At 40.4% G+C, this 144,179-nt stretch overlaps 1 protein-coding gene and 1 pseudogene across 8 annotated transcripts; both read left to right on the forward strand.

The window, feature by feature from the left end:
• Nucleotides 1-22,423: 22,423 nt before the first annotated feature.
• Elavl4 (ELAV like RNA binding protein 4) lies at nucleotides 22,424-115,042 on the forward strand. 8 transcript variants are annotated; one of them, XM_048349902.1, is made up of 7 exons: nucleotides 22,424-22,540; nucleotides 62,096-62,336; nucleotides 87,432-87,535; nucleotides 105,402-105,555; nucleotides 107,085-107,310; nucleotides 108,897-108,935; nucleotides 112,082-112,409. In XM_048349902.1, exons 1-7 carry the CDS (start codon nucleotides 22,424-22,426, stop codon nucleotides 112,407-112,409), a joined length of 1,209 nt encoding a protein of 402 aa, XP_048205859.1. The 8 variants fall into 8 exon arrangements, with proteins under 8 accessions (XP_048205859.1, XP_048205863.1, XP_048205861.1 ...); XM_048349906.1 differs by lacking the exon at nucleotides 22,424-22,540 and adding an exon at nucleotides 25,149-25,431 and having other exon boundaries at nucleotides 112,082-115,042; XM_048349904.1 differs by lacking the exon at nucleotides 22,424-22,540 and adding an exon at nucleotides 25,165-25,431 and having other exon boundaries at nucleotides 112,040-115,042.
• LOC125355814 lies at nucleotides 98,064-98,187 on the forward strand (annotated as a pseudogene).
• Nucleotides 115,043-144,179: the final 29,137 nt, after the last annotated feature.

Below are 144,179 nucleotides of genomic sequence, written 5' to 3' on the forward strand. Positions count from 1 at the left end.
ATGAGCTCTCCAAACTCTGCCTCCTGCCATCCTGGAATTGCTGTACCCCCAGATAATTGAATTGTGGCCATATTCCTTTGTTGTTTTCTTTTTGAAGAAGAAATGTCGTGTATTATATTCTGGAAGAGATGAGGGCTGCAGAAGTGTGAGTTCATTGTCTCAGAGATTCTGCAGATCCAAGGCCAGTTTTCATTCTTGTCTCTCAAGCCATTCCTTGACCTCTACTGTTTTTCAGTTAAAGGGAGAGATACCCATTATTCCCCCTTGATTTTTCCAAAGAGAAAATCTAGCACAAAGAAAGAGGATAGTCTTGAAGGGTAAATCAGTTATCCTCTGACCTTAAAATGAAAGAAAGCCCACAGTTTAAAGATTTAGATTTTATTGCATCCTTATGAAGATCCCTTTGGAGCAGATGATTTTTTTCTAAACCACTGGACTGTTTTGGATCCCCAAAGCTGACAACCAGAAATGGAATTCTGAAACATGGTTTACTTGAGATCAGTTTGTTTACTCATTAGAGCCAGCTTGGCATAATGAGCATACAGAGAGGTTTAGAGTCTTAGCCAAGGCAGCACAGCCGGTTAGTGATAGAGTAAACACGGTTGCTATTTAGACCTTCCACTCCAAGACTTTGCATTATCTCCTTTCTCATAATTTCCACAGAAATATTTTTATAATTTCAGCTATAAACAATAGACTACATCTTCTAGATTGTATTTTTTAAATATTGGCTAAAGTAACCTATTGAGGGTAAATACATTTTTTACTTATTTTTTGTTATCTGTTTTTCAGTCATAGGGCTTGAACTCTGGGCCTAGACATTGTCCCTGAGCTCTTCAGCTCAATGCTAGCACTCTACCACTTGAGCCACAGTGCCACTCCCACTTTTTTATTTTTAAATGATAGTATCTTGGCCATAAAAATTAAAATGTACCCTTCTGAAGCAGAACTGTACTATCTACATTAGAAATTGATGCGGAGAGAATTGTGAGCTCAAAACTCACATGTTGAAGTTCTAACTTTTGATACAACCACATGGGAAGATAGAATAGTTAAGGGTAAACAAGGTTACAAAAGTGGGACCCTAATTTAATAGAATTTGTGGCTGAATACTACTACTACTACTACTACTACTACTACTACTACTAATAATAATAATAATAATAATGAACACAGCAAAACGACAACCATCTGCAAGCCAGGAACAGAAACCTCACAACAATCCAACCATGCTGGCACACATTTCCAGCTTCCACAACTATAAGAAAACACATTTCTGTCAACTAAGATAAAAGTCTTGCTGTCTTATTAAACCTTGTTTTCTAGCCTGATGTGGGGTCCTGTAATCTTGGCACTTGGGAGGTAGAGGAAGGAGGACTGAAAGTTTTAAACCAACCTGGACTGTGAGAAAGACCCTGGAGGAAAAAAGGAAAAAGCTGAGTGCTGGTGGCTCATACTTATAATCCTATTACTCAGAAAGCTGAGATCTGAGGATCACTGTTTGGAGCCAGTCCTGGGAGACAAATCTAAGACACTTACCACCAATTAACCAGCAAAAAACCAAAACTAGAGGAATGATAAAATACCAGGCTTGAGCAGAAAATGCCGAATACAAGATCCTAAGTCCACTCCCCAGTACCAGCACCATTTAAAAAAAATGTTTCCTAGATTCAGTAGACAAGCAAATTGCAAGATCTATGTTCTAGAAAAATCATTCTGTGGTACCTTTGATGCTCTGTGTACTTTTTATACATTTGGGTTTTGAGTGCTTCAGAGCACTCACTTTGTTTCTAAGAATAGCTTATTGTTGACTAGAAACATCCTGACTCACAAATGGAGCTGGTGGATGAAACCTGGCCTTTCCTATACTGAATCAGGAGTTAAGGATGTGTGGGTACTATGATGTCACTGGCCAGAGCTTCACTAGACTCAGGACTTCTTTATTATGCTCTGGAAGTAATTATACACATATTTACATAATACCTGAAGATCACCAATGCATCAGTTCTGTCTTCCTTGACATGCTGAATTATATCCGTTAATATTTTTGTAAAACAACTGAATCATAGGCTCATTTTAGGAGGTCCTCCAGCCCATGCCTCTGTCTGTAGACCAACTCTTCCCCAAGCATCTCAAACAAACTCTGCACATTTCATTCTCTTTACTGCAGAATTGGGGCCCTTGTACTAATGTCAAAATTGAAAACAAACATGTGGCAATGTAACCTTGAACCAAGAACCAAGTAAGAGAACTGAAAAGGTGCAGCTTCAAACCTCAGAAAGTTCATGAAGTAAAAATAAATTAATTAATTAAAATTTCCAGCCACCAGCCTGTGAGTCTTAGTAAAGTGGTAACACTTTACTAGAACAGAACATTAACCATCAAATGCCCTCCACCTCCAAGGACAAACTCCTTCAAGCAATCAGAGCACTAGGAGCCAGGAAATAAGAAAGGGCAGCTACTAATGTAGCTAGCCAGCACCTCTCACATCCTCCCACAGACCCTGCTCTCCAAATGGTAAGCAACAGTACAATCCATTAAACTTTGGCAAGTGTTGTTTCCAATCCATTCAAAATGACTGTGTTAGTTCTACTCAGAGATGGCAGTCATCCTACTAAGTAGGCTAAGTGCAGCCATAGCCCCATTTCACAGCTGATAATGCTGACTCAAAGCAAGTCTTGAGGTCTCTAGAGCAAAGGAATTGAATAACACTGTGTCTGTGAACCACCTGAAAAATGAATGAGCTCCTCAAATATTATCTGAACATGGATGTTAACAAAGAGATAGACATAGTCCCTGGTCTTGCAGAATCCTCAGTGTAGCAGAAGAGAAAAGCTCCATTAACAATTCATGACCATGTGAAAAGTGCTATTTGGGTAGGAAGATGAGGAAGCTATGGAAATATAGAAGAGGGCATCTAACACAGATTCTTTTTTTTTTTTTTGGCCAGTCTTGGGCCTTGGACTCAGGGCCTGAGCTCTGTCCCTCGCTTCCTTTTGCTCAAGGCTAGCACTCTGCCACTTGAGCCACAGCTCCACTTCTGGCCGTTTTCTGTATATGTGGTGCTGGGGAATCAAACCCAGGGCCTCATGTAATCGAGGCAAGCTCTCTTGCCACTAGGCCATATCCCCAGCCCCCTAACACAGATTCTTAAACATAAACAAACAAGTAAATCAAATTGATGAGACAGATTTCAAGATGATCTTCATAGCTTCTAATATGATTTTTTTAAGAAATAAATTTTATTGTGTATTTTAAATTTTGGTTTAATTTCAGCATTCTCTCAAGTGTTGACTTCTGTGGTGCCATTCCTGAGGCTTGAACTCCGAGCCTGAGTTCTGTCTCTGAACATTTGTGCTCAAAGATGGTGTTCTACCAATTGAGCCAAAGATTCATTTTGGGCTTTTTTTGGAGTATAATTAGAGATAAGAGTATAAAGACTCTCCTGCCAAGATGGCTTCTAACTACAATCCTCAGATATCAGCCTCCTAAGTAGTTAGGATTATAAGCATTAGCCACCAGCACCCAGCTTCAAGGGTTGGCTTTTTTAAAGCTACTTTCTCTCTTGGGGGGAGAGGAGAAGGGGGATGGGGAGGGGGGAAATGAGGGAGGAGGAGGTAACAAGTAGAATGAGAAATGTACTCACTGCCTTTCATATGAATCTGTAACCCCTCTGTATCACACTTTGACAATAAAGAAAAAAAAAGCTACTTTTTCATCCATTCTGTTGCTATAATGAGCTAGAGTTAGGTGCATTCTCTCAGTTTACAGCATCAGGGGTGGGAAGGATAAGGTCAGCTACAAAAAGAACACAGCTGTTTGCTAAGGCCACCTTCATAGCAGCTAAACAGAGAATTCCAGTGTCCAAGGGTACTAAATATTTGTTTTAAGAGTCCTATAAAAGCCTGGTGTTTGGCACACTAGCATGTAAAGCACAGACATTGTTAAGATGGCATTTGGGCATCAAGAGAGGCAGGTGGAGGTCATGAGATCTGTCCACAGGAGGCAATTAGAAGGTTCTGCTGAGTAGGGCACTGGTGGTTCACACCTGTAATCCTAGTGATTCAGGAGGCTGAGATCCAAAGATTGCAGTTTGAAGCCAGTCCTAATAAGAAAGTCCATGAGACTTATCTCCAATGGAAAAAACAAAGCCAGAGTGGAGCAGTGGCTCCAGTGGTAGGCATGGACCTTGAGCACAAAAGCTCAGGGTCCTGAATTTAAGTCACAAGAACAGCACAGGAAGGAAAGGAGGGAGGGAGGGAGGGAGGGAGGGAGGGAGGGAGGGAGGGAGGGAGGGAGGGAGGGAGGGAGGGAGGGAGGGGAGAGAGGGAGGAAGAAAGAAAGAAAGAGAAACTGTAACCTCTGTACATCAGTTTGATAATAAAAATTTGAAAAAATAAAAAAATGGCCAAATGAAAGCAAAAAAAAAAAAAGAAAGAAAGAAGAAGGAAAAAGAAAGAGAGGGAGGGAGGAAGGAAAGGAGGGAGACAGAAACAAAAAGAAAGGAAGGGAGAGAGAAAGAAAAAGGAAGAAGGGAGAAAAAATAAAGGAAGGAAAGAAGGAAGAAAGAAAGAAAAAGTAGAGAGAGAAAGAAAGAAGGAAAGAAAAAAAAGAAGGAAAGAAAGCATTCTGGTAATTACTGAGGAATGGCAGAGGGTAAACAGGCTTGGAGTTTATGTACATCACCCTGAGCATCCTGTTTCCTCCTGTTTATAATGCTGGTGATTCTATCTGATTGGGATGTCACATGGAAATTTTAAATTTCTCTCATGTAAGAAGACTAATTCTTGCAAAACCTGTGACCTTACCACCTCTTCTCATACCCCTAGCTTCTTCTCTTAAACTCAGGGTCTGTCGGAACTCAGGCACTGTCCCTGAGTTTTATTTGTTCAGGCTAGTACTCTAACACTTTCAGTCATAACTCCACTTCTGGATTTCTAGTGATTAATTGGAAATAAGAGTTTGATGGACTTTCTTGCTTTGAACTTGCTTTGAACTGCGATCTTCAGATCTCAGCCTCCTGAGTAGCTAGGATAATAAGCATTAAGTCATCAGCATCTGGCTTCCACGTTACGTTTTACTTTTCATGAACCAGTGGTACATAAAGAGAGCAATTCTGAAGTGTTCCAGACAAATGTGTGTTTCTAAGGGAGATAGTGCTATGGTGGTAATTTCTAAGGCACTTAGTCTAGTATCACTCGCTATTGGAAAAAATAGATAGTTTATATTAATCAGAATGGACAGATGACTCTTGCAACCCACAATGGTTTAACATGGCTCTTGTTCACATCCCAGTTGGATATCAGTCCACAGGCAGCTCTGCTCCACACAGTCATTCTGGAGTCCAACCTTTCTCTGTTCTCATTTAAGACCTTGGAATTCTCCCTTTACATTTTCATCTACTCAGTTAGCAAAGGAAAGAGAAAAAGTGGAGCATCCTACAGAAGTTGTTCAGGATCCAGGTTGGGAGAGGATGTGCATTGCACTGGTGAGAACTCAGTCACTCAGCCCTACTTTACCATAGCTATGAGAAAAAGAAGCTTCTGGTGCTTTGGCAATACCTATTTACCCCATGGTCAGAGCTAACCCCAAATTAGAAACATTATTGGAAAGATAGTGAGTAAGTTCCCTGTCACTGAAGGTATGTTAACAGAGTCCAGTAACCCCTTGGTTTTTGAAAGTGCTACTGGGGCAGACTGCAGAAATTCAAGCTAGAAGAATGTAATGACCCTCTCTGCTGCTGAGATTCAGTGATTCAATAAAGCAACAGAGAAATGGAGCCGAATTACCCAGCTGAATTTCCGGTTCCTTAAACTGAGTTCTTGGAGTCAAAATAGAATGTTGAATTTCATTTTATAAATTGTTCCTCCAGCTTGACGTATTGGAGAGTTTTAGCACGCACACTCACACCTGGCTGCCCGCCACCTTCTGCCATTGCAGATACGCTTACAGGAAACCATAAGTGGATCTGCTTTTGATGCTGGCAGCATCTTACTAAAATGCTTTTGCTGGCATCATGGAACAGGAGCAGAATTCAGCTGGGACCAATAATGAGGCTATTTAGAAAGTTCTCTCTTCTATCCCCTGACAAGGCAGATGTGGTGGGGATTTTTCCACTCCCATACTGTTGATAGTGGCCGAAATTAGTTCAAGGCCATCAAAAAATGTTTAGGCCTTAGAGTTGAAACCCCAGACCCAGAGAGGGGGCAAATTCTCTTGCTTTCTCCTATCTACTAATGAAAAAGGAACTTATCCCAGAAACTCCCAACACAGTAGTACATCACCTATTGTTCTGTAACAGACCTAGAAAAGGCACAGCCCTGTACCAATTTGGAAGAAAAGAAATAAAAAGCACTGGCCTCCATTAAAAATATCTCCAGGGAGCATTACAGTGTTGGATGCTTTCTCCTTGAAATTATCTTACGTCGAAGCAACATTATTCTAAGTACTTTCACTTCTACCAACTCATTTTAAAGTCCCAGCCATTGTTGGTTAAAGTAGGGATTTTAAGCTTATCCCCATTTAATAGATAAGACTACTAGAGGTTCAGAGAAATTAACTCACTTGTTTTAAGGTCAGTGAGGTATAAGCACAAAATTAGTACCCAACCCCCTATACCTTCACTATACTATGCAAAACTACACAAGATTATATCAGGCAATAGTTTGGGGGGGCCATTTCAAACACAGTAACTGACTCCATTGATGTGTATATCCATCCACAAACTCTGCACCATGAATTGTGCTACATAGAAGAGAGAGTCAAAGCCTTTACTATTAGCAAGAATACAGTCTTAGTAAGGGAAATAGAAATAAATAAACAATGGATATAGACAAGGTACAATGGGGAGGGCAAGATTGGGGCCAGATGTATGGACAGTCATTTCTTCCTTAAAAGGTCAGGAATGGTGTTACAAAGATGATATTTATTCTGACTCTTATGGACATGTGGACAACAGACACAAAAGGATACAGAGGTTTCTCAGCCAAGGTACCAGCTTAAGCAAACCTGCCTGGCCTATGGAAGGATATTCCAACACAGTTTTAGAAACCAGTGATCATCAGAGGGCATTTTTTTTTCAAATTTTTATTATCAAACTGATATACAGAGAGGTTACAGTTTCATACATTAGGCATTGGATACATTACTTGTACTGTTTGTTACCTCATCCCTCGTACCCCCCCACCCTCCTCCCCCTTTCCCTTTCCCCCCATGAGGTGTTCAGTTCACTTAGACCAAACAGTTTTGCAAGTATTGCTTTTGTAGTTGTTTTTCTTTTTTTACCCCGTGTCTCTCAATTTTGGTATTTCCTTTCAATTTCCTAGTTCTAATACCAGTATACATGGTTTCCAATATACTCAGATAAGATTACAGAGATAGTGTAGGTACAACCACGGGAAGGTGATACAAGAACATCGTCAATAATAGTAGCTACAGATACACATGGGACGTTGAAAGTAGTTACAACTGTGATATAACAATCATTTCCATAACATAGAGTTCATTTCACTTAGCATCATCTTATGTGATCATAAGGGTATAGCTATTGGGCTCTTGTGATCCTCTGCTGTGACTTGCCTATACCTGTACTAATTATACCCAATAAGGGAAACCATAGAGTCCATGTTTCTTTGGGTCTGGCTCACTTCACTTAGTATAATTTTTTTCCAAGTCTTTCCATTTCCTTACAAATGGGGCAATGTCATTCTTTCTGATAGAGGCATAAAATTCCATTGTGTATATGTACCACATTTTCCTGATCCATTCGTCTACTTAGGGGCATCTGGGTTGGTTCCAGATTCTAGCTATGACAAATTGTGCTGCGATTAACATAGTTGTGCTAGTAGCTTTACTGTGATTTTGTTTGTGTTCTTTTGGATAGATACCCAAAAGTGGGGCTGCTGGGTCATAGGGGAGTTCTATATTTAACCTTCTGAGGAATCTCCATACTGCTTGCCAGAGTGGTTGAACCAGTTTACATTCCCACCAACAAAGAAGAAGGGTTCCCTTTTGGCCACATCCCCTCCAACAGTTGTTATTGTTAGTTTTCTTGATATAGGACATTCTTAATGGGGTGAGATGAAATCTCAATGTTGTTTTGATTTGCATTTCTTTTATGGCCAATGATGTAAAGCACTTTTTCATATGTCTCTTGGCCATTCTCATTTCCTCATCAGAGATGTCTCTTTGTAAGTCTTTAGCCCACTTGATAAGGGGGCTATTGGTTCTTTGCGGTTTTGTTTTGGAGGAAGGTAATTTTTTTAGTTCTGCATATATTTTAGATATGAGGCCTTTGTCCGTTGAATGGCCGGTAAAGATCTTCTCCCAGTCTGTGTGCTTTCTGTTTATCTTGCGAGCTATGTACTTTGCTGTGCAGAAACTCTGCAGTTTGATGCAGTCCCATTTGTCCAACCTTTCTTTGATTTGTAGCCTTTCTGGGTCTTTGTTAAGGAAGTTCCGTCCTGTGCCAAGGAGCCCAAGTGTTTCTCCTACTTCTTCCTTTAGTGTTTTCAGGGTGTCTGTTTTGATTTCAAGGTCTTTAATCCATTTGGAATTGATTTTGGTGCAGGGTAATATATAAGGATCTAGTTTTAGTTTGTTGCATGTGTTGAACCAGCTTTGCCAGCACCATTTATTAAAGAGGCTATCTTTCTTCCAAACTATTGTTTTAGCCCCTTTATCAAAGATTAAGTAGGCGTAGTTCTGTGGGTTCATTTCTGGGTCTTCAATTCTGTTCCATTGGTCTTCAGGTCTGTTCCGGTGCCAATACCAAGCTGTTTTTATTACTATAGCTTTATAATACAGCTTGAAGTTGGGTATTGTGATTCCTCCAGCACTGATCTTTCTGCTTAGGATTGTTTTTGCTATTCTAGGTCTTTTATTGTTCCATATGGATTTCTAGATTGCTTCCTCTATTTCCTTAAAAATGGTGTTGGGATATTAATGGGTATTGCATTGAATTTGTAGATAGCCTTTGGCAATATTGCCATTATGATTATATTAATCCTCCCAATCCAGGAGCATGGGAGGTTTTTCCATTTCCTTAGTTCTGACTTAATTTCGTTTTTCAAGCTTTTAAAGTTCTCCTCAAAGAGGTCTTTCACTTCTTTGGTTAAGGTTATTCCTAGGTATTTTATGTTTTGGGGGGCTATTGGAAAAGGAGTTGCTTTCCTGATTTTAGCCTCGGTCTTCGGGTTGTTAGCATAGAGAAAGGCCATTGATTTTTGAGGGTTTATTTTATATCCTGCAACTTTGCCAAAGTTTTGGATCAGCTCTAGTAGCTTGGGGGTAGAGTCTATGGGGTTCTTTAGGTATAGGATCATGTCATCTGCGAAGAAAGAACGTTTAACTTCATCTTTTCCTATTTGGATCCCCTTTATATTTTCTTCTTGCCTAATTGTTCTGGCTAGGAATTCTAGTACTATGTTGAAGAGCAGGGGACAGAGTGGACATCCCTGCCTTGTTCCTGATTTTAAAGGGAATGGCTTTAATTTTTCACCATTTAGAGTTATATTTGCTGTTGGTTTGTCATAAACTGCCTTGATTGTATTCAGGAATGTTCCCTGGAATCCCAGTTTTTCCAAGGCTTTTAGCATAAATGGGTGCTGGATTTTGTCAAATGCTTTTTCCACATCCAGAGATAAAACCATGTGTTTCTTTACCTTGCTCCAGTTGATGTGGTGGATTACATTAATTGACTTGTGTATATTAAACCAACTTTGCATCCCTGGGATGAATCCAGTTTGATCGTGGTATATGATTTTTTTGATGACCTGTTGAAGTCGATTGGCCAGAATTTTGTTGAGAATTTTTGCGTCTATGTTCATCAGGGAAATTGGTCTATAATCTTCTTTCTGTGATGAGTCCCTGCCTGGTTTTGGGATGAGGGTTATGCTGGCTTCATAGAATGTGTCTGGTAGCGAACGTTCTCTTTCAATTTCATTGAAGAGTTTGAGAAATATTGGTGTGAGTTCTGTTTTGAAGACCTTGTAGAATTCTGCAGTGAATCCGTCTGGACCTGGGATTTTCTTAGATGGGAGATCATTTATTGCCGTTTCTATTTCAATACTGGATATGGGTCTGTTTAGAAGGTTTAAATCTTCATGGTTGAGTTTGGGAATTTTTTCTAGGAAATCAGCCATTTCTTCCAAGTTCTCGAATTTGTTGGCGTAAAGGTTTGCAAAATAGTTCACAGGGCATTTTGGAAGCACCATTGAGTTAAAAATGAAGGAGAATTTTCTGCAGCTATTGTGTGTACCTTTTCTCCCGGGCCAACAGTGGTACCTCAGTTCTCTGAACGTAAGGAGCTGCTTGGGTTTGACTCAACACCATCTAGCCTTTGGTTATGTGTCCTCATCTTCTGTCTTGGGTCTCATCAATAAGCCTGTATTGACCAGTAAGCCTAGTCTGATTGTAAATGTGCAATTAGCCTGACACATGTGATATCCTTGTTGCATTCTCCACTCCTAGGCTGAGGACAGGATGTTGTGAATGCCAGTGGAGAGCTTGGCAATTCCATATAAATTAAAGTATGAACTTGAGGGCATGTTAAGAGGGAGTGACTTCCTAAAAGGGAATGAAAGTGGACTTCTGTTTAATTAAGCCAACCAGCACCATGTCAGGCAGGGAGGACAAAACTATGTTGGCCTCAAAGAGCTTACAGTCTTAAGTGAAAATTCTGTGAGAAAGTTGTAATCTAAGAAACAAGGTCTATGAGAGCTCAAGTAGAATCCATTGTTTGGGGAAAATATGAGAGGTTTTATTTGTCTCTTCCCACTCCAATCTAAACACCCAGACCAAAAGATTCTCTATACCTTGTTTTACTTTGGAATCCCCAGTTTCTGGTACAGATTAGTTGCTCATACAGAAATTGACTATGAAGCATGAATATTCACCCAAAACAGAGGCCTTTGTATGCCAGGTGAGAGAATTGCTCATGAAAAGACACAAATAGAGGTGTACATTTTTACTTGCCTAAATGTTGTTTCCGTAAATGTAATTCCAGAGGGTATTCTTGTAAAGTATGGATATCAATAGGATTTCTGGACAATGCTTTTTGTTTTATTTTTAGAAACCTAAATTCTGCCCACATATTACTCTGCTGAGTTTCTTGGCAAGGTTAATCACCACACCAGCACATTTTCAACAAGGACTTTCAGTGACTTGCTTTTGAACCATCTCAGTGGGGTGGCCCTTTGCACTTGCCTCCTCTACCTTCATCTTTCTGTTGAAACTTAGAAGTGGTTATCAGATTAATTTGGTCAGAGGTAATGCAACCATGTAACTTGATTTGCTTTAGACAGTTCTGTTTCATGCTTGTTCTCTCCTTGCAATTAACAAGGTTCCTGGGCTAGACTAAGAAAACGTATTTCCCCTAGATATTAGGAGCACTAATTCAACACTTCATCAGAAGGTATTTATTTAATGTGATTGTTCCTTTTTTCCTTCTTTCTTTCTTTCTTTCTTTCTTTCTTTCTTTCCTCCCTTCCTTCCTTCTTTCTTCCTTCCTCTCTTCCTCCTTCTCTCCCTCTTGTTTCTCTTCTTTTTCTTTTCTTTCTTTCCTTCTTTCTTTAGTTTTTGTTTAATGTGTTTTTTGAGACAGAGCCTTATTCTATAGCCCAGGCTAGTCTAGAGCTTTTTAATATAGCCTAGGCTAGCCCTGATCTTGAAATCTTCCTGCTCTTGGACTTTATCTCAAAGTGATGATCACGAATATTTTATCTTTCTCACAATTGGTTGTAGGAACCGCATGTAAATACTAAATGTAAAATTATTATAATGAGTCATGTAATAATTTTCTTATCTTCAATCCTCCTCTGTTTTTCTTTGTCAATGCATCAATAGCAATATTAGTATTTACCTTACAGGATTCTTTGGTATTGTGTGAATCAATGAATATAAAATCCTAAGAGTAGTACAGCAAGTGCTCAATAGATAACAGTATTGTGTGAAAGCATAATACTTGCAAGACAGAATTGCCTATAGAAAAACCACTGTTTGGAACCTTTGTATAGAAAAGGTTGAGTTTTTTAATTTATTCAATCAGCGTTTATGGTGAATTACATATGAGTGCTATCCTCAAACAGCTCAAGCTTTCTAAGAGAGACAGAGACACAAAGGAAGATTGTGAACATAGTCTCAATTCTGTCAAGAAACAATGACTTGTAAATTTGTGTGATTGGTTATAGGTCTGCTGATTATCCTTTTACGGGCCATGCATTGAAAATGTCAGACCAAGACGGGTGTGTGTTGATTAGTGTTAATCAAGGAAGCAATGTGGCAAGACTGGAATTTTAGAAACATCACTGTGGCTGGTGCATGGGGTTCATCAAAACTAGAGGTGAGGATATGCTAATGATAATAATTCGGGACAAGATCAAGCTGCCAGGCTTATTTTCCAAACCCTCTGTGGGTACTCATGAAACCTATATTATCACCCTGGAGTGTCTCCACTGTTAATTATATTCTCTGTCTCTGTAAGTAAAAAGTGGGTAATAGATTAACTGTGACACTCTAAAGTGTGGTGTGTGTGTGTGTGTGTGTGACACATATATGAGAGGGGCAAGCACTGTATGTAACCCTGTATGTTAGGCAAGTCTCAAAAGCTGAGGCTTTCTATTTGGGGTTTTGGATAGCAATTAAAAGGTGATTTGAATTGAAAGCAATGGACATCGAGGCTTGGGTTCATTGATAGTACCTAGGACTTGCTCACAGCCACACAGTTTGTAGTTGTGATAGTACTAGAACCAAACCTTCTGATTCCCAATTCACTGGGACTAGACCAGATTGGTTTCTTTATCAGCTGTTAGGTTATTCCAGGTACCCCAGGAACTAAGTGGATATTGGGTAGATGTTTAGGGAGGCCCATGTTCCTTCCAACCAGGAGAGTAACACTGTTTTATTTATCTTTTTCCCTTTATCTTCCTTCCTTCCTTCTTTTCTTCTGTCCTTTCTTTCTTCTTCCTTTTTCTCTGTCTCGCTCTATTTTTCCCTCTCCTTCCTTCCCCCTTCCCTGTATCCTGCTTTACTATACCTTTCACACTATTCAGGTGTATTAGAGTTCTCTGATTAAAGATCTCTCCAGATGGAATCACAAATTTCATGTGTAAATCTTCTATGTTGTCTTCACTAAATAAGGTTGCAAGCAGAGCATTCCAATCTCTATCAATAAAATTATCTTCCGGTTGAAAACCCATGCCTTGAGCTCAATGAGAGTTCTCTTGAAGTACAGCTAGAAACTTTACTTTCTTGTTTTAGCCACTTGAAGGTTTTTTTTGGGGGAGGGGAATCATTCTTTGGTTGAATTTTCTGAGAAAAGTGATTTTGTAGAAAGATGGCTTCCAAAGTTAATTTTTTGAGTCATGATTGGATTCATCTATTTTTCATAGATTTGTAAGAGAGCCCTCATCTTAGCCTGCTGTGTGAATATATTCATCTTACTTTTAACAAATATTTACCAAGCACCAACTATGGCAGCCACTGTGCTCAGCTAAAGAGAAACAATGACAAATAAGAATAATCCTTGTCCTCAAGTACCTTGAAGACAGGTGGGGACCTGTAAACAACTGTGGAATATGCTGGCATGAACAAGCTGCTACACATGCTTGAAGAAGCTAATTGTGCTTAGTGAGGTTGAAGCCTTGAATATGATTTTCTAGCAAGAGAAGTTATTCCAGATGGGCGAATCAGAAGGAATAAAGGCATGGGGTAGATGGGCCAAATGTTATAGAGGAATAGATTGCCATGTCAAGAACTGTATATATGGAAAAGAATGTCCCAGAACATTCAGGTAACATAAATGAGATTAGATTGTGGAGAGCCTTGAATGTCATACTGAATAAATAAATTTATATAGGAAGTAAAAATCTTAGAATGATGAAAGGGGTGATTTCTTATCCAAAAAGAAATGATTTACCTGCAACAGTATTGTTGGGGTCTCCTTGTGTGTCCCCCAGTGAATTAAAATGGATTTTATTTTCAGGGAGTTCTTCATGTATATAAAGGCCACTGTTCTAGGTATGTTCTCTTATACTTGGAAATGTGTAAAAATTTTTTAAGAGCTGGGGATTTAGCTCAGTGGAAGAGTGCCTGCCTGGCGAGCACAAGGCCCCAAGTTCGGTCCTCAGCTCTGGAAAAAAAATTCTATAAATATAAAAAAAAGTAAAGAATACATTTCTTTAAAAAAATTGTTAAGAATATAGCTCCCTTTGGCTGTCTACACATGCTACATCTTTAAACGGAAGGGGGAAAAAAATCTACTTTTGGCTACCCAGACCTTAAAATTGCCAGATGTAGGTTTTGTGGTGTTCCTGGATAATAGAAATACATTTTCTAAGCATTAACATTCCACTGACAAGGTATAGACCATCAGAGTGTGATGGCTCTGTGATTATTCTATAAACCATCTTATAAGTAAGCAAGGTAGATATCAAATAATAAAATCAGTACATCAGACACCAGTGTCTCACACCTATAATCCCAGCTACTCAGGAGCCTAAGATCTGAGGACTGATGCAAACTGGAGTTAGCCCAGACAGGCAAATCCTCAAGATGTCTATGTCCAATTAACCAGGAAAAATCTAGAACTAGAGCATGAGCCTTGAGTAAGAAAGCTAAACAAGAGCATTAGGCCCTGAGATCAAGCCCTGTTACTGACAACTAGAGAGAGTGGTAGAGGGTGGGGGGTAATATTAAGTACTCTTTGGGAGATAAAGTTGAAATTCTTTTTTATGACTTTATTTAAAAATGTCTACATAGCTTTAAGTCACATAGAACATGTTTTACAAAATCCTGTATACCTTTTAAACACTAAAATTTTTAGCTATTAATTCCCCTCAATAAGGGACTGATAGTGAATAATTGGGTTGAAAGTGATGTCGATATCAATAACATTTTTTAAAGAATTATACTTCTGCACAATTAGTATAGTCACCCAGGATTAATGCTGACTTGACTCTAAAAATTCACATGTTTGTTAATAACTGCAACCTAGAACCCGAGCTTTTCCAGGGACTGAAATTGTGTAGGAGGCCAGTATCATTTTGGTTACCATATGGTATGGTAAAAGAAGGTTAACATAGAGTTGGCATTTGTAGCACACCAGCCTATGGGGGTTATAATGTTAAACTTCTGTTCAAAAATCTTACATTAAAAAATACTTATCTTCATTAAAGAGATGATCTTTTTCCAGGAGGTATTTTGAACTTGAAGCTGCTGTTGCTAGGGGGTTGCTAAGGCAAATGAGCTACTCAGCACTAATATGTAACTTTACTCTTCTGCTTAAAAATAGTTGAATTATTACCCTAGATTCAGAGTCTAAGAAGGGAAAAACTAGAAAGGGTCAAGTGGACAGTTGCTACTCTGACAGCTACCAAGGACACTCCTCTTATTTCTCATGATTGCTTCTCATAGAGAAAAGAAGCAACATTTTGGGTCTAAGAAATTGGAAAGGTAAAATGAGACTGCTGAGCAGAACAGGGCTAAAGCACAAGGGAAGCGCCTAACCACTGAGAGACAATCGAGTGGAATGCTGATCTGATTGATGATTTTGCTGGTGACCAATGTCAGAAAAAGTTTTGATAATAACCCATCATTAAGTGTGACTCAGTAAAGAGAGCTATATATTAGTGAATAAAATACCAAATAATTGTGCCATGAGCATTTAGTTCAAAAGTTTATCTAAAATATTTGGAATCAGTAATTTGTGTTCTTTTATCCAGTGCCCACTATATTTCAAGTACTGATTTTTTGTGTGCTGGGGTTATGGGAAAATAACAAACAATCTCTAACCATGCATACTCATAATACAATGTGAAAGGAACAATGGACTATATAATTCATTAAATGCAATATGTAGTGGAATTATTTGAAGATTATCAAAGTTTAGAATTCTGCTCACAGTTGGAATGTTATAAATAAAGTTTAGAAAAGATTAATGTCTCAGAGTATTAGATGACAATGCCATGTAAAGAGCAGGCACTTTGGGATCTTCTTCCAGTGATTGAGAAAAAAACAGTATACACACAAAATGATAGTGAGGTCTATAAAATACAAGTGTGATCCTTGTCATTTTCATTGGACCAGAGTCCTATCATCACCTGGTGGCAAAACACTGAAATTGCATGCCAAGATTAGAGGGTTATAATTATTGTCCTTGTTGTCTTAAATTTCAATAGATGCCAAAGACATTACTTTAAATACTAATTTTCAAGTGCAAAATAATATAGAGAGTAAGAAGAACTTACTTAGATTTGCATTCTTTTATAAGGTAGTATACTATAATAAAAGTGTGTGGCCTGAAGCTGGGCATGCCTAAGGATAATAACTAAATGCTTCTTACTGCCTATGTGATCTAAAGCAAACCACTTAAATCTTCTATCTTCAGTTTCCTTATTGGGAACCTCAGAATTGTGAGATTATGTGTGACTTACAGGCAGTGTATTTTATGTAATGTTTGACAAACAGTAGATGCTCAGTCAATACTAATTCTGGCTCCGTCAATACTAATTCTTGCTCCTTTTAAATAGTACCAAGTAAATAAAGGTATACCCTCACAGTCATCATAACATTTCTCTATTCATAACTAAAAACACAGAAGAGGTTAGAATAGATTCCGAGAAATCATTGGAGGAGATTTAAGTAGAGGAGGAGAAATCATTGGAGGAGATTTTAGTAGCTGGCTGTTAATACCTTTTTCCAGTCCTTCTCCCTTATCTTTGTTCTTATATCAACTACCCTAAATTTCTTGACCAAATTCTGTCATTCATGAAAGCTAGATTCAAATGCAGGTCCTTCCACAATGCCTTCCCCCATTACCCAGTTGGCAGTCTCACCATCATCTACAATACACAATTTGATACTATACGTTCACATTATTCCTTTGCTATTAGGACACGCTCATAGAAAGGAAAACTTCCCAACCAGATTTTAAGTTCCTTGAGAGTAGGGACTAGGACCTCTATTTCTTTTTTGTTTTTCTTATCAAGAATTTAGCGCTGAACTTTGTCCATATTACATTTCAGAACCAGCCACTCAGCTATTGTTAGTTATTATTGTCATCTTATTTTATAATTGTTTTGAAAAATCATATCTTCTCAATAAATCTGAATTACATTGGAGCGATTAGTAATTTATATGAGCCCTCCATTTTCTGTATTCATAGTAATAGCTACCATGTAGAACACTGTCTCCACTAAACCTGTATTTGTTTTAATTTTGCAATGAATGTGTCTTTTTTCCTGGTCCTGGGGCTTGAACTCAGGACCTGGGCACTGTCCTTGAACTTCTTTTATTCAAGGCTAGTTCTCTACCACCAGAGCTACAGCTTCACTTCTGGCTTTCTTGGTAATTTATTATAGACAGTCTCAAGGATTTTCCTGCTTGGGCTGGCTTTGAACCCATGATCCTCTTATGTCAGCCTCCTGAGTAGTTAGGATTACAAGCATGAGCCACTGGTGCCAGATTGCAAGAAATATTGTGCACATTTTATAGATGTAGAAACTAAAACTAATGGAGTCTAATATATCACTTTCCCATAGGAGTTCTTTAGTAAGCCCTTGATGAATCGAATGAAACTGGCCTTGAAATAGTGTTTGAGATGACAATGAGCGAGACTATTGATCTTCACTCATTCTCCATAATTGAGTATTGAAATGAGAGCATAGACTTAATTCTGAAAAGCTCTTCTATATAAGATTTTATGAGATTTCTAAGAGAAAGAAGAAATAAAGATACTCAGTTACTCATTTTATGTTTTAGGAGTTTTTGCTCTCCAGCTTTAATTCTTTGTATCTCCTACACTCCAAATTTACAGCCTTCTCATAATCATATAGTCAATAGAGGACCTACCTAGCTAAAAGTGCATTGCAAAGAAATCTCTTGGTCTTGCCAGTTGTGAAAAATTGAGCTATATCTTCCCCCATCCCTTTCCTTTCTCTTCTAGTCAGTGTTATCTTTCTTATTTCTTGAACAAGGGGCTGGGACTGTGGCCTAGTGGTAGAGTGCTCGCCTCGTATACATGAAGCCCTGGGTTCGATTCCTCAGCACCACATATATAGAAAAAGTCGAAGTAGTGCTGTGGCTCAAGTGACAGAGTGCTAGCCTTGAGAAAAAAGAAGCCAGGGACTAGTGCTCAGGCCTTGAGTTCAAGCCCCAAGACTGGCAAAAAAAAAAAAAATCCACTTATTTCTTGAACAAGTATTTTACTAAGTGTAAGTAATGGAAGAGAAACTTTAACTCAGATAAAATAGAAAGCTTTTTAAACAGCAACCTTCCTAGAAGCATGTTTGGATATAATAATTGTGACTACTGTGGTGTTGAGTGGCACTGGGCTTGTCGGGAGTCCAGTGCAGTGTGTGATATACAGGAGGCTCCTGGTAAAAGATAGCATATTCATTCACATTTCTTAAATCTTATTATATCTTTATTTCTTCTTTCTCTTCCTCTCCCTTTCTCCACTCATTCTCCTCACCTTTTTCTCCCCTTCCTCCCTGCTCCTTTTTCTACAGACAGACTTTCCTCAACTTTTACAGTACATACATTCTTGTACTAGTAGTTACAGAATTATAAATTATTCCAAAATTTTACATAACCCATACTGAATTGTTAAAACTGTATTAAACTGATTTCACATTATAGCCTTTAAAAGTGTGAACAGCTACTCTATATTTCATCTGATCAATGTAGTTAGATTTTTTTAATTTATTCATCTAGGAGTTTTGTTCTTTGTTTTTATTTTTGTCAGGCTTTCTTGAACTAATAATATTTAAAGGCCTCAAATTATTAATTTCTTTATTAATACAAGAATCTTCAGAAATCTATCTGTATGTTCATGTTAACCTCACAGAATTTACATAAAGCATGATAAGGGACACATCAGTAAAGTCCATACATTACTCCACCTAGATTAGGTTGATTGGATAAATGTGTATAGACCTTTTCAGAACTTCATAAATAAGCCCCATTGTCCGTTCTTCAAATTTTCTTTCCCCAAAAGACATCCTGGTACACAAAGGCACATTTGAAAAAGAAAACATACATTGATTCCACTTTCAGTTGTTGCTGTAGCATCATAAGGCTTAGTCATATGGGAAGAAAATGCAAAGATCAAGTGTGAATTTACTGTTAGGTCAATTTACCTGAACAGATGAACTCTCCGTGATCCAAGGAGATTAGATATCCATTTTTATTACATCTCCTCACATGGTAGAATTCTTCTAGCTCTTTTCAACAATCTGTAGTCAGCACACTACTTAGGAAGAAGAAAGGCAGCTCACATTCAGGTCATCTGTCACTGAGAGACCATTTGATAGTAAATTTCTGAATCTTTCGGTAGACTCCTTCATGTCATTCTGGTACATCCTTCTTACCTCTGTTCTATGTGAACATTTTCCTATAACACTGATAAGACTACAAGAAAAGACAAAATAAAAAAACACTCCACAATTCAACAAGGGAAAATTTAAGCTTTACATTTTATCAAAGCCTTTAGGTATAGTCTACTATTGTCTGGGCAGACTGATTCTATTTTCCCTAAAGAAAGACACTAACAGTTTAGATTCTTTTTTTTTTTTTTTTTTAAGAGAAAGGAAAAAACGACACAGAACCATGGGAAAATATCAGGTCACTGTCACTAAGGACGCTATTTTAATGGTGTACCATAATCATATTAGGGCACAGCGCATGGAATTCCGGTTTCTGCATGACAGTGAAGAAGAACCAGCAATTATCTCTCTCTCTCTCTCTCTCTCTCTCTCTCTCTCTCTCTCTCTCTCTCTCTCTCTCTCTCCTCCTCTCTCTCTCTTTCTCTCTCTCTCTGTGTGTGTGTGTGTGTGTGTGTGTGTGTGTGTGTGTGTGTGTGTACATCTGTGCCCGTTCCCTCTACCTTCCCATCCCATTTTGTTAATTCAATTGAGGGCCAAGAAGAGGTAATCCAAACAACGGAACAGGAAGGAAAGGTCTGCAGCTGTGCTCCCAGGGACTGGTGTGAAGAGAAAAGGGCTCAGTGTGACTTGGAGTTTTGTGCTGTTGCACGTGAATGCTTTGGAACTGCCCTAATCGACTGAAAATGAGCCGGCTACAGTCATATGGAACAGGTCTGTTTAGCCACGTCGCTGGGTAGCATGGCAGATGGTAGACCGTCAATGGGTGGTATTGATTGGCTGGATTTGCTTTAGGGTAACAAGACTATAGGTCCTTAAAACACCGGCTTCATCTTATTTTCCTTTGTGCAGCTATGTTACAGTGGTGTTTTTCTGTTTTCATTCCACCAAGTCCCTAGAATTTCCTTTTCCCTTCTCAAATCAAAAATCTTCCTTGGTAATCAAGATAGAGAGGTTACCTTGAGATAAACACTCTTTAAATTATCACCAAGGCAAGAAAATGCGAGAATATTTTATTTACTAGGCTGATTACATTTTAATGTTTGAAGAAAAAGTGACATTTTTTAATTAGTGTTTAAGACATATGGTGAGTGTACAAATTAGCTTATTTCATACAACCAGAATTTGATGAGAGCAACTCCTCCTTCTCACTCCCCAGCTAAAAATTGTCACTTGAAACTTAAGATATGCAACGAGGTTAAATGGTAGTAAGTGATGCAGACTTGACTTCAAGATGAAGGAGATAGTCAGTCTTGTGTAGCTATATGATGCCTAGATGGACTGGAAAAATACTAGCATCGACATCTGTATTTGCCAGAGGATGTGGAAGTTCAGTTCTTTAATTTTGTCCAGCCAGGAAAACAAAATTCCAGGTACTGATTTCTCTTTAAGACATGTGGAACATAGACCAGTGCACACATTCTTTGTAAGTAATAAGATTCTCATTAAAATCAAGTCATTTAGCAATATACATGATGTAATCTATTTTTCTATATTCTGTTAACACCTTCCCCCTCCACAATTTCTTAGAGGGTTCTACTTGGGATGTTCTCTTTCTTTCTAGCAGAGGAACAGTTAATTGGAATAGAATCAGTCAAAAGAAACACCAAGTTAACTATATATCTAAAATAGTGTACAACAGAAATGACCCATTTCAAAGCAGTCCTTAAGGGAAAAGAATAGTTCACAAATATATGTGGTTGGTTTGCTCTTATGATTTGCTTGTAATTGTGTTTGTGAAGAGATGCTTACAATTTTGGTTTTTTTTTTTATTTCTTTCTTCAGTGTCATTACTTTTAAGATTTAAGTTCTTTCCTATCAATAGAAACACACACACCCTGCAAATAATTTTTCCTCTCCGAAGAAAAGTTCCATCTTTAAACTCCTGTCTCTATCTCATATGCACATGCAACTGTTTTGAGTCCTGTTTTCCTCATATGTATGAAGATTTCTTTTTCTCATTTGGCTAAAGGAAAATATTTTCATAAAATTTTTGTTTTTTTCCCTTACTCTGTGTTAATTGTATTCTCCTTGTCCGTGCTTTGCTGAATGAAAGGAAGCTCGTTTTTGTTTCAGTCTCCACAGTTCCTGTTAGAATTGGTTGGTGTTTTGTTTTGTTTCCTTGCGCTAAGTCAGGAGGAAAATTTTTTATCATTTATTTAGACAAGATCCAGCAAGACACTATCCCAATATTACAAGGCACTGTCTTGCCTCTTAGGATGCTGGTGTCTCTCCTGTCACATCCTATGCTCAAAAGCTGTTCTGAGAGGGGGAAACACATTCACACACACACACACACACACACACACACACACGATCTTTTAAGATGCTTTATTTGAATCTGTGCACTCTACTCACCTGGTGGTTATATAGTGAACTGTTACTTTAAAGAGTAGTTTAAACACCAGCCATGTTTGGGGCAGGCTGCTCTTGCAAAGGGAGAAGTACATAAAACAGGAGTGTTCTGTGTGTGAGATAGGGGGGAAATTCAGCTCACTGACTAGAGGTTTTAATGTGCGAACTCTAGGGAAATAATATATTGACTGTTCCGTGGCACACAAGAAAATTGAAGAACCCTTTGCAGACGGAGTGCTTTGCAAAGGATTCTATCTGTTTCTCTTAAAACAAAATCTGTGGCAAGATGTTTGAAATCAGCAGGACGCTTAATGCTGCTTTGTTAAATAATGAGGTAATATTTTGTCACTTTTTTTCTGGGCAGCATCTGGTTCCCACCCCCCTCCCTTCTTCTTCTCCCCCCCCCATGTTTATGAAAGATTCTTTCTCTTTTTTTCCCCCTCCCTCATGGAAGTCAAGGAAATACAATTCATGCTTCCATCTCTAGTCTTTGCTCTGGGTGCTCTTGGAGAATTTGGTTGTCTTTTTTTTTTTTTTTTCTTTTTGCAGTTTCAGCCGGCTGCTGTTTCCTAGCCCATTGTGCCACGTAAGGCTTCTCCACTGCGCGGAGTAGGTAGTTATTAACGCTGAATTGGCTTCTGGTACAGTCCATCTGGACTCTGTATGGGAAAGCTGGCTGCTGGCGACTGATGCTGAGATATCTGCAACCTTTGGGATGTGTGCATGGTGGCGAGAGGCTGACTGATATGAGATTACTTCTTTTAAGGGAAATTGTTATTAATGAGTCAAGAAACTGCTCATTTATGGTAAGAAGGATACAGCGGTGCTGGCAGCCCCACAGCTCTGGGATATCATTTTGACGTTGCCTTAGCTGCTTGAGTGAGACAAGTTTCTTTCTGTGTTGGTGGAGGCTTGTGGTGGAAAAAAAAAAAAAAAAAAAAGATCATGCATGCCTGAGAGACTCTTCTGCCTGATTCTTGAGATAATATATTGAGAATCTGTTGCTTTACAAATGTCACACCACTGATGTAGCGGTCAGCCCCTCACTCTGAAAGATGAATGGTACTATTGGAAATGCGATAATCCGAACAATAGGATTCTGCCTTTGTCTTTAGAGAAAAGGCCTCTGAGGACATTTGTGCATTTGTTTGAGGATTCCATTGAAAGTCTTTAGAGTGGAGGTTTTTGGAGAAGTGATCAATATACAAAGTGCATGGATTTTTTTTTTGAGCCTAACAAAACCAGCTAATTATTTATACTGTAATATAGTTACTATTTCAGAAAAGTGGCCAGAATATCTTCTGACATAGCTGATGCGAATTTATGGCTCAGTAAAGTGTGCTGAGGTTAGTGTGAAGGGGACAAAAAGGGTTTTGTTAAAAAAATCTATTATAAACTACAGAGAAATATCAAGCAAATATTTAATTCTATCTGATCTGTTTTTATTTGTGTGCTTTTCAGCATTATGTTGATATTTACTTCTCATAATAGTTTGATATCATTAAGGTCATGTTCAAGAGTTTCTGTCATTGATTTGGGGCATCTATTCTTATTACCTTACTTGGAGCCATTTAGTATCCATCCTTAGTACACAGTTCAGCAGATACTATACCAGTGTGACTTACAGACCTCATCAGACTTTTGCTAAATTAATTATTTTAACATATACTTAGTTCATTGCTGTTTCATTCATTTAAAGACATTATAGTTTAACATTTGTACTTTCCTATTTCATGCATTTTCACTTCTGGTAGGTGAACTTATTTATATTCAAGTCTAATAGTTCTCACAGTGTACTCAACACACTTTTTATGGTGTATTTGTAGTTTTCAAGTGTGTGTATGTGTGTGTGTGTGTTTGGTGCTTACATGTGTATTCATGAGAGAACAGGTTTGTATCCTGAAAGATGTAAAGGTTTCTTTTCTAATAATTGTCTACAAGCCCATTGGTTTTTGAACTTTGAAGTCCAGAAATATAGTATGTTCTTTGACCTGTCTTTTTTATGCTTCTCTAGTCCCATCTTGTTGTCAACTCCAACCAAAGATTAAAAATAATTTTGAATTTTGTCTTTGGGAGTATTCATTACCTCTGTATATTTATTGAGCAGCAAACAATCCAGTTCTTAATTAAACAAACAATAAGCCTTACCTTTTTCATAGGCGCGAGGCATAAACTTCTCAGGTACCACTTAAAAAACTCAAACCAGAACAACAACAAAGACATACTACTGCAAGTATGGTGGTAGAGAGGTTATGAAATGTATGATATAGTCAGACAAACTATGCACAGCACCACTCACTTGCTAAATGTCTCTTTGTAAATCTTTTAAAAGACCAAAAGATGGGCAGGCGGGGGGGGGGGGGGGGCAGAGGGGGGCGGGGAATAGGGTAGATACCCTTTAAAGGAAAAAAGCAAAATACCTCATTCAGTTAAGAAAGATGAATGGTCTGCACAAGTAATGAAACAAGGCTGTTTAGTTTCAGAAGCATGTTTTATGTTCTCATAGCAGTAGGAAATGTAAAAGGAGAATATGATTTAGTTGATTTTTAATTTTTTTTAAATTCAGATCATGCCCCCTATCCAAGTTGAGAAATAAAATTCATTTAAATAAATCATTCATCAGTCTCTGTTTTGAAAGGCTCAGACAGAAGGCAGAAAGGTAGAGGCTGACAGCTACCACCCCCCTCCGGATTTTTAAGATTTGTTTTTGTTTACTGGGAAATAGTTTTTCTGAGGCAAACTTGTGTGAACCTAGTTCATGGGGCAAGCTTAAGCCCACACATGTATGCTTTCGAAAGGTTAACCATGTTGGCTATAGAAGGAGCAGGACCTAATAAAAATATTTAAAGAAAAAAAAAAGCAATCTTCAGAAATAACAAAGTTAAAATGTAAAAGTATTAGCACATTAAAGTGCTTTTGTTGTATCTTTAAGCCTAGAGGCAGATCATTAAATATGCATTTCGCTAGAAAGCAACTGTCGAGAAAGATAAGGTGGCTGAAAATATGCTCCACTGGAAAAGCCCCTGTCAGAGCAGTGGAATCAGGTCCTGCATCCCTTAGGATAGAGGAAAGGAAGGACACTCCCACTGCCACTGTTCCAGGTTTGCAATCCTCCAGTGACCTGCAGTTGTTACAGTACTTTTTAGCTGGGGGGTGGAGGGGAGGGAAAAGGTAAAAATACAAGTATGGCTGTTGTTGCTTCAGCCAGGCCTTAATTACCAGACACAAGAAGCAGTTCAGAAATCTGGTCTCTGTTGTTGTAGAGGTCACCAAATCATTAACATCGTCAATCTGGCAGTAGCTAATTTAAATAGCACCTGATGTTGCAACGCCTCCCTTCGTTTCCCCAGCCAATCAGATGCTGGCTTCAGCTGACAGATGGTCCCATAAATGGATGTAAAAAGGGGAAGCTTCGAGCCAATTTCAGCAAGGCTCTGATCAGTTGTTCTTATCTACATCCTAGAATCGGGGGTTTCAGCTCACTGCTCCTTTTCTTTCTTTCTTTTTTTCCCCCTTTCTCTCCCACCCCCACCCCCACTAATTGATTTACTTTATAATCATCCGCACCGTTGCGTGGATCTTTAAATATATATAACAATAGTAGTCATTTCAAAGATATATCCTGAAACCTTTGCAAATATTAAGAGAAGAGTCGAAGCTCTGCGAGACCCAATATTTGCCAATAAGAATGGTTATGGTAGGTATGACTAGATTTCTAATCTGTTATTTTGTGTTGTTGGAGGGAGGACAGCATCTTACACCTTGACCAGTCTTGTGCTTTGCACAAGAGTTTAGTTCTCTGATGTGGTATGGTTCCTACATTTACTATATCTTTTGTGTAGAGTACCGGGTAGGTCCTTTTATTGAAAAGCAGTGGGGAAGAGAGCTTGTCATTTTTAACAGGTCTCATTGTCAGTTTTCCCTTCAACATAAAGGCAGAGGGTGGGGGTGGGCTGGAATAATTGCTGGTTTGTTGAAAGAGGTTCTAGTACTTGAGACCATCGCGGCAAAAGAAAGGTTTTCTTTTTGTAAGGGAGAAGAGGTTTGTCTACATGCCTGGGTTTTGTGAGGCTGAGGGTGGATGCAGCAGGGTTAGGAGTCTCTCTCCATTTCTATGCTAGAGATTTAAACCTCGAGATGCAGCTCCTGGATGCTGAACGTTGAGATGGGCAGTTGTGTTTCGGTGGACTGCGCAGTCAAAACGGCAAAAGAGAGTGATTTATTTGGGCTTCAGTAAATGCTGCATCTTGTATTTCAAAGAGTTTCCTGTCATGACCTCATAAAAAGAGGAGGCGGCTTGTATGTGTAGCGGTGCCTGGCGTGTTGAGTTGTTGCTTCCTTTTCTGGGCAGCAGCTCTGTAAGAAGGAATAGAAGGAATGTCAGCTTTTACATAACGCTCCTTTCTGCTTTTGACACACTGTGTGAGTGAGGGTCCATCTTCTTCTGATCACAGATGGAGTGGAATGGCTTGAAGATGGTAAGTGCAAAGAGGAAGGCAGCTTGGAGGTTCTAGCCTCGTGTGTGTGGTGTGCATGTAGAAGGATGGTGAACTGTGCATTGTAAATCATTGCTCTGATTGTTTGTGTGTACGTGTAGGTTTAAGAGTATTTCTTTTTCTGAAAACCAGCATCCACCTCCAAGGATAATGGCACTGCATGCACACAAGGCGCACACATTGCCTCTGACATCGAGCACACATAGCCAAGCAAGCTTGGTGTCTTTTTTGACAATCACAATGTCACCGTCACTGTTGGCTGGCGTGTCCACCGCCTCTGTGAGCCTTCCACCAAATTACACGACTGTTAAAGTTAAAGGCACATTTCTTTTTTCAGTCTCATGCTAGGTGTGATGGGGAAAGTGGGGAGTGAGGGGTGGAGGAGGTGAGACTCAGAACCAGGAGATGCAATTGTGAAGCAGGACTTTTTGGATGGAGCTGGGAAGTGGAAAACCTTTCTGCCGAAGTAGTAAATCTATTTTTAGCATCATCTTTTTCTGAAGGAACAAAAAAGAAGAAGAAGCAGGGAAACTCCTTGAATGGCACCCCTGTTGCCCGATGTTGACCCTGAAGATATGGCACAAAATGGCATGATCTGATGCCACCACGAGTGCCCACTTTGACTTTAAATTTTCACCAGCAATAGCTTTGGGGGGGGCCAGTTCAGAGCTGAATGGGGGTTGTAAATTCATATCCATCTCACTTATTTTTTTACTAGAGAAGCCAGGGAAGGACTTTCCGCTCTGCATAGATGTTATAACAAAGCTGTGGTCTTTTTCCCATTCTTAGAGGATTGCCTTTGTCTGGCTGCTTGTTTTGATGGGTGTAAAACAAATAAGATTAGACCGAGCAGCCCAACTGAAAGCGATAGCTGGGAGGAAAACCCAATGAAAGGTTGCCGGGGAAACGAACAGAGGAGAAGCCGAGTAGGGAGCAGGTGGCTATCATGAGAGCACACTGCAAACAGTGTAAAAAAAGGGGGGGAGGGGGGCCGGGACCTCGATTATCTTTGCTGTTCTTTGTGGCCGGCCCAACTTTAATTATTCTTTATAAATAGGTGTTAATTACATTTCTAACTCTGGTTTACAGTGATTCGGGGAAATCTATTTTTAAGCATCTGTTCTGTCTCCCCTGGTTTTCTTTTTGTTTGTTTGTTTAAAAAGCAGAGAAAGAGAGGAGAGGGGGAAGGGGAGTCTCTCAATCTCTCCTTTCCCTTTCTCTCTCTCTCTCTCTTGTTCGCTCACTCGCTCACTCGCTGTCTCTCTCTGTGTCTCTCCCTCTCTTTTCCCTGCTGTGAAATTTTACGTGCGAAAAATCGCAAAGAATCCACTGAGGCCATTTGAAAAAAACATGTAAATTATATTGAATGAAGTTGACGGGAAGCATAATAGTGAACTCCCACAGCTGGTGGGTTTTGCAAAATGATTTCTTAGAAATTTCCAGCAAATATTCACCGTAAAAATATAATTAGAATAGATTTACCCTAAGCAATGATTTTGTGTTAGGTGATACTGATATTTTTACTAAGTCGGATGTTGATAGTACGGTTCTGAGTTCATTGTATCTCTCATTTTATATTCCAAGTAGAAATTACTCTAAAACATAATAAGCGAAAGGTGCTCTCTGTCTGTCTCTCTCTGTCTCTCTCTGTCTCTCTCTGTCTCCGTCTCTGTCTCTCTCTCTCTCTCTCTCTCTCTATATATATATATATACATAAATACATATACTTTTGCTTCCCTTCCATTCCTATGCCTCCAGCCACAGGCTCCATCAACGTCTCAACCTCTGCTTTTCATTTGGCATTTGGTCCTGAGTCTGATCTTGGCATTGGCATAAACTGAGTGAAAAGCTGTGTGTGTGTGTGTGTGTGTGTGTGTGTGTGTGTGTGTGTGTGTGTTGTATGTGTATTCACTGGGTGATGGGCATCTTTCTCTTTTTCTCTCTCAAACTGTGCTTTTACTAGTAGTGTCTTTTTCCCAGTGATGGTGGGTACCAGAACGATTGAAATATACAGTGGTTGGGTGAATAGGAGGTAGCATAAAAACAACTGAAATGGTGATTAGTTAGAGGGCTCCCCCTCCCCCCAAACAAAGTATATACATAATCAGTGGTTAATTTTAAGAAATGAAAAAATAATGAAATGCACCATAAGTTTAAAAATATAATTGTCCTTATTAGAAGTTCTCTTAAAATTTTCTCTCCCCTTTGCAAATCTCCAAACTAACCCACAGCATCATTCTTTCCTCCCTCACAGATGCTTCTTTTTGTTTTATCTTCTTATTGGGACATTGTAATATCTTGTTTTGTCTCAAGGTGAAAACAAATATCTATATATAGTCCTGTACTTGAACAGTACTCACATATCTTAATTATAAAAAACATATGTCACCTTTAAAAATAAAAGTTTTGTTATTATTAGTGTCTCTGGTATAGTTTCCTATACTATTTTCTGAAATTTTTCTGATGGTTTTTAGTCAGGGGAAAATAAATTTCCATGAGAACTGTTACCTTGGCTCAGGATATAAAACAAACACGTGGTTCTGCTACTGACCTTTCTCACTTCTTTGTCTTAAAAAATATTAATGCCCGCTACCTGTATGTAGAGGCGTGCCTTTTGGGAAGCATAAGGCTGATTGTGAATTTGTTAAGAAATGAATATCTAATTGGTAACATTTCTAGCAATAAAAACCACCACTTGGGTACATTGCAATTTGAGTGATCAGATTGTCTATACATCTCACAGTTAATAAAATAAAAATTTCAATTTTTAAGAGTCAAATAGATGGGGAAATAGCTGAAAATTGCTTTTGAGGATCACTGATTTACAAGACAAATTTAATGTTTCCTTTTTTAAGAGAACTAATGAACAGCCATTCATTTAGATCTTAGTCGCATTCATTCATTCATTCCAGTCATCTTCCTGGCCCAAGGAGAGATGGGCTTGCTTCTCTTTCATAGCTTGTGCAAAGCTTTAAAACTTTTTCTCTTCCTATAGTCTTTGCTTCTTTCTTTTAATATGAGGGTTTGGTTGTGAAAGGAAGGCAATACTTTTATGAGGCAGTAATAGATTCTTTTGTAAGAAAGAAGAAAATGAACTATGTGTATGCATTTTCGTTCTAAACTCTGTCTTGCAAAGAGGGCTAGAGACATGTTAGACTTCATAGCTCTTGAATTTAGAATTTGTATTAAATATAATCTATTTGAAAGGTCAAATGTGTAAAGCATTGTATGAATGGTGCTGTGTGTGTGTGTGTATGTGTGTGTTCAGTATTTCTAAATGGCTCTATAGATGAATTGAGGTGTTTTTCTCAAGTTAGAGTTACTATGAACAATGAAAGGGTTTCCTCAGGGCAAGTCCTTTTCTTTGGTTTGATTTCTTCCCTTTGCACTTATCTCCCTTTTGTGGGTGGATTCTCTTCCTCCATGTAGACAAAATATTTCATACTTCAATGAAAGTATATGCTGCTTCATTTAGCCCTGGCTATCTTAATGCCTTATTTTAATTTTTTTAAATGAAACAAATTATGTGTACTGCACGTAAAGAATGGCGGTTTTGATAGAGGTCATTATATAGGGACAGGAATACTTTGGCCTTCGCAAATTTCTTTATCAGTTCCAGTGATCTGTAGCTACCAGGCACTTAATTTATATGCCTGAACATTTAATATGTACATTTTTGGTGAGATGGCCAGCGGATGCTAGACATACAAGTATGCGCTGGCAAATGCTGCAATGCAGTATTTTTTTTCCCAATGTCATTGGGAGTTTGAGGGGTAAGAAGGGACATGAACATCTTCAAGCTTTCATCTTACTATCTCCCAGTCAACCAGCCATGTTGTAGAGAATGGGTCAATTCCCAATTCCCCTTTTGAAAGTGAAGTCAACCTTTTATTGCCTTCTATCCATTTGATAGATATGTAGGAAGTATATGTGTGGGAGAAGGAGAGGGAGAGAGACTATGTAGGTGTGTGTGTCAGAATAAGTGTGCATTGCTGAATTCCTGCCCATCTTAGACTTTCCTTATTTGTTGTTACCAAATATTGTAAGCACTTACTTGTAAGTATATGTGCAGCTATAAATGGAAAGAAAACCAACATGGGCTGCTTCCCCTAAGAAGTAGCTTACTTTCTTTGTGAATTCCAAGAGTTATCTTACTAGAAAAAAAATATGAACTTTCAAATATTTGTTGAAAAACATAGCTACACCCTGCAGTCTTTGCATTAGTAACCAGATGCATATATGACCAGCCTCTTGAGGACCTGCAAATGTACGGATTCTAAGCTTTTAAAACCTGCCCTTTTGATCAAGAGGTTGAGTTCAAAATAAAATGTGTGTATATGTATGTGGATGTTGTTCTTTGGAAAGATTTAAAACATAATCATATCACTGGTGAAACAAATATGGTTAAGTGGTTGTGCTTGCATCTTGTGATGTTTTCAAAGATTGTGTGTGTGTGTGCATGTGTGTGTGTGTGTGTGTGTGTTAGAATCGTCTTTAGATTTTTGAGACTTCAGCATATTTTAAGGTTGTTTTACAGGTCGGTGGCTTTCTAAGGGTTAAAATTTAAAAGTGACCTGTGGATTGATGAGTGAATAGGTGGTGGGAGTTGGCACTAGTAGTGATTGTTTTAAATTAGCTATCTAGCAATGAGAGGGGAAAAGGCCAGAGGCAAAGAGTGTAAGGGGTTCCAACGTGTGAATCTACTCCTTTCTGGTACAAGAAGATAATGAACGATGAATTTGAACTGGCGCAGTGCGGGATGCCCTATAATTTCTCAGAACCTTGACTTTGCAGGTTCATTACTTCCTGGCTTGCTTGTTCACACCTTTAATTACATCCAGTTTGGAATGTTAGCTGGGGGCACAAAGATGAGCCATTTTGTTTGTTGTTTACTTCATTAAGTATTCAAGCAGTGTGCTCACAATAGCTGAGGACCATCAGTGTTAGGAATCAAGCTCTCTGGAAAGGACAAAAATAAGAAAGCAATCAGCCAGCTAGTTTGATTTATATGTTCACATCCTCTCTGCTTACTAGCAATATTTGTGCTATTTCTTGTACATTCATTAAGAAGTAACACATGCAATGTCAGTGCCCCTAATAGGCTAATGGTGGCCCTCTCTCTCCCTTTCTCTTTCTCTCTTTCACCCCCCCCCTCCTTTCTCTGCTCTTTTCTCTCCTTTTCCTTTCTTCATCCTTCCCACCTCAACTCTAAGATTCTGTCTTCACCTAGACTGACCACTTACCGCTTTGCTTTAGGAGGCTTACTGAGATTATTTTTAGTGAGATTCTAGCTAATATACTTAACAACCCCATAGGGTCCCTGTCTACAAGTATCAAGAAATGTTAAAAGGCATAAAAGAATGCTTAAATAGATCTTAATTAAGAAGACAGTAAAAAATGCTGAAGAAACAAAAGTAGTGTAATTGTTCCGCTTGCATTTTTTTACTTTTGTTGTTTTTGTTGTTTTTATTTTTTTAACCACAAAAGTAAAATACAAAACTCACATATGGATTTTTTTAAGTGGGGAAAATACGGCATAGGTCTCTCCTAAAAATAATGTGCTTCAGACTCTTCTTTGAACAATAACATTTAATCTTGAATTTAAATTTTTCATGATTCATTTCAAACTATAAATTGTGATTAACAATTTTCCCCAATAGGAAATTTAGTTCTTCTATGTGAGCGTAGAGAAACAGTTGCTGCCAAGATGGCAGATTCTTAAAAACACACCACATCACCAAGGTTCCCTCTGTCTGCACTTCCTAGCATGGAATCCTCTCCTGCCTCTGTGAATCCGTTATCCTCCGCTGCAGTCTACTCTCTTGTAACAACTAGCCCATGAAGTTGCTTTGCAGCAATGTTAATAGTGGAGCCTGATCATCATTCCTTGGTCTAAGATGTGCTTGTTGAAGACTTGCTATGTGCATAGAATTCAAGTTAACCATTATTTTTCTTCCTATACTGATTTTTTTAATAGAAGATAAGTACCTGTGACCAGGAATAAAGTTGAGGTGAGAGCTTTTAAGGTTTCACATTCCGTAATGAGGTTTGTGTCAAATTATGAGCAAAGGTCCATCAGAACATCCAAGTATCGTGAGTGTTTGTCCTGTTATATTTGTAAGTTTTCAGAGTGACTCCAAAAGGAAGAAATTATAGGTCTCCTGGTCCTTTTTGTCTGTATGGTGCTCGATATCCAGCTGTTTACCTACTGAGCTGAACTTGTCTTTCACCAAGCTACCCATGAAACTTGATTGGAATCTGTTCATATTTTGTAAATCTGAATGCCTTGCTTCTGGCAGAAATGCTTTTTGTTGTTGTTGTTTTGGTTCGGTTTTTTTGAGATGGGGTCTCATTATACATGAACCTAGGCTGGTTTCGAAAACAATTCCTTCACTCTAATGACTTTCCTATCTCAATCTCTGTTATTAGTTGGAACTACAGGGCATGGCACTGCCACAGCCCCTAGCAGAAATGCCTCTGAATGAATACCTTTTCCTCTGCTATGCTCAGAAGCATGTGAGAACACAGAGATCCTCTAGGTATACTTGTGTGCAAACAGGAAATTCACTTGGATAGAAAGTACAGAGTTACTTTATAATCTATATCTAGATAGCAGGTGTGTGTGTGTGTGAGAGAGAGAGAGAGAGGAAGAGAGAGAGGAAGAGAGAGAGAGAGAGAGAGAGAGAGAGAGAGAGATGACCCTAGTGTGCTGTGTCATGTGTCAATAATGGCTTCTCAATTAGTCTGTGTTTTGCTAAGCTGGGAATCTAAACCCCTTAAAGCTTTGCTTTCTAATTTGAAAAATAACATGAAAAATAACAGGCTAAGTTAAACTCCCCTTTTTTTTTACTGCCTCCTTTGAAGATGCAGCAGTAGTAAATACCATTCTAATGATAAACTTTAGCTCTAAGTACTGTTTGAAAGTCTATAGTGGAAAGACTGAGAATTTGCAATCTTTGCTAATGAAAGGTTCATTAGGAAAGTACTCCCTTAAAATGGAGTGACTGACTAGGTCCCTGAAATGTGTGATTTCAACCAGATTTGACTCATCCTTTCTTATGTTGTTTTTTGTAATACAGCCAGCCACACATCTAAAAAATTGGATATTATATGTATCTTCAACATTAATTATCTCTGTTGATGTGCTGGGTACAGACAGTATAATTCCCACAAGTCCAGATTCTTACTGTAACACCAAAACAAAAGTGATATTTATGAATAATATTGGGAAAGTTATCCTCATAGTAACCATTTCCCAAAGGAAGCTTTACATAAATGTGCATTTATTATTCAGGATATTAAAAGGGAATCCTTAGCTTTTGCTTTTTAATTTGGACTAAAATATGTAAATTGGTTTTATTTTGGAGTTGCTGTTTTAGGTGGCTTTGGGGGAGGATAACTTTCTAGCTTGATTATATTTTAATCTTCTCTATAATGGAAGAGATTCAATTTTGAAACCAACCTGGTTATTGTAATTAGGACCCAGAGATACAGTGTGCAGATGAAAAACATATCCTACTTGATTTGTCCACATGTAGGAAAATCAGCTTTAGTTCCCTAAGATACCACTATTACTGTGCTTTTATTGGCCACGCCAAGGCTACCCAGCCTCCGTGGTGGCTCACACCTTAGAGGACATTTATGGCATGCCTGTACTGACAAGTTTTTGAAACATTGTTCTTTATATTACAAACCAAAAAGTATACCGGACTTCAGAGCAGATATGAGCTAGATTCCTGACTTTTTCCATTGCTCACTGGTTGACCTTGAATGACCTATTTCAACTTACTGAGTTTCTGTATCCCCGTCTTTAAAATGGAAAAGGAATGCTTGATTCACCAGGCTTGTGAGATGACCTGATGAGCAACAGTATTTGAGGCACCTGTCATATGCAGGAACTGGACTCATGGAAGGTGCGTCAAAAACCAAGTCTCTTTCACTCTGTCATTCTTCCTGACTCTTGGCAGAGGCCCTCTCCCAGAAAAGTAGGTCCATCTGCCTATGCCACATGTCCTGGGAAGTGACATTGTGTGCCACCCTATAGACACTAGTGTTCATGGGAATTAACACACAATGTTGTGTTCTTGTTGTTTTAACATAGACAAGCTCTCAGTTCCCCTTGGAATTGTGTGACTTTGCTAAATTTCCTGAAATCCTCCCACAGTTTTACTGGATCCATCTATGATCTCTTTTGTAATTATAATTAGCTTAGGATTTAGTCAGCAGAAGAGAAAAAAAGGTAAAGATGAAGTTAATTTTAAGCAGCACTGTATTTTCTTCTTCAGTTTCATGAAAGAGCCTGTTAGCAACTTTAGAAGTTGACTAGAAAGAAAATACAAATTGGTTGAGCATAAACAATATGACTTAGTCTTTGGTGAATGTGTGTGTGTGTGTGTGTGTGTGTGTACTTTTGCCTAGAAACCAACACAATTTAGAGCTATTTTCCCCTTTACTATGTCAGCCTTTTTTTTTCCTTCTTATCCCGCTGGTTTTCCTAATGGGCTTGAATTTTGAAATTCTATTTCTCAAGAGTTGGTGAAGAGGTTGAGGCAAAAGTGGCTTAATGAGATTTTTCTTAACTTACCATCAGTTTCCCTGCTTCTGCCTGGTAAGGCAGGATGATGGATGGCTTTGGCGGTGCAAACAGCTCTAGAAGCGACCTGATTGACTGAAGAGGTGTACGAGATGTGAGCAGAATGCTGGCCTGCTATTTATTACTCTCTCATTTGAAGAAAAAGAGACAGAAAGGTTTTGATATACATACTTGAGAAGGGGGTGACAGTATCAGGACAGGTACTAAGCCAAACTTGATTTTGTACCTTTTCCTCAAGGCTCTGAAAGGTAAACAAGTAAGCACAATAAATAAATTCACAAATTCCCCTACATAGGGACCTGTTGATTTTACAAGTGAAGATGAAAAAATAATATGAGTAACTCCTAAAGGGGTTAAGACTTCACCTGAAAATACAGTGTTTAAAACATTGTTTGGAGCTGGGAATGTGGCTTAGTAGTAGAGTGCTTGCCTAGCATGCAGAAGTCCTGGGTTCGATTCCTCAGCACCACATAAACAGAAAAATCCAGAAATGGTGCTGTTGCTAAAGAAGTAGAGTTCTAGTCTTGAGCAAAAAGAAGCGAGGGACAGTGCCCAGGCCCTGAGTCCAAGCCCCAGAACTGGCAAAAAAAAATGTTTTAAGGCCATAGGTTTTTGAATTCTACTTCACTTGTTTTTAGACAGTACATGAATGAAATTATTTATTTTGTTTAATCTTTAGAAATAAGGCAAGGGTGACATTATAAGTTGATCTGATTCCCAACCCCCACATACCATTTTGCAGGCCTGGTGCTTTTCTAAAACAACAACAACAAAAAAGACTATTTACCATGAAACAAACCATAGAACTTTTTCTATGTGAATAACTTTTAAGACTTATAATCTAAGCATTTAGCAAGTGCATGTGAATGTGTCTTGTATGTGTTGTTCAAGCACTCTGGATGAGTTCAGCTTATTTTTAGAATGTTCTTATATGAGAAGACATACAGCTGTAAATGGAGGGTTTGTGGTAGGAGTTATTCAGTGCTTGCCTGGCACTTGTGAGATCCTGAGTTCAATCTCCAGCACCCAAAAAAGGAGGAAGAGCTTGATATGATAGAAAGGATGAAATAAAAAACATTTTTCTATATTCTAACCTAGAAAAATATCACATCTATTAGTGAAGGACTAAGCAGAGACTATTGGATTACTGATTTAAGAAGGTGATTGGCCTGTGTAGGGGACTATACAGGTCCTCGCCAAGTATTTATATTATTTAGAAATTCAGTCCATACATTAAGGTTAATATTTGAACATCAATCCCCTTCTGGTTTATGGCTTTCCCAAAGAAGAAAAAATGAGCTTATAAGAGCAATAGTAAAACTGCTTTCTTGTTTTTTTTGTTTGTTTGTTTTTTCAGACAGAGTTTCATGTTATAGCCCAGACTGGCCTCAAACTCAATCCTCCTGTCTTAGCCCAGAAAATTCTGTGATTTCAGTTGTGTACCACCATTCAAGATAGTAAAATCTCCTAAGTCACCATTTGGTGAATTCTGAAGATGTGGCCTTTTTCAGTTGGTATAAACTCAATAGTACTGTTAATAGACTAGCAGGCTTCACCAGTGTTCTAAGAACAGAGGAGGAAGCTTACATTCTAGAACTTCACCTGTTTCCTGCTACAGTTTCTGTTAGTACAAGTCTGTGACCACGGAGATCACCTCTCATATTCACTTGGCATTATATTATTTTTGCCCAAAGGTGTCTGTTTGATCTCTTTAATGCAATTAAGACAGATACTGTTAGCTCTTTTTTTTAATAGAGCAGAGCTCTATTTTCTATTTGTAGCTAAAGTTACAAATTCAGCAGCATCAGACGTCATCCCTCTAGAGTGTTTGGAAACATGTCCAACTTGACCAAAACTTACCTATCTTGGGAGTCACAAAGAAAGGTAATGCCTTTTCCAGATCAGAATTTTAATTGTGAGGTGTGGGATGTGGTAACACTGCCTTATAATCCCAGCTACTTGGGAGGGAGAAGAAGGAAGCTCGTAGTTGGAGGCTTGCCCAGACAAAAAGTGTGAGACTTTATCTGAAAAACAAACTAAAAGCACAAGGGCTGGTGGCATGGTTCAAGTGGTAGAGCACTGGCTTCTTGGAAACAGAAAAACTGGAAGAAAGAGGAAATCTACATGAAAGAAATAATTCATGGAAAAGACTGGAAGCCAGACCTTTCAGGACTTGCTTAAGAAGTCATAAGTATTTTATTGTGTTTATGGTACAGAGAGATAAAAGCTACCATTAGGAAGGTATGAGTGCAACTGTGAATTCATAGCTTAGATAAAAGGTCTTGTTTTATCCTGATTGTTTTCTATGCTAAGTCCTGTCTTTGTTAAGTCATGACATCTCAGAAAGTTAACTTGCTTGAAAGATGCTTATAAGTGAGGATTAGTTCTTCATAGGGAATTGGCATAAGAATAACCTTCTGGCCATCAGGTGATGTATAAGACACTGATGCTCAGAGGTGAAGTCACATTGAGAACTACTACAGGGACTACAGTGCCAGAAAGCAGTAGGAGGAACAATATCAGCTTTACTTCGGATTGTAAAGAAATGTGCTAATAGATGAGAGTACATTGCCTTTTCTCAGCAGCAAGTACCCAGTGTTCACTTTTCAGGATAATGTGTGGCCAGAGAGAGGATGATGGTGAGTGATGAATAAGCTTATTTACTCCAACATAAAAAAATACTCACGTTAGACTTACCAAGTCACCTCACTCTTCTGAGTGAAGTCTGTTTGCAGCAGGGGTGGGGGGGGGAGAGATCATGCTAAGTGCTCTCATATTTCAATGTCCACTATGCAGTAGATATAAGTACTGAGTTGCTTGTTTTTAAAGAGCCTGAACTACAATTGGAAGGCTGGTATATTTTAAATATGTCATCAACTGTTAGTCCATGTCATCTATCTGTTCTGAGTTTCAGTTTCTTAATATATAAAATAGGATTAATACAACTTCATGGCTTAATTAGATGACCAATTATATCCTCCATACACTCTCAAAGAAGGAAGCAACATTAGTAAGTGAAGTTTCTCATTTTGCCAAAAGTTATTTTACCAAAGCTATAGTTATCAGGTTTATTATTTTATGGTAGTTATATTTGCCTATAGTTACTTGAATAGTACTTTAAAAAATACTTTAAATACTTTAAAAAACAAACTGGATAGGATTATGTGACAGAATGAAATATAAAAGAGAGCATCACTGAATGGTATATTCTGAGGATAAGTGCTATTTTTGAAATTTTTGTGTAAGTTACCAATGTTCTGAGTCAGGATGTGAAGTTACTATGTTCAATATGTTCTTTACTTTTTTGCACTTCATTGGGTCATGATTGAAAAAATTTGAGAAATGCTATTCTAGATGAATAAACTCTGTATTACACAAAAGAAAAATTGCAACTAACTTTATTTACCAAGCTACACAGTATAAATCTCTATTATCTTCCAGATTATTAAAGAAACAGTAAATTCTGTCTGTTCTAATCTGAAGCTTTGTGTCTTAAATCTTTAAAAACAAAATGCTATTTGCATGATACGATTGTTGTAGCTATACAATAAGCACAGAGGTTTTATAGCAAATCTCATTAGTTGGCAGTCTAGTTGAACCTGCAAAGTCACAATAGTAAGTAGTAGAAGTGACTGGTGTTAATTTTTTGAGATCTTACTAGGAATCTGGCACTGTGCCCTACAAACACCACCTTTTTTGATCCTTACCATAAGCTTGAAAGGTAAATGTCAGTTTCATTAATCTTCAGATGAGCTAATTTTTTTTCCAAGCTAACTAAAATTTTGAGAGGTAAATTAAAGTTACATGGCCAGTAATTGGTGGGGCCAAGATTTGATTTGAACCCAGGTCTATATGATTGCAGAGCAAAATTTAAAATGTATGCAATTCCATGGAAATGTTAAATGCATCCCTGTGTTAGCACTGTCCACTAGATAATTGGTTCAGTTAGTGTCTGCTCACGAGCTTTCCCAGCTATCCTTGGGTTTCTACTATTATTTAACCACAACTGGAAATGGAATACATACAGAGTGCTTTACAGCATGTTTTACTCTGGAAGTACTAGGAAAAGTCCTTGGCACATAGTAGGTATTCAATAAAGACAAGTAAGATTAATTCTCAGCTAGGATATGTAGTATCTCTGTGATAGAGAATCACTTATATATATTTTTAAATTAAGCCTAGCTGCATAGATGTTCTTACCTGCAACGTGGGCACATCTATCTGTCCAAAACTATTTAGTGCTTTTGGAGTGCCTAAGACTGGTAGTAAAGAAAGTCAATAAGAACTCACGAAAGTGTAAAAGTATATATTTCAAGCTCCATTCATCCTATGGCAGACACATTTACAGATCACTAAATGGAGATGGGCCTTCCTAAAGTATATGATAATCATAATTGTTGCTGCTCTTGCTACCGTTTACAGTGCTGGCTCACTGCTTGATAAACCTTTAGATAAGTCACATTCACCTTCCTTTACAATTTGCAAATTGATTTATGCTTCTCAGGAGTGTGAGGATTAAGTGGATCCATTTGATAAGTATTTGCTAGGGCTTACTATTTGGTGGTCCCTGAGAACTGGGTAGTAAATGACACATAGCATCCTCCACCATCAAGTTGTTCTATGTCTGGTGAAAGTGCTGTGAGAAGTGAGGTTCAGACTCATGCCACCTGTCAAGGCCACTGGTGAGAAAAAGGAGCACCCTACAGTCTTCCTTTTGGTATGTATACTGTTGTCCTGTACTCTTTTGCATCTCATTTGCATCACTGAAGTGTCAAGTTTAGTGAAGCAAAGGTGCTGTGACATGCATCTTCTTATCCTCCACCCCCACCTCAGAGTCCCAGCCCCAGTCTGTTGGCACACTGCTACCTTACACCATAGTTACTGGATGAATCTAGCCCAATTGAGCAAATATTTACCAAGCTGTTCAGGGTACTGTGCTGGAAAAGGGAAAGTAACATTTGCTCAACAGGGTTGAATTTAAAATGACTTGAGAATACCAAAGGGGAACAGTATCTTGAGGTAGTGCTATACTATAGTAAGTGCTAGAAATGCCTGGTATCTATTCAGGATGAAAATAAGGTCCTAAAGAAAATTCAGCAGTAAGCCTGAAAAAATAGTATTGCATTCTTTTCTCACTCTACACTGTTTTGCTTGTATATCATAAGGAAACAGTGTATTTGCTCCAGGCACACAGTGGAAATCAGGTCTCTGGGATGGCTCGTTGATGGATTTATGGCGCAGAACCAAGTTTAGCTTCCTTCACAAGACCCAGGAGATCCATTGTGGCCTGGCACCTGCCCTCTTCTTTTCCAGCCTCCAATTCTCCATCTCTCAGCCCTCTATCCATGCTTCACTGTGGAATAACACCATGCTATTCCCTACTTATGCCCAGATAGGTCTCATGGTCTCCAGGATCTTTCTGTTCTCCTCATCTGGTTTTATAAGAGAAAAGAATTTCTATCTCATTCAGTAAGGCTTCCTGAATTCACTCCGGAGTCATAGCTTCCTCTGCCAGTGCTGCCAATGTCCTTCCATTATTGGTTTTCAACACTGTGTAATCAATCCTCGGTTTATCTTGGTTTCACTACTGCCTCAGCAGTCACAACTGGGTTTATCTCTGTGCCTGGTTACTTAGTTGGTGCTCAGGAATCAGCTGTTAACTGACTGATGTAGAGGGATGGCAGTTAAGTTGGCATCTGCATTTCTATCAAATACCCTCTAGCCTATGAGTTGGGAATTCAATAGAAAGCTCCCACTGCTATGAAGAGTAGTTTTAACACTCCTATGGCTCATCAGCCACAGCTCTATAACTTTGAGCTTACAATCGAGAGAACATCTATTTACATAAAACTTTTCCTGATCACCATGACTCACCTGTAATTCCTCAGTAGTTCTTCTTTTTTCTAGATTCTTTTCTGTCACTTATGTTCTCTTCCACGCAGTTAATAGTGATACAGCACAGTAATAACAACCCTTTATAGTATATGTGGCAAGCTGTACAAAACGAACTTGACTTAGGTTAGCTCATTAAATATCACAATACTGGGAAGCAGGTATTTTTATTTCCATTTTGAAGAAAGAATACCATGCAGTTTTAGTTGTATAAGGTCATGTGGCTCAGAAATACCAGACTTGGAATTCAAAACCTAGTTTGTTTCACTTCAAAAGCTATGTCCTATCTCTTATTTTATATTATTCACCCCTTAAAAGTGAGAGACTAATGAAAGGTACCTAGCCCAGTAGTTACTAGTAGGGAGTTTGGATCTGGGTTGTCTGAGTTAAAATTCTGGCTTTGGGGCCTTGTGAGAAAAAAGTCATTTCCTCAGCCATGATTCAATTTCTTTATCAATAAATGAGAGTCATTGTGAGGATTTGGTGAATCAATGTCTGTTAAAGACTAAAATCAGTGCCTGGGCATACAAACTGATTGTGCTCATTGTCCTTACTATCATACAATATTAAACTTGTGCCCCCAATCTTCACGTACTTGCCGAGTGCCTGCTATGTGTGTCAAACACCGTTCTCAGTCCTAGAGACACCAGCAGTGACTAAGACAAGTCCCTGCCCTTGTCAGAAAGACAAATGCAAAATAAGTAAATAAGTAGACATTAGTTGATATCATATGTGATATTTTCTTAGTTCCACACAATGAAATGCTCTTTTAAGAGTAGATAATGCTTACAGAATGACGTTGATAGACACTCATTGAAGACACACAGTAAGGCCACAATACTTCAGCCAGTATCTTGCTTCTACCTGATGATCTGGAGCAGTCAGGGCCTACTTCTGAAAATCAGAAAATGACCAACTGCTGACTTTGGGAGCAGGAACGTGGAATATGGAGAACCTATACTATTAAATAGTCAACCCTAGAATGTAGCAGGAAATTGAATAACTGGGTTGGTATAGCTGGGCCCCATGGTGCTCAGCCTCTGAGGGAGAGGCTCTTTCCTATTTCTCTGTGTTAGGCTGTGAAATGGAATAAATAACCCAAGAAGGTCACTGGGGATTTAGCCAATCATTCAGCTAAGGACAGGATCAGCCAGGACATCTTGTCATGGAAGTCTGTAAGCTCTCCCTATGGCCTTATATAGGAGCCTGAACCTAGGACTCCTTTTTGTAAGACAATTCTACTGGTGAAGAGTTCACCCACTTTGAAGCCTGAGAAATAAGGCTTTTATTGTTTTTTTCCTTCTACTTATTGTGGTTTGGTCTTGGCAAAGACCTCAATTTCTTCATCTGTTAAATGGAATTTACTAATACCTTTCTTGAGGTTTCTTTAGATAATGAATTGAATTACTATGTTAAAGAGCCTATTTCTGATTCTGATATAAAGTAGGCAATTAATAAAGAGGGAGGGTTTAAAAAACTAGCTGAGTCTACTTACAGAGTACATTTTAGGTGCTGGTCATTTCTTTCAGGACTCACAAGGAGAGAAGATTTAGAGTGAAATATGAAAGCTAATTCCTATTCCATAGCTTTCAAAAAGGAAAGCAGATAATCTCAAAACGGAGGATATATCATCTCAGAAAGGATTGTGGATGCCAAAGGAAAATAAGATTGGATTTTCCCCAAGCCAGTGTGATAGAGACTGAAACTGACAGTCCCTATTACAAAGCTGTGTTGTCTCGCCATCCTGGGGTCACAGGCCCTTCGAGGCCCAAGGCTCTGTGAAGAAAAAGCACATGATAAAAGGGCTTTGGAGTCTGAAATCTTGTAAGGGCTTGGAGTTCAGTTCTTTCTTGTAATAAATTGAAGTATTTGCTTTGAAGTGGGGGGAGGGGTAGAGGGAAGGGACAATTTGATTTTCATAGCTCAGAAATATTCAGGGAAGGACTCCTTATTTACTAGAATTGTAAATCAACCTTCTAGATGCTCCAGTGTGAGCAACTGGGAAAATTTGTTTTAGAACAGAGACAGAAGCCTTTCTGTGATTTTTATCTCCTCTTACCACTGTGAATAGTATTCTATAAAACCAGATTCAATTATTGAGAAATAACAATTTGTTCTCACCCCCAAAGCTCCTTTTTTTTCATTAGCAATGTGTAGATTTAAATTTGTTTTAAAAACAAAACTCGCCAACAGACACACCTAGGAATAATTTTCCTAGCATTTGGCAGTACGTGTGTGTGTGTGTATGTGTGTGTGTGTGTGTATGTGCAAGGCCCTAGAGGAAGCCCTAAATATTTCCTTTCCCTTTTGTGGCTAGTGGCATGTTAGTACTGTGATTCTCTCAGAATTATCTGACCTTGTTCGCCACCAGTTCACATTTATTTTGGTCTTGATGCCTGTGTTGATCTAAAATACACAGAGCAGGAAGAGTACAGAAAAGGCTTAGAAAAAAGAACTTTACATTTTAGAACTACTTGCTTCTCAGCATGCCCAGAAGCCTGGGAGGTTGGAGGAGAAAAAAATAAAATAAGGAAGTATACGCTGTCACTGTGCTGTCTCCAGTAAACTCTCTGAGAATTCTGTGCCTGCCTCGTATTACTTAGCCTTTCAGTGAGGGTTGGTTGATGCTTTCTGTGTGTTTCATGATGAGAAGAAGAAATCAGCCAAAATTCAGACCTTAAGGAGCTTCCTCCCTCCCAGTCAATGGGGAGACGGATCAGGTAAAAGGAGACTCAAAGTGGAAGGGTGAAGACCAGAATGGGGGAGTCGGAGGAGGCATCTGAGGCTGTGTGGGTCAGTGAATCAGGTTCCAGAGAGTTTTGCAAAATGGCAGGGTTCATTAGATGGTAGTAACAGGAGCATTTCCCTGGACTCTATGCAGAGATGGAAGGGACATACTGCAGAAGGCATTCCGCTTATGGACTTGCCTTGTGGCATTTTGAAACTTTGTCTATTTACAAGCCTGTCTGCTAAACTCCCAAGGTGAATTCCTAGAGGGCAGGCAGGGATTGAGAGCCATGGAACTCAGTTATTTAACCATAATTATACATTTGATCTTTGCCACACTCTTATGGGCAACATTACCCTATTGACATTCCCTGTGGTTGCACTTGAAAAAACAGACAGAGTAGTTCAGTAACTTTTTCAAAGTCTACATAGCTGAACAGGAATGTGAGCCCAGTCAGATTCTAGTGAGTATATTCTTAACTACTAGGCTATGCAATCTATCTATCTATCTAATATCTATATGAATGCATATTTAAGTGCATTTTAACTGAATTAATGTAGAATAATTATACAATGATTTGCTGGTTCATATTTGTAATTTATTTTTAAAGAACTAATGTTCAGGCACAACTAGGTCTAATAATTGTTGCAGCAAATTGCTAAGAACTTACAATGACTTTGGTTTGTGTGACATATAGAAAGGCTCAGAGCCCAGTATGGTGGCACACACCTGTGATACCAACATCAGGAGACCCAGGCTAGCAGATAAGTTTGGGATCAGCTTAGATTACACAGCAAGTTCCAGACCAGCCTAGGCTCCAAGCCAGACATAAAAGAAAAGAAGCATAAAAGGGGATGGGGCAGGGAGGGGAAGGAAAGGGGGAAGGGGGAGGAGAAGGGGAGGGGAGGAAGGAAGGAGGGAATGGAGGGAAGGAGGAAGGAAGGAAGGAAGGAAGGAAGGAAGGAAGGAAGGAAGGAAGGAAGGAAGGAAGGAAGGAAAATTCTCATTAGTGGAAACGTTTCGTGGGACTCTTAACCTCAAAATGGTACTAGAGACCTAAGCCAGATTCAGAACCAAAGTGAAAATGAGCTGTGAGTTTAGCCTGAAACAGGGAGAAAACAGATGGAAAGAATGAGAAAATAAAGAAACAGAGCTGGAAAAGTGGCCTGACAAATGTACTCTTTGAGGACAGAGCTGTCCAGGAAGACAATAACGGTAAGAGCAATATAACTTTAAAAGGATGAAGTCCTCCTATTTTTAAATTGATTCTGAAGAGGAACCAGAAGAGAGGCTTCTGGTGAGAGGAGAGTGGCGAGGACAGGAAGGAGTCAGCTGTGGAACTCACAGTTCGATTATGAAGAAAGACAGGAAACTGAGGGCCTTTAGGCTTAAATAGAGGAGGAGCCAGGGTAGAGGGTAAGACATTTGCATATTTATTAAGCAGTCCTTGTCATAGATGTGATCTGGTAGTCAGAGGTGGTCAAGATTGGCCAGGCTGGACCTTTATATGACTTTAAAAAGTCATCGTTAAAAAATAAAAAATAAAAAAATAAAAAGTCATCGTTGCCTGGCAGCAGGTAACTTCATGTCCTGGCACAGGATACATGTCCATCCATCAGTCCTGTCCTGACTGGATCCCAAGATGGCGGCAAGGTGATTGCAGAAAGAACAGCTCACAGCAAAGGCAGATACAAAATGGAGGTAAAGATGCCAAGATTTTATGTGGTTTTCAATGAAGCTGTGGGCCTAAGTGAGGAGTCAGCGCTGCCAAAGCAGTTTCTAAGTTCTTTTTAGATACTCATTCCTGCTACTAATAAAACTCATACCTCTGCACTGGTTCTGCACTGCTCCCTGGGATTGCAAATGAATCAAATACAGCCCCTTGCCCTTAAGGACCTCAGGAAGACAGGAAGCTGTAGAATTTCCATGCAGTATGGTAAATGCTCTTAATGGGAATATGTACTGGGGACAAAGGAGACGGTGGGGGTGGGGGTGGGGGGGAACGATCCTCCAGCTTGATGGCAGAGAGAAGGGGCTTTCCAGGCCTAAGAAAGTACTTGTGCAGAGTAGCAAGGTTGCAAACAGTGTGCTGTGGTTTGTCATTGCCAGCTGTGGAAGGACATGACCTGGAATGTGCTTTTCAGGGTTTATAGAACTGGTGATGAGAAGAAGAAAGATAGTGTCTGTGAGGGAAGACCTCCGTTCAGAACCTAGCGCTGCACCCAGTGAACAGGGGATGGAGCTGTACCTTTTGTTTGCTTTTTAATGTTCAGTTCACTTGCCTGTAAAGTGCAAGTGCTAGCAAGGGAAGACCCCAGCCAGCTCTCTTGGTGTGTTTGTGAATAGTAAACAGGGTGATGAGTGTGACTATACCTGCAAAATCCCCTGAATCCAGCTTGTGATTTAATGAGTATTTATTTTGTAAGCAGAGGCTTTATAATGGCTTTGTAAGGGCTGCTGCTGCTTTTCTTTCACAGGAATAGCATTTTCTCTGTTATTTCTGTCCTACCAAGCCTTAGTCACTTCTTGCCATGCACTCTGCCATGTAGCTACTACTCAGGATCTACAGGGAGAAAAAAGCAGTCCAGGTAGAGTCTTAGAATGAGAATGACACTTGCTCTTCCTCACTGAGCAGGTCCTCAAAGAAGGCCAGAAGTGCCCTCTGCTATCAGCATTCAGAGCTGTAGTGCTCTGAAATTTCCCCTGAAAACATGAGGCTTCTCCTTGTGGAAAATTAAAAAAAAAAAAACACCAAAAAAAATATAACCACTGTACTTATTTACATTTGAAATATCTAGCCATTTCAGTGTGGAGGGATTTTCTTGAAAGAGCAAAGAATACCAGAAATTGTGATTGTGAACATAAAGAAAACAGTACTTTCATTATTTACTTTTTCGAGTTCAATCAGATCTTCTCCCTTTACTCCTTTGTCTTCCTATTTGCTGTTATTATGACAAGTTCTTGGTGAACGTTTATGAAGCATTGTGAAGATGGAGGTAGTAACTTCTGGCCTAGATGAGAGTAGGACTATTTTTGTATATGTTCCTGTACTGGACTGAAACTCATGGCCTTGCACTCAGCTTCCTTGGTCACCATTTGGGCCTGGTTTTTTGCTGGAACTGGCAATCAACGTTCCTCCATGGGCTGGCTTTGACTCTCCAGGTCTCGGTCTCCCATATAGCTAGAATTAAAGGCATGAGCCACAAATTTCTAGCTTAAGTGTCTCTTTTATATTTTAGAAACTAACTTTCAGGGATAAATATTACGATCCCTAAGGTCAGTCAACTTTGCCACCTGCAGCACATTGTACTGGGCATGTACTTGCAGAACATGAGGATTTGGGCATAGGAAATGAATGTGTATTGAATGTATTTTATGCTGTGTGCCAAGTTATGGACCAGATGCCTTCAGTTTGTTATTTTCAATCCTCACAATGAAGATAGAATGGCTCAGATCTTTCACAGAGTCTTAAATGACTAAATAAAGGTCAAGGTTGGAGCTGGCTTACAAACCCAGGTTGGATAAATTTCAAACCTTGTGTTCTTCCCATTTCACCAAGTAGTTTTGAAGTAATATCCCTCCTGTAACATCTATTTATTTGGCAGTATTTTCCAACTAGTAGAGAGTAGATACATTGGCTAGATTGTTTTAATCAGGTCAGATCATTTTTTTTTCTAGGACTACCAAGTTCTATTTTGTGCTTCTAGGAAGAGTTTTCTGACTTAATTTAAGAAAGGGCACAGGATTTTTTATTTTAGATTTGTGTTCATATTGAAGTTTTAGCTGAATGGCTGGATACCTACTTCCATCATGTAGAGTGACCATACTTTTTATTTCTGTGAATAGAAGAAATAACGATAGCTACTTAGCCAAGTTGTCTGAGGTTGCAGTGAAGTAATGCAGCAGACATCTTTCACCCTATAGATGAACTAGTTATGGCAGTCTTGAGAGGAACTAATGGTAATTGTTTGACTAAACATTCTCCTAGATAACCCAAAAGTACAGTTTAATCAGCATTACAACAGAATATCCATATATCAAGCATTTGCCTTTTCTGGCAGGGCCTTTGCAAAGCACTTAGTACACAGTTTTCCATTCCTTCATCTATGACATTATGTATTAATTACTCATTTACTTATTTATTTACTTCCTTGCAAAAGGGAACTCTTTTCCTCTTCCTTCATATTCCAGGCACTTAACATAATGGCTTTCTAGCCTATTGAAGAAATGGATTCCTGTCATAGAACTTAGCTTGCCTTTTGTTTCTTTGTATTGCTTTTCTTCTTGGAAGAGATTTGGTTTTCATTTAAGAATTTCTGTTGTGAGGAGGGGCTGTTCAAATGAAGCAACATAGTACCATTAATGCTTGTTAGCTTTTTAAAATATATATGGGCCTTTCTGGAATAAAAAGAATATACCTAGAACTGGAAGAGTTTATCAAGCCAACTTCTTGGCAGCTATAATTTCAAAGGACTAGGATCCCTCTCAAAGAAGTAAACTCTTCAGAGAAGAGTAAGAAGTATATGAAGCCTTAGCTCCATACACATGCCCAAAGTATTGTCAGGGACATAGTAAACCAGCCTTGAAAGAGTCTGATCTGAGGATTACTTATGACACAGTTTGAATTATAATACAAAGGTAATATTTTGGAAACTTTACGTATGTGTATAAAAGTCTCATTATTTGTGAATTTTAAAAGTCAGTGTGACTCTTGCCCAATTAGTGGGGCTTCCAACGCATATTTTGAAAAGAACAAAAGCTTGTTTGTGAGGACAAAAATATTATTTAGTCGCTGTTATAATTAAAGTTTTATTTTTATAAAGCAAATCATTAAACATATGGTAGAAAGGTTTTTTTTAAAAAAAATAGAACAATGAAGAGATTGAGAGTATAAAAAATACATAAGCTACATTTAGAAGTAAGGTTGGTATTTACCACACAAAAAAATGCCCTGGTGTCCTAATGTTCTTTACATGTGGGGCCATGGATTTGGCATCCTTTTTCCTACCAGTATTCAAACGAGAGATGCTAGGAATTTCTAGATTCTGTGTCCATAAAACAAGAACAAACCTTCACACACAGAACAGGGACTATAATGTGATATTGTCACAACAAAGAATTTGCTTCAAAGCAGACAAATATCCTTATACTTGTAACTTCCTTCCCTCCCTACTTCGCTTTTTGTTCATGAAATTTTGATAAATAATGCATTAGAAGAATCTCCATGAGAGGGGGGGTGGGGCATACTGTGGAATGCCGCTTGATAACGCCATACACACACGGCGTCCTTGAAGATGGAGCACAGAACAGAGATCGGGGGAATTTTGGCAGCTGCAGTTGGGAAAATAAATGGCTGTTGGTTGTGTGATTGGGCAGATCCAGAAAGCAGGCTCCTGCTCAAACCATGTAATTAAGAAAAGTGGGAGCTTTTGTCCAAGTGCAGAATGTTCATAATATCAGAATTTGTCAGCAGGAGCTTTTAGAACAGATCAGTACTTTCCACTTCCTGATTTTTCTTATAAATCATCTTCTCTCCTGCTGTCTTCATGAAGGTTGCTTCCAGGGGACCGGCAGACTTGGTACTGTAACCTTGCTAATTCACAGTGATTTAGGTGACGGGGAGATGGAACCAGAGACTGTTTCAAGAAATACAATTTTTATTCATTTGGGCTCCCATATGTCCTCTAGCATAGGAACAAACAGAGTGTGGCCAAGAAGACATTCTGCAGGATGACTCTGGGGAGGAGAGAGAATCATTTTTTAATACTGTAGCTCCAAACTGGCTTGAAGGACTTGACACTGTCTTTATGCTTTTAAAAAATAACTTCCTTTCAGATTACAAAAGTGCTATATTCTCACTTTAAAAACAAGACCAAAAAATGGTAAAATAAAGATGGAGTAAAGTATACTAATCAACTATCATCCTACCATTTGTGGCTAGCATTTTTTTTAATTTTTCCTTCCTACTATATGTATGTTTCTATAATTGAGATAATCAATTTCTGTCCCTTCTTTTTCTTTTTTTTTTTTTTTTTTTTTTTTTTTTTTTTGGCCAGTCCTGGGCTTGGACTCAGGGCCTGAGCACTGTCCCTGGCTTCTTCCCGCTCAAGGCTAGCACTCTGCCACTTGAGCCACAGCGCCACTTCTGGCCGTTTTCTGTATATGTGGTGCTGGGGAATCGAACCTAGGGCCTCGTGTATCCGAGGCAGGCACTCTTGCCACTAGGCCATATCCCCAGCCCCTCTGTCCCTTCTTTTTCTACATTGATCACACAGATTTTCTTCTGTTATAAAAGTACAACATAGCCAGACACTGGTGGCTCATGCCTGTAATCCTAGCTCCTTAGGAGGCTGAGATCTGAGGAATGTCATTCAAAGCCACCCCAGGCAGGAAAGGCCATGAGACTCTAATCTCTAAATAACCACCAAAAAAAGCCAGAATGGATCTGTGACTAAAGTAGTTGAATGTTAGCTTTGAGCAAAAAAGCTCAGTGCCTAGGCCCTGAGTTCAAGCCCCAGGATAAGTGCAATACACATCTATACATGATTTTAGCAATTGCAAAATACCATATCTAAAACTGTATTGTAGGGGCTGGGGATATGGCCTAGTGGCAAGAGTGCTCGCCTTGTATACATGAGGTCCTGGGTTCAATTCCCCAGCACCACATACACAGAAAATGGCCAGAAGTGGCGCTGTGGCTCAAGTGGCAGAGTGCTAGCCTTGAGCAAAAAGAAGCCGGGACAGTGCTCAGGCCCTGAGTCCAAGGCCCAGGACCGGCCAAAAAAAAGAAAAGAAAAAAAACTGTATTGTAAGTTCTTCAACCATCGTATAACTCATTATTTTGGAGTCTCTTCTGAGTTTCAGAATAGACTATTGGGTTCAGGAATAGGAAGATAGAATACAGAAAGCCTGTGCCAGTTTCTTTCTACCCATAATGGTAAGAAAGACCACTTTGTTGGCAGTTACAACTCTTGAATTTCTCTTTTCTGTGTAAGCATGTCACCCATCAGAGATGATTCTCAGCCATGCATGATCGTACACACTGTAGTCTCAACACTTGGGAGGCTGAGGGAGGAAGATTATGAGTCTGAGGCCAGCTTTGGCCTGCCCAGCAAGTTTCTGGCTAGCCTGTCAAAAAAAAAAAAAAAAAAAAAAAAAAGATACACATCTCTCAGATCCAAGTGCTCACCAACATGAAATTTAATGGAGTCTACTTTTACTTGCCTATTCTACCTTTCCAGAAAAGTCCCAGAAAAAAGGAGGAGTGCCTAACCCACTCTAAGAGGCAGTATAATAGATGAAATTCTCTTAGCATCAAAAAGCCCTTCTTTGTAGTGCTGAGGTGTGTGTGTGTGTGTGTGTGTGTGTGTGTGTGTGTGTGTGTGTGTGTGAAAAAGAGAGGGGAAGAAGATAAAGAAGGAAAGAAAGGAAAAAGAAAATGAAGCAAGAAGGAAGGAAATAATGAAGGAAGGGAAGAAGGAAGAGAGAGAGGGAGGGAGGAAGGAAGGGAGGGAGGAAGGAAAGAAGGAAGGAAGGAAGGAAGGAAGGAAGGAAGGAAGGAAGGAAGGAAGGAAGGAAGGAAGGAAGGAAGGAAGGAAGGGAACCTGACACTGAAGTTTTCCTTTTTACTAATAGACATGAACACAGGCAAAGAGGCTGTGTGACTTGTCCATAGTATCATTTACCATGACTACTTATACATACATTGAGATGATGAGAATTGTTGTATTTCATTCAGTATGTTTACCTTCCGAATGCCCTAAATAACCTCTCTTTTGAATTGTACAATTGGAAGAGCCATTGGCATTTTACAATTCCTCTTGAAAAAGGAGGTTCTCAGCACAGATTTTTCTAGGGCCTCCCTCTACTCCATTGTTGCTCATCTCCTCATCCTCTAGGAAAACAAATATTGATTTTATATATATATATATACATAGATTAGAGAAACTTAATATAGGTGCATACCAAAGGTAGAGATTTGTTTTCTTTTTTACAGCTAAATTTCTATGCATTTACTCACTGTCTGAGCTACTAGCCAAGGCATTGTGTAAATATATGATACTTATGTTTACATGGATTGTGCCATTGGCTATTGCTTATGCATTTATTCAGAAGATAAATCCGACTTAATCAGTCTGTGTTCAGTTTTTCCAGTGATTCATTAACTGCTCTTTGTGTGGAAGATGATGATAACATATTTACTTTCACAACCGGTTCCCACCCAACAGGTACTGTAGCTTATCATTAGGTACTTAGGTTATTTTATCTACATTAAACATTCAGAGTTCAGAAGGGCTTAGTGGGTAGGATGATGAAAGAAATTGCTTTCCAGTTTATTTATTTTTATTGTGCTAATATCTTTGCAGGAAACTGGAGCTTGTTCACAAAAAATAATTGTATGTATATTTAAATATTTGTCATTTTAAAAATAACAACTTTAACAAAGAAATCTTGTTGGAACTTTGAGGTTATCTTGTTTTATTGATCATTTTGGAGAAGAGAGCTAAATTGGAGGAAATGGAAACCTCATTTGTATAATGAGCCAGGTGATCAAGCTGTCCCTCCCTTCTAAAGAGTTTGCCAAAATAAAAAAGGTCTGATATACTCACTGCCTTACATATAAAACTGTAACCCCTCTGTACATCACCTTGACAATAAATAAAAAAAAATTTTAAGTCTGAGAAAAATCAGATACCCAAGATTTTTTATCAGCATTGTGCCAGAATGGACACACTAGGAAATCCTTTCAGACTCAAAGTGAGACTGCAAAGCAGTGCTATGACACGTAAAGGAGGCTAGTATTTTATTTAAGAGAAGAAATGTGCATGGCCTATCCAGGGAAAATAATTAAAAACTTGGATTTTGGTGAATTTGTGAATTATGCCTAAGAGAAATTAAATTTTGATTATGCTTTTCATATCTATGCTGGCCTTGCTTTTTAAAAGTATTGATGCCTCTTGTTCTCTCTAGTGGCTCCCGGTATTCTAAAAGCATTGACGATCTCCACTGAGAATACTTTTTGCTATGCCTGGTGCTCATCTCCAGTGAAGATGGTATCTCATAGGAGGGGCTTCTTGAGCTTCCCTCCCCCATACAGACAGCGTTTGTTTAGGACAGAGGCATTTATGAGACTGCCAGCTCAGAATGGCATAGGGTGACTCTGGATGTATTCAGTTTATGTGCTTTGGATGAGAAGAGGAAATCATTAGGAAAAATGCAGATGAATTACTTTTTTTAAAAGGAGTGTGTACAATTGGTTGTGATTAATTATTTGTTTACCTGCCCTTCTGTGCCATCCTCTCAGCTTGAACCCAAGATTAAAGCAGGGACCAGATTGCTTTTGTTTCCCCAATTCCGACAACAATGCCTTGGCCTCTAATCACATTCAATAAACTTGTGTTGAATCAAATACACTTGTCTTAAGGATATGCTGAGAATTTATTACCACCTAACTTCCTAGAGTAAATAGGTCTTTCAGCTTATTTGTGCGTCTGCCCAAAGGTATTATTAAACTGTCAAAGTTTTCCCCCTGTTGTAATTAATGTTTTTTCTAGAGTGTTCTAGCTACCAGAATAACCTGAATGGCTTAGGGGACCTGGATTGGCCTCTCCAGCAAGGATCCCCTATTCCGGGGGTCTTTGTGAGTCATGATGTGAAACTTGATGGGAGATGGGTGTTGCCAAACCTCCTTTTCCTGGAGTGATCCAATCATCCATCTCAGCCCTTCCTCTTGAGCCCCATTAATAACATGTGACTCTACCACAGTTGAGTCACAAGTGGGAATGTGTTGCACTTAGAAAAAAAAATTAACCTCAAGGGACTGGAGCAAATTTAAGCCTCTTGGGGGGTGGGGGGAAAGAAAGAAAGGAGAAGAGAGTGGATATTTTATGAACTGGTGGAAGAAACTTTAAAGAAATTGGGAAGCTGAACAGCCCTTTTCTTGGTATCTTTTAAGGAGCAAGAAAAAAAAGAGTGAGGAATTATTCCTAAAAATAAGGTCTATCTTCAGGAACACAAAGCCTGCTGTGTAATTTTCTAACTTTGGGGATTTGTTTTTCAGGCTTTTTAAAAGGCGGGTGAGATGCAGGAGTCTGGGCTGTTCCGCCAGAGTGTAACATACTGCATGTCAGAATTTTATAAGGGTTAAGTGGGAAATGCCTACAAAGAGAATTAGGACTTTTATTTTTGTTCTCATGAATAATTTAAATCTATTTCTTTAATGGTTTGATTCAGTGACTGCCCTCAGTAAACATTATTCCTCATGCTCTTGGGAGTGCTTGCTCTGTTACATAAGGGTTAGCCTTTATATATAAATTTTCAAAAGCCCTCTGAATCTTAGAAATACTCATTAAAATATTTAATAAGGGGTGTGTGTGTGTGTGTGTGTGTGTGTGTGTGTGTGTGTGTGTGTGTGTTCGAGGGACATACCCGAGATGTGTCTCCTCTCAGTATAATGCCTGTGCGTCTTTCTAGTTTCTTGGACTGTTGACATTTAAGGAGGTTTGAAAGTCCAAGCAGGGAGTATTTGAAAAAGAAACCTTATATTCTTGTGACCTTCTGTGATTCTTTCATCTTGATGTTTTGGCATAAGTGGAGCCAGGGAGACCACACCTGCACCAGACAAGCAGAGGCTGAGGACTGCTGAGAGCAAGGTGGTGGGTGCGCAGGGCCCCTGCACTGGACTCCCAAGGCCTGAATGACAGGAGTGAGTTCTACCTAACATTCGAACCTTTTATTTGTCTCATGAACTAAATCCCCAAAGTGTAAAGTAGGTTAAGATAACAGAAATGCCAAACAATAAACTTATTGTCAGGCTGCCATTTTTATGGACAATACTAGAGCAAGGGCACCCTAGGGTACGACTGGCAAGATTGATGAGTTAACTGGAGCATCACCTTGGATGTGGCACATGGGGGCCCTAAGACAATGACTGACCTTAGCAGTCCTGGAACCCCAGCCCCACAAAGTGAGCAAATCAAAGCCAATGATGAGTGGAGGATGGAGAAAGGTTTAAAGAATGCATGAGTTGTTGGAAGAAATATTAAAGAGGCTATATATACATTTTAATACTTTACTCTCTAAGTATACTTTTAGGTTTTTAGAATAATCTTGCTTATTATACTGCAAGGACTTTCCTGGCCACTGTTGCATTTTCATTGCCCCCCTCTGATATGTAGAACTTTTGGCACTATGTGGTTTATTAACAGATGAATACATTCTAAGAGCAAAACGTTATGTGAAAAGAATGATTTGGGATGGAAAGAAAGATTTTTGCCCTTTGATTAATTTGCTACTCCTAGCTTTTCTCATCTAACTCCCAACCTAGTGTGGTATGTATTCACTTTTACCTTTTTCCAGTTCTCTTATAGTATCATTCATCCCTAACATCTGTGGAGAGATTACCATGCCAGCAAAGTGCTGAGGGTCCCCTTTTCATAGTCTCTCTCAGCCTTCATGACAGGTCTGTGAAGGCAGGTACCGTGGGAATGCCAGTAGGACCAAAGGCTGCCCCCAAACTATTAGATTCTTCCATCTTGCTGGTGATTCCTTCAGTGAAGGTGAGGTGAGAGAGTGGAGGGGCCCAGTGCAGGCAATGGACACTATGCAATGTCAGTCTGCTTAATCGTTCTCACCATCCTAGCGTGGCGAGTAGGGTAATGGGAGGTAGGTGGAGGAGATAGGCTGAAACAGGGTTCTAAATGTCCCTAGCAAAAACATTAAAAGGCTGTGAATCTACATGAAAGTGCTCCAAAAGGGTCACAGCCTTAAATGGGAAGGGTCTATTTGAGGGCTTTTGATATGGAAACAAAAGATTGGCTTTTCTGGGGGCAGAAAGGGCCAAGGCATTCAACAGACTTTTTACTGGGCCCCATGCCAGAGGAAGGTTCAACCCTCCAGCTTGAAATAAGAGACAAAATGTAGATTGATTGACGCCAGGGGCTAGGGTTTGAGGGAAATGGGCAATTGTTGTATGAGGGATATAGTTTCAGATGTGCAACATGAAAAGAATGCCAGAGATAGATGTTGATAGGTATTATATACCAACATACATATATATATATATATATATATATCTCCACTAAATTGCATGCTTAAAATAGCTAAGATAACTGATTTTATGTTTTCTACCACAACAGAAGAAATTAAAGTCTGCTTTTGAAATAATATCTAAATGTATACTTGGCATAAACAGCTACTCAGTAAGTAACTGGTAACTTGCCTGTTCTAGCCTCTTTTATTATATAGAAAATCGAGGCTGGCTGGGCACTGTGGCTCATACTTATAATCCTAGCTACTCAGGAGACAGAGATCAGGAGAACCACAGTTCCTAGGTCTCCAGGCTAGCCCAGACAAAAAGTTAGCAAGACTCCATCTCAACAAGGAAGTCGAGTATGATGATTGACAACTGTAATCCCAGTTTCTCTGGTGGCATAGGTAGGAGGATCATGGACTAAGGCTAGCCTGGGGAGGCAGGGGGGAGGCGGGGGGGGGGCAATTAAGAACAACAAAAGCAAAAATGGGTTAAGAGTAACTTAAGTGGTAGAGTGCCTGCCTTGCAAACCTTGAGACTCTGAATTCAAACCCAGTATTTCCAAAAAATGGGAATGACACTATTTTGTAGGCTTATATTTCACAGGGTAGTTCAGGAAGCCCAGTGAGCTATTGGACTTATGTGGACTTCCATTCATTCATCAGTCTGGTATCCAGAACCTACAGGTGGTTGGTCAGGCCTTAGTGTATATCGTTGATGGATACCATCGTTATAAAAAGTGTGATCTCTTGCTGTGGGCCTCACAGCTCAGGCCTCTGCTCTCTATGAACTGTGAAACGGTGCACATAGGATTATCTGAGGGTACAGGTGTCTTCCCCGCCTCTATCCAGTGTATGCCATGGCCCTCGCTCCATAGCCCAAGAACCTCAAAAGCAAATGTTTATCCAAATGGCCATTTGGATATGCTGTCACTGGAGGACACAAGCGAAATACCTGTGGACCTGGGCTGCAGCCAATCTCAACCTCTAAGTCAGGATGTGACCATGGGCAAATCGTTGCTGTCTTCTGGGCTTCCTCTTCCTCATATTAAAACTATGGAGTTGGCTCTGATTCCCTACTGTGCTCTGATATCTGTTGTGTACCATACTGTGGACTCATGGTCAGCTTATTTCTTTCTTTATCTCTCTTTTCCCAGGGCCTAACACAGTGCCCGGCATACCTAGCCTCCATCTCTATTTATCTCATATACCCAGATCTAGCCAGTGCAGAAATAAGCCCTTTTAAAATAACAACTATGCATACAACTTGGCACGTTTAAGAAATAGAGTTAACAGTACCATGAGCTGATATAAAAACCCTGGATTGTGGCAACTGAGGTGCCGTGAATGGCAGAGAAAGTTAGCGTACCCCCCAACACACCACACACACACACACACATGCGCGTGCGACGCACGCACACACACACACACACACCCCTCAGAAGTACCGTGAGAAAAGGGCTGGTGCAGCCTCTGCTCTCCTTACCTCCCTTCTGCAGAAATAAACAGTAACAACCCCGGTGATGATCTGGCAGCTGCATGTCTGAGGCCCTCCCTCTTGCTTTTGTTATATGTTTTGCAGAAAAGAGTGGTGGGAGGGGTGAGGTTAATGTGTTGAGTGTGAGTAATTAGTCATTCAAACCATCGACATTTACAATGACAGGATTTGAGTGCCTCCGTTATTGTGCACTGCTCTAATAGTTTATCCCTGAAATTTTCTGCCTGTATAATGTTTCTTAAAATATATCAGGAGAACATAAAAGATTTAATGTAGTGCTTTGTACAACCATTAGGCTTTGAAGTCAACTGAACCACCTCAATGCTCCATCCTAGTTGCTGACTGCAATTTTCTTTCTTGTCGTTCAGAAGAGAGAAGGAGAGGGCAAGGGAGGGGTTTGGAATCTGGTCAGCTGCAAAGTTGGCTGTGAGTCCCACACAGAATGTTTCATTAATGTACATATGCACACTTGAGGCACTGACATATTTATTTACAATGAAGATTAGGTGGTTAGAATATCAAAGGCATTAGCCTGAGGAAGTAAGTGTTCTGCTTTTGTCCAGCCAGTCTCTGAGCTTATTGGAGAAAGGGCTTCCTACAACTGCTTTGTTCCCCAAATAGACAATACAGGTATCCTCTGTATTGGATCCTTATGCATCCAATATCTTCATCTATTAGCAGCTTCTTTCATCTTCTAGACAATGTTCTAAAATCTCCTTGGTTATATTTTCATGGCATATTTGATGCTGATGTTTTGAATTTCTGACTTGTGTTTTTCCCAAGCCTGTGTGGCATTGTGGAAGGCATCCATCAGACCAGTGAGGGGACTTATTATAGGATGTATATGGACATGTTTGCAAGTGTTTCTCAGCTTTCAAACTATACATTTTGAGAAAACTGGATGTATGCATGATGTCTGTGTTTATCAGTTCTTTCTAATACATGAAGGATAACCAACTGTATAGTGTATATGTGTAGAGACAAGAGGGCTCCATCTCACCACACAAGAACATGAGCTGTTGGTAGCTACAGCTTGTTGAAGTAGACCTGGGTGGTGAACACTACATCTCATGTCTCTTGAAAGAAAGTGTTGTCTCATCTTGAGCTAGCTCTCAACTCTGGTAGTTCACATAAGTTAAGATGCCCACATAGGATGTAAGGAGATTCAGAAGCCGATTGAGAAATAGATTGTGCTTTGTTGTAAGCCTCCGTACTTCCAGAGCCTTCCAGGAACAGGTAAACCTGGAAGATGTTCACATGGACAAGTGCTGGCTTTTGCCACATTGTCTGTAACATGAGCATTCAGAAAACTTCCAACAGTTTCTGTCCCAGCCAATCTCACCATGCCTAAGTGTGATATTCTTTCTTCTACATACTCCATCATTTGAACCAAAACAGCTTTCTAGCACAGGATTTTTTTTTTAGCTATCTGTGGGAGGCCACTGAAGAATGGTAACCTGAGAAAGGTGATAAGCAAAACTGAAGCTCTATAGATGGTAGGTTTGGTGGGGGAATTGGATAGAGGGTAAGAGTGACAGTAAATCAAAGTGCAGTGGATGGTTCTGCCAGCCAGGCCTCCAGAAAGCACACATTCTGATTTTCAGGTTTCTTACTGAGTTGGTCATACTTTCTGTGTTTGTTGACTGCACAGCTGGTTTGTAGAAGCAATAAGAGGACAGCAAACAGAGGCTCTGCCCAAACTCTGGAGGCCCAGCTCCCTTCCCTCCTGATTTTTTTTTCCTTGACTCTTATCTGTAGTGCAGAGTAGCTGAATAAGGTTTCTGGGTTTCATTTCTATCAATTCTGAGGAGAGCTTGAAGTAGGATTCTTCTCAGAAGCTTTTTGCTCTCTCCTTGCTGTCTGGACCAGCCATCTGGAATCCTACAGTTGACCTGAAGCCAAGAAGAAAGTTCTGGTGATGTGAGAAGTGGAGCCACTTAAGTTGCTTACATGATGGTAAAGAACCTTAGATGCTCACCATCTTCTCAATTTGCTTTACAGCATTTCCCTGGCTCTTCTCAAGACTTCATGTCTTTGTTTTGGTTTCATTTCCCATGTGTAACCATCAAAAGATGAAACAGTGATACTACCTGTGTGGAGAATGATGAGAAAGAATAGCTATGCTGCCTCTAGAAAGTTTGTGTTCTAGACACTTCTTATACATCAACTCTCACCCTAAAAAATGACATTGTGTGTCAGGTTTTATTCTATGAAGTTTTGAAGAATAGGAAGGGAAACTCAGAGTATTGAAATACTATATATGAGGTCACATGACAAAAGTACTAGAATCTTAAGGCTACTATTGTTTTGACCAAAGAAAAATTTTTCATTTTTTTAAACCATGCCACTCTACCTCAAATAAAAATGTAAGTACAAACAAAGCTGAAAACCAATCTCCAAATATAGATGGAGCAACTGGAACTTGCATTCTCTACTGGTAGGAGTGTAAATTGATACAACCACTTTGAAAAACGTGTTCACATTATCGACTAAAGTTGAACATCTCTCTCTCTCTATATATATATATGTATATATGACCTAAAAATTGGTATTTTAGCAATATACTGAACAGAAATGTATGGGCACCAAAAGACATATGCATAGTGGTTATAAAAGCAATATCTATCTACAATGATTCAAAGTAGGGGCTGGGAATATGGCCTAGTGGCATAGGGTAACCTAGTGGCAGAGTGCTTGCCTAGCTTAGATGAAGCCCTGGGTTCGATCCTCAGTACCACATATACAGAAAAAGCCAAAAGTAGCACTATGGCTCAAGTGGTAGAGTGCTAGCCTTGAGCAAAAGAATCCAGGGTCAGTGCTCAGCATCTGAGTTCAAACCCCAGGACTGGCAAAAAAAAAAAAAAAAAAAAAAAAAAAAAAAAAACCTAGGCAATGATTCAAAGTGGAAAACATGGCTATGTTTACACACCATGGAATTCTCTGAGGCAATGGACAATAATAACCCACTGTAAGAACCCATTGTACGTGTAACAACATAGATGATACTTCAGATAATGTGAAAGGGCACCAAAAGCATACCTATAGTATGATTCCAAGCAAGTCTATGTGTTAAAAGTCAATATCATGTTCCATTGGTGAGAGGTGATTTAAATGCTAGAGGAAAGCATATGAGGAAGATTTCTGGGCCAGAAATATGGTCTAGTGGCAAGAGTGCTTGCCTCATATACATGAAGCCCTGGGTTCAATTCCTCAGCACCACATATATAGAAAAGGCCAGAAGTGGCACTGTGGTTCAAGTGGCAGAGTGCTAGCCTTGAGCAAAAGAAGCCAGGGACAGTGCTTAGGCCCTGAGTTCAAGCCCCAGGACTGGCAAAAAAAAAAGAAGAGGAAGATTTCTGTGGGGCTAATCATGTTGTATGCCATCATATGAAAGATAGTTACCTGCATGTGTTCACTTTGTAAGCATTCTTTTGGACTGGAGACTTAAGACTTGTATACTTTACTGCATACATATTATATTCAGTGAAAATGCTTTTATCACAGAAGTTTTCTGAGCAGCCAAATAGTAATAATATGGAAGCTACTAATTATCAGATAACCTTCTGTGCCTTGGTTTTCCTGGTCTAAAAGTCCTGATTGACTTCTTGCTGAGAGTAAGTAAGAAAAGTGATTGGCAGTGTGACTCTAAGAACTATCAATGAGTGTGGTTGTTTTCACCACTGTTCAGCCACTATGCCTATGGTTGTGTCACTATATCCTTTTCACAATTTCACTAAGCAAATGGCATTGTTCTCATTTTTCTAGTGAGGGAAATTGAGGCTCCTAGAGTTAAATCCTTTGCCAGACATCACACCAATAGTGAGTGGCAGAGCATCATTCTCTTCCAAGGAGTTGATAATTCCAGTGGAGATGGAAACTGTATCACGACAGATGACTAGGGGATTATAATGAGATACAATGAAAAGCTGAGACTGAAGGGCTGCATCGAGGCAGGAAACCTGGGTGCAGGTCCAGACTCTGTCCTACTTTCCTGCAATGATAAAGTCATTAGACATGACTAGTTTGGTCTTCATCTCAACTATCAGAATATTAACTGGCTCTCTGATTTTAGGATTTTCTAGGATTTTTTTTCAGCCCTTCTAGGGAATCATCATGATCTACCTTCATGAGTTTTAGCCCGTTTTCCATGTAAAATCTTACTGTAGCACTATCTTTGAAGTACTTACTCTGAATGCCCTAAGCTGTCAGCAGGAGGAACTGCTCCCGTGCTACATACCTGCAGTCCTGCTGCCAGCCTTCCACCTGCTCATGCCCTCTTTAGCCTATAAGTTCTCAAGGATCCAAATTCTGTTTTTATTTTGTATTTTTGGAACTACCTTGCATATTGCCTGGGACAGTTCATATATCTGAAGAAAACCTTAATTAAATATTTAAATCCAGAGAAAAGCCTTTTAGAGTAATATTCAAGATGACAGATTCTGGGTACACTGAATCTAAAGTGGAGACCTAAAACCCTCTATCTTCATGCTTTTTGTTTGCTTATTTGTTTTATTAAAAGTCTGGGAGACATAGTAACAGCGTGGCTAGACCAAAAAAAAAGCAGTCGATGGCTTTTTGTAGCTCTCCCACATGTATTTATGAATTTATTTTGGAAGTAAAATCTAAATACTTCTCATATGGAGCAGCCCCACTTAATTTAATGTCATTTTACTTTATAAGATAGTTAATACACAGGTACTGTATTTGATCTGGTGAATGTGTAGCTCTCCATAGTTAGCTTTATTTCAGCTTTAATGGAACTCTAATTTTAATCATGATTATTACTTTACATTTTAATTATAATTTGGTGTGGCTTAAGTATACATTTCTGAGAGTGATTGTGTAATGAAAACAGGAATTAGCTTTTCATTAACAAAATAATGGGAGAGTTCCCACTGCATTCTAGTCTGTGTTCAAAATCTACAGGCTGGCCTAAAAATAGCAAGAGGAGTTTAACATTTTGGTTAAAACAGGCTTCTAAATTGGCTGTGTTCACAATCCAATCTCTTTTGCTTCATCTCGCTCTCTTTCTCTTCAAAACAATAAAATAAAATTCTTAAAGAGATTGTGGTGGTTTCTTTGGGATTTCAAAATTGCTTCTTTTTTATTATTATTTTTATTTAGATAATTAGCACCATGGAGCCTCAGGTGTCAAATGGCCCGACATCCAATACAAGCAATGGACCCTCTAACAACAACAGAAACTGTCCTTCTCCCATGCAGACCGGGGCAGCTACAGATGACAGCAAAACCAACCTCATTGTCAACTATTTACCCCAGAATATGACCCAAGAGGAATTCAGGAGTCTCTTTGGGAGCATTGGTGAAATCGAATCTTGCAAGCTTGTGAGAGACAAAATTACAGGTATGCTCTTCTTCAGTATACCAAGCTGGGAAATTCACAGATCACGTTGTTCCATCGGATGTGTGACATTGGTTGTGAAATGCCTGTGTGGGGTGGCATGCCTGAATATCTGTATCATGTACTCTGCATGCATGGAGGGCATGGATACACACAAACATGAAAACACAGAGACACATGCACATGCATACACCACATGAAGCCATTACAGATTGGGAAGAAGGACTAGGAAGTTTGTGAAGCATTTGGAGTTCTTTCACATTCACTGGCAGTCATCCTTGGTTTCTACCCTCACTCATTTTGAATTAGACACCTTACTCCTTGCTCTTGAGTTCTCAGCTCTGCCCTTAGCTTCTTTCTCTACAATACATACTAGTTTTATTCATTTATCCTCCTCTCAAATATTTGGCCTATGTGTGTCCAGTGTTCTACCATACAATATGTTTTAAAGGGAGCCCAAGGAACTTGTAGAATGGTAACACACTTGCTCATTATCCCTAGAGAGACCCAGGCCCTCAAGTGAGCAGATAATTCTAGAATACAGCTACTCTCCAATACAAGGGAAATACTTCATTTGTTTTGAAGACATGCTAAAAATTCAAGGACTTTTTACTTGAAAGTATATTCAAGATGTTCATGTTCTGATGTTTTTTCCTGTTGACAACTGTTCATTGAAGACCTAACGTTTGCCAGACAGTGATAATATAATTCTTCAGGGAGAAATCTCCCTGTGATCTATCTTTTTGGCAGTGAGAATGTTTTCAGGAAGATATTGGGCTACCTAATGAGAATGGTGGCGCTGGTACTTTCTGATACTCCACTCCTGGAATCACTCACTCGCATCAACTTTGAATTTCTGTCAGTTGTGAATGGTAACTTTGCTTTTGTTTCTCCTGGACTGTTTGATTGATGAGACATTTGCCTCTAGAAGTAAAGAGGGACATTCTTTGATTAAAATAAGATACATCGTCTTGATTTTTAAATCAGAGACTACAGTGCATGTGTGAACGTATATATGTTCTCCAACTCTCGTAATTCTGTAAATGTGTACTCCTTATAAGTTAAGTACCTTATAAAACCACAAAACTGAAATCCAGCACTACTCCCTACAATGTAAGTCACGTAACTCTCCAAACACAGTTTCCTCATTTGTAACATTGGGAAATATTACTCATCTCAAAGGGTGTGCTGTCAGAATGAAATGAGAGGCTACATTTATAGCACCTAGCCCAATAGCAGTTTTTCAGTAAGTGCAAGATGTTGTTTTCATAGACACAGCTAGTATGCTTCCAGGAGAACAAGTAGGACAGAACAATTATATCAAAGTCTCCAAGTAGAGGTCAGGCTTTAATGATTTCATCCCAGACCACTGAGTCATCTATCCTTTAACAGAATTGCCTATACTTGAAGAAAGCTGACATTTTGATTCCTGAATAATCTTTATGTAATGGAATGATCATTCAAACCAAATTAAGGCAAGTTAACCATATGATTCTCCCTCCCACTCCTATATAAAAATGTATTTTTGGTTTAGTTTTACCTTCTAAGCAGGTATTCTGCCAGCTATATTAGTGGATATTAATAATCACCTTTTCAGAAAGGCTCCTTGAGAATGGTAGTGAGGTTTTTGAGAAATACTGATTCATGGTGTTGTTCCTTGTTTTCTAAAGACACATGCTTAAACAAGCAGATTCCTTTACTGAAAGAATGCTAATTTGGTAGTTCACCGAGTAGATTTGAATAGGAGTGACAGCTTCGAAGACAGCCTTTAATTTGGTATACAAAAACCAAAATTGTCGACTTTGGTTTGTTTAGCACCCTCTCCAGCACAAGCAGAGATAATACAGTAGCATCTGAGCTTAAAGAAGAAGTTATAAGTTGAAAGCAGAAATACAATTCAGGAATAAATTTATAATTACGCAATTTTTAAAATTCAGACAAAATTTTTTTATTTGTAGAGAACGTATGCGAATGAGCCAGGAAAATATAGAGACCAGAGATATTCGTCCTCATTTGGTAGCAGTGCTTAATAAAAGTAGAACTTGTGGCTGTAAAGAGTGCTTATTAAATTCTTCATTTACACTACCTAATTAATTCTTGCATTTTAAATTAACAGTGAAACTGGTCCCTGCTGTACCATTCCATAGATGCAGCATATTTTCTCCATCCACCAGTTGTTCAGGTTTAATTGGCTATGCTAAAAGTCAGAGGAGGGAGAGATGGTGCTGTGGGGAAAGGAAAGGAGGGGAGATAGCACTCACAGGAGACCCTCTGAGGCCTGCTTTGGATGTTAAGTTATAACACAGGCTGGGAGAGGTGAAGGATCACACCAGACATGTGGAAAGGCTGCAGTTAGCTGGTGGTTCAGAAGTCAGGGTAAATGACATCATAGGTATTTTTGTTGCCCTGATTTTTAACATCCCATTCCCCCCTTTTCCTCCAACACCTCCTACAGATCTCAATGCATCTCGATCCTGTGAAGTTTACAAGGAGTTCTAAATATCCAGTGGGAGGATTGGGGGTAGGGAGAGTGATAAAGAGATAAGAATGCAAGATTAAGATTTGCCAACCCCAAGCCACTCCCCAAGAGACTATAACAGGTTCCTTTAAAAGGCCTGGCTTCTATAAAGTTCCGATCCCTTGAGAGGAAAACACTATGTTGATTGCATTATCAGCAGGCTGGACTCACCCCTGGCTGTGGGTTGCCAATGAGAACACAAAAAAAAGAAATTTGGACATAAACTTAAGTGATATAGTACTGAGACATAATTGCCACTATTTGGCAAGTATTTGTTCTGTAAGCACTAGACACACCTTATTCCATTCACCATGGAGACCAGCCTCCATTTTCTTAGATGAAGAAACTGAAGCTAAATAAGGCTAGACAACTTCCCCAGGCAGGACTATCATTAGTAGGTGGTGGAGCTTAGCGAGTCACCCTAGTTTCCAAGAGCATGATTTTATTCAGAAGCATGTACAAAGTGAAAACCGCTGCTCAAACCGGTCCCCATAACCCAAAGTAGAAGTATGTTCCTCTGAGTAGAGGTTGCTGGCCGCCCTCCCAGAGTCTACAGAATGCACATAGTTTTAAACAAGACTCCTGTGTATAAAAGGAAGCAAAGCTAACAATATTTGTCATCCACTGGGACATAACCTGCATCCTCCTTCAAGGTAGAGACAAATTTACTGAAAATGTCAGGCTTAAGATTCCCATACAATGCTTTTGGACACCTCTGCTACTTATTAAATAATGTCTTTGCAGAGATATTCGGTTTTCATTTTTCAGTTGGGAAAGGATACTTATCAGGATAATCTGAGTACCCAGGAGAGAAAGCACACACACATCTTCAGTTGCCGCGTTCACACACGCATGCGCGCACACGTACGTGTGTGTGTGTGTGTGTGTGTGTGTGTGTGTGTTTGTCTCACTGTGGGAAGGTGATGGCATTGCAAGCCAGGTCCTTTGGTTTTTCTCTTGTAGCCTCTGCGAACTAGAGAGGAAGAAAAGTGGTATGTTGCTCACAGGATTCATGCCACTTAAAACTCAGGCAAGGAACACCACACCCTGGGTAGAAATGATAGGTTTTCCCCATAGACTTTAGAGAATTGATTTTGGTTTCTATCTTGTTTGTTTCAATGTCTTTTTACTTTTGCTTTGTAAGCATTTAGATTGCCCATGGAATTCAAATTTCTGTTTCATTGGAGTTTTGTTTGTTTCTTATTTATTGTCAAAGTAATGTACAGAGAGGTTACAGTTTCATACGTTAGACCTTGGGTACATTTCTTGTCAATGGAGTTTTAAGAGAAAGAAACATGGCTAGGGCAGAACAGAGTTAGTTCTGGTGGTATTGAAGTCAGCTGAACTGGAGTGCTACATTGCATTTGTGCATGTGTGTGTATGTGTATATATGTGAGTGTGCATGTGTGTACACATGTGCAGGTTCTGGAGTTTGAATTAAGGACCTGTGTGCTGTCCCTGATTTCTTGTGCTCAAGGCTGGTGTTCTACCACTTAAGCCAAATCACTGCTTCCAGCTTTGGTCAATTGAAGATGAGTCTTTTGCTGGACTGGCTTTGGACCGTAATCCTCAGATGTCACCCTCCTGAGTAGTTAGGATTATAGATGTGAGCCAGCAACACCTGGCTATATTGCATTTTTATAAATGTCTATTTGTGGCCACCCCACTCCCAAAAGGAATGAAGAAATACCAGACACAGCAAAGAAAAACCCCTAGAAAGGATGAACTCAGTATGTGGCAATAAATAGTTTTGATCTACCTCTTTATACCATGTGATCACTGGCATCACAGTGATTTAAAAAAAAAAAAACACAACTCCATTTTTACTTGTTGCTATTCTCCATGTGTCCATGCAGGGTCATTTTTAAGAATGATTTTCTCTTTGTCCATTTTGGGCAAGTAAGAAATCGAAGTGAGATTTGAGGACAGAGCAGTCCAAACTGAACAGTATCAATTACAAAACTGTAGTTATCAAGAGAGTGGTATACACATAGAGCACGAGTGCCAGGGGGAAGGAAAGGACCTGCCATAGCTGGGAGCTACTAAAAAAGACTGGAAAGATGGAGTTAGGATTTTGGTAGGGGAAAGAAAGGCAAAGGAGTTAAAATTCCAGCTTAAGAACCAGAGCAGTTTTTGTTCGTCACTGCTTTGGACAAAGGAATCGGGTCTAGAATTTGCCTCGTTAGAAGCAACCTTGGCAGATGAATTAAGTATACCAAAAAATAATGTTGGTTGGAGTTACAACCCAGTGGAAAAGACATTGTCTAAGCACCATCTCTAATCCATCTCTCCATTTCTTTTTCCTTTTACAACACATTTTCAGCTTAATTGATATCATCTTTCAGTGGAAAAAGCAGAACAAGGAGAAGAAATGCACACAGACAGAGAGAGAAAGAAAGAGAGAGACAGAGAGAGAGAGAGAGAGACAGAGTAAAAATACCCTCTTAACTATTCTAAGCATCAGGGTGAATACTTTGTCACCACCTTTATATCTGAAGGTACCTCTCTAATTAAAAAAGAAACCAGCTCCGTTTTGATGTGGTAACATGAGGTAACTTCTGTTCTTTCTCAGGTTTGTCAACGTGCTAATCATCCCAAACCTCTCTTAGTAGGTGAGATGTGGGATGTGGCAAGGGCACTGGAGGGGGTGTCTGTAACAGCTTCCAGGCCAGGAGGCCTGTGGAGAGAGTACAGAGTGCTGGGAGGGAGAAGGAGAGGAATGTGAGAATCATGGTGGTTTTATTTACCTCCCATGCTTTCAGGAAACTGCATTTATAGGAACACAGTGAGAATTTAGTTGTGTTTCTGGGCTAACAATAAATAACCATGAAAAATTCTAATATAGAAGGGAGAGGGTGGCTCACACCTGGAATCCTAGCTATTCAGGAGGCTGAGATCTGAGGATCCCAGTTTGAAGCCAGAACACACAGATAAATCTAAGAGACTCTTATCTGCAATTAACCCATAAAGAGGTACCCACTGTGGCTCAAGTGGCAAGAGTACCAGCCTTGAGGGGAGAAAAAAAGCTAAACAAGAACACAAGGCCAGGGCTGGGGATATAGCCTAGTGGCAAGAGTGCCTGCCTCGGATACACGAGGCCCTAGGTTCGATTCCCCAGCACCGCATATACAGAAAACGGCCAGAAGCGGCGCTGTGGCTCAAGTGGCAGAGTGCTAGCCTTGAGCGGGAAGAAGCCAGGGACAGTGCTCAGGCCCTGAGTCCAAGCCCCAGGACTGGCCAAAAAAAAAAAAGAACACAAGGCCCTAAATTCAAGCCCTAGTGCCAGCGCGTGTGCGTGCACACACACACACAATAAATCCTACAATTAAAAAAATGTTTTTAATTCATTCTCGAATTGTGACTTCAGTCATGAGTTTACAAGTATCATTTTGTGTAACACCAAGCAGAGACAAATCAGAATAATAGTAGGAGCTTTTATATGTTTTGTGTACCTTGATGTGTATTCTAGGTACTGTATAACATGCTTTAAGGATAATACATAATTTAAATAGTAAATAGAGATTTATTATAGAAGCATAAGAATAGTCAGTGTTAATGAGCAATATGATAAGCTAAGAATTTTGCTGAAATCAAAAGAAATTTGAATATAGTAATTAACTTTGACAAGGTGATATAGCTTCTGGATATCAGAGCCAGGACTTGAACCTAGCAGTGTCTTACTAATTTGAAAGTTTCCCGTTGTGTACTTTAATCTGGCAGTTTCTTTTAAAATAGTAAGCTGACTTCTCCCATTTACAAACCAATTCTATTCCTAGGGAATGAAAACATGCAGTACAAGGGAAAACATCATTAGAACTCAGAATCTTTTGTTTGGGAAAATAGAACACTCTGAGCTCAAAACAAAAAATTTTAATTAAACAGATTACTACTTACTTAACAAGAAAGATTAGATTTGGAGTGATTTTTCACTTCTAAATTTTCTCCCTTCTTGAAATACCCTTCACTGTGTTCACCTTTACTTTGTTTTACAAGCGCTACATTGAAGCTATGTTGGGTCTAAACATAGTTTAAACCCAACCTGAGTTAGACATATCCAAGAAAAAACCCAAGATATTGACTAGTCCAATAAACTTTTTCTTCCATCACATCAGAGGGGCATTTGTTAGTGACAGGAAGAGTAGAGGAAATAATAGCATTTATCAGCAGATTTTGCTCAGATTTGGAAAATGTGCTACAATGTGATGTGTCTCCTGAATTCAGAGGAAACTCAGACAGATTTGCGTCTGTCATTTTTATCACCTTCCTGCGGGTGTCTTATACATATCCCATAAAGAAAAAATAAAAGAATTCTGATTTGTTGACTTGGGAAGGGAGTTGGAATTGTTGCAGTCAATGGAAAATTTTTAGGTGTGGAAAAAAATTGGCAGGGTTATAAAATAGTACAATAGGGGTGTGCCTTATTAAGGGTGTACCAGCTTACATCTTCACTTGAAGAGTCTCAGAACATTAGGTGCAGACAGTAAAGCATGTAATCATTGTCCCTTTTACATACCCATCAAGGGCAATCAGAGACCTCCCATCCGTTCTAATTAGGAGTTGGCAGTTGAATGGTGCTGGGGGATTTAGCGTTTGTGCAGGTACGTTATGCAGCTTTCCACATCATTTTGTTTTGTTTTGTTTTGTTTCCCAGGATGGCAATAGTCGGGAATACAGACCACGTATGGTCTCACTTAGCCTCCTAGCTATCTCCTCTTCATCTTCCCTTCCAAAGCTGTCAGTTCTGACCCACTTCCAACTTGGAGAACCATAGGAAAGTATTCTCACATCCCAGGAGAGATGTCTCAAAAGGCTTTTTACCTAGAATGTGAATCGGCCTTGGATATTTTAAGGACTTTCTATTTCTGTGCCTTAGCTGGCTGGTTCATAAGACCAATTCCCTGCTCACTCAGCCTCCTCTCCTTTCCCTAGCACACACACACACACACACACACACACACACACACACACACACACACTCCCCCTTCTCTGTAGAGTGGCCTAGTTGATTGAGACTAGGAGCTAACAGAAAGGTAATGTCAAACTGAAACTTCCACACATTATCTAAAAATGTAATTCATCAGCTTCAGGGTAGGAGGAAAGTGCTTTCTGAAATGTGTTAATGGGAAATTCATCTTCTTCTTGTCTTCTGAGAGGTGTGGTAGTGGTGATTTCTGTTTTCAATCTGCCCTCTCCCTCCCCCTTTCTGCCTCTCCCTTATAGCTATGAAATCCATATCTGTCTTTATTCCTCCTATTTAAGTTGCCTTTTCGTTTTCTCTACAGTGCCAAAATTGAGCTTTGATGGGAAAAGATATTTGTAGTTTGGAGAAAGGATAAAATTCAGATAGAAACCATATATTTGTATAAGGGTTTTATATTTGTGAAACATTCTCAATCGACCAACGGTATTTATTGGTGTCTACTCTCTCAGACCAAATAAATGTTATTTCCTTCCTGTTCTCTCCTAAACTCTTTGTCAGTCTTCAGAGAAGCCAAAATGAATGAGACACTGTTTGTGGTCACATCTAACTACAGGGACAATGAGAGAGGAAAGACAGATCAAATTTTAGAGCCTTCTTCTGGAATAGACAAGTAGTCTGATCATGGTGCATATTACTACACATCCATCTTGGCTGTTTGGTTTTCTTTTTTTTTTTTTTTTTTTTTTTTTTGGCCAGTCCTGGGCCTTGGACTCAGGGCCTGAGCACTGTCCCTGGCTTCTTCCTGCTCAAGGCTAGCACTCTGCCACTTGAGCCACAGCGCCGCTTCTGGCCGTTTTCTGTATATGCGGTGCTGGGGAATCGAACCTAGGGCCTCGTGTATTCGAGGCAGGCACTCTTGCCACTAGGCTATATCCCCAGCCCTGTTTGGTTTTCTTGGCTGTTTGGTTTTCTTGGCTTTTCACCAAGACTCAAACTTATTCTAGCTGACTCTGGCTATTTTTGTTTCTGGTTATTTTTGAGACAGGGTCCTACTATGTAGCTCAGGTTGGCTTTGAACTCACTATGTAGCCCAGACTGTCCTCGATAGTCATAATCCTCTTGCCTCATCCTCCTTGAATGCTAGAATTATATGCACAACCCACAAATCCCAGCCATGACCCTGGCTCTCAATGTTATTGAAAAGAAGGAGCCATACAGTACAGGGATATGGGAGATTTGATGGAATTAGTATTGCATGAAGTCATGGTGCTTGAGATATTATGAAGAACTCGTTGAAACTTCAAATTTGGGGTGATCAGGGGTTATTACCCCCATTTTTTCAACTAAGGAACCAGAGCCTAGAATTAGTGGGCTGATGAGAGGGAGTAGACCTGTCTAGTTGCAAAGTTTGTAACCTCTGTTACCTTTCCACTCTGCCTCTGCTAAAGAAAAGTGAAGACATCACTTAGGAGTGCCCAAAGGAGAAAAAGATGGATAATGGATGGGGACTCAGTGCAAGTGTAAAAGAAGAATGAGCCTTGAACTTGGCAAAAATTAGATTATAGGAGACTGCTGTGTAGGTGAGAAGCCAATTAAAGGTTTATTAAGGGATAAATATTTATGCCATCCCCCAAATTCCATATGTTGGAGTTTAAATCCCCCAAAGTAAATGTTTGAGTTACAAAGGTAATTAAGATTAAATGAGATCATAAGAATGGAATCTAATAAAATTCATGTCCTTATAAGAAGAGTGGTATGCCATCCATGTACACATTGAACAAGAAGATAGACATCTATAAACCATTAAGAGAGACATTACCAGAACCCAGCCATGCTGGCACCATAGTCTTGGATTTGTAGTCTCTATAGCTATGAGAAAATAAACTACTTTTTTAGCTGTCCAGCCCAGGGTATTTTGTTATGGGCAGCACAAGCTAATTAATCCAGACTTCATCAAGGAATAGTGAATAGAACAGTCAGTGGTATTATATGGAGTAGGTATTCATAACTTCTTTGTGTTGATGAATTGTAACTCAGAGAGGGAAATTATTTATCCAAATCACAGTTAATAAATACTGGAGCTGTTTGAGCCCAACTTTGTGAGATACTAAAGCATGCATTCTTTCTATGTGTCTAATAAATAACTATGCAGCACAGACAACCTTCCCATGACCTCTGAGCATCACTATCTCACTGAGATCACACCTGTGTTTGCTCAGTGGTTCCTTTTTTTTTTTTCTTTTTTCATGTCCTTCAATTTCTTGCTGATTTGTAAGTTTGACTTTCTGCTTTATAGTTGAGTAGCTGGTGAGATGGAAGGCCCTAATACCTTGGGAACAGTTTTGCTGCTAATGAAATTGTTCATCATAGACATCTTGAATCAGATTAAATCATCCTATTGCTGGGACAAGCATGAAATATACACTTAGCAATACCAGATATTTTCCCTTAGTATTTTTCTTTCGAGGCCTTTCTATTCAGTACTCCCTTTAAGCCTAATGTCCCCAATACAGGTAAGAGCTGTACTCACTTTACAAGTGAGGCCTGAGCAGCCCAGAGAAGACATGAGTCAAGAACAACTTTTCATTTTCCTTATTTTCCTTGTTTTTATTTCCTCTTTTTTTCACTTTCTTATTTACTTATATGTTACTTTGATCCACAAGTGATTTGAATTGGCTTATAAAGTAATATGGAAAAGAGCTAAATTTTAAATAGCTCATAGAATTTTAAAATATATATAATGAGGGGAGGGAAATGGATGTAGAATGGTAAAAGGAGACCCACTAGATGGCAAATTAAATGTGACCAATCTGAGAAGTAATAGACCAGCTAGCCTGAGTTTTCTTTACATGAAGGAAAAACTAACAGGGACACCTTCATCCCTTTCTCAAGTGGAAACCAGAAGCTCAGCTCATCCTCATCTGAGCTGTTTCTCTAGATACAGGGAAAATTTCCTCCACTTTCTTACCTGGAACTGTTCTGTGTTGCTTGCATTGGTTTTTATGGCCAGAGCAGACAGTAACACACAGAGAAGCTACCTGAGGGGAGCCTCTGTTTTCATCAGCCTAAGACACAATGTGCCAGAAGAAGAATTCCAAAGCAGACACTCCTTGCCTGCTACTCTGAACTGAAGACTTACTGGCATGCATCTCCTCAGTTCTGCCCTCCTTCTTTAGACCCTAAGGTAGGGCACACAGGAACTTCAGTCATCAGCTCCCATCTTTCTAGTGATGGTTCCTACAGTGAATTCTGGCCCAAAGCCCTGAACTGGGCAACAAATGGGAACCTCAGATGTCCCTCTTGTTTCCTGGTTCTGACCGTGGAAACTAGAACTAACACTCAGCCATTTTTGTAATTCCCAGTGCTCCTGGCCAGGAAGAAGAGCCTTCCCAATGAGCTATACTACTCCTTTACCACAGAGAGAGAAAGTACTCCCCCAAGTGCCCACACTCCCCAGACATGCTCATACCCCAAATACGTTCTGGTCAGATATACCAAACATAGTGCATTGATGTAACCAGAGATAAGATCTACTTCAATGGAAGTCCTGTCCCCTACCCCACTTAACAGAAGACTAACATTTCAGTAAGTCATCCATAAGTCTTTATTCCCATGAATCCATTTCTTTAATTTTCCTTTACAATTTTGGATGGTCGTTTTAAGTCCAATCTTGATGACACAAGTGAAGGCATCCAGTTTTGGTGTTTCTGGAAGATTGTAAGTGAAAGCCTTTGATTCGATATTTGAAAATATCAGGATAGGGGCTGGGGATATAGCCTAGTGGCAAGAGTGCCTGCCTCGGATACACGAGGCCCTAGGTTCGATTCCCCAGCACCACATATACAGAAAACGACCAGAAGCGGCGCTGTGGCTCAAGTGGCAGAGTGCTAGCCTTGAGTGGGAAGAAGCCAGGGACAGTGCTCAGGCCCTGAGTTCAAGGCCCAGGACTGACCAAAAAAAGAAAATATCAGGATAATTTCCAACATTGTTTTAAAAGAATTGGGCTACTTTTATGATAGATAACACAGGGAAAAACTGGAAGGATCGAACAGATTCTTATTCATGCTCTGGCTGCCAGACTTGGCAGCAGATCTAACAGTTCTGAGCCTCAAACTGTTGTCCATCTAATGGCAGCAGTACTATTGGGTCTTCCCTGCTTCCTGAATGTTGTGACATCAGAGGAGCTAATGTGTTGGCGACTTGTTAAAGTGACATGCCAATTCAGGACATTACTATAGTCACTCAGAAGACAGGACATTGTAAGCAGGGGATTTTTGAGGGAAAGGCTGATAGTCAACTCTCTAAGATAAGCTGGCTTTGCTTTCTAGTCTTCCTTCCAGATGTTTTGTTCAGTTATCTGCGTACATCTCAGCAAAAGCTGATTAACTCTCTCAGACATCAATGTCTAACTGTTATGAATGCTCCAACTGATCAAATTACAATGCCACAGATCCTACTTGTGCTGTTAATATTAGATTTTGGATTCCGGTCTATAATGAATAATTTTTCCTCCATGCATTGGAAAAATTGGTTAGCAGAGTTCATAAGAAAGTTTAATTAGCCGGCTGTTTGTGAAAATAGCAGTTGTGAGTCATCGTTCAGAGCATTTCTCAGGGTTGGATTTGTTCTTCTGTTCCTTGAGCAGCCACATCAGATCCATGTGTTTGTGAAGCTGATTTCCGTGTGCTGCCCACTTGAACTGCACCATGTAATAAACTAATAACAAAAACAGCAGATTCTGAAGCCCAAGAGGAAGAGGGGGTGTGGGGTGTCTGTGCATGTGTATATGTGTGTATGCATGTCTTCTAGAGAAATATCATGGCCTTATTGAATCTAGCACTGTGCTAGACAGGATACCCTAGTGATTAAGAGCTAGCCTGACTACATCTATACCCTGCCTTACTGTTTACTGTTTAACAGGTAAATTCTCACTCTCTGTGCCTCAGTTTCCTCTCATAAATGGGACTCTGGGTAGGATTGTTGTGAGTATTAATATATGTAAGGTACACAGAAAGTCACCAGGCATATAGTGACATAATTCCTTTTTCTTTATCATTTTTTGTGCTAGTCCTGGGGCTTGAACTCAGGGTGTGGACGCTGTTCCTGAGCTTTTTTGCTCATAGCTAGTGCTCTACCACTTGAGCCACAGCTCCACTCCCGCTTTTTGCTGCATAATTGGAAATAAGTCTCATAGACTTTCCTATTTGGGTTGGCTTCCAGCCATAATCCTCATATCTCAGCTTCCTCAGTAGCTAGGATTATAGGTGTGAGCCACTGGTGCCTAGCAGTAATATAATTCTTATAGCAATTTTGTGAGATATAACTATTATTAGCCCTATTTTACCAATATGAATATTTGTATATTAACTTGTTAAAGATCACACCACTTCTGGGTAGTACAGCAAAATTAAAGCCATGCTTGTTGACTCCAAAGCTTTAACTTTGTCTTCTCTACTCTACTAACCACCTCCTATGGTTGTATGTTAGTATCTATATATGCAACTACACAAATGTGTTCCTATAGTATATATGGCCACTCTTAATGATGTTTTGGCTTTTTTGCTTGGGTCTTTGGTTCCTCTGGCAAAATTTCATGTACACATGCTTGCCTACTATTGGCATTTTAGTGAACTAGTAAACTTGTGCAAGCATGGAAACCTGCCTTCAGATGTCTGATTCCCATCCCTGCCGAGGGTCTCTGTCCTATCTCCTATGTCTCCATTATTTCAGAATCAGGACTGTTGGGTATCTTCTAAGAAGACACACAGATTGTTACAGCAAAAAAGACTGAAGTATTTCTTAGTTGGTCTCATTTTCTACTGGTTCCTGTGTCATCTCAGGAACTGTGGTGCAGCTCTGGGAACCAGGCATTCCCTGACGTTACTGTAATTAGCCTTGTGAGACAGTATCCAGTCCTGTTTCAAGGGATAGTGTTTGTTTGGGAAGCCCATCAAAAAGTCCTCCACAAAAATGTTTAATCTGATATATGTTTTTTTTAAAAGGATTCTATAACAAAATGAGTCTGGGAAACAGAAATGAAATATTCAGAAGAGGCTTCTTTTATCACTATTTCTCTAAGTCTATGCTTTGACACATTATGAAACTTAAACAGAATGGCAGGGCAAAGCATGGTGGCTCAAACATATCATCCTAGCTGCTTGATAGGCAAAGGATATTGAGGGATCATGGTTAGAGGCCTATCTAGATACAAAAACTTGCAAGACTCCATCTCAATCAATTCTTGGGTACATACCTTGGGTATATACCTGCCATCCCAGGGACAAAGCCAAGCACAGGTAGGAGACGTTCATTCCAGGCCAACCTATATGTAGAGCCCTACCCTACCTGGAAAATAACCAACACCAAAAGAAACTGGGAGTTTCTCAAAGGACAACAATGAAAATGAATGGCAGAATGTGTTTTCCAAGGCAGGAAAGATGAATAGACTTTCATGAGGGAAATGTTTGGGAGTGGAAGAGAAGGTACAGGAGAACTCCTACCTGACTCTCCTTTCTATTATGAAGAATTAAGTAAGGTGCTCTACTGCTCATGAATGGGCAAATGGAGGCCTTGGTGTGCTGGAAAAGTCTCACCAACTCCCAGGAGGAACAGAAAATGAAGACTCATGGATCTTTCTCTTCAGTACTTAGCACAGTCCCTTTGCAAACTAGGAATTGTTTGGAAAGTTACTGAGCCCATTCTGGGGATGACTCAACCTATGGGCCATTAGGTGTCTGGATGGTAGGGATGACATTTCATTTCCCATTCCCTAGAAGTGCTGAGCCATAAGAAGGTATTCGCTGGTTGTGATTCCTGGGCCCTCCTTCCCTTGCATGTTTACCAGGTTTCTGACTCCATGGAATGAGGCTGTTCATACCTGCATGGTATAAACCCTTCCCTGGCATTCCTCTACAATTCCTCAGTTTCTTTTCTCCTCAGTGTTTCTTTTCTCCTCAGTTCCTACCTTTTGGAACTGTTTCTTGTGAACACACTTCTGTTCCTGGGTTTTTATTCCTTTTACTTCTCTTTCTACCTGCAAGCTAAATGGGGATTTTAAAAACAAGTATACTTTGGGTTTTTTTTTCTTTTACATGAGTGTAAGGAATTGCTTTTTAAATTTTTGTTGGAACTAAACTAAGCTGTCAGATCATGGCTGCTGAGCCTCACGTGCAGTGCCTTAGTGTCAATGAAGTCCTTGATGAGAAGGACAAGATGGGCTCCACATTCGCGCACCTGCTCATGGTAGGTCCAAAGCTAGAGAACCCCAAGCCCTTACTTCAGAGAGGACACACCCACAGGAATTTTCAAGGTCCCTTCCAGCTAACATTTGACATCCTGATTCATCTGTGCACAGACAAGTTACTTACCATATCTCCTTCAGCAAGAGCCATGAGATTTCATTTACTTCAGCAAAGGCAGGGTTTTGTTGTTGCTGTTGTTGTGTTGGTTTGTTATTGTTTTGTTTTGTTTGCCTTTGGTGCAGTTCCTGGGGCTTGAATTCAGAGCTTGGGCACTGTCCCTGAGCTTTTTTTTTTTTAACTCAAGGCAGTACTGTATCACTTGAGCCACATCTCTACTTCTGGCTTTTTGGTGGTTAATTGTAGATAACAGTCTCATGGATTTTCCAGCCTGAACTGGCTTTGAACAGTAATCCTCAGATCTCAGCCTCCTGAGCAGGTTGGGATTATAGGTTTGAGTCACCAGTAGGCACCTGGCTTAAAAGCAGTTTGAATAGATTTTATATTCAGCTAATGTTTCTGAAGCACTGCTTTTGTGCCAAGTCCTCTCACATAACTTGTCCCACTGAATTTAAATCCCAACGTGATAGCTGGAGCCTCCACATGTCCCTTGGAAGGACATTGTCTGGTGGGAGTTTTAGAAGTCATTATTTTAGTATTAAGTACAGATCTTTTTACCCACACACAATTCACCCACAGAAAGTCTCATGTTGCCCAAAGGCTAATTACAGTGCATGCAATTAGTATTAACCTGAGAGGTATTTTTTTCCTACCTCTTCTTCCTTTGTTGCTAAACCCTGGTCTTTAACATCAGCAGCATTTCCTGAATCACCTGGCGGTTGGCAGCCATTCTGGGTAGAAAGTCTTGCCTGTCTGACTCCCAGACCTTTGCTTCAAGTGAGAATAAGCCAGCCAAGAATTAAGAATTCTGGTACATTTTTATGACTATCTGAGAGTGTGCCAAAACCCTCCTCTTTTTGTTTCAACCCTCATTAAAAAATATTTTTAAATGTGTGACTATTCTTTCCTGTCTTGTAAGACTATTCTGAACATAATTTAATTTAATATTGCTTCTATTAAGAATCTTTCATTGCCCCAGGGTCATTTCTCTTTTCTTTTTGTGGGATGAATGCAGAAGGTGAGATCCTCATCTCCAGGGCTCCATTATCTCCAGCACATTACCTACAATACTTTGCCCTTTCAATCTTCTTTTTTTTTAACCAAATATACTTGATACTGGCTTTTTAATCTTATGAATTTTCATTCTCTCTTGTACAACAGAAGAAAACTAGGTCTCGGAGTAGTTCTGTTTTTCATTTGTGGAGGTTTGTTATTGAAATTTATATTTGAAGACCTGTCATTTGAAGCAACTCATTTTATAGGACACCCTAAAAGGAGTAAAAAGAAAGAAAGAAAGATCTCTTTTGAGAATCAGTTGGTTGGCTTGTCTTATTGCATTATGTAACTTTCTGTCCAGGGACTGTGGAAAATGAGTGTATGTGTCCTCTGAATTTCTTTGTGTTTTACTGTAGAAGTGAAGGTAGTATATCATCTGTGTCTATGTGAGTTTCTAGTTGATATTTTCTCTGCATTCAAACCTCCATTAAAAGTTTATGTGTGCTTTGAGGTTAAATAGATTTGTTTGGAGATCTTACTGCTCTAGGCATCAGTCTCCTGGATTTTAAATGGCAAGGAGAACACCTGCCTTGTAAAATTGTTTTAGGGAGTCAATGAGATGATAGAATGGAGGCCCTTGGTAGGGTAACTGGCACTCAAAAAAGTATTATTTCTTACTATTTATTTACTTATCAAATTCACTCATGTATCCACAGTCTACTCTGTGTCAGATATTGAGCATACTCAGATCAGTAAGGCTCCTACCCTTAAAGAACTTTCCAGTCCATTGAGAAAGATCATCAGTTCATCAAACTGGTTTTGAATGTCATGCTGTGAGACTAGCACGTTGCTTGTTTCTGTCTTGATGCCACAGGGTAGATAAAAATGGCATCCACTTAGGAAGCCAGAATGTCGCCTCTGGATATAACCAAAGCCTGGCTCAGGATACTTTCACATACATTGGGGATTCAGAGTAAAAAAGGCTAAGTCTGCTTTTTTTTCCCCAATAGTGCTGCTGTTATCAGATACACTTACAATTTCAGATTCTTCAATCATTCTTGACTCTGCCAGAGGTCTAGGAAGATCTATATACATCTGAAGAGAGGCTCAGATAGGTATCAGTAATCTATTCCCTATGGAAGTGATGGCTGTAAACTTAAGTGATAGGTGCTCATGCTGTCCCTTCCTTCTGAAGTGTCCTTCTTTGCCTGTTACACTTGTCTGCCCACTGCCTGGCTGCCTCTTAACTAAGTATCACATCTTCCAAAAAGGTCCTCTCTCCTTCTCATTCCCTATAACAAAAACCATACCCTACTATTGTTGTTAATTTGTAGGTCTGACATTTTGTGGTAGACCATGGCTTCCTTGTTTCTTCCTTGGCCCTCAGTTCCACAGAGAGGATTTGAAGATGATTGGCACTAAAGTCTTCCCCAACACTGGCATCTAGAATGCATCATGTGGAGCTTGATGGGAAGGGGTTACTTGGGATATGTATTCAAATGTTGTTTTCTTAATCAAATGAATGCAAACTACCCAGAAGCATTAAGTCTAAAATAAATGCAACTTAATATCATTTAATCCTCATATTACAAGGGATCTTGTGAGACATTCTGGCTGAGTGCTCTAGCATCTCTTGACAATGTTTAAGACTGGTTTCTTTTTACACATTTCTAGTCACCGAGCCCTTAGCACCTCACAAGGCATCTCCCTCCCATTACAAATATGTTATTAAAAAGTTCTTCATTTTTAGTAAGGTAAAACTTTGCCCCCTAACTTCCTTCTTCAGTCTGATGCCTATTTTCTCCCTTGGAATGCCACAAAACAAGTGGACCATGCGTGCCCATGACGTTTTGGGTTTTTTTTTCAAATATTAGAATGAGCTTTGAATACCTCTAGGGGTTTTTCTTTTTGAACTAAATGGTGACATATCTTTTGAATGTATCTTGTGGGATCTGATTCCACATCTCTAATCACTTTCATCTTTTTTTGTAATGCTATTCTTCCCAGGCTCTCCCTTTCTATTTGGTATAGGGATGATCGAGAGTGGCATACCTGGGAATATGCACATGGAAATAAATAATAAGTCATTTATTCACTCAGGAACACTTACCTATATCCAGTCATGTCAGGAGTCTTTGGAATCCTGGGGTACAGAGTTGAATGGGGCACCATCTTGCTCTCAAGTTGCTCCCCCAACTCAGTCTTATTTTCCCCATAGAACTTGCCATTATCTGACAAAGTTACTTTTATTTACGTGTGTCTTGCTCAATCAGAATGCATACTCATGATGACAGAGCCAACTGTGTATGGTCTCTTCTTTATTTACAGGACTGGCACATAATAAAAGCCCTCTCAAAAAAAAATAAGTGGCACACATGTAGCACTTAGATTCAGCCCTCAAGTTAAAATATCATTACTTTGATATAAGAACTCTAACTTAAAAAAAAACTCCCTTCTCTTTTTGTGTGCCAGTGCTGTGGCTTAAACTTGGCTTGGGTGCTATCCCTGAGCTTTTTATGCTCAAGGCTAGTGCTCTACCACTTGAGCCACAATTCTATTTCTAGGTTTTTGTTGTGTTTTTGTGGTTAATTGCACATATAAGTCTCATGGCCTTTACCACCTGGGCTGGCTTCAAACCAAGATCCTCAGATTTCAGCCTCTGGAGTAACTGAGATTACAGGCATGAGCCTTCTTAAAAGCCCAATTCAATTGCCCCCTCCTGGAAGTTTTTCCTACACTGCTTCTCAGAATCAGTCTCTACCACCTCTCTGTCCTTATAGAGAGCTTTGAAAGAAAAATCTCTGATATACATCTGTTTTTTTCTGGTTTATAGTAAGCTTCTAGGCCTATCTTTTAACACAGCCTCCTGAAGTCAGGAATATTTTGGGGTCTGTCCATAATGTCTGTGTGTATTGCCAGGTAAAAGAAGAGGCTCAGCATCTTTCTCTACTTTCAAGGACATAGAGGCTTTGTGGGAGATAGCATACTACCCAAACAACAGTGAAAGCAATATCTAATGTGGTATAAGAGACAAAGGAAAAGAAACCAACCCCACTTGAATATCCATTATATGCCAGATGCTTTCTATGTTATCATATTTAAAGTTCCTAATAACCTCTTGAAGTAGTGCATGCATGCACTCGCGCGCGCGCATGTGTGTGTGTGTGTGTGTGTGTGTGTGTGTGTGTGTGTGTGTGTGTGTGCTGGTCTTTAAGCTTTAATTCAGGGCCTGGGCACTGTCCCTGAGCTTCTTTTGCTCAAGGGTAGAACTCAACCAGTTGGGCCACCCCTCCATGTCTACCTTTTTTGGTACTTTATCGGAGGTAAGAGTCTCACGGACTTTCCTGCCCAGGCTGGCATCAAACCATGGTCCTCAGATCTCAGCCTCCTTGAGTAGCTAGGTTTATAGGTGTGAACCAGCAGTGCCCAATAGCCTCCATTTTATAGATAAGACTACCAAAGCAGAAAGAGACAAAGTAAGAATGCAAAACGTTGGACAAAAACAATTGCATATATTAAGAACCTCCCTTCCCTGTTATTATGCACTGAGTGTGTACTTTTCCCCAAAGCCAAGGCACAAGGAGGTTAATTTAAATTAGCAATGGTCACGTAGCAATAAGCAGAAGAACTGAGGCTCATACCCACATGTGACCCACTTTAAGTCACCAGAGCATCCCAGTCTTTAATGTGCAGGTGGCTCACCTGGGGATCTTATTGGAAAGCTTCAGCAGGTCTGAGATGGCACCTGAGGCTATGAATTCCCCACACATCCCTAGGCGATGTCCTTGAGGCTGGTAGAGGAACTAACTTTCATCTACATTCAGTCTGAGACAATTCTGCAAACTATTGAAAGAAAACTAATTTTCTGACACTGTATTTTCAAGAAAAAAATTACAACTCCAGTTGATCAACCCTGTTACCCACCCTCCACTCCACAGGAGAGTGGGAAGTGGCTCCACAACCATAAGGGTTCCAGAACCCAAAGACCCCCTAGTCTTAGCATTCCCATTAGAGGATGAGTGCCAAACACTTCTAAGCATTTGCACTCAGATGCCACCCCTGTTAGGAAAGAGCATAAACTTGGATGACACTCAGATCTGGTGTCATTCAACTCCTGGCCCTCGCTCCAACTTGCTAGTTGGCTGTGGACAGGTTATTTGACCATTGCTTAAACCTCACTTTCCATTTCTGCACAGTGGACACCCAGTTCAGACAGGATTAAATGAGGTGACACGACTAAGCCACTTAGCACAGTGCCTGGCACAAAGTGACACAGAATAAATTAGAGCTTCTATTAGCTCCCACATTACTATAATCCTCACAGTGATCCTTTGATTGTGAGGATTAAGGGATTATGTCTGTTTTCCAGATAAGGGAACAGGCTGATGAAGCTTAAATGACTTAACCAAGGTTATACAGCCAGTATGGTTTTTGAGCCCCATGCACATGTATATGTGCAGTAACAGCCATGGACCTCTCTGGCTGCTTTGGGATGTGTGCAGATAGATTTGAAGCAGCTGAGAGCAGGGAAAGGCATCTCAAGATTGGCAGAAAGGAGGATCTGGGATTCGGAGTTGGCAGTAGTTAACCTAGGATGTGAATTATCGCCACACAAGTGATCTTGAGGTGGCTGGGAACTTGCATCATGTGCTTTGAGAACAGGAATTCAGCCTGAGCTAGGGTTCTAACATCCGCAAAAAATAAAAATAAAATACTCAACTCAGAAGTTTTCAGCAGCAGCAACTAACCCATCTGTCTGCCCCCACAGGGGCTTTACAGAAGAGAGAAATAACTGGTTTCTGGACAAATAGGGGTTTTTGTTGTTGTTGTTGTTTTAAGCAAGAAAGAGCACAGTGAGCAGGTTGATAGTGTTGAAATGCTGAGGTTCCTTCCAACCAGCTTAGCTTCTCTGCTTCTGTGGATGGCCACAAGGATGCCACGGCCAGAATAATACCCAGTATCCTAAAGACAAAACAAACTACTGCTATCCAGAATCCAAGAAAATGCAGAGAGATGATCAGATAAGATCTGCATACTTTCTAGGGACTGATTGCCGAAATGTAGAAAGCAACTACCCAAGATAATTTACCTTTTCTTAAGTGATTCAAAAAAGCTCCCAAGGTATTTAAAATACCTTTTTTAAGTGAGTGACAATGATTATAGCCAACAGTATGAGATTGAAGCCAAAATAAAATTCAGACCAGGTCATCAGCAAAAGATAACCCATTGACCAAGCTGGTCCTAGTACCTGTTTTGCTAGATAAACTTTTATTGAACCACAACCACTCAGTTTACAAATTGTCTCTGGCTGATGCACAATGGCACTATTGTCATGTAGGACTCACCAAGCCCAGATATAATAAAAGAGAGATATTACCATATCATAGTAGGAAGACATATCGTGCGTTTGTGTGTGCATGCACATGCCTGCACTTTATATACACAGAAATATTCAGGTTCAGGCTTAAGAACAGCTTTTTTTAAAATAAGAACCTATTTAATCCAAAAACAGACTGAAATGCTTTAAAATGTAACCATTATGTATAACAGTTTTCTCTTGGAAACCTCATTCTGAGTTGTAAGTTTCTGTCCTAAACTGCCAAGAATATATTTCCTATGGCACCTGGTATGTGAGGACCCCTAGCCCAACCAGCTAGACAAAATTGCTAGCTACTAATCAGCTGGAAAAATTGTAACACATATGGGAACCAAGAAGCCAGATAGTCACTACAGCTTAAAATTAAGGAAATAGTCTTCATTTCATAATGCTGTATTTCTTCAAGAGGGGCAAGTCAGTAAGCACCATTCTGATTACTTCATTTTTATATGTTCAACTTGTCATCAGAAATAAACTTACAAAATGAGAACAAAAATAGTTTGTTTTCATTTTTTGTTCATAGAACTTGGTTGCTTTATCTATATATATGTACATGTTCCTGCTGATAAAGAGAAAAGATGGGACTACTTTAAAAAAAAAAAAAGGAAAAGAGACTATTATATATTTCTGGATTGTAGATACATAGAAACTTGGTCCTCAGCCCTAGTCTGGGCCCCCCTGGGACTACTCAGTATGGTGACTTTCTTGGTCCCCATGGAAAAAGTGTCAGTATTCTTTTGTGAATGTGTTTCATCTACATTTTTCCATGCACATTTAAATATAAAACTGCTGATTCAAAATCCAACACCAAATATATGGCTACCAAAATTAAAACTTAAAATTCTCCCTCATTTTACTCTCCCCTACTACTGAAACAGTTCCTAAAAGAAATGAAGCTTGGGTTTGTACATAGGGACTTAATCTTCTCTAGGGCATTTTAAAAGAAAATACTTCGATCCATAGAGCATTTTTTTATTCAGCATAGCTGGACTCATCCCTGTAATGGTGAGAGCCTGTGAAGAAAGCCTGCCCATGAACGAGGCTAACCACAGGTAGTTCCATTGTGCTGTCAGTCTATCTCATATCTTCTGATTCACAGGCAAGTGTTCCCATCGCTGCTCCCTTGTTGAGTGCAGCATTCTGTTTTAGAGTTTGCAGTTCATAATTTTAACTCAAGGAGAGCCTCCATTTTCTTCCTTCCTTTCTGAAATGACATTTGTCTAGCTTTCTATGTTTCCAAAAGCACCTTCATTCTTGATGCTAAAGGCATTTCTAAACCTGGGACAGGTGATGATAACACAGGAGTGCTAACAATAGTCGGGAGTTGAGGTGATGGTGGGTTTGGAGTTGATACAGGCAGGTGGGTTGATAGGAAACATCTAAACTGAGCCAGGAGTCCTTTCCCTCACTTGACCTTCAGAACCTTCCTAGCTCCTGAGCTGGAGTATGTTTTCCTTCCTCCAGAAGCAAAATCTAAAACAGACAAAACTGAGAAGGCAAAAACCATACCCACTATGTTCATTTTAGATTTCTGCAATATATGAACGATTTTCTAGAGGTGACTGTATTGGGAACATGCACCCCTGCGTGTTAAATGCCTTCACATAGCTCCATCACCATGATGAATGGGAAACTTTTTCTGTGTGAGTGAGCTCTAATGTTTGTGGTTAAGGAGTGAGTGTTTTGTTTATATTTTTGTATTCTATTTTAATTTCAGACAAATTAAATTGGGCTAGAAAAATGGACCATCTGACCAGTTTCCTAGAATTCATATGTAAGGCTGCTCATTGACATAATTATTTTAAAATGCCCTTTAGAAGCAGCTCAGCTTGGTGCATGACTGTTCTTAAAAGCTGATTATGAAAATATTTTAGTACAGCAAAGTTTTAAGGCTTCTCATATATGCAAGGTAAATATGACTGAGAAATTTGCATGATGAAAATGGATTTAATTAGGTGAATTTAGTTAGGCTTGATGAGGTGGAGCCAAATTTAGGATAAATTATATTTTTAAACCAATGGAATTGGTCTCTCATATTTTCATATTTGCAAAATGAACTTTCTTGGAACATGTAGTGGGGTTTTGTAATAACACACATCTCTGTCTCTGTCACACACACACACACACACACACACACACACACACACACACACAGACAGACTGTACAATGAAAAGAGAAGGTCCCAGCAGTTGGAGTGTGCCCAACACACTCTCCTCCTCTCTCTTCAGTTTCTAATTCTGACTAGTGAAGGTACCTGCCTGGCAAAGTTTGCCCCTGTCTTTCCTATTTTAACCCTGCTCTTCCAAAACACAAAGGAATATCCTAATGGAAAGTGTTGTCATGTGGAGTTTTACATTTGAGGGGACAAATGCTGTTGAGTTTCCTCTGGATTCTCTTTGCTTCCATCCTGTAAAGGATAGCAGAGTCACCCATTTTCTGATCCAGAACCCAACTTGTTTTCCCAGGTTCCCTCCTACAACCAACACAAACACAGACATTTACCAGCAAAACAGAAGCTGTTGGAAAGATTTTTTGGCTGCTGAAATAGGCTCCTGTCACCAGGACATGGCAGGCTTTTTGCTGTATTGTCTCCCAAACCTGCCCCAATACTCCAAAGAGAGCTTTATGTAATCTGTCTTTCCTGACATGTGAAGTCCTGTCATTTTCTTCCTCGTTGGCTCTACTGCCGCCCACAAATCAATATCATTGCCTGGGAAGTTCAAGCTGGCTTTGCAGCCACCACAAGCTCTGTGATTCTTAAAGGGTATGTCAGAAAATGTAAAGTTTCCTAATGATATTTCTGGCTGATGACACATGGCAGAGCTGATGGACTATTTATAATCAGTGGCACAATCGCAAGCACATTATTTTTATTTCACTTAGGGGGGAGCCCTGTCACTTGCTACCTCTCTTCACAGACAAGTTGATGCCATCTCCACCTAAAGTAGCTAAATCCTCTTTGCACAATGTGTTTGCTCTCTCTCTCCTTTGTGTTAGGAGCATCCTGGTTCTTTCCAATAGAAACCTTTGCCCTCCTTTTTCTTTTCTTTTTTTAAAATTTTTTTTTAAAGAATTGTTCTTTAGCTCCAATGAATGATAAGGGCAAAGAGCAATTTGTAGCAACTGATTTAAATTCAGGCCATGCTTACCATCCTTCACTGTAAATGTCTTGGATTTTTGCTGCTCAGGTCTTGCTACATCCCTCTGAGTATGGGTGTGGCTAGCATGGCAAAGGCAAGTGACACAGCTACTGCATCCAGGGCTTGCCCCAGTTTTATAGGACTGAGCTGAGTGGCAGTGCCTTTAGCCGAGTCCCTACTGTGTTCTTGGCAATGTACTTAATATAGCCATTTTATTTGCAATTTCTCACTAACTCTCAAACCTATCTGAGGTAAGTGCTGTTAACTCCAGAGAAGAGGTTTGGGGCGGGGGGAAGGAAATTAAAGACTGGGTAATGTAACTGAGTGTTGATACATTCACCTAGCATGTCCTGGCATGTGCAAGGACCACGGTTTGAGTCCAACTACTGCAAAGCAGCAATAAATGACTTCATTCCAAAGTCACAATGATAGGGAAAGCCTCATGATGCCAGTTCAAATCTCTTCTAGCAAATTCCACTTGGTCGCTTTCCACTACCCTATCCTGCCTTTTCCTGATTTTATTGACCCTTTTATATATCGAGAGAGGGTGCACAAGGATGTCTACTTAGCTTAAGCTTGGGCAGCTCTTGTGACTTAAATGCCATCCAGTGAGAGATGGAGAAATTTTTTAACCTCTCAACCTGCGGGTAAACTGTGCTGTAAAGGAAGGATTCAACCAGCTACTATGGGAAATGTTGCCTCTATAAAGATACTGAGCACTTTCTCTCTCTCTCTCTCTTTCTCTCCCTTCCTCTCCTCTGTCTCTCTTTTTTTCATGTTTCCACAGGACAGAGTTTAGGGTATGGATTTGTTAACTATATTGATCCAAAGGATGCAGAGAAAGCCATCAACACTTTAAATGGACTCAGACTCCAGACCAAAACCATAAAGGTAAGAGGCGATATGCTAACTTCTGATTCAGGAGGCCCTGGTTAAGTTTCATTCCATGGATCTAATGAAAGGAGGCTATATGGGAGCCTGAAGGTGGGGTTCTTTGTTTATTAAGGACATTTGCTGTTTATTCTATATGTAGGAGGCATGGACTATCATGGAAAAGCAAAATGAGAAAGACTAGAGGGAAGGGACTAGAAGCCACCATAGAAGGCAGACATAAGATCTGAGAATTGAGTCCCTACCAAGAGGGCCTATCATCCTGATTCTGCAAAGGTGGCCAGAAATAAGGCAAGGGAAAAGGACAGTGATTCCATGTGCAAATAGTAAGACCTAAGTTTGGATGACTGGTGATGAGACAGTGAGATGAAGAGACCTGAAGTAGTACCAGGCTGAGCAGCTTTGGCTTTTCCAAATGGTAGTTAGGAGCTTCCTAGAAGAGAACTGGAAAGAGAAAATCAATTATAAATAAACACACTAATGTAATGTGGATAGGGACAATAAAATTAATAAGAGCACAGTGAAGGAAGAGAAATAAAAATATTCCAACAATTTGAAAAATAGCCAGGCAGGCAGATATCTCAGGAATAATCATTGAAAGTCAAAGGCAGCGACCCCCAGTCTGCTCACCCAGGAGCTGTAGTTTCTGTGGCTGGATTGTCACCCTCTGTTCAGACCACATGGGTGGGCTCCTTCAGGAGAAGGTATCGCTAACTTCAGGCCCCCTTGGGCAAATGCGGTGGTCTCTTGGATGGAACTGCCCATACCCTGGCCTCCCTTTCTTTTCTTCCCCCACCTCCAGGCAGAATCCTGTTTAGGGGCAGCTGCCAGCAGATTAATGAGTCCCATCCTTCATAGCCTATTAAACCACAGGGAAGTGTCTCCTGGGCGCTCTTATCCTCACGACAGCAGGTCTGACGCAAAGTAGGACAAAAGAGAAACCTCTCCCAGAATGGAAATCTATAGATGGCACCAACGCTCAGCATCTGAGAATACAAAAACCAGAACTTTTTAGTCTAACAAAGCTACTTTTTCCAACATCCAGGCTGACAGAAAGGACTGCCTGGCATAAGATAATCTTAGCTGGAAGGTAATGAAAACAAAAACAAAAACAAAACCTTTCGGGGTTTTTTAATATATGCTATGATTATCTTCCTTTCTTTTTTTAAAGCAGCTTTACTTTTCAGTTGAGTTTAGCTTATTTCGAAAGATGATTGCCTTCCCTGAGCTTCTACAGTCGGTGATATACAAAGACCCCAAAAATGGGCTGATTCAGGCTGCCTCAGTCTAAGCTGCAAATCAGCTCCTGTGAATTCTCTAAGGGGGAAATAATCAAGAGCTGTTTAATTATGGGGTAGTCCTCTGAGAGGCAGGAAGATTAATTTCTTTCAAAGGACAAACGTACCTATTTTCATGCTTTAAGTAAAGAAGGACGTTTGGGTCAGCTGACTCCTTGATGAGGCCACTCCAGGTTGAGAGCTGCAGTTGTGGATTTGATTGATTTCCTGTGTGAGCCAGTTCAGCATTAGAATGTCAGATGTTTATTCTTCCCTTGATGGACACTCTAACCTTGAACTAAGAAAGGTACTTTTCTTCTACTATAGTGTTCTTGAAACCTAAACTCTTCTTCAAGGGCTTGAGATAAATCAGCTATCAATTCTGCCTACTTTTTTTTTTAATATTCCCTAAGCCCCCCTCCCCAAGGGTTTCCTTGAAGACTGACTGGACCTGATTTTTCCTGGTCTCAAAATGTTCCCCCTTTGCCCATCATACTGTCAGATGCTTCATCTAAGTGGATCTTAGAGACAGAAGCATTGATTATTTTCATCCTCTAAAGAGGCCAGTCTGCCTCCTTCTCTTATCTGTATCCCTTTCTCTACTCTCCCACCCACCTTGCCCGCCCCCAACTTGAGATGCTGCCAACACATTCGCACCCAGCAGAAACGGCTGTAGTATATTCAAAATGCATGATGCCATGGCTGAATCAATAATTTCCATTCTCTACTACGAATGAAAATTTAATGTGCAAACCTGGGGATTTCAGCCCTTTCATTAAAGCAGTTTATTTGCCATACTAAAAATTAAGTTTGAGTGATAGGTTCCTTTATTAACTTTTCTTCCCTTTTCCTAAAGGGACACAGTGTTTAAGGTTAAAAAAATCATATTAAAAAGAAGAGGGTGGGGAGAAGCAAAACTCTTTCTTGTGCTGTTAATAGTCTCATCATTTATTAATTTCTTAAAATTGCTTTTTTGCCTTTCAGGCCACTGTTTACTTCTGCTTCCGTTTGCTTTGATAGGTGACATGAGATTTATCTCTTTGCTCTGACTCCTATGGAGGAATAGCTAACTTGCCAATCTGGGGGAAAAAAAAAATCTTCTTTGAACGCATGCCATTACACATATTTCCTTGGAACTTTCTAGTATATATTTGCAGACATTGGTCAGTTTGACCCTTCTCTTCATATTTCTGTGGCATTTCTGCAATGCAACCTATAAAACACACCATGTGGGCTGGGAAGGTGGCTTAGTGGTAAGAGTGCTTGTCTCGCATGCATGAACCCCCAGGTTTGATTCCTCAGTACACATACACAGAAAAAGCCAGAAGTGGCATGTTGGCTCAAGTGGTAGAGCGCTAGCCTTGAGCAAAGGAAACCAGGCACAGTGCCCAGGCCCTGAGTTCAAGTCCTAGGACCAGCACACACAAAAAAAAAAAACTAAAAAAAAAATGTATGAAATGCACAATAAATACAGGGAAAACAAGAATGGCTGCTTAAACTGTGGAGGGTGATGATGAACAGCCAGCTAAGGGAAAGCTCTGGAAAGTCCTAGGGATAAGGTAGTAACTAGAGTGAGTAGTGGGGAAAGATGGCAACTTCTTTACCTTAGCTACTGTTGATGGGGGAAGATAGTTGTTTATTAGAAACAGCGATGCCAAGTTCCAATGGCTTATGCCTGTAATCCAGCTACCAAAGAGGCTGAAATTTAGAGGATGGCCATTTCTAGTGTAGTCCAGGCCAAAAAAAAAAAAAAATCTGAAAATCATCTCAACAGAAAAAGCTGACCTTGGAGGTGCATACCTGTCATCCCAAATATTCAGGAGGGACTGTGATCTAGGTCAGCTAGACAAAACTCATGACTTTATCTTAAAAATAATCAAAGCAGGGGTTGGGAATATGGCCTAGTGGCAAGAATGCTTGCCTCGTACACATGAAGCCCTGGGTTCGATTCCTCAGCACCACATATATAGAAAACTGCCAGAAGTGGCGCTGTGGCTCAAGTGGCAGAAGCCAGAGACAGTGCTCAGGCCCTGAGTTCAAGCCCAGGACTGGCCAAAAAAATAAATAAATAAAAGCAAAGAGAGCTAGAGGCAAGACTCAAGTGGCAGAGTATCTGCCTAACAAGTATGAAGCCCTGAGTTCAAACCTTAATTCTGAAAAGAGAGAGAGATACTAACTGAAATTTTTTTAAGTTTCCCCCTTTGGGGTGTGTGTGTGTGTGTGTGTGTGTGTGTGTGTGTACTGGGGCTTGAACTCAAGGCTTCATATTCTTGACAGGCTTTCTCACTCAGGGCTGGCATTCTATCCTTGATCCACTCCTCCACATCTGGATGTTTGCAGTTTATGTAAGTTTCAAGGATTTGTCTGCCCTAGCTGCCTATTCTCAGATATCAACATAATAAGTAGCTGGGATTATAGATGTGAAATAATATGTGAAAATGTCCAGAATTTTTTTTATGTCAAATCTCCCAATTCCTAAAGGCTAAAAGCTAACTCCCAAAAATTTAAGCATTATGTAAGAAAACCAAACAGAACTTAATCAGTTGAGCTCTGAGTAGCCACTTGCAACCTCTGAACTCAAATTTAAATATGTAAACATTGTTTTGCCAATTAGTGAGTGGCTTATTACCCAACCACTAGTAGAAGGTGTCCACAAAAGATGCCTTCTTGTCAAAAAAAATCCATTTTCTCTTGATTAGGGAGGATGTAAAGTGACTGTGTGTGAATACTGAGGGCACGAAAAGGGCAAAGAAAGCTGAGATAGGGCATTGTGCATATTTACACCCCAAGGAGGACTTGTGACTCATCACTCCAAAGGAATAGTTTTTTGCATTGTAACTTCTTCAATAGAAAAAGATTCCTATCCCTGTTCCTAGATATCAGGCTTAAAGAAGAAAAAGACTGGCCAACAGTTGAGGTGGAATGAGAACCCAAAGATCCAGTGAAGGATTCTACCAGAAGAGGTGCTACTTAATGTGAAAGCATAAGCTGGAAAGGAAATTAATAATAGCCACAGTAATTATAATAGCAATGCTGTCTTACATTGACTATTTGCACTATGTCCAATACTATCCTAATCCTTCTACATGCTTATTGTTTTTATTCAATCTTTGAACTATCCCTGGAGCTAAGTGCTTTATACATACCAGCTCTATTCCCTCATTTTTTTCAGCATCCATCATCTTTTTTATTTAATTTTATTTTATTGTAAAGGTGATAGAAGGGTTACAGTTACATAACTAAGGTAATGAATACATTTCTTGTAGAACATTGTTACCCTTCCCTCATTTTCTCCCATGTCCCCTCCCCCCACTCCCCTTCCCCCAAGTTGTAAAGTTCATTTCCAACATCATGTCTTGTGAGTATCAAGTATCGCTGTTGCATTGGTGCACTCTTTATCCTTTGTCTCACCATCTTGTTATTCCCCTTCCCTTCCCCATATCAGATAAACATATATACAAAACACAGGGTACCAAAATCAAAAACAGTGACAGCAGGGAATAAACCAAAGGGGACAAAAAAAAAAGAAATGAAAAAGAAATAACTTTCCATAGTACATTAAAACCAAAGAACCTCTTGTTTCCATATGGTGGAGTTCATTTCAATTAGCATCATTATATTTTTAATTTAATTTTATTATCCAAGTGATGTACAGATAGTGAGTACATTTCTTATCAAACATTGTTACTCTTCCCTCATTTTTCTCCCACTTTCTTCCTCCATAATCCTCCCAAGTTATAAAGTTCATTTCCAATATATTGTTAGCATCATTTTTTATGGTCATATGTATATAACTATTGAGCTATTGTGATTCTCTGCTAGGACTATCCTAGACATACACTAATTATTACCAATGAGAGAAATCATGGAGCCTATGTTTCTTTGGGTCTGGCTTACTTCATGTAATATTATTTTTTTCCAAGTTTCTTCATTTCCTTACAAATGGGGGTATATATACACAACAGAATTCTATGCCTCCATCAGAAAGAGTGACCATCCTTTTTCCAGCGCTGTGTGTGTGTGTGTGTGTGTGTGTGTGTGTGTGTGTGTGTGTGTTGAGAGGTCGAATCAGAAGTCTTTATTGAAAAGCTGGTGACGGCAGGTGGACTCCTGCATAAAGACATGCAGCCCCTCAACCACACTTAACACTGTCAGAAAACTGTCAGCTCTGTTTCTTAAAGGAGACTTGTAAGAAGGTGTTCTTAGTTCCCTTATGCTAATGAGGAAACTAAGTCCCAAAGTAGTTAAAAAGGACGTATACCCAGGATCACATAACTGGTAAAATAATAATAATAATAATAATAACTCTCTGTCCTTAGCTTTAAGAGTTAGGAGGTCACCCTGCCAGTTTGCTCCACAGCATATGCATTCTGAGGACTGGTCAGGGTGGGGGCCAGGCAGGTAGGCGGAAGGAGGGAACTCTGCACACACAAGGATTATATGCCCTGGTATGAGAAGGCTATATTAAAAAGCAAACAAATTAATTCCAAGGTCCCTCTATGTTCTTTAGTAAACAGACATATTGCTCAAAGTTTCTGCTATTAATGTGGAGACACATCTGACTTCAAATGGTTCCTCCTCCTCGTCCTCCTCCTCCTCGTCCTCGTCCTCCTCCTCCTCCTCCTCCTCCTCCTCCTCCTCCTCCTCCTCCTCCTCCTCCTCCTCCTCCTCCTCCTCCTCCTGCCTCCCCCCCTCCTCCTCCTTTGTGGCAATTCTGGGGCTTGAACTCCAGATCTGGGTGCTATCCCTGAGCTTTTTTGCTCTACCACTTGAGCCACAACTCTATTACTTCTGGATTTTTGGTGGCTACTTGAAAAGAGTCTCATGGACTTTCCTGCTCAGGCTGGTTTTGAACTGTGACCCTCAGATGTCAACCTCCTGAATAGCTAGGATTACAGGAGTAAGTCACTGGCACCTAGCTAAATAATTTGTTCTTCAGCTCTTGCTTTCCAGTCCCTGTGCTAAATCCTGGGATTTAGGTAAACCACAGAAGGTAGTACTCTGGAAACTCTCCTGTCCATGTGTGTGAGAGTGCCATAGATTATAGATCACACGTCTGGAGCAGACTGGAGTCCAATTTGGGAAACAACGTCATTTCTCAATGCATGAACCCTAAGCCACAGTGAACATGATTTGCCCCATTAAGGACTTTAGAGAGCTGTTTGGTCACTCCTACTTTTCTCCAGTTGTATCTGACAAGGTTCACTTTAGATTTGGGGCTGCACTGAGGAAAAAGGCTATGGTTCTGGAAAATGGTCCTCTGGAGTTCCTTGACTCCCCAGTACTGACCCTCTTCTAGGCTCTAAAAGAGCAATTTCAAAGTTTACAGTGTCATTACCCTCTTGCTTAGATGCACTCGGCTGAATCCAGTTACCTTTGGTTTCATTCTTTGGCATGTTGGTTAAGAGAAAGGGGAAAAAAACACCTAGGGCTGGGCTTGGTGACAAATCTGTAACTCTAGCACGTGAAGGCTGAGGTCAGGCTGGGCTATGTAGTAGAACCCTACAGTGAAGAGAACTAAAGAAAAGAAAAAGTAAATCCAATGGGATCTTAGAGTACTTTCAAAAAAGAAATAGTCTCACCAAAGCCTTGGCTGAATTGATGGTCAAGTTACCCTGAGAATCTTCTATGAAAAAGGTCCAAACGGAATGTGAGGATTTGGTTAAGTCTTTCTGAGTGATGGACAGACATTGCTTGGGTTTCAGCCTAGGTATGAGGAGGAGCAGGCCTGAGGAAGTGTTCCCAGCTTGCTCTGTCTTTGGCAGCCCTCTCCTTGGGAAGGTGGAAGGGAACACACACTTGTAAAGGAACAAGTGATGCAGTATGATTGGGGGAGGAGCATATGGGGCTGCTGTGGTTCCCTCTGGATGGGAGAGAGGGAGCTGTGTGAAGAGTGGGAGAGAGAGCTGGTCAGGGTGAAGTTCCAGGAGGGTTCATCTGGCTGTGACATGCCATGTGGGGTGTTTGGCAATGAGAATGGCAGATTGCAGGCTGCTGTGGCCAGTTTTGTCAGCCTCAGATACTTGTTTTCATCAACTCTAGTAAGATCTTTTCCATTCATTTTTAAAAGCACTGCATACTTATTTATTATTGGGAATATATAAAGTCATATCATAAAGACATGCCAGCAATTCCCAGCCTAACAGTGTGAGCATGTATCTATTTGTGAGCCATGTTTTCTCTCCTTTTCTCGTTGCCTCGCATGTTTACAAATAATTTTGTGGCTTTATTTTTTTCTCTAATAATTGTATGAACATGTTACTCAAATGATAAGAATGTGGTGATATAAAACAGCTTTTGTGCAAACTGGGATGTGACTGATTTCAGGACTATGGCTTAGATAAAAGGGGGAAAGGAGGCTGCCACTGAGTAAGCCCCAAGAGTTAGCACTCAGAGTGAGAAAGATGCCTTATAGTGAGGCAATAGCCCAGATCTCCAGCAAACAGGACTAGCGAAGGGGAAGGTGACTGCACTAAGCCCTTTCAGAAGGTAAACTGTCTTCCCTTCTCGGGAAAGGAAACAGCTGAGCATTCCCTGTGATGCTGCTGCTTAACCATTTCTCCATTTTCACTTTTTCTTCTTCTAATAGCACTAATGGCGTCTCCCTCAGGGGAATTGCTCCACACTTGAGCTTCGCAGGTTCCAACTTGCCCCTCCTGTTTCTTTCTCTTGCCAGGGGGTCATGGGCCCAGCCTCCTCCCTCCCCTGCTTCTCCCCACCATCCACCTGCCTTGACTAAAGGCCCCCATTCCGCTGAGGCATCTTTTCTCTTCACTTGGCATAAGCAATTATATTTCTCCTATCACAGCTCTTAATGCTTCCAGAAGAGTTAGCAGATCACTTTTTGCTGACAGATATCACCCCACCCAGAAATAATGGCCTGCCTCCCTCAGTCTCATTAATAATAAAAAAGGTCTTTTCTCCCCACCCCATCTCCATTTTAGCTATAGTCAGAAACTAGTCCAGGAGCCTTTCCCTGCCACAGTGGGCAGGGGCAGCTGGAGCCACTGAATCCCCAAGGAGGAGGACATTGACAGGGCCCTCAGAAACTCAATACATGTTCACCCCTGATATACCTACCAGCTGCCCTCTATCTGTGACACACTGTGTTTCTTGGTGTCCTGTTAACTTCCTTTTACATATGTCCAGGGATAGACCTTGGAGAGGTAGACATGCAGCTCCCCAGTGAAATTGATATGACTCCAGTCCCTGAAAGGTCATTCTCAGTGTTCTGGGTTCTGGATTACCAAAAAAAAAAATCTGGACAGGTATAGGTTAAGAGGTCAAAGGATTTGGGGAAGTACATGGAATGGGGTCCAGGGCACTTAGTTATCTACAAGCATAAAGGACCAACAGTGTTGTGTGGGCACCTCAAACAATCAGCACCCCCTTAGTTACATGGGGGTTACAACTCCTGATCATAGGCAGTAGTAATCCTACCTTGCCCACTGTGGTCAGCCTGGTATCTTGTGTTCCATCTCTTAGCTTTTGTGTGTTCAGAAGACCTAGTTGAAGCAAAATGATGGCCAGTCAAGATCCGCATCAACATAGCCACTCCACCGATGGTTGCTTTTCTGTTCTCTTGGAAGGAAAATTCTGCAAAAATCCTCAAGCATTAACTTGGTCCTGTATTTCAAGAATCTAAAAGGAAAACCTATATGGTGGCCAGAGTAGAATACTAGCCTTGAATGGCAATGAGTCCCATCATCAGAGCCATTCAAAAGAGAATGATGTAGATAAGAATGCCTATCTCAGAATGATTTCTGACTAAATGATACTAAGTGTATTTTCTAGTTCTAAGAGGAAAGGACTGTGGTCTTTTTAAGTCTGGAGCTGTTAACTTCCTTGTAGTAGACATGAAACCCATGTGGTTATTTGTGTCCAAATTTAAATTACTTAACATTAGATAAAAGTTTAGTTCCTTGCTCACATATTTTGAGTAGTCAGTAGCCACATGTAGCTAGAGAATATCATATTTAAATAGCACAGACTGCCAGCCTAGGATATCCATGGTCCTAAGGATTAAGGAATTTATTCTCTGTGGTGATTCAGGTAGTCTCAGGGTCCATAAAACACCAGCTACAACCAGCGAGCACTTACACTTCTCTTCCCTTTCCTTCTCCCTGTTAGTCCATTCATAGGAGCCCCAAGTTAAGATGGAGATCCAAGTCCCAGCTCTGTCAAAAACTACTATTAACTTGGAAAATTTCACCTCTCTGGATATAGTTCCTCGACCGTAGAACGCTTCTTTCCAGCCCTCACAGTTTCCTAAAACATTACGGCATGATCATTCCAACTGGGTACCTTTCCAGGAAAGGGAACAGTTTGTGCCTAGAACATGGCTTTTATTTCCCTGTCCATGTTACTGTGGCATAGTGGGAAGAGCCCCCAGCATTGAGGCAGATCCAGGATGAACTCTTAGTTCCATCGTGTGACCTTGGGATATGTAATTGATCTCAAGGAGCTTGAATCTGTCCTCTAGAAAAATGGAATGAAAACTTTCTCCTAGGTAGGCAATCATGGTTTGTTGGGGGTATTCAAGAAGTACTACCACAGATGGGCATGAATAAGGATACCCTTCAAGTGAAAATTACGTGAAGAGAGAAGGCTCCATCCTCATGTTTCAGAGTCATGCATACAAGAGTAAACAATGAACTGGATCTTCCTAAGACCCAGAAACATGTATAAAGAACTCTCCATGCTGTGACATACTATGGAGATTGCAGGTAGCCAGAGTACTCTTACAAGCCTTTGACAGAGAAATTGAGTTTACAAGACTGAGTCTAGGGATCTATGTCTAAGACCAGTGCTTCCCCTAACCTGAACATGAAACCTTCAACCTACCTTTTCATGTGGGGTTCATTAATCAGATAATGAAAACCTCATTATCTTTTGCTAATTTGTTCTTCAATATAACGTTATCATTATTATTATCATTATTTATCATTATTATTAAGAGAGGTTATCACTTCATAAGTCAAATATTGAGTCCATTTCTCTCTTTTTTTTTGCAATGTCACTCCTTTCCTTTGTTTTTCTCGTTTTCCCCCTGCTATCCCTGCCTACAAGTTACATAGATTGTTGTCCACATAGTATATACTGAATAGAATGATTGCATTTGTTCACCTTGCCTCCTTCCCTTTCAGTGTCCCACTGCCCTCCCTAAAAGAAAGAAAACCCAAAAGAAAAACAAGATAATTTACTTTAAAAAAAAAACAAACACTTTTTTCTTCTTTAAAAAAATAGTACCTGACCTCCTGGTGCTTATCACAGACTGTGTTCTTACACTGCTGCATCGAAAATGGAGGCAGAATAAACCTACCCCATACACACCTCAGCACAGGCCCGGTGTATACTTTGAATAGGGAGACATGGAAAGAGGAAAAAAAAGTTCCTGCCAGGCTTACCATGTGTTTGCTATTCCTATGATACTCAGATATTCTCTAACTCCATGGTTCTTTCTCACTCCTTCTTCACATCAGAGTGAGCTCTTAGGAAGGAAACCTAAGATCCACTGCATAAATGCATATTTCATTTTAATTCAGAGAGCATTTCAAAGCTCCTGGCCTAGTAAGGCTTTGAAACTAGATGTCAGAGTGGGTGTGCAGAAACCACCAGGGTATACAGCCTAAAAGAGCAGAGGAGGTATTAGGGCAGATGGCTGTGATGAGGAGACAGGGTGTGAGAACTGCTTCCATTATGACATGTATCTTCTGTAGAGCCCAGGGAGAAAGAGAAGTCACTTATGCCTGGGACTCATGGAGGAGGTGACTGGTCCTAGAAAGATTGGCAGGGGTCATTTTGTCATAATGATAAACAAAGAGCTCACTCAGAGGCCTGGAAGCAGAAAATTTGAGTGCATGTTAAGCAAAATGAGACTGAAGTATAGGGACATGTGGGGTTAGCAAGATCTGAGAGGCTGACCCAGGTACCAGAGGGCTTTGAATGCTCGGGTAAGGGGGTTGACTTTCCATGTCAAGATGTTGAAGAACAGTTGGAGAATTCCAAGCAGGAAAATTGTGGCACAATTGAAAAAATTACCCTCAGGTTTTTCCCCTGATATTCCTTTAGCATCACAGGTATCAGGCAGCAGGTGGGGAGGTGGATAAAGAGGAGGGCTACAAAAGCAGACACCTGTCCTGCCTATGGGTAGGGCTGCAGCCGCAGGCACAGAGGAAAACCAATCCTCACATCAAAGCTGTTATTTCCAGGAACCAGCTGGCTTCTTTCTGCTCCCTCAGTTCCCAGAGGTGGGATTGCAGGTCCCTGGGAGGGCTTGCTCTTAGAAACCCTGGCAGCACCAGGGTCTGATTTCTGTGGCTGCCACTCTCCTAGTCTCTTTAGAATGACTGGTCCTTGGGGAACTGCCTGCTCTGGGGAGTTTGTATTCATTCACTCAGAGAATAGGGTGTTAGAACAGACTGGGGAATTCTGCAGCCCGAGCTTTGGAATTGGTGTGTGTGTGTGTGTGTGTGTGTGTGTGTGTGTGTGTGTGTGTGTGTGTGTGTGTGTATGTGTGTGTGTCCTCTGCTAGATGAAGAGTGCTACGAGTCAGGATTGTTGGATTCATCTCTGTATTCATCTCCCACTGCTTGATTACACAGGAGCCATGTCAAAGCCACTGTTTCTTGAGCACTTACCTTGTGCCAGAAATTGTGCTTGGGAATTGTACATGTAAGCAGCCCTTTTAGAGAGCTACTAAACCATGTTATTCAAACGACACCACTCTGAAAAGGTAACTGACCTTAGCGAAGGTCACATGCCTAGAAAGTAGTCAATATTGATATCCCCATCTTGCCAAGCCTCCAAATCTTGCTTTTACCTCTATATCCGTTCCTAGTCTAGAACACGATCTCAATTTCACTTAAAACAGCACTAACAGGTACTGCTTTGAAGTGGCCTGTTTCAAATTCTAGTTACCTGATACTCTAACTAGCACCTGTCAAGGAGATCCACAAGATAAAGGGTGATGAGGACAGATGCTCCTGACATATAAAAGGAAGAGCTTGCCAACACTCTGACAGCCAGTAATGGTGTCGGATGCCTCACGTGGTAGTAAGGTTCCTGTCCCTGTAAAGTAGACAGGCCAGCAGGCTTGGATGCTACTCTGAATTTTGGAGGCCACTTCCAGCACCAGTACTGCTGGAATCACCTGTATCTGTTGCCTTTAGCAACAGTGAACAGTGAACAGTGGTGGTAGCCATTGGCAGCTTCATGAATGTAGTACTTACATCACTGAAGAGGTCATGCTATTATTGTAACCCAAAGGGGTTTAACAAACTACATCACTGCTTTTCCACATCCAAGTTCTAAACCAATCAAGAAGTAAGACAAAAAAAGAGTGTGATGTTATATATTTATCTTTATTAATTATATAATGCTTTAGATGAATTGTATGGACTCAAGGGGTCTCCTAACACTGAACTTTACACCTTGACTGACACAGCCTATGACAGGTGCTCCCGATACCTAATGAGAGTGGAGCCTGCCCTCATAGAGCTTAGAGCCTGAGTGTGTGTGCTTCTGGCTGGCATATGGCCCCCAGAAGACAGGAGCAGACAGTATTTGAACCTCACCTGTCCATTTCCCTTATTGAGATTTTCAGATTGGTCACTCCATCTCTCCCAGAGAAGAGTGGGTAAAGAACAAGGGGAAAAATACCTACCTCTTGGTTGTTACTCTAGGAACTCGCTCCACATGGGAATGAGTTCTCTATTCTTTCACTCCTCCACCCTTTCGCCCCTCCACCCCACCCTTGTCAACAACCTTCTGTATCGCACTTCTCTTTTGTTTTCTTACTTACCTCCAGAGACCGTGGGGTCCTTGAGGCAGAGACACTTCCGATACCTGAATTCTCATCTAATGCCAGTGGCTTCCAGGACTGAAAAGCAGGCTTTTTCTTCTCAATGTATCATCCTCATAGCCCCAAGATCCTGTCTTTATCATGTTTTCCATTCCCTCTCCTGCTTCTCCTTATGGTCATCTGACACTAGATGAGATGTATCGCTGAATAATTCTGGAAACATCTTTCTCCAACTGTGCTGTTCCTAGCCACCATGTCTAGACCAAGCCTTGGCTGTGAATGGGTAAAGGAACCTATGCTGTGTGGGAAGAGACTGAACCCAGCATAGCTCCTTCTCTCTCACCTGTGATGGATACTAACACCACCTTAGCAGAATTGCTGAGAGCAGGGCTTAGAAGTCACTTTATTTGGTTTGGTTTGGTTTTTATGTCAGTACTGGGACTTCAACTCAGGGCTTTGCACTTCGACTTGGCTTTTTCACTCAAGGCTAGTAGTTACCATGTGAGCTGTACTTCTACTTCACTTCTGGCCTTTTCTAGTTAATTGGAGATAAAGGAGATTTACATCATAAAGTGCTAAAAAATAAAATGGCCCAGATCTCACCAGACTGTCAAAGGACTACAGACATTCACTGGTAGCATTTCAGATATTTGCTTGTTGGATAAAATAGGAGGGTATGTCTCATCGAGGTCTTGATTCTTGGGTTGGCCCCCAAAAGCCTGTATGAATCACCATATAATAATATTTACTAAAGAGTTTATGAGGTTATAGATATGCACAACACACATCAAGCATATTTTCTCAATTCTTTGTCTCTAGCAAATCATCAATGGAGAATTGCTCTTCCGCTTATCAGTAAGGACAATAAGACTTGGTCAAGATCAATTTCGTTACTCAAGGTCACATAGCTATTGAGTACTGGATCGCACTCACACTTTGAGGCTATAGTGTAAAGCATGAGAGGGACTGGAAGGTGACAGATAAGGAGAGTTGGAAAGCTTGGAAGAGTTAGAAATCTTTCCAAATCATCCATAAAACATGCACTGTCCCCTGCCTTTGGACAACCTTTACCCAGACAGGGATGGTTTCTTCACTTCCAGCTCTTTCTGAGCTCCAGAGAAAGATTGGTACTGGCCTAAAAATGCCAATCTTGTCATCAGAGATTGTAGGTGAATGAATCAAGCAGGATCCTGATGGTCCAAGGCCAGGGAAATTCTCCAAGGCACTGGGTATAGAGTTAGCCTTAGGGTCTAGGCCACTGGCTCAGGAGAGTTAACATGCCAGCAATGCTAGCCCCTCTGCAGAGGATGAAACTCAGCAATATTTTTGCAAAAGAGAAAAGGTTCCATCTACCAAAAGGCCTGATAGTGTCCTTCCCTTGAAATTTAATAATGGATGCAAGAACTTGAAAGCGTGCAATGAGCACTTGGATATTAAGTGTGAAATAATCCTTTCCCTATCATATTTTGCCTTTTCCTACCCTTATATGTTTCTTATACAATGGGGACTAAAAGAAGACAGACTTTAGGCTCCAAATAGAAAAGAAAAACTAAGCAGGACTTAGGCTTGAGATAAAATGATGAAGGTGCTGTTTATCTTAGGGATTTGTTGCTTCCCTGTGCTGAGGGTCTCTAGCTCAGAATCTTCTGCATTTCTTCTGGCTGATTTTCTGCCTCTGTCAGAATCATTTGGGGAAATGATTGGGTTTTGTCATTGACTTTCCAAGACCAGCTCCTTTTCTCTATCCAGCACTGTCTGACAGCTGGGGTATAGAGAGGATCTAGCTTCCCAGAAGTCACAAGAATTGGGGTCATTATTATGTATGGTACATTTATTGGGTAGTCATAAATGCCAGTTCCCAGTGTTTTCGTAAGCCCTTGACCTCTGTCACTTCATTTGTCTTCACAGCATAGAAAAACTACTACCAGGCCACTGTTCCTGAGTGCCATTGCCACCTGCTGCCCCACCTTCCTAGCTCTTTTACCTTCTCCTTTATCCACCCTCTATATTTGAGCCTTGTTCATCATAACCCTGGTACTGCACACATCATGGGACTTTGTGATATGTATTCTTATCCATCCATTCTTCCACACAACCTATATTTGTTGAGTACCTCCTGTGACCTCTCTGTTGAATCCCTTGGACTTTAGAAGTCTTTTAAAAGAAAAAAAAAACATAGATCCTGTTGTATCCCCAGAACACAATATTGTGGCTGATTCATAGTAGATCCTCAATTAATATCTGCTGAGAAAGGTGATGTCTAATCCTAGAACAATATATTTTTCAGTCCTTGTAACCCCAGACACACTGGAGAGTATGAAACCTTTTTCTTATCTCTTAGCTTAGTGGGGAGACACAGCTATGATTCTAGGTGCTTGCCTCTCCCATAATTAACTCTAAAGAGTCATTAATGTCAGCATCATTCATCAGGAGCTGAGTGTTCACTTTTCTCAGTAGGCGTTGAACACGCAGCAGGTCTCAGGCTTTGTGCTGGGAGTTAGAATTACAAAGATAAATAATACACATCCACACAACCCCAACCTCAAGAAGGTCATCAAACTCGTTAGAGAGGTGGCAAGTTGAGGTCAGAATGGGTCAAGCACCATGGTTCATTGAGCTTATTATTGCTAGGGAGATATTTAGGAGAAGGAAATTCAACAAGAGAATTCTGTCAAGAGAGGGTGACGTATGAGCTAAGACCTTATAGGAGTAAGATTTGGATCTGAAAAATGGATGGGGGGGAAATATAATACTCAAAGACAAGCAGGTCACAATTCATGGAAGGAGAAAAAAATGTCATTCAGATAGTTTGTCAGTAATTGGCAGCATACAGATAAATGATCCTTGTTACTGTGGCTCTGTCACTGTATTTCCTTCTCACAACCACTCTTTCCTCCAGCCTGACAAAATACTGCTAGGATATAACCTGAAAGGCTTTGTCCTTCAGAGAACCTGGCTAGAAGAATCTTCTGTGCAGTAAAGCCCTTCCCAGACAGTTACATGGGGTTCTTGATCCTTCAGGTATCTGGCCCCAAATGCACACACACAGACATTCTATGTAAAGGCTCCTCTGCTTCTGTACTATGTGTTAGGGAGAAGAGGAACCTAAAGAGAACTCCCAGACTGCCCATGGGTTTCTAGAAGATGTAGACACTGTAGGCAGCTGCCTTGATCCATCAGCAGGAGGAGGCCAGGGAGGCAGATTAGTCATTCACATCATTTTCTGTTGAGTCAACATCTATTTTTAGGTGTGGAACTCATAAAGGGACCTGGCGTTCTGTTACAGAAAGGAAGAATGTGCCATGAGTGAGGAGCCTGCTCATCCTTCATCCTTTTTGCTCTTTTTCTCTCTTTCTCTCTGTGAAGGTCGCAGATGCAAAATCCATGTTGCTACTGAAGGCTTCATTCTTAACACCAAAGATCCCATTTCACAAGCAATTTCACCGGCACATGCTTTTGTGCATGCATTCTCACTCTCTCTTTCTGTCTCTCTCTGTGTTTTTCTCTGTCTCTCTTTCTCCCCCATCCTTCCTTCTCTACCTCCTTCCCTTCTCACCTCCTTGCTGCCTCTTTCCCTCTTACCCTCTCCCTTCCTCCTCTCATGTCTTACCAGGTCTTGTAAAAGTTGTATAGATTAAATAAAACTCACTACTGCAAATGGGAAGGCATATAGGTCCCTTCCTGTCCAACATTGTCAGATGCGCTCTGAAATGACTGTTTTCATCATCTATTCTGAGCCATAACCGCCCCAGAAATAGCTTTAGCAAGAAAGGGCTTTTGTTAGACTAGCTGTAAATTATATTTCAAATGTCTGATGTTGTTTTCTTTAAAAAAAAATAAATAAATAAGTAAATGAAAGTCTAAAATTAATGACTGCTGGGGTTTGCTTTGCTTATGTGTACTGCTAAAGATTTGGCTTCTTGCAGATGGATTTCAGATCTGTTTACACTTCTGTGTTAGCTTTTGGGGGAGGAAAAAAAAGCAGTTGAGAGATCTGAGAGGACAAATTTGCAAAGTCGAACTTATTATAGCCACCGGTGAGGCTCTCTTTTCTCTCTCTCACTGCCCTTCCCCTCCCTCCTGCTCCACCATGCTGCCATTTTGTTTGTGGTTGTTTCATCCACCCCACCTCAAAGTTAGAGGCAACTGGTCCTTGCAAATGTAACAACAAGGTCAGATATCCAGTTTCACGGGCAGATGTTCATCCCAACCCACATCGCCAGCACTTTGTCATTTAGTGAGAGCAGACCTTATGAGAACAGATTGGAGCAACACAAAGGATAGGACATTAAAAAAAAATCACACAAAGAATCTGACCACTTTTATGTTTTTAAGAAAGGAATGGGAGTCAGAAGGGTGACAAGGAGAGAAATGTGCAGAGCACAATTTCACGGATTTTCTTTTTGGTTTATTCAGAGATTATTATGTGTTGGATACAGTAAATCATCTATACACCCACATCCAGGAGGTAAATCTTCAGAACTTCGTGCGTGGGTAGTTCTGCCTTTAACAGCTGCCGTGCAATAGCTATTTTGTTCTGCACTTAGAGACCCTTTATCTTTGCGCTTGTTTTGTTATCGTCAACTCTCCTTTTGTTCCTCTATTGCTATTCTCCTGGTTCTTATACTATCATAAGTGTAGCTCACAGTCTTAACTGCTGAGTGATTTAAATTGACACCATAAGTTTTAATGACAGACCAAGGGCCTGTCACCTTGGTTGGTACCTCAGTCTCTACTCTGTGCTTGAGTGCCTGTAATGCATTTAGCTCCTCTTCCCTTCTCCTAGGTCTCATATGCTCGTCCAAGCTCAGCCTCAATAAGAGATGCTAACCTCTATGTTAGCGGCCTTCCCAAAACCATGACCCAGAAGGAGCTGGAGCAGCTTTTCTCGCAATATGGCCGTATCATCACCTCTCGAATCCTGGTTGATCAAGTCACAGGTTAAATGTTTCTTTGTAATTGTGTTCCCTGTGTACCACAGGAACAGGCTAATGGTTGCTGAAGGTAGAAGATATGGGCAGATAATAGGCAGGAAAAGTCAGAACTTGGGAGAAAGACTTCTTACCAGTCAACTGCACCAATTTAAATTGGGCCACCTTGAAAATTCAGAGTTCTCAACATGGAATTGCTCCAACAACAGCTAAACTACTTGTCAGGGTTGGGGGCTGGGGGTGGAAAAAAAAACATTTGGATACCAACCTGAGAGTGAACCTGTATGACCTTCAAATTCTCTTTCATCCCCCAATCAAAAACATTATTTTATATGTGAAAAACCTGTATATCTCTAGCTCTAGTTCACATTGAAGAGTAAGAAGGAAGTTCAAATTCCAACATCAGAAAACAGATCTAAAGTAAGAGGCCTGACTTTCCATCAGCTAGCTCATAGCAGAGCAGGGATGTGGACTTGGGTGTTGGTACCAGGATTCTTTGTCTGGAATAAAGAAAGATAATCACCACCTCTCAGGCAGAAACATAAGGCTCCTTGGATTGCATTTTTTATGACAATATGTTTTTGCCTACCCATAATTTGATTCCATTGTAGAACTCACTGCCTGGGAGGAGTTTATTGTGTACACATTTATTATTTGATTCATTTGGCCAGCTCTCACTGAAGCTGGCTGTTAGAGGACTCTAACAGGAGATCCTTACTATAGACTGTCTAGTGCCCTGGGAAAGGACAGAAAGGCATCACATGCCTGGTAATAATTGTTTGGAAGGCTCCATTGCCTCAGCAATGTTTGAACAAGGGTTTGGAAGATGACTCAAATTTACCAGAAAAAAAGAAGAGATAGAACATTCTAGGTAGAAAAGACAGTATACCCCCAGGCATAGAACTGAGGGAAAACACAAGCTGTTCAGGAAATGTCAGGCATATTAGGGTGGCTGATATGATGCCCACTAGGAGAGCTATGGCTACATTGCCAAGAATATTGAATGCTGTACCAAGAAGTCTGGACTTTATCAGTATGGAGCAAAGAGCTAGAGAAAGGTATTTCATAGGCTTGGTTTTATTTCTTATTCTGTTTGAGACAGGCAAAAAGTTATGAGCTTCAAAAGACACGAAAGAGGTATAAAAGATGTTTTCAAGGAGTGCAATGTAGTCAAAGGTTGCTTTTCAAGTAGATGACTTAATTGGTAAGTGTGGATGCACAAGAGAATTAGAATATTGGTGGTGGGTGATCAGTTACAGTAACTGAGGGAGATGAGGGGTGAGCAGGGCCATGGTAGAACACCAGATAGGAAAGTTTACAATATCCCTGTGTTCTGGGGTAGAGAGCACCTGTCTAGGGCCATACTGGCAAAAATGCCAGCAGATGTATTTTGGGGGATGAAAGAGATTTAGGGAACCCACCTTCCAGAAGGGGCCTGAGTCCCCACAAAATGACCAAAGGACCCACTCATCTCTTTCCAGAGATAGCTACCCATTTGGTGTGTTCACTTTTTACAAAGACTCTGTGTCTTTCCCCAGGAGTGTCTAGAGGGGTGGGATTCATCCGCTTTGATAAGAGGATCGAGGCAGAAGAAGCCATCAAAGGGCTGAATGGCCAGAAGCCCAGCGGTGCTACAGAACCGATTACTGTGAAGTTTGCCAACAACCCCAGCCAGAAGTCCAGCCAGGCCCTGCTCTCTCAACTGTACCAGTCCCCCAACCGGCGCTACCCTGGCCCACTCCACCACCAGGCTCAGAGGTTCAGGTAAGCATGCCCATAGAGGATGGAGTCTGGTACATGGGTACAGAGTGGGGCAAGAAAGCCATGGCTCTTAAGGATGGAGTCAGGCTCTCTGCCCACCCCCACCCCCACGCATCTCTGTGTGAAACTTCCCGGCAGCCTCAGCTTCCACTGCCTTAAAATGAGACCATCACTATGACTAGTTAAACTTGTGATTCTTATGTTCAAAACAAAATTTCTGAGCTTAACCAGACATGAAGGTTCTCTTTCAACAAGTGAATTCCAGATACTTGACCCCATTCACAGCTTAGACTTAAGACTGGACAGTAGCTCCTAATACAGAGTAGACCAAGACGCAGAACCTTATCAGAGGAAGTGATTTGTCCTGGCCTCTTTTTTCCAGGTCATTATTTTAGACTCCAGGGCGAAGGGGAGCCTCTTTCTAATGTTATCTGTACTTTCTTAAGTTAGCACATTCTGGGAAGACAAGGAGGAAGGTCCCATCAAAGCCACATCAGTGTTATCTTTGGGTACCCAACCTGAACTCTTTGTACTCTGGTACATTTCTGAGAGGCAGGTTTCTCACAGGAAAGCAATACAACCTTAACTGGCCTCTATTGTGCAAGAAATAAGCCCAGTCTTGACCTACTCAGAGCAACTCATAAACAATTATTTCATTCCACCCACGTCCCAACTTCCCCTTAATGAAAGGGTTTTTCTCCTTGTCAGACTTCACATGGAGGAATAGTAGATCCTTCTATCTAGAATAGTAACGGTCCATCTGGCCACAGTGAGGGGAAAAAAAAATCAGCCTCTTCCTCATTTGTCCTCCCATGCCCTGCGATTGAAATGGTTAATGATTTTGTGAGGAGTCCAAATCATCTAATCTTTATTTTGTGTGAACGCACATGCAGTATTTATGTAAAAAGCCTCTCTAGCAGGCTTCTGATGGTGGAAACTATGGTTACTACTGCCTCATGTTGTGAATAGCTTGTCCCCAAGCAAGGTGGAAAGAGTGAGGAAGATTATAACAAAATGACGGTTTTCTGGGAAAGTGCTTTAGGGCTGGAAGTACTACAGGTTTTTGTTTTGTTTTGTTTCTTATCTTAACCCACAGATACTCTTTGCTCCTCCAGAATGAAAAAAAAAATTGTATGTAGTAAGATTTAGTTAATGTAACTAGGCTAACAGAAAAAAATCCATTCTGGTGCATATTGTACTCATCTAGAATAGAGACCTTTATTCACAAGTTTTAATTATAGTAAAAGGTGAACAATTTAAGACAACCCTCCTCTTAACGATTTCACGTACAATGCAAAATTAAATGCACACAAATGTTCTGAGAGGTGGGGGGAATGGAATTAATTCAGATCTTGAAAGAAAAGAGGATTCATTAGACACTTGCTTTAAACTCTAGCATTGACCTGAACATGAATTACTTACAGTTTGGAAGGCAGGAAAGGGGGATGTATCGGTGGATAGACTCCTAAGCAATGGGGAAAGTTGTTGAGCTTTTCTTCTTTAAAAATGGAGCATTCTTATTAATAGTTCCATTGAGTGATCTTGCCATCTGTGAGGCATTAACTCAGAGACCCTCCTTCTCTTTGCAGGCTGGACAATTTGCTTAATATGGCCTATGGCGTAAAGAGGTAATTAAAACTCCACAGATTGCCAGATGTCCATGTTGGCACAGACTGGGGCTAGAATTTTTTTTTAATTCACTAACTTTACTTTTTTTTTAATTCTTCCTTTTTCTTCCACCAGCATGTCAAATCCTTAATTTTAATTTCAGACCTCAGTTGATTTTGTTTCTTTTAGGGCACACAAAATGTTATTTGTGTGTTTCACTTTTTTCTTTTATTTGCAGGTGGGCTTCTCCTATGGTTCAGGTGCCACAGCTACCAAGCCCTTGGTAATCTGGTCCTCTGAATAGCTTCCCTGAGGGAAAAAGCTCTGACTCGTTGCTGGCTGGTTTTGCAAACTTGCAAGAGCAACTGTTTTACATTAGTAATGCCAAGCTTCAGATAAGAGGGCAGATTCCAGCAAATCAAAATTAGAACTACTAATCATAGCTGATAAGCTTTTGATTTTTTTTTTCAGTAGGAAAAAAAATAGATTTTGGACTACCAGCTCTGGCCAAAGCATAAATTAATGCACGGATGATTTTTCTGACTCTGGCAACCACCTCAGGGTGTATTATTTCAGAGCACATCCTGAGAAAGAAGTGTATCTGTGCGCACCTCAACCAAGGGTTTCTTTTGTTACAGGTTTTAACAGTTATTATAAATCTGCCCTCGGTTCTATAATGTATGTGGTTTTTTTAAACTTTGTGGTTTCTTTAAAGCCTTTTCATGGGGCTGAGGGCTCAAACAGAGACAGGCTTTGGGGACTCTCTGAATGCCATTACAAGGGTGTTCCAGACCCGGTCTGAAATCTCAATTTCAATTTATGTCACTGTATCCATACGAATCCATATGTGCCTTGGATAAACTCCCTGCACTGCTAGGGACATAGCATCTTCATCATGTTTCTCAGTAGCGCTGCACACTATAATTCCCCTTCTTCCAAGGGAAAGGGAGGAGGAGATGTGGTCTTTAAGAGCCCACATCACACTCCCCAGTATACACAGTTTTTTCATCATTTGGCCATACATGGTAAGTACCCCAACTCTGGAAACTAGTACCCAGGGAAGGAAGAAACTTGACTGCAGACTTCTTTAGCAAGAGAGACAGCCTCTCAAATCTCCATCCCAGCACCAGTGAGGATAACTGAATTGTCTCCGTATGGCTAATGCACTGCTTGCCTGTTTCCAGGCATTTCACATCTTTCCTAGCTCTGTCCCATCCCTTTACTGTTCTCTGACTTTAGTGAGGAAGCACCATGTATCATGGAAAGAATAGTGCTATCACACAGGTGAGGCCAGGGGAGACATAGCTGTGGCCTGTATGTTGCCACCAGTGCTTGACCCAGAGTAGACAGCACTAGTTGTTAAATGGTATTCTTTTCTCTAATGGAGCCCAGATTTGTGTCTGGAATCCTTCTACCTAAGTACTCTGGCTAGCCATCCACAACCTGTTCGTTGCTAAGCACTTGTGGCTCATACCTGTAATCCTAGCTGTTCAGGAGGCTAAAATCTGAGGCTCCTCATTCAAACCCAGCCTAGGCAGAAAAGTCTATGAGACACCATTGCAAATTAATCAGCAAAATACTAAACTGGAGTCATGGTTTAAGTGGTAGAGTGCCAGTTATGAGTGAAAAGACTGAGTTCAAGTCGCACCCTCCCCCAGAAAAAAAAAAATCCCTTTGTTGTCTCTGTCATTGGCTTTAGAACTTAGCAGTTCTCTGTGTAAAGACTGAAAGGGATCAATTCATTCTGAGGAGAAACAGTTGAGAAGACAGTCTTCGGCAATAATGCAAATAAACAATTAAACTTGCATTTGTCCTCAGAATCAATACCTTATTGTTTTTGTTTTGTCTTACTATTTGTTTTTACACAAAAGTGAAGATTGAATTAGTACAAAGTAGCAAAAAAAATTGTGCATTGAGCTGTCATTACATTTAGCCTACCTTTAGTAGGTGATTATCTGAATTCTAGTTAGATACAAAACTATTCTTTACTAGAACTTCCAAATCTCCAAGAAAATTTGCTTATTTTTAGAAAGAGACCTAGTTTATACCTTACCTCATATTCTTCCCTCATTTCCACTTCCATGTTTCCGTCCTCTTCCAAAATTAACCAAATGAAAATCAAGGTACTCCTTTGTAGCTGGAGTCAAATTGTCTGAAACAAAATGTTAACAATGTTCTGCTCTAAGCAGTAATAGTCTGATTCTTCTGATGCAACCTTCACAAATGGCACCTGGATTTATCAGTCACTTTGTTTTCCTCTTGAGACTAAACCAAAAACTCAGATTTCTAAGGCTAGTACAAAGGTTGTTGTAACAGGGCCAATAGCATTTCACTGCTTTTCCAGTGTACAGCAGTTCATGACATATAAATATGCTCTTCAAAATAAAACACTTGAAATCTTGTTCCAGTAATGCTTAGAAATGAATCTCAGAAAATATAGCATAAACGAACAGTACATCTCGATTATTATTAACCAGGTTTTGTGGAAGAACCCTTTTGAAGACAATATTCAATGAAACATGAGCCACTCATCTGATTAATAACAAGATGTCTATTCATTCTCCTGTGTCTCCATCCTCAGCAAGAGATTTTTGACAGCTTTAAGTCATGTGATTGCAAAGATGGTACACTTGAGAAATTCTAGAGCCACCCCTTGATGTTTTTTTAAAAAAAGAAAAGAAAAGAAAAATTTCCAGGCATTGACATCAACCAGTTTATTAATCTAGTAGATCAATAGGTATTGAATGTCACAAGTCTTCCCATAGGTGCTCCACTAAGTGAAAAAGCAGAACAATAAAATGAGCCAATAGAGCCCCTTAGCCCCAAAGCTACCCTGTCTATTGTTTATTGGGATGTGGGGTAGGGTCAGGGTTGGACAATGGATGTACCTTAACTGTGATAGCACCATCATAGAGCCTTGCTCTGGGATTCCTAGAGTCTCCATGGGTTTTAGGAATTGACCTAGCCTTTCTCTTGGTGTGCACATGTCTTAGCCATCTAGCCATTATCATCAGAAGAAATGCCACAGATGTTAACTTTTGCATCTGAAAACTCTCCTGCAAACACTCACTCAGCCCTTTGCCCCGTGTCTGTGTCTGTGCATCTGTGTGTCATCCGTGGTCAGACTGATGTCTGGACCAGTCCCCCCTTCTGCTTGTCCCCCCAGGTTCTCCCCAATCACCATTGACGGGATGACAAGCCTTGTGGGAATGAACATCCCTGGTCACACAGGAACAGGGTGGTGCATCTTTGTCTACAACCTGTCCCCTGATTCCGACGAGAGCGTCCTCTGGCAGCTTTTTGGCCCCTTTGGAGCAGTGAACAACGTCAAGGTCATTCGTGACTTCAACACCAATAAGTGTAAAGGATTCGGCTTTGTCACCATGACCAACTACGACGAGGCAGCCATGGCCATCGCCAGCCTCAATGGGTATCGCCTGGGAGACAGAGTGTTGCAAGTTTCCTTTAAAACCAACAAAGCCCACAAGTCCTGAATTTCCCATCCTTACTTATTAAAATATATATATAAATATATACGAACAAAACACATGCGTGCACACACATACACAAAAGAGAGAGAAACAAACTTTTCAAGGCTTATATTCAACTATGGACTTCATAAGCCAGTGTTGCCTAAGTATTAAAACATTGGATTATCCTGAGGTGTACCAGGAAAGGATTTTATAATGCTTAGAAAAAAAGAAAAAACTCACAAAAAAATACCTTTGATGCATTGAATGTTCTTTCATAGCTGTCGTTGTTGAATATACTATACATAGATAGCGACGTGCAGGGATTTTTACCCGGCCAGCTAACTTTACTACCTTCCTTGAAGGTGGGTCTTTTTAAGATGACCATTCATTCATTTGAAGAAGAAAAATAAAAAAACAACAAAAAAATAATAATAAAAACAATTTTTACAAAGTAATGGGATTCAAAGAAAGAAAAATAAAAGCTTTTTTCTTTTTGGTCAAAACATGATCCAATCAGATTGGTTTAAAAAAAAAACCCACACAAATTAAAGAGGAAAAATAAAAATTGCAAAAATGACAAAAAAAATTTGCAAATTTTTTTATTTTCCTTTTTTCTTTTATATCATGTGAACTAAAACAGTCTTCTGTTAGGGGATGGGGAAAAGGGGGGTAACCTGATGACATTAACAATTTAATAACATTAACATTGTTGCCAAAGAGGTGGTCTCTTTGCTGAAAATGGGTTTCAAGAAAAATCTATTTTTATAAAATATAAAGAATTTTTACAAGAGAATCTGGATTTGAGAAAAAAATATTTTGACTGGCTAATTTAGGGGAAATTGACAACTTTGTCGCGTTCATACTGCACTGGTAACTTTTTAGAGATCAAGATGTGTGTTTTAAACTGGATTCGTAGACTGTTTTTTGAAGGATGGGCTATAAACAGATGATCTTCATATCTTTTCATAGCATGTAATAATAATAAAAAAATTATTAATTACTAGGGGAAAGGAATGTTCGTTCTACCCAGGGTACCACAGTTCCCCACCGTCAAAACCCAAAAGCAAGGAGATGAGTTGAAAGACAGTTTTTCTTTAAGTCATCAGTATGGGATGTCAGCAGAACAAAACTTTAAAAGATTTAATTTTCCTTTTGATCTAAAACTTCCTTAGTTTGAGCAGTAGGTGCTACAAAAATTATTTACATATCTTAGTATCATAGTTAAATGTAATGTGGTTAGGAAAGGAAAACCGATGCATTTGCTTTAAATTCATTAAGCGATTTTCAAATTCACTTTGTAGCCCATGCTGATAGAATTGGGCTGTGTTGGTACATTTGAAACACTGTTTATGTTGCTTGAAACACTTATTTATTTAATCGCCAATGTGATGTTGCCTATGGCCGTGGCCGAGATCAAATATAGCTAGATTGGCTAGACTACTTATTTGTTTACGTAAACTATGGGAAGAAGCATATTATTGTGTCATTCTGTTGTGTGTGTATGTGTATATATAATATAAATATATATATATAAAGTTATTTTTTCTTTGGGTTAATTTATTCTGAGTTGTAACACTTGGCTAGTTTTGTTTGTGTATGTCTTAAAATGTTTTCTTCTGATATTTAAGTGACAGTTAAAGAGGTATCAAGGTAACTTGTGTAGAACTATCGTTTGATATATTGTCATGTTTGTTGTGAATATTTTTTTCTTACTGCACAGTAGAAAAAATAAAAAAAACTGGGTCTTTAATTTAATGTAATTCAGATTGAGGAAAACAAAACTGAGCTAAGGGAACAAAATGATTGCGGGAGCACTCTCCAGCTCTAGTGCACTGATCCTTTTACTATGTTTGTGCTTTGTATGGTTATATATTTAAAACAAAAAAAAACACAAAAAACACAAAAAAAAACAAACAAAAGAAAAAATACAAGAGTTCATGCTCTTCCCTGGGTAATAGAAACAGTTACTCGCTATGCATAATCTAGTTGATAGTTAAATTTGCTATTGCTTTTCTTGTCTTGTTATATAAAATCTTTTCAATACAAGTTTAGTCTTAATGGTAATAAAACGTTATGGTTATTTATAACTTGTGCTTACTTTGTGCGTTTTTTCCCATGCTGAACCCACTCAGTGCATGTAGACAGGACCATTGTTTTCACACCGAAGAGGCAAACTTTGTAGTAGTCAATGTTATTGTGGTAGACAGGTAACGGAAACTAAGGCTGCATCATAGAGAACTCCTTGGATTTATTTTTCCTGCTTTTTTTTTCTCCTCTTTTCGGTTTTGGAAACAACACCAGATTTCAGTTCTGAGAACACTTGTTCAACATTCAGGGAAACCTTTTCACGTCACCTGTTATGAATGAACGCAACTTGCTGGCAAAGTTCTGATGCGTTTGCTAGACATTAATGGGAAAGGCATGCCAAAAATCTCTATAATGTGTTCAATCTGGTGGGGGGAGGGGAGGAAAAAAATCTTAGAACCAGGCAGTTGTATACTTTAGTTATAAATGAATGACTTCATGTTAATCTTGCTAGTGTAGGTGATTTCTGAGGGAAAGTATTGTAAATGTTTTTTTTTTCAAAATCTTGTTGTGTTTGAATTATTTGTACTTTATCTGTCCAGACAATAAATGAAAGTGTGTAGAATGAATTTGAGCTTCCCCAATTTTTAAATGTGTTCCTTCCAGCTTTTTTTCTATAGCATCTGCAGATTTTCCTGATATTTTTATCATTAAACCAGAAAGAAAAAAAAAGCAGTTTTGCAACTTAGCCAAGTCTCTCAATGTCAACTCAGTATTCAGAAATCATTGTCCTAGTTCCATCTTACTAAAAGCATGGTCCTCCATCAGCTGTATCAGCATCATCTGGTAATAGGTTGGAAATGCTGAATCTCAGGCTGAATACAATGTATATTGTACCAGATTTCCTAGGTGAAATACTAGTGCTTTTAAGTTTGAAGAGCACTGCACTAGTGGCTAAGCCAGAATACTTGGCATTCTGGGTGATATTATGACATCTTAGTGTGTGTCTCTCATTTGTAAGCATGCTTGTGACTTGTGCTGACCACAAGGAGCCACCATTTGCAGAGCATTTATCATCTATCAGGCAGGCTATGTCATGGTCCCCCACTTTATCTCATGTTATCCTCTCAGTACTCTGAGAAGAGCAGATAGGATTGTCCTTATTTCATAGATGACCTGACCCAAGGCTTAGTGAGATGAAGTAGCTAGAAACCACCAAGAAGTTTCCAGCTGGGCTTGATTCTAAGTCTGATTCTACTATGCAATCTCCACATGGACTGGAGAACATATATGTGCAGTATTAAGGAACTAGAGCCTTTGTACAGAAAAGTGACAGGCAAGGGGGGGGAGAATGTTCTTTTTTTTATTGTGACACTCACAAATAGATGTGAAGTAGCAACTGTTTGACTTTCTTACATTTGAGTAGAAAACCTAAATGAGGATTTATTCACACAGTGTAGCTACAGCATCATTTCTTTTCTCAGACTAGGAAAGAGAAAACTGCCTACCTTGTCATGGAACCACATTAAAATATGCTCTGAACTTTACAGAATGAGCTTTTTAGTGATTCCCTAATATGATTGCTCATTGATGATCTACTGTCTGCCTCTCATTTTCATTTTCTCACTAATTGAACATTCATAATACCCTATAAAACATCACCATCTATAAACTGACACTTCAAGAAGAAATGTCCCCACTGATCCAGATGAATGAATAGTCAGATTCTCTTCCATTTCCCATTAACCCCCTTTTTTATTATTATATTAAATTACCACATTGGTTGGGATAATTAAAATCAGGGCATAGAATGGGATTTAATTAACCAAGCTAAGTCTTAAACCTTTAAGCCTGAACTTCACGTAGGTGAATTCAAAGATTATTCTTTGGGTTTTATCTTAAAGACAAGCCACTCTGTTTCTTTTCTAAAGAAAAAAAAAAGAACATTCAAACAACCAGTTGCCTCTGGGACAACTCTGCTTCACAAGCACGTATGAATGTAGGAACTAAAACCCATTGCTGCCAAAACTTGTGATAGCTCTCACTCCTTACCACATCTGCTCCTGAAAGGGGATACCTTAATACACTTTTCAGTGGATTAGATACATTATGTTGGAACATTGGAAGTGATTGGAATCTTTCCAGTTCCTATTGTTCATTCCCCATCCCTCAACAAAGCTATCCTAAAAGTTTCACAAATAGATGTAGGTCTTTGCAAAGGTCTTTTAAAAATATCCATAAAAAGATCTACATATACACAGTCTTAGCAACAGTTCTCAACATCAGTCCAAATGTGTCTGCCTAACAATAAAAACAAAAATCCATCTTGTTGCAAACATAAGCCTGTTACCTTTAATCTCCAGGCAAACATAGTTTCTGTAGGTATTTGTTGTAAAGGTCTAGCAAATCACAAGAATGCAGAGATTATTAAATTTCTTTGAGGTTTTAAAAACATTATAGTTTGCTTGGATGAAAAACTGCATGTCATAGAAGGCTGATAGCTTTTACTCAGTGTTATTTCTGTAAAAATGATAGGGGAATAGAGTGTAAAATATATACATGCTTATGTCAATAACTACAATAACCATCTTACTTCATCACTACCAGAATCAAAACTTTACTTACCTCTATTCCCAAAGATCTAACACTGGCTAATTAATGATTACAGCTTGAAGTTTTTATCAGCCTGAGTCCTGTTTCAATTTCTTCAAGTTCCATTTTTGTGCCAGTACGGGGGCTTGAACCTCAGGGCCTCGCACTCTTGCTTGGCTTTTTTTTTATTATAGCTAGCACTTTACCACTTGAGCCACACTTCTGCTTTCAGCTTTTTCCTGGCCTATTGGAAATGAGTCTCATGAACTTTTCTACTCAGCTTGGTTTCAAACCAAGATCCTCAGCTCTCAGTCTTCTGAGTAGTTATAATTGCACATGAGCTACCAGCGCCTAGGTGGAAACGAAACATTTAACCCCCCACAAACAATACCCAAAAGTACATTTGAAATTCACTGTGTCTTATAACACGTGGTGAGTACCTTAATCCTATCCAGATTTGGCATGTAATCACCATTTGCAATAGTTAATTCAGGAAACGTTCAGTCCTTTAGGTTGTTTTATATTTGTTTCCTAGAGGTGCTATGTATAAATTTGTTCCTGAGTAGACATACATATACCAACAACAGAGGCAAATATGTGTACAATTGAGCTAGAAACTTCTTTTACTTCCGACAGGCGCATTCAAAAACTGTACCTGACAAGAACAGTAAAAGCAACAGTGTCTTTTCTAGATGGAAGACATTAGATTCTTTCTGTTAATATTGTTATTATCTTTAAGTGGTTGTACAAGGGAGTTGCCATTCAACAAAGCAGTTTAGGAATACAACGCACCTTGATCAATGTCACCCCTTAATTGGAGGTCATCCTGTCTGGGTCCTTTGAATGGGCTTTACAAGAGCTCACAGAAGACAGCTAAATAACATCCCTACCCCCTTCACTGCCTTTGTTCTACCTGAAGAGAATAATAGAAGGAAATTACATTTTATTTCCATGAGCTAAAATCAAGTTTTAATATTGTCCAAAAATGACTGGTACCATTTCTTTATCTTATTAGCTTTTTTATTGGCATATTAGGTAATAGGATAATTTCTCAAGGTATAGTATTTATGTAAGAATCCTATTTCTCTCCATGCAGATCACTTACAGAAGTGTCTGTTAACAGGAGAGAATGATGCATAATCGGCACTTAAGATTAAAATAGACCTGAGAACATAAAAGTGTTTCTTCAATTAAAGGAATAGCATTGCTCCAATCTCATCATTTTTGTTTCTGAGACAGAATTGAATCTGGCTTAAAAACACCCAACCCCAGGTTAATTACTAGAAGGCTTTCCTATGCAAGTTCAGCTTAGTCTACTAGTGGTTCAAATGCAAAGTGGACTTGGATGACATACCAGTATGCCATGTAATTATTTCCAACAATTTCCAGCAAAGTCTTTGAAAGATAAGAAATTGTTTCTAGGGACAGTTCTAGTGTATGAAAGTCTTTTCTGTGCTGATCGATATACATGTGCTTCATCTTAGTGAGGCTCTGGGCCAATCCTTTCAAAGTAGAGCCAAAATAATTACCAAATGGTCCTTACCTCAATTAAAGTTGGAGATGAGTTCTGTTTTGTAAGGAAAGAAGGAAATCACATTAATGCCCTGTGCCTGGGGCTGACCTCTTCCCCAAATCTTCAATGGAAAAATAGACCCAATAACATTGTTTTGCAAACACATCAGCAAAGAAAACCTAACAGTGATAGGTTTGTTTTGTGTGCTTTTTCTTTTACAGTGATGGGTTTAAAGCACTGTTTCTTCAAAAGTGTTTAAAAGTAAAATTAGATTGCCAACAGGTCTTCAAGTCATGAAGTTGGAAAGTATCTGAGGACAAGACAGGGAAGTAAAATTGTTAAGCCAGCCTAGCTGTTCTTGGAGCTAGCTTCTTGGGTCTCCCCAAGAGATGAAGGCATCGTGTGAACCAGTAGTGCCTTGATAAGCAATCCTTTCACTATTTCTAAATTCTCAAAACAATCCTAGGATAGCATGGAGCATAACCCTCATTTTATAGCTGACAGAAACAGGCTCCAGGAAATATAGTTTCAATCCAACATCTTTTCATTGAACCACATTGATGACTTTCACTGTGATACCATCATTTGTTGGCAGCCACCTATAAGTGAGGTATGTCTATCGAGAACCCTTACTCTGAAGACCCGCCGTAGGCCAAACTCTGGACTAGGAGTGTGATGAATTGGCATATCTGAAGTACATTTTAGAGGTGGATTATAATGGCTCATGTGACAGGAAGCTGTCCTTGGAGTATAGTCAGTAAATGGATCACAGCCTCACACCCACAACTACTACTCTCTGGTCTTCCACTCAGACCTATAGATGGAAAGGTAAATCACAAGACATACCCAAAGAGACACTAAAGTTTCTGTTGCTGCCCATGCATATGGTGTTCCTCAGGTCCCTGAGGACCCAACATTGGCTCCTTGTACAGAGGTGTGGTGAAGTAGATGTATGGCTGTTCACACACAAACACACACACACACACACACACACACTCATCCACAGACTGAAGACTATCTCAAGAAACAGCAACTGGGTGGGGGTCAGCTCTATAGGAATGCTGGCAAAGAAGCTGGTCCAAGTCATTAAGCAGGCATTCGTGGAAGTCTGGGGCCTTGCTCAGGCTCTGCAGCACATCACACTTGTTCGTCTGAGTCACCGAGGCTGTCTCCAGCTGGGACAGTTGAGCTGGTTGCAGTTCCCCCTTAAAGAGGCTCTGGAAATAATAAGGGAAGAGATCATAGCTGGAAAACTTCAGCATCATCTTGCTAAAAGACCAGGAGTGGTGAAGGTAGAAGGGCTGCAATGCTTTTTAGGTCATTGTCACACTAGTCAGCAGGCCCAGATCATACAGAAACAGCTCAGGCTGGTCAGCCAGCTGCCTCCCCTCCCCTACTCTCTCCTCCTTCCCCCTCCTTTAAATCCCCATCCTCCTCCTCCTCCTCCTTCTCCTCCTCCTCCTCCTCCTCCTCCTCCTCCTTCTCCTCCTGCTACTGTTGCTTCTTCTTCCTTTCTTCTCTCTGTTTTTTCTCTCTCTGTGTCTCTCTGTCTGTCTGTCTGTCCGTCTGTCTCTCTCTCTCTCTCTCTCTCTCACACACACACACACACACACACACACACACACACACACACACACACACCACACCCCTGGAGTTCCGAAGTCTTTTCTCACCCAACTGAATAATTTGCTATTCTTTTCCATGCTTCCTTTCCTAAACTATTAGCTAACCAAAAGCAGAGACTGGGCCCTATTCTTCAGCAGAGGGCTGGACACATAAAAGCATTTCAATGAAGTTACTTAGTTACGGTAGACTGGACAATGTCCTCTGCCAAGATTCTCACATCCTAGTCCCTGGACTTGTGAAAATGTCATCTTGTCTTATTACTTTGGGGCTACTGTAACAAAATGTCTTACATTGGGGAATTTATAACAACAAAAAATATATTGCTCACCCTTCTAGAGACTAGAATGCCCAAGGTCAAAATGCCAATAGATTGTCTAGTGAGGGTCTCCCTGCCTTTTAGGTGGTACCTCCTTCTGCATCCTGACATAGAGAAAAGGTGTACAAGTTCTCTTGGGTCTTTTAACAGGGCACTAACCCCACTCCTGAGGGGTTTTTTATGATATAATCATCTCCCTAAATTCCACCTCATAGGAATTCAGTTGAGTTTATGAATTTGAGGTGAATGCTGTCATTCAGACCATGCTGCTATCCTAAATGGTTAAAGGAACTTTGCAAATGTGATTCAGTTAAGGATTCTGAGATGGAGACATTATCCTGGATTACTCAGGTGGATCAATGTAATCACAGGGATCCTTAGAAGAGGGAGGGTGGAGGGTCCGAATCAGCAGTAGATATAATGAAAGCAAAATGTTGGAAGGATAATGATAAAGGGTCCACAAGCCAAGAAATGCGGGCAGCCTTTAGAATTGAAAAAGGCAAGGAAATACAGGTTCCCCTGAAAACTTCAAAAGGAACTCAGCTCTGCTAACACATTAATTCTAGACTTCTTCTAGAACTATGAAGAATAAAGTTGTCTTCTTTTAGGCCACTAAATTAGTGGTGATTTGTTACAGCAGCAAAGGAAACAAATGCACCAACATAAAATCAGGGTTTTATAGAAACAATGGTTGTGGGGAGTCGCCAATGGTTTATCTAGGTCCTCCCTGAACACTTGGTATCTGAGAAAACAGAGGCAGCATTGATGGTGGCCCCTACTCTATGATCTTACACACCCTGATCACACAAGGACCTCCAGAAGCAAAATACTACCACCATATTAGCATTTTCCTAGAGAAAGTAGAGGAAAGAAAGAGAGAAAACTCAGTGGGTCCAAAGATATCAGGAGCTTCTCATTCTAGGCTCCAAAGGAATGAGGTTGAAGTGTATAAACAGGGTAATGAAACAACAGTCACCCAGAAGAGCTTTATGTTCCCAGTTCCTGGGTTCAAATCCCACCAAGTTCCTATGTGGCATAAACAAACGCTTCATTTCTGCTCATTTTTTCTGTTCTTTACCACAATGGACAGTGGAAAACCCAAAACTCTTCCTAGTCTGCCTTTATTCTTCCCTCAACCAACTAGCCAATCAACTACCAAGCATTCCAGTTTACCTGCTGAACATTTCTCAAATCAATATTACACATACACACACACACACACACACACACACACACACACACACACACACTCCACCTCCTTAAAATCTAGCTAGAGGGGGCTGGGAATATGGCCTAGTGGCAAGAGTGCTTGCCTTGCATACATGAAGCCCTGGGTTCAATTCCTCAGCACCACATATATAAAAAAGGCCAGAAGTGGCACTATGGCTCAAGTGGCAGAGTACTAGGCTTGAGCAAAAAGAAGCCAGAGACAGTGCTCAGGCCTTGAGTTCAAGCTCTAGGACTGGCAAAAGAAAAAAAACCAAGCTAGAAAAGGCCCTCTGGTTTTCCTAGTGATGGCCGTATTACACAATTCTGGCCACTGAAATAGAAGAGGTCTCTGATGACTCATCCAGAAAAGCTCCTTTAAACGGGATTAAATGTGGCCGGGACACTGTTTTCCATTTGCCATTGTCCTCCACCCTCCTCTCCCTTCTGAAACGTTGATGTGACATGGAGAGCTGCAGGGACCTGGTTACAACTATGAAAAGAATAATCCAAAAGGTGGATGGTGAAAAAGAGGAGAAGCTGATATCCTCGGTGGCATGTCTGAGCTACTATAGCATTCCTGGATTGTCTCTTTGGTCTTTTTTATTACATGAGAAAAATGCGCTCATTACTGCAGAGCTTTCCAGCCAATGAACACATTTTTATTGATATGCTCACTTTATTTCTTTAAGCCTCTAAGCAGTCAGATGGGGCCCAAGGCTTATAAGAGCTCCCAAGCTATCTCTGGCCCCAAAGATTGCCTCTACCAAACAGTCCCTTGACCTTGCTGGGCCCTCGGGAGGTTTTCATATGTGTGCTGCTGTACAAAAGAGGTTGCACAGTTTTGCACCTCTGGTTCAAGTCTGATTATTGCCCTATCCTGCTTGGCCTTTGCCAGTGCCCTCAGTTGTCTCTACACGAGTCCCTAACTGCTAGGGGTTCATTGTCACCTGCCTCCAAACTGCCATTGCCTTACTACCACCTGCATCCGCCATCTGCCATACATATAAGATTCCTCATGGGCTCTCAATCCAGTGGCTCCCACTCCTGGCCCAGTTCCTTGGTGCCTCCGTTCCTGCCATTACACTGCTAGATGATCTCAGCACATTGTTCACCTCCATGTCTGTGGGGCTAGAGTGTGGGTGCGCCTCTGGTTCACTCTCTGGCTTGCTTCCTCACTCTTGATCACGAAGGATATGACTTCCCTTCCTTTTACCCAACTTCAATGGGGAAGGAGTGCTTTTTACATTTCCCAGCAGGACCAGGCAAAGCTAACTCAAAAGAGCTTTACACTGTGCCTATGGCTGGTGGTTTTTTAAGTTGTTTTGTTGTTGCACATCTAGTGTTCTTTAACTTCGAGCCCCTTGAGGATTCTGGTCCTCTCACCCTTTTCTTATGGTGCTGTTCTCTCTCATGTGTCCTTTTGTCCTCAGCAACCTGGCTTCCACCATCCCCTCTCCCATGACCTCAATGCCTATAAGATACTTGTATGCATGTCTGAACCTCAGAGATAAACAACCCACACCAACCCATAAAGGCAGGAGTCCTGTATAGAACCCTGAGCCACAAAATGAATGGTGAGACTCTCTAGAAACCCATTTCTCCATCCTTGAATGCGAGAGCTGGACGACATCAACTCTGCTTCATCAGCATGACCCTGAGGAAGCATAGTGACAGCTCGGTGCCCTGGCGTGCATCAGAACTGGTCCAGGAGCCAAGGAGGACTGGGGGGCACAGGAAGTTTTCCATCAGGTGCTGAGCTTTCACTGTCAAAAAAGAAAAGAAAAGACAATGCCTAGAAACTAATCTACTCCAGCAAAGGGAGCTGTTATTGGCTGACATACCCTAGAAAAGAAGGCAGACACAAGGCCTCATTAATCTGGCAGCTGTGGGATCATTCACAGATACCCCCAGCCACCCACCTTTTGCCATCTGCTGCTACCACTACTGAGCTAAAGGCATGTGGCTCTGGCAGGAGCCCAGCCAGCAATCTAAAGAAGAGCCTTCCCTAAGCTATAGGGCAGCTGCAGCAACAGGGACCATGGATGCCCTTGGGGCTTGGCTCAGGGCCCAGTAGTGTCTCCTATCCCCACTCAGAACACAACCCCATAGCACTCCAAGAAGCTCTGCTTAGGAAGCAACCAAGACAGAAGTCTCAAGAGCTCTGGGCAAATGTGACACTGTAACAGTACTGACTGAGAAGCCACTGTGTACCAGACACATAGCTTATTTCCCATAAATCTTCCTCACACTAAGATTCTCACCAAGGCTACTTGTCTGTCCTAATTCTTGATGGTTTCAGTATGTACATAGATGCTCCTTCCAAAGTACTGGTTCCCCACCTCCACTCCTCCTTCCACCTCACTTACTCTTTATCGCTTTGCTTCCGGCTTAAGCATCCCCTTGTCAGTACTGACTTCCTGTTACACTCCCTTTAATAAGAATGGCCAGGAGACATATGAAAAAATGCTCTACATCACTGGCCATAAAAGAAATGCAAATCAAAACAACATTGAGATTCCATCTCACCCCAGTAAGAATGTCATATATCAAGAAAACTAACAATAACAATTGTTGGAGGGGATGTGGCCAAAAGGGAACCCTACTTCATTGTTGGTGGGAATGTAAACTGGTTCAGCCACTCTAGAAAGCAGTATGGAGATTCCTCAGAAGGCTAAATATAGAACTCCCCTATGACCCAGCAGCCCCACTTTTGGGTATCTATCCAAAAGACCACAAACAAAATCACAGTAATACCACCAGCACAACAATGTTCATTGCAGCACAATTGGTCATAGCTAGAATCTGGAACCAACCCAGATGCCCCTCAGTAGACGAATGGATCAGGAAAATGTGGTACATATACACAATGGAATTTTATGCCTCTATCAGAAAGAATGACATTGTCCCATTTGTAAGGAAATAGAAGGACTTGGAAAAAATTATACTAAGTGAAGTGAGCCAGACCCAAAGAAACATGGACTCTATGGTCTCCCTTATTGGGAATAATTAGCACAGGTTTAGGTAAGTCATAGCAGAGCATCACAAGGCCCAATAGCTATACCCTTATGAACACATAAGATGATGCTAAGTGAAATGAACTCCATGTTATGGAAACAATTGTTATATCACAGTTGTAACTACTTTCAACGTCCATGTGTATCTGTAGCTTCTACTATTGATGATGTTCTTGTATCACCTTCCTGTGGTTGTACCTACACTATCTCTGTAAATCTTATCTGAGTATATTGGAAACCGTGTATACTGGTATTGGAAGTAGGAAATTGAAAGGGAATACCAAATTTGACAGACACCGGGTAAAAAAAAGACAAACAACTACAAAAGCAATACTTGCAAAACTGTTTGGTATAAGTGAACTGAACACCTCCGGGGGGGGGGGGGTGGGAAGGGAAAGGGGGAAGAGGGAGGGGGGTATGAGGGACAAGGTAACAAACAGTACAAGAAATATATCCAATGCCTAACGTATGAAACTGTAACCTCTCTGTACATCAGTTTGATAATAAAAATTTGAAGGAAAAAGAAAAGTAAAACTCGCCTCAAAATAACCCTTTGATGACCCTGGGATCTTCGACTCATTTATTTTCTCTTTCCTGTACTACGTCCTCACTTCCCTTCCCACCCAGTTAACATTCCCTATAAACATATACAGAATCCTTTCCTTGCCTGTATTCTCATTTCCTTGGTCCCTTCCTCATTTTAACAAAAGTTTCATCTTCTCTTGCACCTGCATTCCCAATCACTGTCTTCTAAGTAACTGGACTTATAGGTAGGAGCCACTGTGAACAGCCTTATACCACCTTTAAAAACAGCCTAAATATCATGCTATATTTCTCTAGTTAATTCACTTGCCCTCTCTTCTAGATGTTTTCCTTCTTTCTTCTTCTTCCTCCTCTTCTTCTTCCTCCTCCTTCCCTCCTCCTCCTCCTCCTCCATTTCCTCTTTCTCCTTTTCCATCCTCTCCTTTTCCTTTCCCTCCTTCTTTTTCTTCTTTCTTCTTCCTTCTGTATGTGTGTGTTCATACTGTGGCTTGAACTCCAGACCCTGCTGTCTTGCTTGGCTTTTTCCACTCAAGGCTGGCAATTACCAATTAAACCACACCTCCACTTCCAGCTTTTTGTTGCTTGGTTGGAGATAAGCGTCTCTCAGATTTGTCTGCCCAGGCTGGCTTCAAACCAAGATTCTCAGGTCTCAGCCTCCTAAGGAATTAGGTGGCATGAGCCACCGGTGCTTGGCTTGATTTCCCACTTTCTTAAAATGTCTTACACTTCCTTTCTTAAGTCATTCTCAGATGGAGACCTACTTCCTTCACTGAGAAAATCAAAACAGTCAGTGGGGGACTCTGACCAGCTCTCACTTTGACCTTCCCTCCTTTTACTATGGAAAGCTGTTCACTGCCAATTCATCCATCCTACTCACAAGCCCAAAACCATGCAGATTTTGTTCAGTATCATCAGATTTTTCCCTGCCTATGGGCCATTCTCCTCAGTATAGAAACATTCTCCTTTAAGAAAACAAGTCTCCTTGTATCCTAATCCCTATTACTATCCCTTCTCACCTCCCTCAACAAGAAAATAGCTTAGAAGTAGTGATGCTCACTCTCCAGTTTCTCCTCATTCTCCTTTGAACTCTCTGATGTGATTTACCATCCCACTACTGATCCCACACTGCTCTTGTCAAGGGTACCAAGGATCTCCCCTACTAAATCCAAGATTCAGTCCTCCTCATTCTATCCTCTCTTACAGCAGTGTTTGAATCAGCCAGTGGCTTTCTTCTTCTTGCTTTCCAGGTCTCCTGACTTGCCTTATATCCTTCCTACCTCAGTTTCTTCCTCTTTCTACTTCTCTCTTTCTCTCTTCCTCTCTCAATATTCCTGTCTAAATGTTAGGGGCTGAGTTCTTGGACTTCTTCTCTAACTACATCTCTCTCCAGGGTCATTTATCTAATGTCATATGACTTTTAGTATAATTAATGTTTAGATGTCTCCCAAATATATATTCTAACCCAGACCTCTCTCCTGAACTCTAGAGAAATATATTCTATTGCTTAGTTGACATCTTCACCTGACAATCTAAAGGGCATCTCACTCAACTTGCAACAACAAAAAAATAGCCTTTCTGGCTTCCCCATCTCCCCATGTCATCAAAAAGCAGCAGCATCCTTCCTCTATCCCCTATAAAGATGAAAGGTTCCCCATTGTGGAGAGATTTGAAACTGTTCTACTCACTATCATAACTGAACATCTCCTAAAGGAGTGCCTCAATTTAAAGATGTATTCAATAAATAATTGGTAAATGAAGGAACAGTTAAATTAATTGAATAACTTGAGTATAAAGTCACTCATCACCTATTCATTCTAGAAGGAAAATAATTACAAACTGTGAGAAAGGCTCAGAAGGCAGGTGCTAGTGAAGAAAATAACAGAGAGGTTCAATTTAGACAGGGTGAAGGTCTTTTCCTGAGAAAATAACTTCGAGATCCGATTGAAGGTTCAGAACAATCCAGCATTAAAAACATACCAGAAAAAGGAATGTGGATGCAAAGGCAAGGGGTAGCTAAGAACAACCAAAAAAAGGCCAGAGGGCCAAAAGAAGAATGAGAGAAGTAACAGATACTAGAGTAGGGCAGCTGCTGAGCCATGCAGGCTTACTGTGACTCTAATGGGGAATGTATATATTATTCTAAGATCATTGGCTTCATTTGTTATGTCAACATTTTTTTTCTATCTTTCCTTCTTTTTTTTCTGTCTTGTTTGTGCTGGTACTGGGGTTTGACCTCAAGGCCTTCTGCTCTTGCAGAGTAAAAAACTCAAGGCTAGTGCTCTACCATTTGAATCATACTTCCACTTCTGGTTCTTTCTTTTTTAAAAAAATCTGCTTAGTTGTAGATAAGAATCTTATCAACTTTTCTGCCCAGGCTGGCTTCAAACTGTGATCTCAGCCTCCTGAGTAGTTGAGGTTATGAGCCTGAGCCACCCACATCTGGCAGTCATGTTAGCTTTCCAAATAAAGAAATTGGAGTAGTACTAAAAGCTGAGTGTACAAATCCCTCTTCTGCCAGCTTTAAGCTATGTGGCCTTTAGCAAGTTTCTTTCCCTCTCTGACCTCTGCATCTACTATCAAAGAATAGCCCTTTTGTTCTTGCCTGCAACTCAATGATACTGTTTTGATGTTTAAGTGAGCTTAGTCAGAAACATTCAGGTGTGTCGTTGACAAAGTTTGAAGTTAGTTTCAGGTTCTTAAAGACAAGAACCGAGCAAAGGGAAAAGCCTGACACCATTTCTATGAAAAGATGCTGAAAAGGTTAGCGAGAAGTAGCTTGCAATGTTGCAAAGTTAAGACCTCCTGGTGATGCCTGGGGGTCTCCAGCTACGATTTCAGCTCTGTTCTTGGTGTTTGAGAAGGCAGCTTGAGTGACCTGTGACAGGAGAGAACTTGGAGCTCAGAGCTCTGCTAAGACCTCAAAGACTTCTCCCTTCTTCAACCCCTGCCTCCTCCATGACCTCTCACCCTATCTGTTCTATTGCTGGGCCTCATGTCAGATGCTTAGGAACATTCAGTATAAACCTTAGTGAAATTACTGCCCCTGGCGCGCTGCAGTCAGACCACTCTCAGAAAGTTATAAAAGAAGTCAGTCTAAGTCAGGCCATCCAGCCCATGTACCTGAGCAATCTGGGAAAAATAGGCTGGAATTCCAGGCCACCACCGGCCAGTAGCTGTACAATCCCTCATTTTCACACAGTTGCCCTGGGCTGCTCAAAGGATGTTGGAGCCACTGAGGGAAAAAGAACAGACTTCCACATGCTAGTGTGACTTGGTCAAGAGAACGGGCCTGGGAGCTCAGCACAGGCTTTCATATGACTGCCTTTCCTATAACTATATAAACTACAGCATCATTTGTTGCTGCTGCTGCTGCTGCTGCCGCTGCTACTACTGCTGTTGTGGAACTTAAACTCAGGGCCTGGGCTCTGTCCCTGAGCCCGTTTTTGCTCACAGCTAGTGCTCTACCACTTTGAGCCACAGCTACACTTCCAGTTCAGTGGTTAATTAGAGATGAGAATCTCACAGATTTTCCTGCCTGGGCTGGCTTTGAACTCCAATCCTCAGATCTCAGCTTCCTGAGTAGCTAAGATTACAGGCAACCAGAGCGTGGCAAACTATGGGGTCTTTTAGATGACGGTAATTGCTTATGGTATGTATTCTTTTATACTTAGGACAGATGAGCAGAGCTGGCAAAACAAAATATGTGCTTGATTCAATATATAGGTTTTTGTTATGCTTTTTGTTTTACCTGTGGTACTGAACCTGAACTTGGGACTTTGTGCTTACTAGGCAGGCACTCTACCACTTCAGCCATGCCCCCAGCCCACTTTTGCTCTAGTTATTTTTCAGATAGGGTCTCACTTTTTCCCAGGGCTGCAGATCATGGTCCTTTACCTAGGGCCACTCATGTAGCTGGAATATAGACACATACCATCATGCTCAGCTTATTGGTTGGACTGGGGTCTCACTAACTTTTTGCTTCAGCTTGCTTTGGACCATGATCCTTCTGATTTCTTCCTCATAAATAGGTGGGGTTGCCAGTATGAGCCACTGCTCCTGGCCAATGTATAATTTTTCTTTAAAAATCTTCTTTGGCCTTCTAAAGACTCAGTGAAACAGCCAGTATCTTCCCTTACCATCACAATGAGCCTTCCTTAGCTGATACTTACATACTTTTGTCCCTCCAAGTCCTTAGGGAGTTACTTGAGGACAGAGATGGAGTTGGATTCTCACGAGGACACTGAGATGATCTGGGGGAAGGGGGGGGGGGAGGGCTATACCAACTCTGGGTTGACTGTTACCTCGCTGTAAACCCTTCCTGACAATTTCAACCCTTCTACTGTTTTCTGCCTTGCAAAGCTTCTAATACACTGCAGTAGATCTGTGCTCGTGTCCAAAACGGGCTACCAAGGAGACAATCACTTTGATTTGAAATCCCTAATGTCATTAAAGCAACCTGGAGAGAGGTGTGGCTATTCTTCAAGCCAACTCCATGGCAATAATTATAGCAAAATCATCACCCAGTGAGATCTTTCAACTGTCAAGCACCATGCTAGCCCCTTGATGTAGACTATACACTGGCTTTGCAGACAGTGAAATGTTCTCCCTGATAATCCTCATGCAGCTTTATAACTGTGTAAAGTACATGGAAATTACTAGCTGCTATCAATATTACTGTGTCTAAAACTACCGTTTTCCCCTGCATTAGAACAATCTGAACATTGTTAGGCAAAGACATCTAAGCAATTTTAAAATTATTTGAGTCATGACAGAGAGACTCACAACTGAAATATTTACCTTTCAATTTCAGGTGAGGATGTTCCCAGAGATAGAAGATGTGACAAGTTCCCACGTCGTGTGAGCATCAGAGAAAAGTTCCCCTGACAAGTCACATGCAGAACTAGGAATCACTGATTAAGAAAAAGATTAATTTTATCCCCTATGTACTTCTGCCAGGAAAATCTCTAGATCCATTAGAAGGTGGTACTGGAAGGGTCCCTGCAGATCTCTGTTCAGCCACGTGGCCATATAGATGGGAAATGGAGGCCCAGAGGTGAGATGGGCATTCTAATTGTTCAGCCTGGCTCCTTGCATGGCACCCTCCAACCCATTCCTCACATTTGACATTAGTTGTTGAATGAACAAATGAGCAAAACTGAAAGGGGTATTTGGGCCCTAATTTAGCCATGTATTTAGTCAATGAACATTTATCAAGTGTCCTCTATCTGCCAGTTTGTCCACTGGAGATACAACAGTATACAAAGTAGACAGAAATCTCGGTCCTTTTGGAGCTGGCATTCTAGAAAGAGGAAGTAAACTAAATAGGCAATTGGATAGTCATCGAGCTAGAAAAAATATAAATCATATAGCAAGAAGGGGGGACAACTTTGAGTGGGGTGATCAGAAAAGACCTCACTTAGGACTGGAAAGGAACTATGTGGCTATGTAGAGGATGAATTGCAGAAGAAATAGCAAGTATAAGTGCCTGCAGGGATGAAAGAACACTGAAAAGTCCAGGATGGCTGGGGCCGAATGAGATGTTAGGAGATATTAGACAAGAGTTTAAAGAGATCATAGGGGAGCTAGAGCTGGTGGCCTCATGTCCTGAAAGCCCTAGTGCCACCATGGCTAGTTCTCTCTTCTGTGCATCCTGTCTTTCTCAGTACTGTTCTCTTGCCCTCTGACTTTACACTAGATTTGCTCAGTGGGAGTTATGCACAGGAGATTAGACAGTGGGAGGGTAGAAAACCAGATATATCTTCTACTCTTCTGATTTTCAGTTGTGTCTCTCACAAGAGGTCCCCAGCTCCAGCTCTAGAGGAACAGGTCCCACTTGAGTGCTAGCCTCCTCCCTTGATTCCTACATCCCTAGGGGAAATAGTGACCCTTGAATTTTCCAACCCCAGGGTTCCCTCAACTTCCCTTGGTTGCTCTTCTAGTTCATCTAGCCACTTTATGTCTAGTCCCCTGGATTCAATGACCTTGAATGAACTCACTTATGGTAATTACCTAGCAGTAATTTTGAGCAGCAACTTAGGAACTTGCTTGAGAGATTGAATGAATGGAATGAAACACATGTGTGTCCATAAACATTTCTTGAATTAAAGACACCTGCCAATGGTCACATAGAATCTGTGATGGGACAGATCCTCTGGTGCCTATTCCTCTCTTCTCCACTCCCTTTGAAAAAATAGCATTGAGGACCTCAAGAATTTAGAAGACAAGGAAAGGAGTTTGCATATTCTTAAGCAGTTTTGCCTAAGACTCCAGCATGAAGCCCTTCAGAGGTCAGAGATGACACAGAGCAGGCCCAGTTGTCATTGAGAGGACTCAGCAATAATGCAAAGGAAGGCTTTTCTTGGTTTCATTTCCTGGGAGAGTGCCAATGTCAGCAGAGAAGGGGAAGAGCATCTAACCCTGAGGAACCCCTGCAACACCCCAGGCATCCTGCCAGGCATTTTCACATATAATGGCTCATTTAATCCTTCAAGGGCACTGCCAGCTAGATATTATTTTCTTTATTTTTAAAAAGACCTTCTGAATTTCAGAGAGGTTAGGTAACTAGTCTAAACTCAAATGGTCTCTTTCTCTATAAACAAGTACAGCAAAGGTCAGTCCAGCCCCTTCATGGTTCCCATTTCATGGGAAAGCAAGGGAGACTTTAGACTAAATCATGGGATTAGGAATGCCAGGTCTTTGGACTAAAACTTACTTGACCTTGAGTCTCAATTTACTCCTCTGTAAAGTGGGAATAACATCAGTCACAGTTCATTTCTGAGAATGCTTTTGAGACTTTAAATGAGTAGTAAATGGGGTAAGGAGTTTTCAAATATTAAAACACGATACTAAAGACAATGCCTGTGCCTGAGCTTTGAGGGTCATGAAGCTCCTGAAGATGATCCAAAATCTAAACGCAGGCATAGATCTATGGGGGCCTTCAATTGAGGGTTGTACTGGTCTCTTATAGTTAAGCTTCATGCTGTAGTGAAATTTTCTAAAAGTTAAAGAAAGTCTTGGGGCTGGGAATATGGCCTAGTGGTACAGTGCTTGCCTCATATACATGAAGTCTTGGGTTCAATTCCTCAGCATCACTTATATAGAAAAAGCCAGAGGTGGCGCTGTGGCTCAAGTGGTAGAGTGCTAGCCTTGAGCAAAAAGAAGCCAGAGACAGTGCTCAGGTCCTGAGTTCAAGCTCCAGGACTGGCAAAAAAAAAATTTTTTTAAGAAAGAAAGCCTTGCCAGACACCAGTGATGGCTCACAGTTGTAATCCTTGTTAGGAGGCTGAGATCTGAGAATCTCCATTTGAAATTGGTCTGGGCAACAAAGTCCACAAGACACTTATATCCAATTAACTAGCAAAAAGCTGGAAGTGGAAGTGTGGCTCACATAATGGAGCACCAGCCTTGAGTGATAAAGTGAAGGGACAATGTCCAGGCCAAAATAAAATAAAAGCTTTTGTTTTTCATATAGCATGGCTCTCAAATGGGAAACACCTAATGTGTATAGATACAGAACTATGTACCTAGAGAGTACCCAAGGATTTTTGAGGGTAACTTTGACTACATGTAATTTTTTGTCTCACAGACTATCTTTAGAACCCAACTCCTGTGTTCCATGTGACTCCTCTTGGTATTTGTGGCAGGAGAGTCCATGACTTGCAGCAACAGGATTCTCCAAGAAGCTTGCAATTCAGAGTCAGTAGGGAAACATCACTTGAAACAAAATTGTAAGTTTTACATTGTTAATAATGATGGATATTTCATGATGATCATAATTATATACACATTTACTCAGCACCTATTATGTGATGGGCATAATCGTAGAATTGATTAGAGAAGTCCATTTCCCCCAAGGGCTCATAAGGCTGTGGGGACAACAAACCCTGACAGCTTTCTTGGAGGAGATGAAATATGAGCTAAATACTAAAGGCTACTGAAGATCTTGACAGGCACAGAAAGATCAGATTGCCTGCCAAGCAAGAGGGGTATACTGAGGAAAGGTATAGAGCATGCCTACGTAGGGAGTGACATATCTGGAGTACAGGCTGACACAGGCACTGAACAAGAAGAACGCCAAGGACAGAATAACCGGGTTTCGGCGTCGGGAGGCACATTCTACTCTCCATCTCAATTTTTGTAATTCATTGGGCCCTTTTTCTCCCCCAGCACGTAATTCAGATCTAACTCTCCCAAAGATGTTCAAGGACATCTTACTTTCTAGGAGGGAAACCATTCACCCAGATCAAAGCAAGACAGATCTGGCTTCATTGACTAGCCAGCCGTGTGACCTTAGGCAAGTCTCATGCCCTCTCTGAAACTTACTCTCCTCACCTGTGAAATGGGAAAACTCATCATTCTCCACCCCACAGGGTGTTTGGCACTTCGTGAGAGCTCATCTCATATGACTTGATTTGCCTTTATGTGATGTTCTTGAGCAGCACCAAATGAGGCAATAGGTGGGTAAACTGTCTATTGGTTAGGAAGAAAGGACAGCCTCAAAGTCCTGTGCTGTTGCCATGCTTGCTGATCTTGTACAGCCCTCACTCCTTCTAGAGGGAGCACATAGCCTTTTCTGATCACGCCATGCTCCCTCCCTCTGCAGCAAAGGAGACAGGAGAGAGATTCATCAATTGCCTGGGCTGAGGCCAGACATTGGAAATCTCCCAATGCATGCTAATTTCATCGACCCTTGCTGGGATGTGCTAAGCTTTCAAACCAACTTATCTGATTCTGATTCACCTCTAGAGAAAAGAAAGGTTATGTTATTGATACAAAGAAATATCCAGTGCCTAACGTATGAAACTGTAACCTCTCTGTACATCAGTTTGATAATAAAAATTTGGGGGAAAAAAAACAACAACAAAGAAATAGTTTAAAATTTTTTCAAGCAACTCTTCAAGCTTGAGCCTTCATCGCTTCTATATGAGTTTAGATGATCACTCTTCTCAGAAAGACCACTGTGCCATCACCCAATGCTCTCCAGGAGCAGGCCTGGGAGCACTGAGAGAACACAGATCAGACTTAGTGTGACAAAAGTCTAGGGGAGGAAAAGGGATCAGAACTTGAACCCAGATAATTGTGAGCATTAAATCCTGATGGGTCATGGACAGGGTGGCCTCTGGTCCTAGCTATAGCTCTCATGTTCCCATTTGCAGCAGCTGCTCATGCCATCTATACCAGCCATGCCAATGACTAACAGTCTTTTGCCTGCATCCGACTATTTCATACATTCATGATATATACAAATACATATAAATATATATTCATACATTCATAGCCATTATATAATACAAATATACATAGACTTACAGGCTTTTGTCTGCATGTGGCTATTTCACATATTCGTAGCCATGATAAGTACACAAAATAAGGCCTGGGAACCAATGAAGAAAGCTCTTTCAGAGGAGCATTCAAAGAAGACACCACAGAAAGGCGTATGCGCCAGACCTTGGAGCAATCGAGGAGTACCACACGCTATTTGGGAATAAGAGAACATGTATGCAATGAAGCCCAGAGCTGGAGCATAAGGTAGAGGAGGCAAGGGTATGGTCATCCAAGGTGTTGAATGCCAGGTGAACAAGTGAGGACTTAATCTTAGTGGTGGTAAAGATCACTTCAATGGATTTTCTTTAAGGTCTTGTAATAGTCTTGTCCTTAAGTAATTGTACAAAAGGTTAAAATTCAACATATTGAGTTTATGAGTGCAGTGCATCTTGATCAAGGTCACCCCCTTTCATCATTCTCCCTCCATCTTTCCCAACCTCACCCCTTTCCCCTCTATTTTCCTGGTTTCATTTTTGGTCCAACATGGTGATATCCCAGATTCCTTAAAGTAAGCTCCTAAACACCAGGCTTCTGTAAACTGGTAGAGAATGCTTCTGAAATTCTATCCCCAAACAAGAAATTACACTGCAGGCCCTGGCAGAGTCTTGGCCAGTGACAGATACCTCCCCCTGCCAGCCCACAAGAGCACTGAGATTACCCAAGGTTCCCCTCTCCTGACAGCTTTTGATGTCTCTACAACGTCTCCCCACCTCCAAAACCTTTGCCTTTCAGCAGTCTCTGTGTCAAGGACAGATTTGATGGTGAGAAAATGGCCCACAGGAGAAATAACATGCTTGTGTTTTTTCAATAGGGAAAGCTGCTGGGTTGTGGGTTTTTTTTTTTTTGTCATCATTATTATTATTTTTCTCTGAGCTGAACAAGTGACAGGACATAATAATATCATTTATTCTAACTTGCTCTTGCAAATCAGAACTTTTTAATATTTTCCTTTCAAATGAAAATGCCATTTATCATTATCAAATGAAGTGCTAATGAAAACAACATGTAGAAGAAACACATTCATGCAGCAGAACATGATGGAGTACCTTGTCAGCAGTCCATAGTCTCGCCGTTAATTTGATTTCTGCCAAAAATCACTTAAGTGAGACTAGGATTTTTTTTCTTGAGGCTCCAGGCCTTTCTACTGACGCCTGTTTATTCCCCTCTCCTGAGAAGGTACTGGAACTCTCAAGCCAGTTTTAATCTGGCTTTTAATAGAACTCATTGGTTGCATGAGGGAAGGTGAGGGGTTGGCTATTCTGGCCTGTTTGTGTGTTATTGCTCCTTTCTTTCATCCAATACCTATCTGACAGGTGGGCTTTGGCTATGTCCTTGTTTTTGTATGTGTGTGTTTGTGTGCTTCAGTCTGGGTATGCACCTGGACATGACTGTGTGTGTCCACAAGCCATGAGAACACTAATTACATTTATTTGCTCACATTCCCACATTTGGCCTATCAGTAAATATGTGTTAAATAAATAAGTGACTGTGTCTCCACATTTTCCTGAAGCATATATGTGTGTTGTATGGGTTCAAATATGTGTGTTTCTATTCAGAGGAGAAGCTCAGGGCAGGAACTCTCTCTGAAACTTCAATGTTCATACAGGACTGGCTTCGAAATGTGATCCTCGTATCTCAGCCTCCTATCCAGCAGCCTTTCTTCTCCCTAAGCCTTCATTGCCTTGGTACATTTTTTTGGTAACTGTCCTGCTCAACTATGTAGCCATTGTCAGTTTATTTAGTCTCTTTCCCTGTTAGATCATATCACCCTAAGAGAAAGTGGCTGGATCTTTTCTACTTGGGCAATCTCCTGCTTAACATGGAATTTCACTTATAGTGGTATTGTTTAAGAGTAAGTTAAATGAATGTGTGAACTAATTACTTGGGGCAGGGGAGCATTTCATGTAGAAAGAACAGCCTGTGTAAGAAGCCTGAAGCATGAGAGAATGAGAAAGCCATGTTCATTGTTTTAAAAGAAAATTCAGCCTGGGCATGGTGGTCCAGGTCTATAATCCCAGCAATAAGAAGGTAAAGCAAGAGGATCAAGAGTTGAAAGCATACTGAGGCCCTGTCTCAAAAAAAGATAAAACAACCCAAACCATAGAAAATTGGGGATTGACATAGTAATAAACAAGAATGGAGCCATTCTGAAGGCAATAATCCCTTTATGAGTTAAAGCAACTTCGGTCCTTTAGCCCAACATGAATTGGGAGGACCACGTGGATAAACAAGAACAATTTAGGAGACTACTACACAAATCTTGACAAGTGATACTGCTAGTAGTGAAATTAGAGGGCAGAGAGAGTGGAGCAGTGCCTAACAGGACGGTGTGTGAACTGGGGCTGATCTGCAAACTCTACCAGTCCACAGCAGAAATAGTACAACTAGAGAGTGTTGTTGTGAGAACTAAATAAATTCTACGCCAGGCACATGTGGTCTATGGCAAGAGTTCTTTTCATTGCCTGTATAATTATTATTACTGCATTGGTTGCTTCTACTTCCTAAGAATCTTGTGAGTGAACCTGCTCCTTTTGCCATTCTTCATATCACTTTCCCAGTCCAGAACACTAACTTATTTGCCCAGACATAACAGAATACTGGCCTCCCTGTCTTCTATTTGATCTTCTCAGAATGCTCTTCCTGAGCCATTGATCTGGAGTGTCACTTCCCTGCTTAAGGGAAGAGTTTAGGGGCTTTCTATTATCATCAGGATGCACTCCAGACTCATAGACTATAATCCACAAGACCCTGTGTGATTCTGCCCTTTCTTACCTACCACAGTCTCAGCATTTGTCACCATTGCTTTTGCCCTTGTGTGTCAGCTACATGAGCTTTTCTTAGTTCCCCAAATGGCTTTTGTATATTCTGATCCCTCTTCCTGAATCACCATGCCCGCTTCTTTCTCGAACCAGCTCTTCTGCTTCCTTCGAGTCATAGCTCCATAGTTACTTCTTTGGAGATACTTTCCCCAATACCCCGGCAGAATCAGGAGCTCCTTTCTTGTGTTCCTACAACTCCTGTGCCTTCTTGACAAGGTGCTGACCCAACAGCGTCATCTTTGCAGGTCCATACCTGCCTTCTCAGACTGAACTCCTTCAGGCCAGCCCCTACCTGACCATCCGTGGGAATACTTGATAAATTTCTGCGAAATAAGATTGATTTAGAACCAGCCTGATATTGCACTAAGAGCCAGAAAGTAGAATAAAGTAGCTCTATCTGATTTTTCCAGGAGCGGCTCATGTGTAGGCAGAGGGAGCATGAGATGTTCTTTTCTCACACCATCTTCTTCCTGTTGCCAGCCCCCTCCTAGCCGCGTGAGTCTCGTGAGTCGACACCAGAATGGGTAGGCTTGCCAATGGCTGCCTGGCTATGTGCCCACCACTCGTGGGTGCCCAGGAAACATGCTGAAAGGAGCTGAGTACCACCCAAGAAGTCAGTCCTGTCCCCCAACTCCTATTATGGGGCATCAGAAGCAGGAGAAGATAGAGAACAGAAGGTAGCCTGAACTTCCAATGTTTCTGGTTCTCAGTTTCCTCCTCTAAGAAATGGAATCAATAAACCTTAATGGTTGCCAAGGAGATCCCGGATGTGAGTACACAGTGGACATGTTCTACTTCTGCTCAAACCTTGTTAGCTTTCTGGGAATCTCCAGGAAACTGAGGTGAGCAGTGAGGAAAAGCCAGACTTGAGTAGAATCTCACCTCAGGGCAGTGTAGGTTGGAAGAATCTCTGCAAATATATAGTATCTTGCAAGGATTTGGGTCTATTTTTATTTTATTTTTGAATTATACACATTAATAATACAAAGAGATTACATTGTGATAATTCCATAGATATGTACAGTGTGCTCTGAGCAACTTGACTCCTGCACTATATTTCTATGCTCATCTTCTCCCCCTTTTCCAAGTAATATTTGGTGGATTTCATATGTATGTATGTATGTATATATATATGTGATATAAGGAGTCATAGAATATATATATACTATAACATATTATCTTTTCCTTTTCCCCTCCCGCCCAAATCCCCCCAAAAGTCTCTGTTTTATATTTATACCCCTTATTAATGGCAGTATCATCATCGTTTTAGATCTGGATTCTACAAATGAGCAAAAAACATGTGATACTTGGCTTTTTGAACTTGACTTATCTAAATCAACACAATGATCTCCAGTTGCATCCACTTTCATGAAAATGGCATCACTTCAATTTCCTTTCTGGCTAAGTAGTTCTCCATTCCTCTGTCCTTTTTCATTGGTGATTGGGGCACCTTGACTCAGTCCACAGCGTGACTATTGTAAACAGAGTTGCAATAAACGTGAGCATACAAGTATCTCTCTTATATGTGGATTTACATTCCTTGTGATATATGCATAATCATGACACGACAGAGTTATAAGGTAGTTGTGTTTTTAGTTTTTAAGCCATTCCCCATATGGATCTTCATATTGGCTGCACTAATTTACATTCCTATCAACAGAGTGTAATAGTTCATTTTTCCCACATCCTCTCCAGCATTTGTTGTTCTTTGTTTTCTTGATGATTGCCATTCTGAAGTAAGGTGACATGTAATTTAAGTGTAGTTTTGATTGGCATTTTCTTTATGTCTAGGGATGTTAGCCATAATATCCTTTAAAAATTGGCCATTGTTTTGGGGGTTTGTTGTTGTTGTTGTTTGCCAGTCCTGGGGCTTAAACTTGGGGCCTGAGCACTGTCCCTGGCTTCTTTTTGCTCAAGGCTAGCACTCTAACACTTGAGCTGCGGCACCACTTCCGGCTTTTTCTATATATGTGGTGCTGAGGAATCGAACCCAGGACTTCATGTATACGAGACGAGCACTTTACCACTAGTCCATATTCCTAGCCTTGGCCATGTTTTTTTTTTTTTTTTTTTTTTTTTTTTTTTTTTTTTGCCAGTCCTGGGCCTTGGACTCAGGGCCTGAACACTGTCCCTGGCTTCCTTTTTGCTCAAGGCTAGCACTCTGCCACTTGAGCCACAGCGCCGCTTCTGGCCGTTTTCTGTATATGTGGTGCTGGGGAATCGAACCTAGGGCCTCGTGTATCCGAGGCAGGCACTCTTGCCGCTAGGCTATATCCCCAGCCCCTAGCCTTGGCCATGTTTTTAAAGCCAGTAAGCTTGAGCACTGATGTATGATGATTTTTAAGAAAGAAACAGTTCAGGAAAAAAAAGGGTTGTGCATATATGAAGGAGAAGGGAACTGAAACTGCCGCTGTATCCAACATACCATGGGTAAAACTGTGTTAAATGCTTGGTATGTATAATCTCAGTGTAACCTCACAATACTCCTGTGATGAAGGTATTATTATTCCTTCTGTTGTTACTGTTGTTAAAGAGCTGAAACTAAACTCAGGGCCATATACTTCTCAGATGAGTGTTCTTCCATTGTTATAAATTGCTAACCCTTACCAGCCCTATTTTTTTCTTTTCTTTTTATTTCTTTATTTTTAAAGTTATTTACAGAGAGGTTACAGTTTCATATGTAAGGCAGTGAGTACATTTCTTACCCAACTTGTTACCTCCTCCCTCATTTTTCCCCTGCTTCCCCATTTCCTTCTCCCTCCCCCCCCCACTCCATGATTTGTACAGTTGGTTTACACCATATAGTTTTATAAGTATTGCTGTTGCATTGGTTTGTCTTTTTAGCCTTTGTCTCTCGATTTTGGTGTTCCCTTTCCCTTCCTTAAATCCAATATACATACATACAGTATCCAGGGTACTACAATTAGTTACAGTGATATCAGGGGTAAAACCACGGGAAAGAAAGACAAAAGAAAAAGGGCATAATTTCACATGGTATGTTGAATACAGATGAAAAACTAAACCAGACCCATTAAGGCAAAGCCAAGATTTAAACCCAAAGCCTTCTGATTCTCAAGCCTCTGTTCTGGATATGGTTGATTAATCATCTATATGCCATCAGGGCAAGAAACTTGAGAATTACATTTCATAAACTCCCATGCCAGTTAGGTTCAGTCTGACTTTCAGTTGGAAAACATACATGAACCATAAGATGACAGGAAGAAAACCTAAGCTATGCTTGGCTTCTGTCCTGAGAGGGAGTGTAGACTCTTAAGATTCCAAGAGCTACACTGATATCAGTTCCAGGAATGTCTCTAAGGATTCAGCCTGCCCTCTCCCCCATTTTCTTCTCCAAACCTAAGAGCAGTGATGTCCTTTATGCACTAACTGATCTCTGGGGAACACTCCTTTGTTTCCAGTTTTCTCTCCAGCCTATCCAGTTGCTCTGTAGCCAAGTCTTTGTGCTTGAAATACCTTGAAGGATATGCTTTGTATACCCACCCTGGACATCAGCTAATGCAATATTGCTCTTTTTGCTCTTTGAATCAGAAGCAATTCCCATTTATAGGATCAAGATGTCAGTCAAGAATGCTGAGAGCAAGTCTGAGGCTTCTGTAGGACATTTGAAGAGCCATCGGGGAAACTGAAACAAGTGCCTACTGGGCCAATACCAAGAAAGAAAAAAATGGAGCAAAGGGCTCCCAGTGGACATCTAATACATGAGGTTCAGCTTTGAGCCCAAAAGCTCCTCTGCTATAGGTTAGCACAGGGCCTAGAGATGGAAAGGAGCCTTGGGACTGGAAGCTAAGCGGATTAGGAGACGTAAGACCAACAGCCTGAGGCTGGGAATATGGCCTAGTGGTAGGATACTTGCCTCGCATACATGATGCCCTGTGTTTGATTCCTTGGCACCACATACATAGAAAAAGCCAGAAGTGACCCTGTGGCTCAAATGGTAGAGTGCTAGCCATGAGCAAAAAGAAGCCAGGGACAGTGCTCAGGCCCTGAGTTCAAGCCCCAGGACTGGCAAAAAACAAAAAAACAGACCAACAGCCTATCTTCTCTTCTATGACCCCCTAGGAATGCATGTTGTTTGTGCTGACTGTTCATTTTAGAAATTGAGAATGAATTTTGGTTATCTGACAAACCCAGGTATGCCTTCCTTACTAGCTAGTTCTATTGGTCCTTTCAACCTGAGCCTCAGTCTCTGTGTTTATAAAATGAAAGCTGTACCTTCTGCATGAGTGTAAGGATTGGACACGGTGATGTATACAAAGCACCTGACTCAGCTGCTAGCCTGTTGCAAATGCTTTGAAACCATGTCTCCCTGGTTCTGGGATGTGGCTTAGTGGTAGAGTGCTTGTCTCACATGCAGGAGGCCCTAGGTTTGATTCCTCAGTACCACATGAACAAAAATAATAATAAAACCATGTGTCCCACTTTCTTCCCCTCTGAATAGGTCCTTCATTTGATTATTTTGCACCCAGAATTTGTGTCTCTCAAGCTCCATTGTAAGACCTAAGAAAATTACGACCCCATCATAACCTTCTTTGTCATGCTCAGAGCACCTAGCTCACTGGAAAGTAGCAATATGCCTTTAATTTAAAAAAAAAAAAAAGAAGAAGAAGAAGAAAGTTTCCCATTCATTAAAAAATAAGGTAGGAAAGAAGAAGATGAAGCTTCTCTACTCAGACTAAGTATGTTTCATCAAGAAAGACTAACACCTTAAGACCTATTCAATTTATTTGGTGACATTCATTCCTTCCCCACATTCCTCCTCCCTGCCCTCTCTTCCTTTCTCCCACAAATATCTATTTTCTAGACCTGGAAATACAAGAGAAATAGATAAGATAGCATCCTCGCCCTGAAGAGCCCGGGTTCTAATGAGGTAGACAGTGTATAAACATGGCAGTGACCCCCTGGTGCCTACACAACGTGTTGACAAGCTCACTAATAGCATAGTTCAACAATATAAGAGGGGAGATCACAATGCTATGGCAGGGAAGAGGCAGAAAGGAAGACCGAGGAGCTAGGGGAGGCTTCCTGGAAAAATCATTTGTGTTGAGTGAAATAGAAGCATGGGGGGGGGGGGGGGGGGGGAAAGAGCCATGAAAGGCAAGGGTCAGAGGCAGAATAAAAGATTCCCAGACAACAAAACCACAGCTCAGAGCCTTCTCAGCTGAGTACCCAGGGTGGAGCACTGATGTTCTTCTGTAAAATGGAATGACACCAGCTGGACAAGGTCATCATACATGTGCTGGCAACACAGAAAGAACCTGGTAGAAAGTAGTTGTCAGTAGATATCAGGTCCCTCTCACCACCTCTGTGGCAATGGCCTTTCCTGAAGGACAAAAAATGACTCCGATCTAAGTGATGAGGGAGCAGCTAAAATACTTCTTTTAAAATTTTAGTTAGGGCTGGGTGCTGGTAGCTGATGCCTCTAATTCTAGCTACTCAGGAAGCTGAGATCTGAGGATCACAGTTTGAAGCCGGCCCTGGCAGGAAAATCCATGACACTCTTATCTCCAATAACTACTGAGAAAAAGCTGGAAGTGGTACTGTGGCTCAAGTGGTAGAGCACTAGCCTTGAGCACAGAGAGGCTCAGGGACAGAGCCCAGGCCCTGAGTTCAAGCTCTGGGACAGGCAAAAAATATATATATTTGTTGTTGTTGTTGTTGTTAGAGATGGGGTTGAGAGAGATGAGGGAGAACAATGGAAGGGGTGACATTGACAAAAATGCATTGTTACTCATAAACTGATATGGCCATTGAAACCCCTTTATCTAACTACTTAAATATAGTAATTTTTAAAATTTGTTTAGTATTATTTATTTATGTTTATAGAAAAGGTGACCAGAAAGTAGAGTACCCATCAATTACCCCTATCTCCATACACAGTTCCTTCTATGGCTCCAGTCAATGGTGCCATTGATAACAATGGCCTCATTAACAAATACCGCCTGTAGATATTGCTGCCACCCCATATGGAGTGGCTTCCCCCTCCCCCATTGGATCCCCTTTCTAAGAATGGTTTACTGCTAGTTACAAAACTGTTGGAACAGTGACCAATAACAATTCCAACCCATTCCTTCCACCCCAACACACATTACCCTTGAGGTTAGAACACAAACAGACCAAGAGACCCTCCCTCCAATCTCAGTGATCCCCTCTCAGCTTCTATCTCCACTGCTCCCTTAGAAGAGGGAACACCACCACACTGAGCAGAAACCCACCCTGACTTATTTTCTCCCTTTTCTAATGGAACAAGTTTCTGGACTTGTCAAACATGAATGCAAAAATTATTAAAAAAAACAATCGTGAGAACTCAAGTTATTAAAATGTATGGGGATTAATTATTGATCTGATGAGATGCTGAATAAAAAAGAAAGAGACATGCTTGGATAAACGGAACTCTTTTAAAGTCATTAATATACATGTGTTTATTTTTCCACGTCAACTCTGGAAGCTGCAGCAGGGCTGTATTGTCGAACAAATTAGAAGGGGTGACAATGCCATTTTCCATCCATGTGCCATGTGTCTCACTCAGGCTTATTTATGTCAGCCAAATTAAAATGAGGTTGCCTTCCCCACCACAGGTGCAGGGGTGTGGAATGCAAATGCCATTAGGTGGCATTGGGCATCTGCTGGGGAAGGCTGCCCACCCCCTGATGCTATTTCAGCATACACAGAAAACTCCTGGGGAATCACTGCTTCCAAACTAGACACTATCAGACACTATCATCCAGGATTGGTAGCATCCTCTTCCTAAAAGGGTGGCCCTCCCTCCCTGCCATTCCTCAGTTTCCCCCA

Source organism: Perognathus longimembris, chromosome 7, assembly GCF_023159225.1.
Source record: "Perognathus longimembris pacificus isolate PPM17 chromosome 7, ASM2315922v1, whole genome shotgun sequence".
Taxonomy (NCBI): Eukaryota; Metazoa; Chordata; class Mammalia; order Rodentia; family Heteromyidae; genus Perognathus; species Perognathus longimembris.

Bases quoted from the DNA above. Each gene is read 5' to 3' on its own strand.
- Elavl4 (XM_048349902.1), top strand. From the start codon at position 22,424: ATGCTGAGATATCTGCAACCTTTGGGATGTGTGCATGGTGGCGAGAGG. The intron at 62,337-87,431 runs GTATGCTCTTCT...ATGTTTCCACAG, and splicing joins TGTGAGAGACAAAATTACAG to GACAGAGTTTAGGGTATGGA. The intron at 107,311-108,896 runs GTAAGCATGCCC...TTCTCTTTGCAG, and splicing joins CACCAGGCTCAGAGGTTCAG to GCTGGACAATTTGCTTAATA.